At 37.8% G+C, this 125,567-nt stretch overlaps 2 protein-coding genes across 2 annotated transcripts; one reads left to right on the forward strand and one right to left on the reverse strand.

Annotated features, from left to right (window-relative positions):
- Positions 1-60,976: 60,976 nt before the first annotated feature.
- On the forward strand, positions 60,977-63,605 carry LOC104225310 (fatty acyl-CoA reductase 2, chloroplastic-like). The gene is made up of 3 exons (XM_070152506.1): positions 60,977-61,137; positions 61,214-61,229; positions 63,288-63,605. The coding sequence occupies exons 1-3, from the start codon at positions 60,977-60,979 to the stop codon at positions 63,603-63,605; spliced, it is 495 nt and encodes a 164-aa protein (XP_070008607.1).
- A 28,188-nt stretch (positions 63,606-91,793) lies between these two features.
- LOC104225923 (pathogenesis-related protein PRB1-3) lies at positions 91,794-97,899 on the reverse strand. The gene is made up of 2 exons (XM_009777799.2): positions 97,592-97,899; positions 91,794-92,268 (listed from the first exon to the last, which is right to left on the reverse strand). Exons 1-2 carry the CDS (start codon positions 97,828-97,830, stop codon positions 91,926-91,928), a joined length of 582 nt encoding a protein of 193 aa, XP_009776101.1. The 5' UTR covers positions 97,831-97,899; the 3' UTR covers positions 91,794-91,925.
- Between the last annotated feature and the right edge of the window lie 27,668 nt (positions 97,900-125,567).

Raw genomic sequence — 125,567 nt, forward strand, 5'->3', positions numbered from 1 at the left:
GCGATTTTTCCATTCTTCGCAAAAATTAAAATTTCATTATTTAAACTAGTTTCCTATAGTTAAATTTATAGTACGAAGTTTTTTTGACTAGATTCGAGCCGTTCGGAGTTGGAAAAAATCGAGGGAAAGGCCTTTTAATTGATTGATTTGGCATGATTTGAGGTAAGTGATTTATGTAACCTTGTGTGGGAATTGTTGTGATAATTTGTGATATGTGAAGGCCGTGTACGCAAGGTGACGAGTGTGTACACAGGCTAAATGTTGAAATTCTATTTTAGCTATGTAGTTTCCTTTTCATGCCATAATTGAGTTACTTTAGCATGTTATAGTCATCATGTCTGGCCACAATTCACGTGTTTACTTGTCGTATCTCCTATTTGCAACTTGTACTACATGTTTAGTTGAATTACTTGTTTTTCTTAATTAGGTATTCATTACTTAACTATGGTATTCTTTTCTTGAAATTTGTTATGCTTAAAATATCTCGCTGATGAGGTTGGTGTTGAGTTGCAAGGCCGTAGTTTCTATTGAGGCAAGGTGTAAGTTGTGAAATATCATTCATTTAGTTGTTATGTTTGGCTTTCATGTTATTGTTGAGGTGATTGTTTGGTTGGTTGCACGAGGTTTCTGTTGTGCTGTTGTTATTGTTTGCACGAGGTTTCTGTAGTGCGGTTGTTATTGTTTGCACGAGCTTTCTGTCATGTTGTTGTGATTGTTGCTACGCATGCGGCGGTATAAGGTCTGGATGTTGAAATGCATGTGGTGAGATAAGACAGGATCGATACGCATGGCTAGTAGGGAAACTACTAGAAGCCATGCAGTGTGATAAGGTGGACTACACACGGGGTGCTATTTTGGAAAAATAATTTTCAAAACAAATATAAAGGCTCCCGCAGTAATATAAAGAAATACTGTGAGTTATTTTATGATTTGAGACTACGAGGCGGTACCTCGAGAGTGCCCCTGTTTATCTTCTCTATTTGCTGTATTGTTTGTTTGTTGTTTCCTTAACATGTAAGATTCTTGTTTTCCTTTCATGTTGTAATTGCTTTTGTTTGATTCCGTGTTGTTACTTTCTGTAAACTCTTTATTGTTTCACTTCCCTATCATTCTTATTATATCATTATATCATCTGCCTTGTTTCTTATTATCACCAGTAGGATCTTTGTTACGACCCAAAATCCACTAGTCATGATGGAATCTAACCCAACCTGTTAGATAAGCCAACTAATAACCACCAAATTCCAATAATCTTTAATAAGACAATTAAACAAAAGAAATTATCTGAATCTTATACATTCCCCAAGGGCTGGTAGTACAAATCATGAGCTTCTAAGATGTCACGTCCAAAACCTGGGGAGGCGTGGCAAGCACCTGGTGCTGTATTGGCCCGAGCATAATATATTGAGCATGTAAGGCGGAACTGAAACATAACAATAAGTCAACATTAATTAAAGACATATAAGAATCAACCTTAATCTCTGAAGTGCCACCATATATACATACTTATTATACTTACATATATATTGCTTCTCTTTGAGATTATTTCTATTATCCATGTTGTATGTTGCATGACTGCCCAACTTATCAGTGGTAACTGCCCGACCAGCCGTAGCACAGTGGTAAATGCATGACTGCCCGACCGGCCGTAGCTTAGTGGTAAATGAATATGCATAACTACCCAACCAGTGGTAAATAATGATACATAACTGCCCAACTGGTGGTAACTTCCCGACCAGCCGTACCTCGGTGCTAAATGAATATGCATAACTGCCCAACCTGTGATAAATAATGATACATAACTACCCGACTGATGGTAACTGCCCGATTGGCCGTAGCACGGTGGTAAATGCATGAAGATACGTGTATCACTATATTATAAACATTAACATCTCTATCATATACCTCAATAGGGACTTAGGGACATACTTAGACATGCTTGAATATCATTTCACAGGAATAAATAACATAGACATCCTTAACTACTAAGAGTAGAAACACTTATGAAATAGCATTACGCTTACGTATCGTTACTTGGATCATGCCAAACGAAGGAAGGATTAGCCTTAACATACCTGAGTAGATTCTCTTGACAATCCCTCTAACACACGTCAGCTGCGACAAAATACGTGACGGCAAGATCAGAGTAGGAAAAAATATGTATGATGTTATTTAGAAAAATTGCACTGTATTCCTTTAGAATCGCAAAATCCTGTTGCAAATTATCTAATAAGTCTCGTATGAGCTGAAGTAACTTACATTACTATCATGTATGATCTTGTAGGAAATTTTGTTGTTGAAGCTTTACATTAATTTGAAGAGTCTCAAAATGAATTTAAAAAAATGATTTTTAAGTCTTTAGGTGTGGGCCCCACACTTTTGATGACTTAGCCAAATTTAGTCTTCTAAATGCCACCTTATCAAATGTCTTAAGAGTCATCAATTGGAGAAAGATTTGCTTCCACGTTAAGCATCCTTAAACTTATCCAAATTATGCTTAATTTATTAATTAATCTCCCACTAAAAATCAATAATTACCCAATTATCCACACAATTAAGAATTATCTCAAATTACTTAAAATACTACTCACTTTCAACACACTTTATATACCTTACTGTCACACCTCCTTTTTACACACCCGAGAGGGTATACAAGGGAGAATTTCCAATTAAAGTGACATTATTCGAAATGGGATTATTTATTCATTTTTATTCAGAGTCGCCACTTAGGATGGTTTGTTTTCTGGTGTCCCAAGTCACCGGTTTATTTAAAATCCCAAATCGAGGAATTTCGACTTTCCTTTTGAAGTCTGCGAACCAGAAATTCTAAGTAAGGAATTCTGTTAACACGAGGGAAGGTGTTAGGCACCCCCGGATTCCGTGGTTCTAGCACTGTTGCTAAAACTATTACAATTGGCCTATTATTTGATTTTAATACATGTTTAAGCCTATGGTATACTTTTAACTTGTTAGCCGCTTTTAAATTATTTTTAGGAAGATTCAACGTTATTTAAAATACGTCTTTGAACCACGCCACATGAAATGCACCCGCAGTCCGCGACATATTTTATTTGACGATGTTGAGATTTGGATTTGGGTCACATGAAATGCACACCCGAGTTTAGGAAAGTAATTTTTTTAAAATAGCGCGCATAAAGCAACTACGTACTTTCAACTTGGCGAGGGCCATGGAAAATTCAACTAAATGGCGCACCTCGATTTCTAAGGATTAAAATATTAATTAAGTGAGGGCCATGCATTTTGAGATTTTATTTGGCAAAGCACACCTCGATCCAATTTTAAAGGAATTCAAACAAAAGCTTTTGAGGGCCATAACTATATCTTACTTAATATGGCACGCCTCAAATCTACTTTAAGAATCTAATCAATTTATTAAAAGATTAGTGGAACTTCTGATTCCCTTTTAAACCAAGCTAATCTAAATTTTAATTGCCACGGAACTAGTAGTAACAAAACCCACTTTTGATTATTGAATGAGTCTAAGCTGGCTATGGGCCTAACGACAGGCATGAGAATGCAACATGGAGTTAGAACTTGAAATCAGCAAATCAAGCTTCAGATTCTTGAACTAACTCCCATATTCAAAACCCCAAATGCTCGATTTTCTACTAATCCTTTAAAATTCTGACTTATCACAATGGAGTCAGCACTTGAAATCAAGAAGAAATTCAAACTATTTTCAGCATTTTCTTAAAACAAAGCACTCAGTCGTTTCAGTTTTTCAGAATTTTTTAATCTCTAAAATCCCCTCTTGAGAGTGAAGAAACAATGTCTTTTATAGGGAGCTTTAGGGCAGCAGACATGAGTCAAGTTATTTGCCCTTTACCCCTTTTCAAATTTTCATTTTTGCTATTGAATCCTTAGTTTAAAATCAGTTTTTCAAAACAGGTCCCAATTCCCCACATTCTAGGCAGCTTCCTAAATCAGTTACTAAAGATTCTCTTACCTAAATTCCCCAAACTAACCCTTAAACCCCAGTCAATTACCCCAGCCTACCTCACGGGTCAAGTTGACCCAATAGCTTAAACCCAATTGAGCGGGTTTCCTTTGAAAATGGGTCAGAAATGACACTAAAGCCCAAAGCCAATCAGAAAATCCATTTGGTAATTCATGAAAAGCAGAAGAAGAAACCAATTAAATGATTTCAAAACCAAAATCTAAACTAAACGACTGATTTAAACCAAATAATGAGCTAGAATTAACTATATTACCAAGTCAACAACATCTAATTAAACTAATCATACGACTAAAAATCAGAAGCTTAAAGTCATGAGTGATAATTAAGCATGACGAGTGAATAAAGCAACGTTTAAAAGTTGAAAGGAAAACTGAAAAACAGTCGGAACAAATACAGACATGGATCGATCTAGAAAAAAAAGAGCCTAGGTTCAGAACCTTGGTCAATTTTCAGTCTACTCACAAAAAAATGAGAAGAAAGGAAGAGGAGTAAGTGGTGAAATAACAAAATGGACAGAAAAGATAAGAGAAAGGAGGACTTACCAACTCAAATAAACACTTCTGGATGCCCTGATTTAAACAAAATTGATGCTAATAGCTTGTTCTTTGTCAAGAACAAGCGGACAGCATTAATTTTGCCTTGAATCAGATTTCAAAACTCGGAAAACTGGAAGCCTATGTCATGTATGCCACAGATTCAAGAGATTCTGATTTTGGACTTTTAAAGCTTCAACTTCGATTCAAGATTCGACGAAAGTTAGGGTGATTCAAGGTAAAAGAGTGACAGATTTGGGACGAGGAAGGCTTGGGGGTTCTTTTGTGTTAGTTTGGGGTCGATTGATGGTGGCGCCGCCACCGGAGAAACTATGGTGGCGCTAGGGTTCCGAGTTTTAATCTGATATTCGAGGAGCTGAGTCCGGATTTGAGGGAAAGTGAATTGGGATTTGGAAAGAGGGGGAGAGGAGAGTATTTAGTGTTAACTTCATGGCGATTGGACACCGGCCACCGCCGTGGGCGATTTCCGGCAGGCAGCAGGCGGTGGCGTTACATGAGAGACTGAAGGGGTTGTGAGAGATGAGGGAGGGAGTAGGGGGGACGTTTTCGGACAATTTTATATGGGATAAGGCTCAGTTCCGGACCGTCCGATCAATTAAGATCGACGGTCCTGATCAAAGGGTAATGGAAACGACGTCATTTGGTTATTTAGTGGTGCAGACCGCGTATGGGGTGGTCTGGGCTAGTTTTAACCGGGTGTGGACGGGTTAATCAATTTGGGCTAGGGGAATTTAAAATTTTGGCCCAAAATTCAATTCTTTTCACTTCTTTTTCCTTTTATTTATTTCAAAACTCTTTTTCTCCCCCTTTTTATTCAAAATTAAAAATAAAACCTAAATTAATTCCTAATACAAATTATCCTACTAAATTAAATTAGTTAACTCTAAATAACAATTACCACAAATAATTAAATACCAAACTAAAAGGAAAACTACCAAAATTCGAAACTCAAAATTAAAAAATGCAAATAGTTATTTTTCGTGATTTTTTCATTTTTGTAAAACACTAATTTACCAATTAATCTAAAAATGTAAAATTAAATCCTAAATGCAATGCGTGATATTTGGTACTTTTCATGATTTAAATAAAACTTAAACGTGCACAAAATTGCAAACAATTAAATAAAATTCTACAAAATTCCTAAAATGGTAAAAATTTAACAAAATCTATTTTCTTAGGATTTTTATAGGAGTATTTCATATAGGGAAAAATTCACGTGCTCACAGCTACCCCTCTTTGCTCGGAAACACGAAGGGTTTTTGGGCAAAGATAAAATGAGCAATCACGAGGGATTTTTGCCCGTTTGACACTCCATGAGAAGCATTTTTGAAAAGAGTCTGACCGAACCTTGCTTCAAAGGTTGCCTACATATCCTTGGCTATAAAGTAATTAGGTCAGTGTAATTCTGGAAGTTTTAGTAGCTAGGACTACCGGGAGCTGTGAATTTACTGTTGCTGCTGCTACTGCTTGTTGACCCCCTTATTACACCAAAAGGAAAATCAAAAGCTAAGCTAGCTAAACCTATCAACTACGAGTTACAAGATTCCTATCTATAAATCTCTTGTAGCTTGATCTTGAGTCTTGGCTAGGTCTTGCTTCAGACTCCGATCTGAATCTTGATGCTCGTCAGCTGTAACCGCTGGTTTATGCTTCAGCTTTAGATCAAGGCGGGACATGCGAAGCTTGTGACTTCAATCATATTTTGAGCAGTCCGCATCCTTCTCCGTTTCAAACTTTGAGTTCACTTCTTTATTTTTTGTTCTTTTTCTTATTTTCTTTGTTCTGGATTGAGACTCATTCTTTTGGTCATCTCGAACCCTGCGCCTCGAGGTCAACCCTGCTCGGATACCAAAACAGACAAACGAACGAAATTGTTTGCCCCAGTTTTCACTAAGAAAATCTTGTGAGTTATTTGTAACCAAAACATACATTATTTCTCTATTGAAAACAATAAAGTAAGGATCGTGTGTCCTTAGGAGGAAAGATTAGGGAATGGAGCTCTATATCTAAAAATCTCAACTTAGGGATTAGAGCACCAATGTTGGCAAAAGCGACTAGGGAATAGAGGTCCTATGTTTAAAAAGCTCAACTCAGGGATTGGAGCCCTAATGTTGGTAAAAGGCGACTATGGAATGGAGGCCCTATGTCTAAAAATATCAACTCAGGGATTGGAGCCCTAATGTTAGCAAAAGGCGACTAGGGAATGGAGGTCCTATGTCTAAAAATCTCAACTCAGGGATTGGAGCCCTAATGTTGGCAAAAGGCGACTAGGGAATGGAGGCCCTGTGTCTAAAAAGCATCAACTCAGGGATTGGAGCCCTAATGTTGGCAAAAGACGACTAGGAAATGGAGGCCCTATGTCTAAAAGGCTCAACTCAGGGATTGGAGCCCTAATGTTGGCAAAAAAGGCGACTAGGGAATGGGGGCCCTATGTCTAAAAAGCATCAACTCAGGGATTGGAGCCCTAATGTTGGAAAAAGGCGACTAGGGAATGGAGGCCCTATGTCTAAAAAGCATCAACTCAGGGATTGGAGCCCTAATGTTGGTAAAAGGCAACTAGGGAATGGAGGCCCTATGTCTAAAAAAACTCAACGCAGGGATTGGGGCCCTAATGTTGGTAAAAGGCGACTAGGGAATGGAGGCCCTATGTCTAAAAGGCTCAACTCAGGGATTGGAGCCCTAATGTTGGTAAAATATGACTAGGGAATGGAGGCTCTATGTCAAAAATCCCAACTAGGGATTGGAGCTATATGTTTGTTGGCAAAAGGCGACTAGGGAATAGAGGCCCTATGTCTAAAATCCCAACTAGGAATTGGAGCTATATGTTGGCAAAAGGCGAATAGGGAATGGAGGCCCTATGTCTAAAATCTCAACTCAGGGATTGGAGCCCTGATGTTGGTAAAAACGTAAAAGATTGAGGTTGGGAATCTAAACTATCATCATTTTTTTATTTTTTTTATTTTCTTATTATTATTTTTTTACTTTGTTTTTTTTCATTTCATTTTATTCCAATAAAATGCAGGAAAGAATTTTGAAGGGAAACTTCCCTTTTGGGTTAATTGCTACTGCGAAGCTGTTTCTAGCTTTTGTACAGCTTCTCTTTTGGCTGCACCTGCTTTCGCACGGTTGCCTTGGGTCGCGCTTGTTTCAATTTTAAACAAAGAACAATTGTTAGTTTGAAACAGTGGTTGGTTTTGTGGCCTTGATTGTCTCGATCACTCGATCTCGGCCCGAACCTTTGTTGAGAACCTCTGCTGCTTGGTGGTTTTCTAAAGATTGATCTATCTTTCAAACCGAGGGACTCAACTTTTAAGATTTCATGACGGCTCGCCCGCGTGGGGCTTCATCCCTTTCACTTCATTCTTCCTTTAGGGCTTTTGCCTTTGGCTTTTTTTTTCCTTTTTCAATAACTTTGATTTCAGAGCATCAGCCATCACGGCCAATCGGGATCGACTTGATGCACCCGCTGAGGCTGGGTACTTTTCTTTAGCTTTAGGCAGAATCCTCTAAAGTCAATCTTGCCACATTTTCTTTGTATTAGTTTCGGAAACATAGTTAGACCGAAAGGGATTCAAGGAAAGTAAACAAAGGACAAGAAAATGAGTTTAAGGAGAAGTGTCCCTTTCGGGGAGGAAAGAAGGACTTATTTGGAGTGCATGCAGGCTTCAATAGACATGACATGCTTCTTGGGCTGGATGCCCGATCTGCACAACTATACAACTTCTCATAAACCCATTATGACCCGTGTTTTAAAACTGAGAAACCTTGCTAGGACTCTTTCAGTGCCAATGGTGGTAAGGGATTTCTTCTTTTCAATCGATGGCGCCCTTTGCGAGTTTTCGCCAATCGACCTCTCTCATTTCTCTTCTTATCGTCGCCTGATAGTGCTCTTTACGAGTTTTCACTAACTAAGCTCTCTCATTTCCAATTTCTCTCCTCACAGTCGCCTTATGGTGCCCGTAGGTTTTCACCGATAAGACTCTCTCATTTTATTTCTCTCATTTTGATTGTATCAAATCCAAGTAACAGTGTTTTCTAGTTCCAACGCCTTTGCCAATTAATTAGAAGGACTTGGACAAGGTTCGGGTAAAAGAGAATTGGATCGCATTACAACTTTGGAACCGTTCGGGCGGGATCATCGCCACATCATTACATCATCTGCCCCTATTTCACTTTTTGGGGAAAATTGAATTTTTGTTTTGGTGTGACTGAACCCCAGAGAGAGGCTACCTACGTATCCTTTCGGAATCAAGTCGAACGTAGTTCAGGAAAACATTTTGCTTTTGTTGTTGTTGTTGTTGTTGTTATTTTTTTCAAGTTCCAAAAAGGGTAATGAAAGAAAAGTAACCAGCTCAAAGGGTTAGCAAAAGGATTGGAGTGTTTGGGGTAGCGAGGATGAAAGCCTTCGCCATCCCAATAAGATAGTGCTATTGCTGCAGAAGGACTAGACATAGTACCTTTTTACCGCGTCTGCGTTCACAGCTGCCTCAGGATCATTTCCTTCAATATCTCCCAAGTACAATGCTCCTATGGGCAATATCTTTCTGATGATGTATGGGCCTTTCCAATTGGGACCAAATTTCCCTTTTGCTTCCTAATGATGGGGAAGAATACGCTTTAGAACGAATTGCCCCACTTCAAAATTTCTAGGCCGCACTTTCTTGTTGTAAGCACAGGACATTCTTTGTTGGTACAACTGCACGTGGCAGATTGCGGCCATTCACTTCTCATCAATCAGGGTTAACTACTCCAGGAGGGATTTGACCCACTCACTATCTTCAATTTCGGCTTCCACAATGATCTGGAGAGAAGGGATTTCAGCTTCTGCGGGTATTACAACTTCAGTGCCATAAACCAAAAGGTATGGGGTTGCTCCGACCGATGTGCGCACAGTAGTGTGATACCCCAACAATGCAAAAGACAACTTTTCATGCCACTGCCTGGAACTTTGAATCATATTCCCCAAAATCTTTTTGATGTTCTTATTTGCTGCTTCAATGACACCGTTGGCTTTGGGACGATAAGGAGTAGAGTTCCGATGTGTTATCTTGAACTGTTCGCATATCTCTCTCATCAAATGACTATTCAAATTTGCTGCATTATCCGTAATGATAGTTGCAGGAATACCAAAACGGCAGATGAGCTTAGAGTGCACGAAGTCTACCACAGCTTTCTTGGTGACAGATTTGAGAGTGATTGCTTCAACCCATTTAGTAAAATAGTCGATGGTGACCAATATGAATCTATGCCCATTTGAGGCTTTTGGCTCAATTGGCCCAATGACGTCCATGCCCCAGGCGACGAATGGCCAAGGTGCTGATATGGGATGCAGTTCTGTGGGTGGTGCATGAATCAAATCCCCGTTCACATGACACTAATGACACTTTCGAACAAAACTAAAACAAACTTTTTCCATGGTCATCCAATAATAGCCCGCTCGGAGGATTTTCTTTACCAAAACGTACCCGTTCATTGGGATCCGCATACTCCTACGTGTACTTCATACATGATTCTTCCAGCCTCTTCGGCGTCAACAAATCTTAACAAGTTGAGGTCCGGGGTCCTTTTGTACAAGACATAACCACTCAAAAAGAAACCACTTGCATGTCGTCTAATGGTTCTCTTTTGGTCCCCACTGGCTTGCTCGGGGTATTCTTTGGTTTTCAAAAATCTTTTGATGTCATGATACCATGGCTGAACATTTGGCTCTGCCTCAACTGTATTACAGTAGCCATGCCTTTCCCTGATTTGGATTTCCAAGGGATCAATATGGGCATTGCCTGGGTATAGCAGCATCGAGGCCAAAGTAGCAAGCGCATCGGCCAGTTCATTATGGCAACGAGGGATGTACCTGAACTCTATTGACTTGAATCGCTTGCCAAGATCTTCCACATGTTGTCTATAAGGAATAATCTTGACATCTCAGGTTTCTCATTCTCCTTGAGCTTGTCGGATAATCAGATCTGAGTCTCCCATGATTAACAACTCTTCGACATCTTGGTCGATTGCCATGTTCATACCCATAATGCAGGCTTCATACTCGGCGGTGTTGTTTGTACAAAAAAACTAAAGCCGGGCTATGGCTGGATAATGTTGGCCGGTGGGTGAGATCAAGATCGCCCCAATTCCAACACCTTTTGCGTTTACCGCCACATCAAAGAACATTTTCCAAGCATGGGTGTCTTCAGATATTGCCTCAACTGAATTTACCTCTTCATCTGGGAAGTAAGTGCTCAAAGGTTGGTATTCATCATCAACCAGGTTCTCAGCCAAATAATCTGCTAACGCCTGGGCTTTCATTGCCGTGCGAGTGATGTAGACTATGTCAAACTCCGTGAGCAAGATCTGCCACTTTGCTAATCTCCCAGTGGCATTGGTTTCTAAAATATGTATTTTAAAGGATCCAAATGGTTATGAGGTAAGTGGTGTAAGCTTGCAAATAATGCCTCAGCTTCTGAGCGACCCATGTTAAAGCGCAGCAAGTTCTTTCCAATAAAGTGTACTTGGCTTCATAACTGGTAAATTTCTTGCTCAAATAGTAAATGGCCTGCTCTTTCTTTTCGGTCACATCATGTTGCCCGAGGACACAGCCAAAAAAATTTTCCAAGACTGTCAAATACAAGAACAGAGGCCTCCCTGGCTCAGGTGGGACCAATACCGGCGGATTCGACAGATATTCTTTGATTTTATCAAAAGCCTCTTTGCACTTGTTTGTCCATTTTATTACCGCATCTTTCTTCATAAATTTGAATATGGGTTCACATATGGATGTCAACTGAGCAATAAATCGGCTGATGTAGTTTAATCTTCCCAACAAACTCATAACATCTTTCTTGGTTCTTGGAGGAGGCAACTCTCGAATAGACTTTATCTTTGTTAGGTCCAACTCGATTCCCCTCCGACTGACTATGAATCCCAAAGGTTTGTCGGATGGTACCCCAAATGCACATTTGGCTGGGTTCAGCTTCAAATCATATTTGCACAACCGCTCAAAGAATTTTCTCAAGTCCCGGACGTGGTCGTCCTGAGTTTTGGATTTGATGATTACATCGTCCACATACACGTCTATCTCTTGGTGTATCATATCATGAAAAATGGCAGTCATGGCTCTCATGTAGGTTGCCCCGCTGTTCTTTAGACCAAATGGCATGACTCTGTAACAGTATGTACCCCAAGGAATGGTAAAAGCTGTCTTTTCGGCATCTTCTTCATCTATCAACACCTGGTGATATCCTGCGTAACAATCCACGAAAGACTGTATCTCATGTTTGGCGCAGTTATCAACAAGGATGTGGATGTTTGGCAAAGGGAAGTTATCTTTGGGACTTGCTTTGTTTAAATATCTATAATCCACACACACTCGAATTTTCCTGTCCTTCTTTGTCACTGGAACTACATTGGCTAACCATGAGGTGTATCGAACCACTCGGATCACCCCCGCTTTCAACTGTTTTGTGACCTCTTCTTTAATCTTGTCACTGATATCGATTTTAAACTTTCTTTGCTTTTGCTAGATAGGGGGACAATGGGGGTAAGTTGGCAACTTATGAACCACCAAATCAACACTTAGTCCTGCCATGTATGACCAAGCAAACACATCTTTGAACTCAAACAAAAGTTGGATTAATGCGTCCCGGGTTTTCTCATTTGTGTGAATGCTTATCTTGGTTTCCCTGATTTCTTTAGAAGTACCCAAATTAATCGGCTCAGTATCATTTAAGTTTGGCTTAGGTTTATTCTCAAATTGTTTCAATTCTCGATTTATTTCCCTAAAAGCCTCTTCTTCATCATATTCCGGTTCTTGGTTCATTACTTCACAGTTAGACAGCATGTTTGGATCTGGGCATAAAGTCCGCAAGCATGTCATGTTACTTAAAGCCGCATTATTAGAACTGAAAGAAGAAATAAAAGAGAAAAATAACCAAATCAGAAAGAATAAAGAGAAATGGACGATGAAATATTGATTTCATTTCATTGAATTTGAAAATAACAAGGGATTGGAAATTAAAAGACAGGAAACTAAAGGAAACATCCGAGTTACACCTTAGAATAACTCGTGATGCAGAAAAAGTGGTAGGACAAGTCTACCGGGACTCCCACCTGATTGGGAATGGCGTAGCCTTCCAATTTTGCAGTTTGGCATTAGGTCCCATATACAGCACCTCAGTGGTGCTTGTGCCTTCCCCTAGTTGAACCATGTGGGCTTCATATAGTATCTTCCTCATGGCTCCAGAGATTTCTTCGATTTATTCGGCCGTAAAGGCCTTCTGTTCCTCTTCTTCATTGTATTTTGGCTTGACAAACGTTCTGTACAGATGCGGCACTGGTTGAGCCAAGACCCAACCATCATTCTTTCTATCATCTTCCCATCTTACATTAGCTGGAGTAGGTCGGAAGCCTACCCCAAAGAACTTTTCACTAGCGGTCAGGGTGATAGGTTCAGCTATTCCTTGTAATGATTTCCCAAGCCTTTCCAAGGTTTGTCGTCGTGCCTGATCAATTCTTTGGCCACCATGATTGATGCATTCGAAAGGAGGGGTTGAGGGCAAGGTTTTCCTTCTTCGCACTGATCAGCGACCACGATTTCTAAGGCCTGATAGACTATGTGTTCACTCCCCTCTCTTGCTTCAAGACACGGGACTGATGGGTCCCGATAAATTGATTGCTCATCTTCCCCGTGGACCAAAATATCTTGATCCTCGTGCTTGAACTTCACCATCTGGTGAAGAGTAGAGGGTACAGCCCTCGCTGCATGGATCCACGGCCTCCCCAAAAGAAAGTTGTAGGATGTGTCCATGTCCAGAACCTGGAAGGTTACTTCAAAGTCTACTGGGCTGATGGTCAGAATTAGATCAATCTCTCCAATTGTGTCCCTTTTGATACCATCGAAGGCACGTACACAAACGTTGTTGGGTCGGATTCTCTCGGTACCAAACTCTATACGCTGCAAAGTTGAGAGTGAGCAAATGTCTACCCCAGAGCCTCCGTCCAACATAACCCTTTTCATATAGTACCCTTCGTATTTGACTGTCAGGTGCAGGGCTTTGTTATGTGCGGCCCCTTCTGGGGGCAAGTCATTTTTGCTGAAGGAGATCTGGTTAATTGCGAAAAATCTTTCGGCCATTCTCTCCAACTGCTCTACAGAAGTCTCAACAGGCACATATGCTTTGTTAAGGGTCTTGATCAATACCTTTTGATGTTCGGTGGAATTCATCAACAGAGATAACAAGGAGACTTGTGCGGGAAATTTTCGAAGCTGGTCGATCACCTCATAATCCGCTCACCTCTTCCAGATTGAAATACTTTTGTGTCGGGTTATTTTCTTGAACATCTCCCGAGACTTTGCTATTGAATCCTTAGTTTGAAATCAGTTTTTCAAAACAGGTCCCAATTCCCCACCTTCTAGGCAGCTTCCTAAATCAGTTACTAAAGATTCTCTTACCTAAATTCCCCAAACTAACCCTTAAACCCCTGTCAATTACCCCAGCCTACCTCACGGGTCAAGTTGACCCAATAGCTTAAACCCAATTGAGCGGGTTTCTCTTGAAAATGGGTCAGAAATGACCCCAAAGCCCAAAGCCAATCAGAAAATCCATTTGGTAATTCATGAAAAGCAGAAGAAGAAACCAATTAAATAATTTCAAAACCAAAATCTAAACTAAACGACTGATTTAAACCAAATAATGAGCTAGAATTAACTATATTACCAAGTTAACAACATCTAATTAAACTAATCATACGACTAAAAATCAGAAGCTTAAAGTCATGAGTGACAATTAAGCATGACGAGTGAATAAAGCAACGTTTAAAAGTTGAAAGGAAAACTGAAAAACAGCCGGAAAAAATACAGACATGGATCGATCTAGAAAAAAAAGAGCCTAGGTTCAGAACCTTGGTCAATTTTCAGTCTACTCACGAAAAAATGAGAAGAAAGAAAGAGGAGTAAGTGGTGAAATAACAAAATGGACAGAAAGGATAAGAGAAAGGAGGACTTACCAGCTCAAATAAACACTTTTGGATGCCTTGATTTAAACAAAATTGATGCTAATTGCTTGTTCTTTGTCAAGAACAAGCGGACAACATTAATTTTGCCTTGAATCAGATTTCAAAACTCGGAAAACTGGAAGCCTATGTTATGCATGCCACAGATTCAAGAGATTCTAATTTTGGGCTTTAAAAGCTTCAACTTCGATTCAAGATTCGACGAAAGTTAGGGTGATTCGAGGGAAAAGAGTGATAGATTTGGGACGAGGAAGGCTTGGGGGTTCTTTGGTGTTAGTTTGGGGTCGATTGATGGTGGCGCCGCCACCGGAGAAACTATGGCGGCGCTAGGGTTCCGAGTTTTAATCTGATATTCGAGGAGCTGAGGCCGGATTTGAGGGAAAGTGAATTGGGATTTGGAAAGAGGGGGAGAGGAGAGTATTTAGTGTTAACTTCATGGCGATTGGACGCCGGCCACCGCCGTGGGCGATTTCCGGCAGGCAGCAGGCGGTGGCGTTACATGAGAGACTGAAGGGGTTGTGAGAGAGGAGGGAGGGGGTAGGGGACATTTTCGGACAATTTTATATGGTATAAGGCTCAGTTCCGAACCGTTCGATCTATTAAGATCGACGGTCCTGATCAAACGGTAATGGAAACGACGTCATTTGGTCATTTAGTGGTGCGGACCGGGTATGGGGTGGTCTGGGCTGGTTTTAACCGGGTGTGGACGGGTTAATCAATTTGGGCTTGGGGAATTTAAAATTTTGGCCCAAAATTCAATTCTTTTCACTTCTTTTTCCTTTTATTTATTTCAAAACTCTTTTTCTCCTTTTTTTTCAAAATTAAAAATAAAATCTAAATTAATTCCTAATACAAATTATCCTACTAAATTAAATTAGTTAACTTTAAATAAAAATTACCACAAATAATTAAATACCAAACTAAAAGGAAAACTACCAAAATTCGAAACTCAAAATTAAAAAATGCAAAAATTAGTTATTTTCGTGATTTTTTCATTTTTGTAAAACAATAATTTACCAATTAATCTAAAAATGTAAAATTAAATCCTAAATGCAATGCGTGATATTTTGGTATTTTTCATGATTTAAATAAAACTTAAACGTGCACAAAATTGCAAACAATTAAATAAAATTCTACAAAATTCCTAAAATGATAAATAATTAACAAAATCTATTTTCTTGGGATTTTTATAGGAGTATTTCATATAGGGCAAAAATCACGTGCTCACACTTACTATCATGGTCATGTGGTACCATATGAAATTAATACATACACTATTATTTCATTAAAATACCCATGTAAAAATACATATATTTTCTCAACTTCTAATTTTCCTAATCTCATATAAAGAGTACAATTTTTCGTATGCTTAATTCTTAAAATGGTAAAAAGATAACCTTCTTTTCATGTGAAAAATAATTTCTATCTTTACAATAAAGAAAATCTCATAAAATGTCTTATATTATGCGTATAATTTAAAGCATATTTGGAAGTAGTAATATTATTAACTATAAAAAATTATTTTTTTCAAATTTTTTTCTACAACAAAATGTTCCACTTGAAATAAATACTATATCAAAATGTATCCAACCATATCAATGTTGTTAAACTTATGGAGTCTTACGATAAAATAGTCGCAAATCCTCTATAACCTCATGAATTGTCTTAGTACCTTTAAGCTCATATGGATTACTATGACTCATCCTAATTTTAAAGTACGAGATGTAACATAAGAATAGAGGTTACAAAGCTGGAATGAAGTAAATACATCATCTATTTGAAAAGTACATAAATAGAATTTTATAAATCTAAGGCTACCCTGAACAAGAGGCAGCTACAACCGGAACACAGGTACATCTTCAATCCCAGCTCCCGCCGATCACAGTAACATCATCAGTCAACATTTGCACGCAAGGTGCATAAGTGTAGTATGAGTACAACTGACCCCATGTACTCAATAAGTAACAAACCCAACCTTAGGTTGAAAGTAGTGACGAGCTGGAACAAAGGTCGGGTCCAACACAAATAGCCAACAATAGTTCATAACAACATAAAGCAAGTAATGAAAGAAGCAACTCGGAGATAAAATACTCAACTTTATCATATTTTTTCCGAAAGATAGTTCCGTTTTTCAAGTATATCAGTGAAAAACCCAAATTCTTTACCGAAATCGTCAAAAATACAAGTAAGTTTGAAAGCTGCAATTTTTCCCAAAAATACTTTCAACAATGAATAAGATATTTCATTTTTATTTCCAGATAGTAAGTGCAAAATATCTCTCTATGCTCATATATCAATATGTTTGAGAAGTCATGAATGACGTGATAACGTACAGCATGAGGAAAAATGCATCTTTATGCTTGTATGTCATGTGTGCATGTCAATGCCATGTATCTCAGAGATGAATCATGTACTCACACTCTTAGAGTACTCAATCTCACTGTCTCACACTTTCTGCTCATCATGCCCAATCACTCAGTACCGTATATGGCCAATTCGGCTCAGGGAAGATCCATCCAACTGACCAACTCAGTACTGAGTAGGGTCAATCCAGCCCGTGGAAAAGTTCCATCTCCAGGTATATAATGCTTCGGATAAAGATCCATGTCCAGAGAAGATTCATCCCTCAATATAACCAACCGCGCTCACTAGGGATATGTACAGACTCCGGAGGGGCTCCTACAGCCTAAGCGCTATCATAAAATTAGTATAATCGCTGCTGCATTCAGCCCGATCCCATAATTGTTACTCATAATCAGGCTCTCGGCCTCACTCAGTCATCAATATCCCCGGTCTCACTCACGGGCTCACAATGTCATGGAACTAGCCCGACAACATTGATATGATGTATCAATAAATACAACTGATACTGAGATATGATATGAATACATGAATATGACTGAGTACGAAATATCAATAAAATCAGTAAGGTGACAGCAAGAAATGACCACTATGGATCCCAACAGAATAAGCATGTAGCCTAGACATAATTTCTAACATGTATCACAGCTCAATAGCTCAAGTACGTAGAGATTTCATGGTTACAGATAAGATCAGGTAACTACACGGTACCATAGAAATAACGTAGTCACTGTTCACACGATGCACGCCCACACACCCGTTACCTAGTATGTGTGTCACCTCATCATCAATCACATAGCACGTAATTCATGATTTCATACCCTCAGCACTAAGTTTAGAAGAGTTACCTCAAACAAGCCAATTCCAATACTGAACAAGCCAAGCGATGCTCCAAGAATTCCATTACACACGTAGCAACCTCTGAACGGCTCAAAACTAGCCAAAAGCAAATCAAATACATCAAATAAAGCCCAAAAAAATAATTCTAAATGATAAATATAGAATCCTTAATCAAAAACCAAAACCGGCCAAAAATCATGTTCTGTCCTGCACCTCGGAACCCGATAAAACTCACAAAATCTAACAACCCAGTCAATTACAAGTCCAACTGTACTAATTTCACTCAAATCTGACTCCAAATTAGTTTTTAAAACTCAATGATTCATATTATGTAACTTTAGGCCAAAACCCTCAATTTTTCTCTTTAACTAGTTTCCTATAGTTAAATTTATAGTATGAAGTTGTTTTGACTAGATTCGAGCCATTCGTAGTTGGAAAATCGAGGGAAAGGCCTTCTAATTGATTGATTTGGCATGATTTGAGGTAAGTGATCTGTCTAACCTTGTATGGGGACTGTTGTGATAATTTATGATATGTGAAGGCCATGTATGAAAGGTGATGAGTGCGTACACGAGGTAAATGTTGAAATTCCATTTTAGCTATGTAGTTTCCATTTCATGCCTTAATTGAGTTACTTTAACATGTTATAGTCATCATGTCTGGCCAAAATTCACGTGTTTACTTGTCGTATCTCCTATTTTCAACTTGTACTACATGTTTAGTTGAATTACTTGTTTTTCTTGATTCGGTATTCATTACATAACTGTGGAATTCTTTGCTTGAAATTTGTTATCCTTAAAATATCTTGCTGATGAGGTTGGTGTTGAGTTGCAAGGCCGTAGTTTCTATTGAGGCAAGGTGTAAGTTGTGAAATATCATTCATTTAGTTGTTATGTTTGCCTTTCATGTTATTGTTAAGGTGATTGTTTGGTTGGTTGCACGAGGTTTCTGTCGTGCTGTTGTTATTGTTTGCACGCGGTTTCTACAGTGCGGTTGTTATTGTTTGCACGAGCTTTCTGTCGTGCTGTTGTGATTGTTGCTACGCATGCGGAGGTATAAGGTCTGGATGTTGGATGTTGAAATGCATGTGGTGAGATAAGTTGGGATCGATACGCGTGGCTAGTAGGAAAATTACAAGAAGCCATGCAGTGTGATAAGGTGGGCTAAACACGGGGTGCTATTTTGGAAAAATAATTTTCAAAACAGATATAAAGTCTCCCGCAGTAATAAAGAAAGACTGTGAGTTATTTTATGATTTGAGACTACGAGGCGGTACCTCGGGAGTGCCCCTGTTTATCTTCTCTATTTGCTATATTGTTTGTTTGTTGTTTCCTTAACATGTAAGATTCTTGTTTTCCTTTCATGTTGTAATTGCTTTTCTTTGATTTTGTGTTGTTACTTTCGGTAAACTCTTTATTGTTTCACTTCCATGCCATTCTTATTATATCATTATATCCTCTGCCTTGTTTCTTATTATCTCCAGTAGGATCTTTGTTACGACCCAAAATCCACTAGTTATGATGGCACCTAACTCAACCCGCTAAGTAAGCCAACTAATAACTATCAAATTCCAATAATCTTTAATAAGACAATTAAACAAAAGAAATTATCTGAATCTTATACATTCCCCAAGGACTGGTAGTACAAATCATGAGCTTCTAAGATATCACGCCCTAAACCTGGGGAGGCATGGCTGGCACCCGGTGCCGTATTGGCCCTAGCGAATCACTTTGTTACTCATTTTTTTCTTCTGCAACTATTATGGGCCAACATGGCCACAACTCGTAATGTATATCTATAAGTGAAAAAATGTTTCATCAATGAACCATCATTCTTAAAACATGAATACATATGGGCCGTCAAGGCCTCTGACATATTGTACATAATGAACATGTGTCTACAAATCATCTAAAAATATTCGACATCAAATGGGATAGGGTACCGGCCTACCCAATAAGTCTGTAGTAAAACTCTGATACGATGACTCATAGACTCAGTTGCACTCCAAATGAGGTGGAGTCTTACCAACCCTTCGCTGAATTCCAATCTCGTCTACTATGAGGTCTCATCAAACTGATTATTTATACCTGCAGGCATGAATGCAGCATCCCCAACCAAAGGACGTCAGTACGAATAATGTACTGAGTATGTAAGGCGGAACTGAAACATAACAATAAGTCAACATTAATTAAAGACATATAAGAATCAACATGAATCTCTGAAGTGCCACCATATATACATACTTATTATACTTACATATATATTGCTTCTCTTTGAGACTTTCTATTATCCATGTTGTATGACGCATGACTGCCCAACTGATCAATGGTAACTGCCCGACCAGCCGTAGTGTACTGATAAATGCATGACTGCCTAACCGGCCGTAGCTCGATGGTAAATATATAACTGCCAAACCGGCCGTAGCTCGGTGGTAAATACATGATTGCCCGACCGGCTGTAGCTCGGTGGTAAATGAATATACATAACTGTCCAACCAGTGGTAAATAATGATACATAACTGCCCAACCGGTGGTAACTTCCCTACCGGCCGTACCTCGGTGGTAAATAAATATGCATAACTGCCCAACCTGTGATAAATAATGATAAATAACTACCCAACCGGTGGTAACTGCCCGATCGGCCGTAGCACAGTGGTAAATGCATGAAGATGCATGTATCACTATATTATAAACATTAAAATCTCTATCATATACCTCAATAGGGACTTAGGGACAATACTTAAACATGCTTGAATATCATTTTACAGGAATAAATAACATAGACATCCTTAACTACTAAGAGTAGAAACACTTATGAAATAACATTACGCTTACGCGTCGTTACTTGGATCATGCCAAACGAAGGAAGGATTAGCCTTAACATACCTGAGTCGATTCTCTTTACAATCCCTCTAACACACGTCAACTGCGACAAAACACGTGACGGCAAAATCGGAGTAGGAAAAAATATGTATGATGTTCTTGAGAAATATTGCACCGTATTCCTTTAGAATTGCAAGATCCCATTGCAAATTATCTAATAAGTCTCGTATGAACTGAAGTAACTTACGTTAATATCATGTATGATCTTGTAGGAAACTTTGTTGTTGAAGCTTTACATTAATTTGAAAAGTCTCAAAATGAATTTAAAAAAATAATTTTTAAGTCTTTAGGTGTGGGCCCCACACTTTTGATGACTTAGCCAAACTTAGTCTTCTTAATGCCACCTTATCAAATGTCTTAAGAGTCATCAATTGGAAAAAGATTTGTTGCCACGTTAAGCATCCTTAAACTTATCCAAATTATGCTTAATTTATTAATTAATCTCCCACTAAAAATCAATAATTATCCAATTATCCACATAATTAAGAATTATCTCAAATTACTTAAAATACTACTCACTTTCAACACACTTTATATACCTTACTATCATGGTCATGTGGTACCATATAAAATTAATATATACAGTATTATCTCATTCAAACATCCATGTAAAAATACATATATTTTCTCAACTTCTAATTTTCCTAATCTCATATAAAGTACACAATTTTTCGTATGCTTAATTTTTTAAAAAGGTAAAAAGATAACCTTCTTTTCTTGTGAAAAATAATTTCTATCTTTACAATAAATAAAATCTCATAAATTTTCTTATATTATGTGTATAATTTAAAGCTTCTTTAGAAGTAGTAATATTAATAACTATATAAAATTATTTTTTTCAAATTTTTTTCTACAATAAATGTTCCACTCGAAATAAATACCATATCAAAATGTATCTAACCATATCAATGTTATTAAACTTATGGAGTTTTACGATAACATAGTCGCAAATCTTAACCTCATGAATTGTCTTAGTCCCTTCAAGCTCATATGGATTGCTATGACTCATCGTAATATTAAAGTACGGGATGTAACATAAGAATAGAGGTTACAAAGCTGGAATAAAGTAAATACATCATCTATTTGAAAAGTACATAAATAGAGTTTTATAAAACCAAGGCTACCCTGAACAAGAGGCAGCTACAACCGGAATGCAAGTACGTCTTCAATCCCAGCTCTGGCCGATCACAGCAAAATCATCAGTCAACATCCGCACGCAAGGTGCAGAAGTGTAGTATGAGTACAACTGACCTCATGTACTTAATAAGTAACAAACTCAACCTTAGGTTGAAAGTAGTGACGAGCTGGAACAAAGGTCGGGTCCAACACAAATAGCCAACAACAGTTCATAACAACGTAAAACAAGTAATGAAAGAAGCAACTCAGAGATAAAATGCTCAACTTTATCATATTTTTCCGAAAGATAGTTCCGCTTTTCGAGTATATCAGTGAAAACCCAAATCCTTTACCGAAATCGTCCAAAATACAAGTAAGTTTGAAAGCTGCAATTTTTCCCAAAAATTCTTTCAACAATGAATAAGATATTTCATTTTTCTTTCCAGATAGTAAATGTAAAATATCTCTCTATGCTCATATATCAATATGTGTGAGAAGTCATGAATGACGTGATAACGTACAACATGAGAAAAAATGCATCTTTATGCATGTATGTCATGTGTGCATGTCAATGCCATGTATCTCAGAGAAGAATCATGTACTCACTCTCAGAGTATTCAATCTCACTAACTCACACTTTCTGCTCATCATGCCCAATCACTCAGTACTGCATATGGCCAATCCAGCTTAGGTAAGATCCATCCAACTGACCAGCAGTCACTCAGTACTGAGTAGGGTCAATCCAGCCCGTGGAAAAGATCCATCTCCATGTATATAATGCTTCGGATAAAGATCCATGTCCAGGGAAGATCCATCCCCCAATATAATCAACTGCGCTCACTAGGGGTGTGTACAGACTCCGGAGGGGCTCCTACAGCCCAAGCGCTATCATAAAATTAGTATAACCGCTGCTGCGTGCAGCCCGATCCCATAATTGTCACTCATAATCAGGCTCTCGGCCTCACTCAGTCATCAATCTCTCAAGTCTCACTGACGGGCTCACAATGTCATGGAACTAGCCCGACAACACTGATATGATGTATCAATAAATAACAATTGATACTGAGATATGATATGAATACATGAATATGACTGAGTATGAAATATCAATAAAATCAATGAAGTGACAGCAAGATATGACCACTATGGATTCCAACAGAATAAGCATGTAGCCTAGACATGATTTCTAATATGTATCACAACTCAATAGCTCAAGTACGTAGAGATTTCATAGTTACAGATAAGATCATGTAACCACATTGTACCACAGAAATAATAGAGTTACTATTCACACGGTGCACGCCCACACACCCGTCACCTAGTATGTGCGTCACCTCATCATCAATCACATAGCACGTAATTCGAGGTTTTATACCCTCAGCACTAAGTTTAGAAGAGTTACCTCGAACAAGCTAATTCCAATACCGAACAAGCCAAGCGATGCTCTAAGAATTGCATCACGCGCGTCGCGACCTCTTAACGGCTCAAAACTAGCCAAAAGCAACTCAAATACATCAAATAAAGCCCAAGAAAATAATTCTAAATGATAAATATCGAATCCTTAATCAAAACCCAAAACCGGCCAAAAATCACGTCCAGGCCTGCACCTCGGAACCTGATAAAACTCACAAAATCTGACAACCCAGTCAATTACAAGTCCAACCATACTAATTTCACTCAAATCCGACTCTAAATCAGTTTTCAAAACTCAAAATTTCATATTATGTAACTTTAGGCCAAAACCCTCAATTTTTCTCTTTAAATCATCAACCAATTGCTAAAAATGAAGATGGATGAAATGTAATCAAAATCGAATGTAGAATATTTACCCCAATACTTGTAATGAAAATTGCTCCAAAAATTGCTCCATTCCAAAGTCCATAGCTCAAATATGATAAAGGAACCAAAACCTCGATTTTATAGCTTTTGCCCATAGCTCAAATATTTACTGCGACCTTCGCTTTTGCGGGAAAAAGGCTTGCATTTGTGAGACGGGCCGCTTCTGCTATGGCCATGGTCGCATCTGCGATTGCGCTTCTGCACCTGAAGATCCGCTTCTGCGATGCCTCTCCAAAACCAGCCACAGGTGCGATCACACCAGGACCTGCAGCCACCAGCCTTAGCCAAAATTTTCAAAATGCTCTGAACCTCGTCCGAAACTCACTCGAGCCACTCTGGACCCTGTCCAAATGTATCAACAAGTCCAATAACATAACACGGACCTACTCGAGGCCTCAAAACACACATAACATCATCAAGACAGCGAATCACACCTCAATTCGAAATCAATGAATATTGAAACTTCAAACTTCCACAACCGATGTCGAAACCTATCAAACCACGTCCGATTGACCTCAAATTTTGCACACAAGTTACATTTGACATTACGGACCTGATCCAACTTCCGATATCAGAATCTGACCCCGATATCAAAAAATGCACTCCCGGTCAAACTTTCTAAAATTTCAACTTTCGCCATTTCAAGCCAAATTCTACTATGGATCTCCAAATCACAATCCGGACGCGCTTTTAAGTCCAAAATAACCCAACGGAGCTAACGGAACCATCAAAAATCCAATCCGAGATCAACTACTAAAAAGTCAAATATGGCCAACTCTTTCAAATTTAGAGCTTCCTAATTAAGAATCACTCTTCCAAATCAATTCCGAATAACTTGAAAACCAAAACCGACGATTCACATAAGTCATAATACACCATACGGAGCTACTCATGCCCGTAAACTACCAAGCGAAGTGAAAACGCTCAAAATGACTGGTTGGGTCGTTACAGTCTTGACATGACCTTGTCACTACTCTACCGAGGTTAGGCTTGGCACTTACTGGGTACCGTTATGGTGTACTCATACTACAATTCTGCACATATTTTTGTGCCGATCTAGATACATCCTACCATCCTCAGTATTAGAGCGTTGTTGCTTGCTTTGCAGACTTCAAGGTACACTTGCCCGCGTTCGCAAGTCTCGGAGTCCCCTTCTTGTCTGTTCTTTTCTTATTTCTTTATATCTTTTTAGACAGTGATGTATAAGAGCGTTCCGTAATGTATCTAGAGCTTGTGACTTATATTTCACCGGGTTTTGGGAGTTGTACATGTTGAGTTACAATTACATGTTGAGATACATCCTACCAGCCTCAGTATTAGAACGTTGAGTTATCTTGCATGTTGTTAGGCTTACCAAGTCTTAAAGACTAGGTGCCGTCACGACATCCTACAGAGGAAAATTTGGGTCGTGGCATACTGGCCGCTAATCTCACATTTCGTTCTAGGAGTAAGGACATTAAACTTGCTATATAGCTAGAAAAGAACCCCTTTTTTATTTTTTTTCCCGTCGAACAAAAAAAAAGTTTATCTAGCCAAATATTTCAACTTTTTGCATGACAACATTGTGGTGACTCACCCAAGCTTTGCTTCCCAAACACTATAACAAGCATTTCACACTTCCAAAATACACATAATTTGGGTAAAGTAGAACCCAAAACATGTAATAAAAAAAATGAATCAAATTCTGTGTGGCGTAACAATATGATTGCGTACGAGTTTAGATCAATAGATGTGTTCATGTTTTCAAGTTGGAACACGTCTAGCTTGTTTGAATAAATCAACATTTAGACTATGCTTTCACACGTGATTTTATGAAGTATTTGTATCTCTATACTCTATGTTTGACTATCAAACTAACTGCCTAACTAATGACCACTTTGTATCAAAAACGTAGACCACATCGGTTACTTTAGCTATATTGCAGCTCAATAAGTTTGGTGACCTAAAGACAAACTTTAATGAAAAGCCTTTTTTTTTTAATTCTATATATTAATATTTAAAGTAGATTCTCCAAGCTTTTTGAGAATAAAATTTTTAATAATTTTTCACATAAACCATTTAATATCTCCTGTGACACTATTGATCTCAGGTAATAGAACCTGATTCAAGAAATTGATAACTTTATATTAAAGTAATGTTTGGTATTTCAATATATGTTGCTCTCAAACGTACACGCAAGTATACGTGGTCGTACAAGTAATAAAGTGATAAATCGAATGTCGAACCCACAGAAACTTGTGCTAACTACCCACTAGTTTCACCAAGATTATTCAGCCGAGTCAATCAGAGTTCAAAAGTGTGATTATACTAAGCAATAATTCTAACAAGTAACTAATTGATCAAGCAGCAAAATAGTTGTTGTGTATACAATTCACTCATGGTTGCTAATTAATCAAGCAATTGCTCTCGTAGTATTCTCCCGAATTACTACTCGCCTATTCAAAATAGATTAATGCCTGTATTTCTATGGAATCAATCTATTAAGAATGCATTAAGATTACAATATTTAATTAAGCATAGTGAATAGATATATTCCTATACTAACCACAAATCCTCCCCCCACTCAGAGTTAAGACCATGCCCTCTTCAATTCTTCTCTAATCTAGACGTAGCTTTCCCGAGCATGGCATAGATTATAGAACCTAATTGTTGGCTAGACAATTTAGCATGATTAAAGAAACAACCATATATTAGTAAATGTAATCAAGATTAAGTCAACTTTAAACAATAATATTCATGGCTAAATCACAATTCCAGAACTATGGGTTTTAGCCAATCATAATAATATCAAAACAAATTCACAAATGTTGAATAATTGAGAATACTAAGAAAAGATGAAGAAAACTAAGATATCCTCGCTCCCGAATGTTCCTCGGTTGTATTTTTCCCTCAAAGTGGCATCTCCTCCCTCCAAATAGGCTTAGTCTTGCTTTTATATGCGTTAGGGGAGTCTTGGGCCGAAATAACCTCGTCCCGAACGAACTAGGAGATTTTTCCATCACCAACGCCCGGGGTAGCATGGGGCGCTAGCCCTGCCGCTGGACTTTTTTAGCACACTAACTTTTGCACCACAGGTAGCGCCCTGCGTTGCCTGTGGTGCTACTTTGTAGGCCATTTTTCCATTTTGCTCCTTTTTGCCTCCAATTTTGCACTTCGTCCCATATTGCCTCCGGATGATTCCTAAACATAAAAATATCACGAATTAGAACAAATAATTATATTTCACATCCGAAATTTACGAAACATGAGTAAAATGCGAGGTAATATACATATAAATATACATACTTTAAGCTAAATATCAACACCTCACACTTAAACTCTTGCTTGCCCTCGAGCAATGGGACTATCAATTATGCCCCAACAACGTACATATCTCAACTAGAGAGTAGCACTTCAATTTTTTAACCATATACTCTATCCTTGACTATGATCGATACCGACAATCAAGCATAAACTTACAAATTTCACATTCTTCCCTTTTTAAATATGCCCAAATATAAAGATTTCAATTCAATCAATTTAAACAACCTATTCGTAACCACCCTACCTCAAGAGCCGACTCGTTACCACTAAGCACCATCAACTGCCGCACTCACCTAACAATAGAAATTCACAACATCACCAATCTGGCATAAGATAATATGCCCTCACCAACAACTAAAAGAGTGAATATAGAATAGTCCACACATTCAAGTATGACTTTGAAAATTAATTAAGGACATCACACAATTCGAACAAAAATCGCTCACTCTCACAAAGAATTCATGTGCATCCCATGGTCGTACCATAAACTTGCCCTTAGTGTACATCTCTACTAATATAAGCTAGCCAAGTCTAGGATCAATTAGGAATTTAAGGTTGTAATATAGAATAAGGGATGGGTAGGATACAAATAGGAATAGTGACTAACCCTCCTAAGTAGTTTAATACACTACACTAAAAATCGAGCACATCTTCTTCTCAACCAATTCACTCACCACAAACCATATATAACATAGCTCTTTTTTTTAGCTAAGCACTTCTATAATCCCACTCCCTTCCTGAGCTGAGGGTCTATTGGAAACAGCCTCTCTACCTGCAATAGGTAAGGGTAAGGTCGGCGTCCAGACTACTCTCCACAAACCCCACCTGTTGGGATCAAACTGGGTTTGTTGTTGTTGTTGTTGTTGTTGTTGTTGTTGTTGTTGTTGTTGTTGTTGTACTTCTATAATCTCACTAGCACGAATGAGTAAGATTAAGGGTGTGTGTTTTTCTACATTAATTGAACTTTTTCTTGCAATTTCTTTCTTTTTCTCTTTTTTTTCTCTTTTTTTTCTCCTACACACCCCCATACATTAAGTTTCATCGGCTAGCGATCTTTTTTCATAATTTTAGTGCACCTTAAGGGCCCTTCCATGGTTCCACTCAAAAACTACTTCCCAATCTCTCACATTACTTCTTTTAGCGACTAAGTGTCTTAGGAGGTAAAGGTTCAACAATCTCAAATTAAGAACAAAATAGAGATACAGCTTGTAATGTGGCTGCCAAAGAAAATGTTTTTAGGCTCAAAGGGGATAGCAACAGGAAAAATTTATTTGTAAGTGACAAACACCTCTATGATCAAGAAACGAACCGCCTACGTCATCTCCTACACTAGCACAACTTAATGATTTCGCTTCGATTAACACATATGGCAAGTTCTAGACTGCACAGGATAGCACAGATTATCAAGAATCCTCACACACATTGCAAATGACTCAATCAAGATGGTTCTGTTCAACTCTAACGTCAAGAAAGCACATATAATTGAGAAATTTTAAGCAATATTGCACTAGGTGGCATACAAGTCAAGCAACTAAGAAAAGGTGTCACAGATTAGGCTATTTATTTTACTCAGGCATCACAAGTCAAATGAAATATACTGGAAGACAGAGCGCATGCCATAGCCTAATGTGACAGCACCAAAACACGTCAAAATGTACCTCAGAGCAACTCAATTCTCTTCTTATCCTACTTCTAAAAAATAAAGTACCCGGTTCGAGCTACACCCATGGAAAAGAACCAGCTCCCAAAGGAAAACCAAGGGATAATACCTAACTATCCTAAAAGAATCCTTTTTTGGTTTTTTTAATCGGACTTTAATCCCTCAAGAAAATTATCCAAACGATCTATCGTCGGGAAAAGTCCGAGTTTTTTCAAAAAAAAATCTATTTTCATATTTTGTATTTTTTTTCTTTTTTCCATTTTTTCTAAAATAGAATATGTCTACTACGGTTTCCTAAAGAAAAACTAATAAAAAGAAATAGATTTATACAATTTACATCACAAAAAGTAGTTTTCCCACCCCACACTTAGCATATGCATAGTCCACGATGTATGTAAAATCTAAAGCAAAGTAAGGTGGAAAGAAGAACTCCCTGCTAGTCGGATTCCTCCTCCTCGGAATGCCCATCAGCTGCAGCTCTGGGCTTATCATCATCAGCCGCTCCCAGGGGCACCAAAGCCATGGGCCCCGTGATTTCATTACCAATCTTATCCTCAGTGTCGGAGCCTTTATGGATGTTCTCATCCACTGACAGGTGAACAGGACTGTCAGGTGAAATTCCCAACATCTCTTTGGAAGAACTGGACAGATCATTGAGTAGATGCATACGCTCCTCGTTCGACACACCCAGCCTTCTCATGATCACATTTAGGGAGCTAAAGAGATACATGTTGAAGTTCTCGTCCCTCTCATTATATGACGCCTGGCTAAGCTTAGACGTAGACTCCAACAAAGATGTGATATCCATCAAACCTCGTCATAATCGGGGTATTCACGTACCTCCCGGGACAGCATGTACTATATGAGCAAGTTGCCAAAGAAGAATTTCTTAATTTTCCGCCAAAATCGTGTGCGGGCCATCTCCCTTGGTAGGATATCACCCACATTGATGGTTCACCCAGTCATCAGAAAAAATATCACATACACTCGAGCTCGAGTGCATTCATTGTTGTGCTTAACCGGCATCAGTCTAGCCTGCACGAAATTTTGCCACACTTTGGCGGTCTTGTTAAAGTCGAAACGGATCATCTCAAGATAGGCGTCACTCTTAGTTCTTGTCCACTTTGCATTCGAATCGACGCCACAAAGAGTGATGTATCGCCTAGTAGCTTTGCCATTTGAAAAACTTCTGCAGCCTTCGCAGGTTAGGGTTGTTAACTCCCAAAAATTCGCATAAGGAATGCCTATCCATTGGCATCTCCTTTCCGCGGACCCATGACTTGAACAAGTCCCCATTCCAATTTGTAATTCTCGCACCATGCTCAAGTTTGCATGGCCGGGGCACTCTAGGAACTTATCCATATTCATTTCTCTCAACCGGGCAAGTACATCCGGGAAGTTCTTTTCCAGAATTTTCACATTAATTTCCATTTCGGAGACGTACCACCCATATGGCACAAAGTTATTATTCCATTGGATGGAATCCTCATGAACTAGATCCAAATGAGGCCTTGGTCCCGATGGTGCCTTATTTTATCTGTGGAGAACCTATTTCCCTTCAGCCTGCCGAGATGATCCTTCCCCTTGCTTGCGCTTTTTAGGAGTGGAAGCAGTAGTTGAGGACTTCCCCACTCCTTTGCCTTTGTTCGCACTATCACGAGCCATATCAACCTACAACACAAATAATCATGAATGTGAGAATAAATCAAGAAATCCGTCTAAGGTTATCGTGAGAGTTAAAGATGACCCCACTTAAAACTGAATGGTCTATGTAATATATTCACAATATTGGTTTAAAACGCACAAGTGTTGCACCACAAGGCAATGGGTACTCAAGACTTACCCATGTCGCACAATTATAATTCACAAACTATGCCAAACACACCAAATAGTCGAACAAGGCGAAGTGACTTAGTGGGCGTTTGGACATAAGAATTGTAAAATTCCAAAAAAAAAAAGTGCAAGCTTTTTTCAAGTGAAAATGGAATTTGAAAATTAGAGTTGTTTTTGGACTTGAATATAATTTTGGGTTATTTTTGAAGTTTTGTGAGTGATCTGAGTGAAAATTTTGAAAAATAACTTTTTGAAATTTTTAAAATTTTCGAAAAATTCCAAAATTCATCTTCAAGTGAAAATTAGAAATTTTATGGCTAAACACTTATTTCGAAAAAAAGTAAAAAAATTGAGAAAAATTTAAAAAATTCTTATGTCCAAACGGGCTCTTAGCCTTAATGCATCCAAATAGCACATGGTCCTCAATCTCTACCAGTAATACACTTCACTAGCTAATTCTAACAAAATGCTACAACATACATAATACAAGATACATGATGTGGGTGACATGTGAGCATTAAAGCCAAACATTGAATTATGTAAAATCACTCCCAAACGCCTCACACTTAGCTAGATATAAAATATAACTACACGCAGCAACTCAGACTTCACCGGTGCACAAAGTACTCGTTCAAGCAATTTATTAAATACATGGTGGGCATTAAGTATGTGCAACTCAATTCAACAAAGGTGGAACATGGTTTCCCTCTCAAATTTTATTGAAGTAGAGGAAATTTTAGTTTATACTCCGTATACAACACAACAACCAAGTGTAACAACTAATTTTGGTCCACAACCGGGCCACCCACCATAGAAACAAGTTCTAAGAAGCAACTTATGGGGAATTGGGGATGGCGTGTTTGGGAGGGGTATGGGTATTACAATCTACAAAATAAAAGTAAAAGGAAGAGGGGATACATAACTAGGAGATTTGTAGATGAATGCAAACTAAAAACCTTGAGAGAGGGAGGGAGATAGAGATATGAGCAGAGAGTAGCAGGGGGAGGGAGAGAGAGAAAGACTAAGGGGAGCTGGAGTTATTTTAATTATGAAGGGTTTTGATATGGGTACGATATGAGTTAAGGTATGAGTAGCAACATGTAAGTGGGTCGGGTTTTATGAGTATGTGTTAATAAAAATAATAAAACACAAAAATGGGAAAAAAATTACCTGCCCCCAGCCCAGCGCATCCCGCTAGGTCTGGCGCTAGGGGAATTGATGATTATATTTTGTCCTATCGGGCATTTTATCCATCCAATTTACATACCCCACACCATTCTATCTATGATTTCTATGTCTACAAATAAAACAAAAAATTTAGTCTACTCTAACTACAAAAAATTAAAAAGCTAAGCTATGAAAGTAATAAAAATTGGGTTGCCTCCCAACAAGCGCCTGATTTAACGTTACTGCATGACGCAGGGCCTCGTGTACTCATCAATGAGTATTACTTTGGACTTCTTGTGATCAATGACACCTTCCCAATAGTGCTTGACTCTTTGTTTCACTAAAAAATTTCTCACCATTAAAGCACGCAACTCAATTGCACCATAAGGAGTGACTCTCACTACCTCAAATGGACCTGACCACCTTGATTTTAACTTCCCAAGAAACAGCTTATGCCTAGAGTTCAACAATAGTACCTATTGGCCCGGTTCAAAGTGGCGTGGCTTGATACGCTTGTCATGCCTTCTTTTTGTTTTCTCCTTGTAAAGTTTAGGATTTTTATAAGAGTGCAGCCTAAACTCATAACCAATTCAACTGCAAGAGCCTCTACTCGTCCGTACCTTCAAAGTCCATATTCAACTTTTTAAATGCCCAATATGCCTTGTGTTCAAGTTCAACTGGCAAGTGACATGCCTTCACAAAAACAAGCTTATACGAAGACGCCCCAATTGGTATTTTGTATGCAGTTCTATATGCCCACAAGGCATTATCTAAATTTGCAACCCAATCCTTCCTATCCACACTCAATGTCTTCTCTAATATTTGCTTTATTTCTCTGTTGGACACCTCACCTTGTCCCCTTGTTTGTGGATGATATGCCGTGAAAACTCTATGGAGGAACCCATATTTGGCTAGAAGGTTATTCAATAATCGATTGCAAAAATGTATCCCTTCATCACTAATCAATGCACATGGAGTCCCAAACCTTGAGAATATGTTTTTCTTCACAAAACTAGCTACCACCTTGGCATCATTGATTGGAAATGTGATTGCCTCTATCCATTTTGACACGTAGTCAACAGCTAGCAAGATATATTTGTTTCCTCTAGACAATAGGAATGGTCCCATAAAGTCTATCCATCACACATAAAAAATCTCTACCTCCAGGATGTTATTCAAAGGTATATCATGCTTCTTTATAATTGTTCTTGTTCTCTGATATTGGTCACACTTCTTAACAAAAGTATGGGCATCCTTGAACAATGTTGGCCAAAAGAACCCAGACTGTAAAACTTTTGCAGTTTTCCTATCGCCTCCATGATGGCCTCCATACGGCGAGGCATGACAATCATACAACACTAATTCTGCCTCCTTTTTAGGAATGCACCTCCTTATCAACTGATCAGCATACTGTCTGTACAAGAATGGCTCATCCCAGTAATAGAAGTTCACATCATGTAGAAACTTCTTTCTAGCTTCAGATTCAATTTCAGGAGGAAGTACCCCGCTCACAATATAATTCACATAATTCGCATATGATAGGGGGAGGGTCTTGGGTAATAGCAAAAAGTTTCTCATCAGGAAATGCCTCCTTAATTTGTCCACCTTCCTCCAAGTGCTCATGATTTTCTAGCCTTAATAAATGGTCGGCTTCTTGGTTTCCTGTGCCCTTCTAATTTCGTATATCTACATAAAATTTCTTTAACAACAAAACCCAACACATCAATCTAGTCCTAGATTCCTTTTTTGTAAATAGATACATGATTGTTGCATGATCGATATGGACTACAACTGTCACAACCCAAAATTTAACCATCGTGATGGAGCCATTCGTGGAACTAGGCAAGCCACAACTCAACATCTCAACACAGTAAAATCTTTGAACATAAAGATGGAAGCAATTTAATATTTAAGAAAAGCCTTTTTGAAAACAAAAATAATCCAAAACACGATACAATCCATCCCAAAACTAGGGTGTCACAGAGTACATGAGCGTTTAAACTAGAATACAGTCCACTATAGTGTCTAGGGAATAAAACTGAAATACAAATAAAGATAAAGAAAGAGAGTCAAGGCATGTGAACGTCATGCAGCTACCTCGATAGTCTTTGGGATCTAGCACCTCAATCAATAGCCGCCCTGACCAGAAATGCCTGGATCTGCACACGAGGTGCAGGGAGTAACATGAGTACAACCAATTCAGTAAGTAACAAGTCCAACCTTTGGACTGAAAGGTAGTGACGAACTCAGCCGGTACAGTTAAAATAGAAATAACTGTACAGAAACGTAGGCATGCTTTCAAGTTAAGATAGTTCAAAACAGTAAAATAGATCAAAACTGAACAATGTGCAGAATATAACTCTTCTACTTCTACATGTTAATGCACATGTTGTACGTGATGCACCATGTTGACAGCCTCATGTGCTCACGCTCTCAAATGCTCAACCACTCGGTATTGTATATGGCTATATGGTCCAGGGAAGATCTATCCCGAAATATATACATCACTGACCATCAGTCACCCAGTACCATGGAAGGCCAATCCGACCTGTGGAGAAGATCCATCTCTAGGTATCAAATACTTCGGACAAGATCCATGTACAGGGAAGATCCATCCCTTAATAATATCAATCGCGCTCACTGGGGTGTGTACAGACTCCGGAGGGGATCCTACAGCCTAAGCGCTATCATAATATCAGTATAAATGTTGCGGCGTGTAGCCCAATCAATATCTCCAGTCTTACTCAAGGGCTCATAATGTCATGAAAACTAGCCCGAAACAATTATGTGATGTATCAATAAATAACAACTGAGACTGAGATATGATATGAAATGAATGAATATGACTGAGTACGAAATATTAATAAAATCAGTAAGGTGATAGCAAAAACGACCAGTATGGGTCCCAACAGTACCGGCATAAAGCCTAATCATGATATCTAGCATGATTGACAGCTTAATTACTTTATCACGCAATGAAAACACGGATATCAACAAGATAGAGTCACTATATAGTGCCATGGAAACAACATGTCACAATTCTTACGTGCACGCCCGCACGCCCATCACTTGGCATGTGCGTCACCTCAATACCAATCACATAACACATAATTCGGGGTTTCGAACCCTCAGAACCGAGTTTGAAAGTGTTACTTACCTCAATCAGAGCAAAACTCTACTCCAATATGTCTTTGCCTCTCAAATTTGTCTCCAAGCGTCCCTAGTCTAGCCACAAGTAGTACAATACAATCAATGTAGGCTAAAGGGATCAATTCCACAAGAGAAGTACTAAATTATGGTCAAAACTCCGAAATCGGCTCAAACCCGGCAACCGGGCTCACGTCTCAAAATCTGACAAAAGTCACAAAATCCGAAAGCTCATTCACTCATGAGTCTAACCATACCAAATTTACTCAAATCTAATAATAAAATTCCATTCAAAATATCAAAAATCTAACTCAAGAACTCTTCCTCTTTTTCCCCAATTTTCCACCCCAAATTACAAATCAAATGATGGAATTAAAGTGATAATCATGGAATTTAGCCAAAACCAAGTAAGAATCAATTACCCAAATCAACTCCTTGAAAATCCCTTCAAGAATCGCTCAAATCCGCGGTCTCTAGCTCAAAATATGAAAGATGGGTTCAAACCCTCGTTTTTGAAATTTAACATTGTTGCCCAGCTATTCCTTCTTCGTGAACGCGACCATCCTCCCACGTTCGTGTAGACCAATTTGTCTGCCTCTCAATTTAACTCTTCGCGAATGCGAAGCTTTACCAACTCTAATCTTCGCGAACGCGACCCCTGCCCTACGAACGTGTAGACCAAAAGGCTGGGGTCCTCAGCTGCCTCAACATCTCTTCGCAAACGCGAGGCACCTCTCACGAACGCATAAGAGGAAACCAGAAGAATCACAACAGTAGTTATCAGCCAACAATCTAAGTCTACAAATGATCTGTTAACCACCCGAAACTCACCCGAGGCCCCTGGGACCTCAACAAACATACCAATAAGTCCCAAAACATCATACGAACTTAGTCGGATCCTCAATTCACCTCTTACAATATCAAAAACAAGAACTACACACAGATTCAAGCCTAATGAATTTTAAAATTTCCAAATTCTACAAACGACGCTGAAACCTATCAAATCACGTCCGAATGATCTCAAATTTTGTGCACAAGTCATAAATGAGACCACGAACCTACTCCAACTTCTGAAAATCCAATCCGACCCTGATATCAAAAAGTCCACTCCCAGTCAAACTTTTCAAAATTTCAACTTTCGCCAATTCAAACCTAATTCTACTACGGATCTCCAAAGCATAATCTGGACACGCTCCTAAGTCCAAAATCACCTAACGGAGCTAACGGAATCACAAAATTCAAATCCGATGTCGTTTACACATAAGTAAACATCCGGTCAACTTTTCTAACTTAAGCTTTCAATTAAGAGACTAAGTGTCTCAGTTCACTCTGAAATCTCTCCTGACCCGAACCAACCAACCTGATAAGTCATATAACAGCTGTAGAATACAAAAGGACCAAAAAATGGGGGAACGGGGCTATAACTCTCGAAGCGATCGGTCGGGTTGTTACAATAACTTTTGTCCCCGCCAAGTATGTCCTAAATTTCTCAAAGGCCCACACAACAGCCAACAACTCCTTTTCAGTGGTGGTGTAACTCAGTTGTGCATCATCAAGAGTCTTATTTGCATAGTATATGGAGTAAATCATTGTGTCCTTTCTCTGGCCTAGCACTACCCTATAGTATGGTCACTTGCATCACATATAAGTTCAAATGGTAAGAACCAATTTGGTGCTACAATAATGGGGCAGCCACCAACTTCTTTTTCAGCACCTCAAATGCCTTTAGGCAGGCTTCATCAAAATTGAAGGTCGCATCCTTATTAAGCAACCTGCACAAAGGAGTGGCAATTTTTGAAAAAACTTTAATAAAGCGTCTGTAGAACCCCATGTGTCCTAAGAAACTCCAGACACCCTTCAAAATGGGTAGAGGTAATTTTTCAACCGCCTCCACCTTTGCCTTATCAACTTCAATGCCACTCTGTGACACTCTATGGCCCAACACAATGCCTTCTTGTACTATAAAATGGCATTTTTTCCAATTTAGCACTAAATTTGTTTCTTTACAGCGGGCCAGCACCTTGGCCAAATTCTTCAAATAGTCATCATAAGAAGACCAAAAGACTGAAAAATCATCCATGAAGACTTTCACAAATTTTTCCACCATATCAGTGAAAATGGCCATCATGCACCTCTAGAAAGTGGTCAGTGTATTATAAAGACCAAATGGCATTCACTTGAAAGCAAAAGTACCATAAGGACATGTGAAAGTGGTCTTCTCCTGATCCTCTTTGCAAATGACAATCCGATTGTACCCCGAATAACCATCAAGCAAGCAATAATATTCATGCCCCGCCAATCTGTCCAACATCTTGTCAATGAATGAAAGTGGGAAGTGGTCCCTGTGGGTTGCTTTGTTGAGCCTTTTGTAGTCAATGCAAACTCTCCACCCCATCACGGTGCGAGTAGGAATTAGCTTATTTTTCTCATTCTCTACTACAGTCATCCCCCTTTTTTAGGCACACATTAAACTGGGCTTACCCAGTTACTATAATAAATAGGGAAGATGATACTCGTGTAGCCACTTAATTACTTCCTTCTTCACGACCTCTTTCATAGTGGGATTTAATCTCCTTTGTTGCTCAACAGTGATGCGGTGTCCATCTTTCGGAAATATTTTATGCATGCAAAATGATATACTGATTCCTTTGATATCAACAATTCTCCACCTAATAGCTTTTTTTATGCTCACGAAGCACTCTGAGCAATTTTTCTTCTTACACATCGATCAAGTTGGGTGAGATAATCATTGGCAATATTTCAGAGTTCCCCAAGTAAACATAGTGCAGATGCATTGGAAGGGGATTGGACTCTAGCTTTGGAGCTTCTTCAATAGATGGTTTAGGAGGGGTCAGAGTAACAGGTCTACCAACCTCCTCGAATCTCCCAAGCCCATGGACAGATTTGCAAGACATGTTAAGGACTTGCTCAATTTCTTCCATTACCTCATCTTCACTGCCTTATTCATCCCCCATCAAGGATCTTTCAAGAGGATCTATGGGGCTCATATAAGGCACCAATGAAGTCATCTCACTTTCCACCACAGAAATTATGGATAGCTCTTCATAGTGGGCTGGCAATACAAGTGCTTTATACACATTAACACCTCCACTCGATCACCCACTCTCATTGTCATCTTTCCTTCAGATACATCAATAATAGCTCGGCACGTGGCTAAGAATGGACGCCCCAAAATAAACGGGACTTCCTGATCTGGCTTATAGTCCAAGATAATTAAATCAGCAGTGAATATGAAAGAACCAACTTGAACTAACACATTTTTAATCACTCCTTCAGGATGAGCAAGGGAGCAATCAGGCAATTGTAAAATCACAGTGGTTGGGCACAGCTCACCCAACCCCAACTATCTGAACACAGATAGCGGCATCAAATTGATGCTCGCCCTAAGATCACAGAAAGCTCGCCCAAATGCATGCTTACCAATCGAGATTTGGATAGTGAAACTACCTGGATCATTCAACTTCTGAGGTAGCTTGCTTTGAATTCTTGAGCTACATTCTTCAGTGAGTGCCACAGTCTCAAACTCTGTCAACCTCCTCTTATTTGCCACTATGTCCTTGATGTATTTGGCATATTTGGGCTCTTCTTGCAAGATGTCTACCAGTGGAATATTAATTTGCACTTGCTTCAAAAAATTAAGAAACTTTTTATAAGCCGCATTATCCTTCACTTTCTGCAATCTATAAAGGAACGGAGGTGGTGGCCTCACAACTAATGGCGGGGGTTGTTTAGCTACAGCCTCTTCAGCTGGCTTCTCTAACTCCTTTGTATTTTTTGCATCTGCTTCTATGGTAGCTGGTTTCTCATTAAAGGTCACTTACTTTCTCTTTTTTGATGGTATTTCTTCTAACTGTCTCCTATTCCTCAATGCCATAGCATTAATAGATGCCTTAGGATTAGTCTTAGTGTCACTAGGAAGAGCTCCAACTGGTCGAGTATTTTGGGCATTGGCAAGTTGCCCTATTTGTCGCTCCAAATCTCTCATCGTTGTTGTTTGGGACTGTTGCACTGGTTGAGCTTGTTGAGCTCCCGTTGTAGCGTCCAGTGCAACAGGTTCAGGCATAAGTCGCTCATTGCCCTAATACAGACTCTGGATTAGCTAGGACATTTTCTCCAACACTTGACCTCCCGTTGTAGCGTCCACCACAATTTTTGTCTCTGGATGTAGCCCTTCTGTGAAGGTGTGAGCTAAAATTTCATTTGTTTGGTTGTGATGAGGACAGTCTTTGAGAAGCCCCTTGAATCTTTCCGAAGCCCCTCTGATCTTTGCCATTTTTCCTGAAGGAAAAAATCATGCCAAAACTTTTCTCACCAGATTATTTCATGATATAATAGAGTTAGCTGGTTCCACCCTCAACCACCGCTTTGCTTCGCCCAATAGAGAAAATGGGAACAATGTGAGACTCACATAGTCCGGAGTGACTCTTGTTAGTGATATAAGTATCACTAATCTCCAAGAAGTTCAAGATGTTTTGTTGTGTATCCTCATGTGGAAGACCCATAAACTGCCAATTCGCATGTAGTAGCTGGATCATGCTCTATTTCAACTCAAAGTACCCAGTGATTCTGGGCTTCACGATGCTGGAGGTGACATTAGCAATGTTGGACATCGCCACCTTCTGAACAGCCATATGTTGCTCCTCTACCATGTCTATAAGCAATTGAACAAGTGCTTGAAGATTATATGTGTCCCTTGCTTCCCTCAACCTCCTGTGAAATATTCTCTTAGGTTCGGTGTCAAAGCCTTGAAGTCTATCCTGGCTTCTGACCCTTCGCATTCAATCAAAGTTCTTGAGAGCAGAGCAACCAATAAGAAACATTAGACTTGACGAAATAAACAACTTAATTAAAAACTAGAAAGTAGTCAATATTCAAGTACCTGACAACGGCGCCAAAAACTTATTGCTCCCAAATGCTCACGTAGGTATACGTTGTCGTACAAGTAATAAAGTGATAAATCGAGTGTCGAACCCACAGATATTTGTTCTAACAACCCTCTAGTTTTACCAAGATTATTCAACCGAGCCAATCAGAGTTCAAATTCTAACAAGTAACTAATTAATCAAGCAACAAGTTAGTTGTTATATATTCAGTAGAGACAAATATTCCAGGGTTGTGATCGATTCACCAATCCTATTGTATTCTAGTCAACTCTCCCTTTCATACAATTCACTCATGGCTGTTATTTAATCGAACAATTACTCTCGTAGTATTCTCCCGAATTACTACTCGCCTATTCAAAATAGATTAACGCCTATATTTCTACGGAATCAATCTATTAAGAACACATTAAGATTACAATATTTAATTAAACATGGTGACTAGGTATATTCCTATCCTAACATAATCCCCCCCCCAGAGTTAAGACCATGCCCTCTTCAATTCTTCTCTAATCTAGACGTAGCTTTCCCAAGCATAGCATAGACAGTAAATATAACCTAATTGTTGGGTAGACAACTAAGCTATGATTGAAGAAACAACCATATATTAGTAAATTGTAATGTCAACTTTAAACAACAATATCCATGTCTAAATCACAACCCCAGAACTATGGGTTTTAGCCACTCATGATAATATCAAAACAAATTCACAAGTGTTGGATAATTGAGAATACTAAGAAAAGATGAAGAAAATAGAGATATCCTTGCTCCCAGATGTTCCTCGTGTGTATTTTTCTCTAAAGTGGTGTCTCCTCCCTACAAATAGGCTTAGTCTTGCTTTTATACGCGTTGGGGGAAGGGGATCTTGGGCCGAAATAACCTTGTCCCTGACGAACTAGGAGAATTTTGGTCACCAACGCCCTGGGTAGCGTGGGGCGCTAGCCCTGGCGCTGGACGTTTTTAGCATACTGACTTCTGCACCACAAGTAGTGCCCCACGATGCCTGTGGCGCTACTTTGTGGCCATTTTCCCATTTTTCTCATTTTTGCCTCCAATCTCGCACCTTCGCCCCATATTGCCTCCGGATGATTCCTACACATAAAACACCACAAATTAGCACAAATCATTACATTTTACATTCATAATCTATGAAACATGAGTAAAATGCGAGGGCGATATACATATAAATATACATACTTTAAGCTAAATATCAATATACTTGTTGCAATGATGAAAATTTGAGAAAAAGCAAAAAAGAAATAAAAATGATGTTTAAAAGTGTATTACTCATTTTCTAATGATAAATGTAAGCTTTTTTATTATATACTAGTCTTTAGGTACGGGCTTTGCACGTGTATCTTGATCAGTGAGTATAGATTTTTTAAAAACTATATAAAAATTATAAAAGAACGTATTTGAGTTAGAAAAAATAAGAAAAAAATTTAAGTCCTGAAAATAATGATTTTTGATGTTATTAAACTACTCAGCAAAATTGTATATTTCAAAAGGAAAAAGTCAATGTTGTGAGTATAGTGAAAGGGATAGTGCAGGAGATTCATATACGAGCTCAAAATTGTAAAAAACTGGATGCCTACCTAAGTAATATGAACTGGTACCCAATATAATCTAGAAAGGAATACGGTTGGTTAGAGGGTAATGTAGTATCCTTACGTTGGGGCTTCATGTCCAACAAAGGATAGTAGAGAAGTTTAGTCTCTGGGTATATATTGTAAATATTTACTTGATAATAAAAGTGTTTAATTACCTAAAAAGAAAAAAGAAAAAATACTCAGCAAAGATAGAAATTATGCCTTATAAAAGTGCTCACAGTGTAATCCAAATATTAATAACGCGTTTGCACAAGAGATACAAGTACCAATAGAATACTATAGTGTCACATTTTCCTTTATAACAATGATCGGATATTTCTAAGTGTAAGATTTACATAAGTAAACTCTTAATATTTTTAATATTTTTGAATTTTTTACATAGTTAAATAAGAAAAAAATATAAACTCCTAAACATAGGTTTATATAAAGTAAATTCTTAATGTTTTCAAAGTTTTAAATAGTAGGACTTTCTGCATATTTCAAGCAAGAAAAATTTTAATACATAAAATTTTAATTAATTTTAAATTTCTAAATATTAAAAAAAAATTAAACAACTATCTAATGAATTATTTCTTATAGTAATTTACCCATATTTAAAGGTACTACAAATTTTTTATTTATTTATAAAGATCAAATTTGGATGAGATAAAAAGCTGCGAGTTTTAAGTTCTATTTTTTCATTCTATGTAAATATTAATTCATTGATAGTAGTATCTTATGGGTAATATAGAATTAAAACTATAGTACATGGTGCATCTCTTGTTAACGAAAGGATAGGGGAGAAAAAAATGTGGTAAAAGTATATTGGTTTTTTTTCTTTCTTTTTAATGATTTATATAAGGTAAAAGTATAATTGAACTTGAAGTCCTAAATATTAGGATTTCATACCTAGTTCAAATAAGGAAGAATTAAATACACAACATATAATTAATTTTTAAGTCCTAAATATTAGGAAAATAATTTAAATGACTATTTTGTCTAGTATAAAATTAACTTTTAAAGGGTAAAAGGATGTGAACGATGTTTCGCTAAGGGCTTTCGTTATATATATATATATATATATATATATATATATATTAAAGCAAGAAAGTTACCATATATAATTGCATCGTGGTTAAGCCAAGTTGTAAGCTAATAAATGCAAATAGTATATGGTAACTTTATTGATAGTTTCTAATTGGTAGTTTCTATAGCAATTTTCAAGTGTAACAAAAAGTATATTTAAAAAACATTGGTATGACATGAAATATTTTTTTTAAAATGTAAATAAATTATTTCAAAATGGAATTTTTTTTAATATAATGTAATTTTAAAAATAAATGGATAAGAAATTTTTTAATTTTGTAGAGTTTTTAAATTATTATAATAGAAGTCATATCATGGATAAAATCAAGAAACCGAAATCTTATGGAATATTTATATAAATATCTGGCCAGATTTATTGTTTACGTTTTATAGATAATATCCATAGATGATATACCGGCAACACATGATTATATATAAATTACACAATCTTCAAATTTTTAATTTAAGTGGTAAGGCGAGCACATATTTAGATTGATTATATAAAGCCAAAAGAAAAATATGGAAGAATTTCAACGAAAGACTAAAAATATAAATAAAGTTCTTATGTAGACAATTTCTATTTAAACTCATCCTTTTATAGAGAAATAAATTAATTTTTTGTAAAAAAAAAAAGACATAAAAATAAGATAAAAGAAAATAAATATAGAAAAAATATATGAAAAATCTAAAAACCATAAATAAGAGATGACAACGAATTTCTTCTTCTACTTCATCTATGTTAAGTATAAAAAAATTGGAAGTTGATATCATCGATTTTGAATATTTTTTTCAACTCAAATACATAGATTATATGTCACGACCCCAACCCCGGCCGTGATGGTGCCCAACACAATGCTAGGCAAGCCCGATCAATTAACATCTCACAATCTCTTTCTTTATAATTCAGTACCAATTTTCGGGATTTAATACAAATTTAATATAAATAGAAATATGAATTTAACAGATAAAATGTGCGGAAACCATAATCACGAAAGATCTCTGTAAAACAACTCACTGATCCGGTGTCACAAGTCTGAGCCTCTAATACAAGGTTTCAACAATCTAATACAGAAATATGTCTAAAATGATGAATAATAAGTGGAGATAGAAGGAGAAATCAGGTCTGCGAACGTCATGCAGCTACCTCGATAACTCCGATGAAAACAGAACAGCAGGAAAGCTCGCTCTATGCCTCAAGAATACCTGTTTCTGCACACATTGTGCAGGGAGTAATGTGAGTAATCCGACCCAGTGAGTAATAACAATAAATAATGGTTGACAGTATGAAATCACGTAAAGGCACTAAACAGTTCTATACCAAAACAGTAAAATCGTTTAAGCAGCAGTGAATGAGGAAATCATGTGAAATTCTTTAAACCAGGTAAAACAGATATAATAAGTATAAATCAGCTCCTCAAGCATTTCAGTTCATTTATTCGTTCTTATCCTCAGTTCTCAATTCATATACTTCTCACGATAACCGAATCAATAAATATATATACCGTTGCGGCGTGCAGCCCGATCCGTATATCGCTGTGGCGTACAGCCCGATCCATAATAATAATAGTCGACTGTACTCACTGGGGTTGTGCAGACTCCGTAGGGGCTCCTTCAGCCCAAGCGCTATATAATTGTTGCGGCGTGCAGCCCGATCCATATAAGTAATTGTTGCGGCGTGTAGCCCGATCCATAATATGTAATTGCTGCGGCGTGCAGCTCAATCCATAATATGTAATAGCTGCAGTGTGCAGCGCGATCCATAATATGTAAAATATCCTCACTATTGGGTCCTCGACCCCTCTCAGTCATTTAAAAATCACCGCCTCTCGGGCATAATGTACGGTCGGGATCTCAGCCCTCATATCTCTTCCTATTTATGATTAACATTTCAAAAATCTGGTTCATATCATTCTTAAACAATTGAAAACGTGACTGAGGATATAAATTCTTTAACAAAATAAGTGAGGAAAGCCATTCAAAAATCCCCTAAGGGTTCTACAGGTCGGCACAAGGCCCCAAGCATGGCAACAAGCCCAATTCAAAATAATAAAGTATATGTATCAATCAAAAATATAGTAAAATATCATTCGGGATGGATCAAGTCACAATCCCCATAGCATTGAACCTCACGCTCATCACACAGTGTGTATCTCAACTTAGTATAGCACTACGTTGTGCAAATCCGGGGTTTCAAACCCTCAGGACATCATTTAAAATCATTACTCACCTCAAACTGACCAAAACTCTAGCTCGCTATGCCCTTGCCTCTCAAACTGGCCTCCACGCGCGTCGAATCTATCCAAAATCAGAACGAATACGTCACAATATGCTAAGGGAACAAAGCCCAAGCGAAAACATTCGAAAAATATCAAAAATTCCGAAATTAGCAAAACCTGAGCCCCGGGCCCACGTCTCGGAATCGGGTAAAATTTACATTTTCAGAATCCTCATACCCTCACGAGTCTAACCAAAGCAAATCCAATTTCGATACCATTTGGTCCTTCAAATCATCATTTTATATTTTTTAAAGGTTTCACAATTTTCTTCCCACATTCCATCCCAAATCACAAATTAAATGATGAATTCAGTGATAGATTCATGTATTCTAGCCAAATCTGAGTTAAAATCACTTACCCCGATGAACTTCTTGAAAAACCTTCGAAAAATCGCCAAAATCCGAGCTCTCTAGGTCAAAATATTAAATAAAACCCAAAACCTCGTATTTATAGGGACCCCCTCAGATTTCAGCTACCACGGGCCGCACCAAATCGACCGCGGTCCTCACAAGCCAGTGCGATCCACGCAAAAACGACCGCGGGCGCACAGGCCTCCCTCTACAGTGACAGGCTTTAGTATTTTGGCCATAACCTTTTCTACATTTGTTCAAATTGCAAAATCTTTATCTTTCTGGAAACTACACACGAAGGGCTATAACTTTCGTTTTTGAATCATCTCCAAATTCCTTATGGATCAAAAGATATGAGCTTCCGAAGTTGGACCGATGATCTGCAGATCTTCATGACCGCGGACCGCGACCATTTTCCGCGCCCAGCACTAAAACTTTTGCTCCCATCCCTTTTCTAAGTTCAGGAATGTCCGTACTCGCTCAAAACTCACCCGAAACACACCCGGAGCCATCAGACCTCAACCCAAACATACCAACACCTCCCATAACATCATTAACACCTAGTCGAGCTTTCGAATCACTCAAAACAACATCAAAACACCAAATCAACTTCGGATTCAAGCTTAAGATCTTATAAATTTCAAATTCCACAAACAACGCCGAAACATATCAAATCAGGTCTGATTGACCCCAAATTTTGCACACAGGTCATAAATGACATAACGAAGCTACTGCAACTCTCGGAATTTCATTCCGACCTTTATATCAAAATCTCACCTATCAACCAGAAATCGCCGAAATCTCAATTTTGCCAATCCAAGCCTAAACCTTCCACGGACTTCCAAAATGCATTTCGATCACGCTCCTAAGTCCCAAATCACCTAACGGAGCTAACCAAATCATAAAAATTTCCATCCGAGATCAAATACACATAAGTCAAATTTTGGTCAAACCTTTCAAATTTAAGGCTTCAAACTGAGAACTGTTCTTCCAAATTCATTCTGATTACCTGGAAACCCAAAATCAACGATTTACATAAGGCATAATGTATACACGGGGCAACTCATGCCCGAAGACTGGCGATCAAAGTGCAAAAGTTCAAAACGACCAGTCGGGTCGTTACATTATAAGACAAGGATATCTTTGAATATTTTTTTAATTTACATTGTGTGTTATTTTTAAAAATCACTATTACTAACAAACTGATATGATATCTGAATTTGAATATAAATGCAATTTGAGTAATTTGCATTGAGGTTAAGCCAAGTATGGTGTCGAGAAAAAACTACTTGGCAATTTCAAGACAATATATGAAATATTATATAACAACAGTCAACTAATTAAACATTTAATGATTCAAAGAACAAAAACTTTTGTACATATATATAGGCGGAGGCATATGTAAAGTGCTGAGAATAGTTTTAATTGAACCCATAACTTTTCATGTTGAGCAAAAATTTAAATGTAAAAAATTCTTAAAATTATAAAAATAGTAGATATAAACCTATAACTCTAAAAATATAATGAATTCAATGCTAAAACCTTAAAAATTGAATCCATAAAGTATAAATCCTAGATCTACCTCTGTATATAGGGTATTCCAAATTCAAAATATGTGGCTAGAGATATCGATAAACTCAAAATGATATCATATTGAAATAAAATTTCACCGGCTAAAGAATCATTTAAATTCTTAGATAGCCGACTAAAGTAATTTTAAATTAAGAATAATATCTTCACTTGCATAATTTTAAAGATAATAATTATTGAAATATATATATATATATATATATATATATAAAGTTTTAGAAATTAAAACGTCAAAATAGAAATATTTTTTAAAAGATAACAACATACTAAATAAGAGTTCAAGTCGTAGTAAAAGAGTCATATCGTAACCAAAGAATCGTTCATATTGTGTCAACCTTTGTGCTTTGACATAAATACGAGTTATTATTTCACTTTTTGGCTATGTTTAAGTTCCAATGACACCAATGAGAATGGTGCAAAAATAAAATTATCACTACGAGATTTGAGAAAATGTTAGTCTTTTTTCATGTATTGTTTCGTAATTGATATCTAACGATTATCTAGAAGGTTTAAATTTTAAGGTTATTTACATATCATTCAAATAACTCGGATATTGTGATGACACTTGTTTTAAAAGTAAATTCTGCATTTTGATGCCTTAAAAACCTTTATCTATCTTACCTCGATTTGCGTGCGCAGTCCGGATGCATAGCCAAAAAGTGAATATGCGAAAATCTGTGAAAAATGATAAATTTTGAATATAAAATGAATTAAGTTGACATCGATCAACATTTTGGGTAAACGGACCCAGACCTGTGATTTGACGATCCTAGAGGGTCCGTAGAAAAATATGAGACTTGGGCATATGCCCGAATTCGAATTCCGAGGTCCCAAGCCCGAGAAATGAATTTTCAAAGAAAATTATTTTCTGAAATCATTTATGAGATTTGGAAATGAATTGTGATTAAAACTTGATGGTATCGAGCCCATATTTTGGTTCTGGTGCCCAGTACAAGTCTTATATGTGATTTAAGGTAAGTTTGTGAAATTTGGTAAGAAACAGACTTGAAACAACGTGAATCGGATCATTTTTTAGAAAATTAGAAATTTGAAGTTCTTAAGAAAATTTCATGATTTTGATGCTAAATTCATAGTTGTTGATGTTATTTTAGTGATTTGAATATACGAGTGAGTCTGTATGATGTTTTTAGGTTGGTATGTATGTTTGGTTTGGAACCCCGAAGGCTCAGGTGAGTTTTGGATAGGCCACGGGGTGGATTTTGGACTTGGTGAATTGCAGGTTTTTAGCTAGTGTGATCAGGCCTGCAGGCTTCGCATTTGCAAATCTTGGCTCGCAAATGCGAAGGTTGAGTCGCAAATGTGAAACAGCCCAGGCCAGCTCTTCCTCGCAAATGCAAGATTTCCTTCGTAAATGCGATACGCCCCTTTTGGGCCTGTTATCGCAAATGCTATCCTTTGTTTGCATTTTCCAACTCGCAAATGTGAGAACCCCTTCGTAAATGTGAATATAGCAGAGGTCGGGGTTCGCAATTGCAAACGCTGGTTGCAATTCCCATATCTGCAACCTGCAATTTTATAACTTAACCGAAAATCTCCCATTTTTCACACTCTTTCAAAACCAAAACACTCTTGGGCGATTTTTCCAAGATAACGCTTCTTCCAAATCGATTGTAAGTCAATTTTAAATCGTTTCCTTCAATCATTAACATCTTTTCACATGATTTCAACTCAAAATCAATGATTTTCATGAGGGAAATTGGGTGTTTTGGGTAGAACCTAGGTTTTTCAAAAATTGGGGATTTGGACCTCGATTTGAGGTCCGATTTCAAAACAAATTATATATTTGGATTTGCGGGGGAATGGATAATCAGGTTTTGGTTTGAACCTCGGATTTTGACCATGTGGGTCCAGGGGTGATTTTTGACTTTTTGGGTAAAACTTTGGAAAACTCATTTTCATGCATTAGAATTGATTCATTTAGCGTTTATTGATGTAATTAAGTAACTTGTGGCTAGATACGAGCGAATTGGTGGTGGAATCACGAGGTAAAGCGATAGTAGAGGCTTGAATTGTGTTTGTGGTATCGAGGTAAGTGTTTGGTCTAACCCTAGCTTGAGGGATTAGGAGTTGTGTCCTATGTGCTACATGCTATTTGTTGAGTACGACGTATGTGACGAGTATCTATACGTTGGTGTCAAGCATGACCGTGAGGCTTAAATTGAAATTATTGTATTCTTGATAAATCCTACAAATGCCTAAGTTGTTGATTCTCTGTGTTGAGCAATGATTATGATTATTCTCGTGGGAAGTACTTATGATTGAGTATTGATGCTAATTGAGGTAGTTAGATATTGGAACAAGTTTGGTTATAGCTGATTTCCTTTGTCGGGACGTAGTTACTTATACTGTCTATTCCCTTGCTAGGATAGTGTTGTTCTTTATTGATCCCTTGCCGGGACTCTTGTTATGATTAGTATTGAACTGTATATTTGGATCGGGTTGCACGCCGCAACAATATTATATTTGGATCGGGTTGCATGCCGCAACAATATTATATTTGGATCGGGTTGCACGCCGCAACAGTATTATATTTGGATCGGGTTGTACACCGCAACAATAATATAATTAGATCGGGTTGCACGCCGCAACAGTGATAAATGACATGGATTGGGTTGCACGCCACAACAGAGTTAGTATGTTTTGGGAACAGGTTGCGCGCCGCAACAATTGATAATACAAAGTGTTTATAGATTGGATACGAGTCCTTATTGTTTTGCTGTAAACTATAAACTATTCTTATGCTTTCTTCTTAATTTACTGTTGGTACTGATATTTCCCCACAGCATGTACCCCCTCCCATCTTTACTTGTTTATTCCTATTTTATTTTTCGCTGCATATTATATAACTGTACAGGTTTATTTGGCAGTCTAGTCCTAGCTTCGTCACTACTTCGCCGGGGTTAGGTCAGGCACTTACCAGCACATGGGGTCGGTTATGCTGATACTACACTCTGCACTATGTGCAGATCCCGGAGCCGCAGCTTTTGGATCGTAGCATTAGGTGGCTGCCTTCAGTCCAGCTAGAGATCCCGAGGTAGTCCTACAGGCGTCTGCTGGCCCAGCGTTCTCTTCTATCTTTATATGTATTCTGTTTTCATTTGCTTCCGAGACAAATTGTACTTTCCTTTCAGACATTTGTATGAAGTAATCCGTAGACAGTCCGTGATATTGTGACACCGGATTTCGGGTAGAGATGTATGTAGGCATTGTCGTATTGTTTATGCTTAATTCATTAGATTAAGTCTTCCGCTTGTATCTATTTATCGTTAATATTTCATTGTTATTTCGTTGTTAACTTAAATTGTTAAAAGGGCTAAATAAAAGTGTTAGTGATTCTATATTACGCGGCTTGTCTAGCTTTCATGAGTAGGCGCCACCACGACTCCCGAGGGTGGAAAATCTGGGTCGTGATAAGTTGGTATCAGAGCTCTAAGTTACATAGGTCTCACAATTCACGGACAAGCTTAGTAGAGTCTGAGGGATCGGTACGAAGACGTCTGTATTTATCCCCCAGAGGCTACAGAGTTAGGAAAAACTTCACATTTATTCTTTCATGTTGTGCGGTTTGGTTTCTCAATGCTAATAAACTTCACATTTATTCTTTCGTAGATGGCAAGAACATGCGCTTCCTCATCCACTGACCAGCAGCCCGAGCCCCCAGCAGCAGCTCCCACGAGGGCCAGAGGGCGAGGCCGTGTTAGAGGCCGAGGTAGGGGCAGAGCTCAACCCAGAGCAGCAGCACAAGCAACGGAGCCTCAGGTTGACCTTGATGATGAGGTTCCGGCCTAGACAGTTCTGGTGGGCCCAGATCAGGTCCCAGAGGGGTTTATTGTTACCCCAGTACTCTAGGACCCTCTGGTCTGTCTAGTGGGCCTTATGGAGAGTGTCACTCGGGCAGGCTTGCTTCCTGTAGCACCAGCTGTCTCTCAGGATGGAGGAGGAGCCCAGACTCCTGCCAATCGCACTCCGGAGCAGGTAGCTCCCCAGTTCCAGACTCTAGTAACTCAGTCGGGTGTGGTAGCTCAGACCGGTGGGGGAGCAGCTATGTATGTCGATGCTTTGTGGAGATTGGACTGGTTCATCAAACTCTTCCCTACTACCTTCAGCGGTGCATCTTCTAAGGATCCCCAGGATTTTCTAGATAGCTGTCATGAGGTTCTCAGGAACATGGGGATAGTGGAGACCAATGGGGTCGATTTTGCTACTTTTCGCTTGTCTAGATCCGCCAAGACTTGGTGGAGAGATTATTTCTTGCCTAGACCAGTAGGATCACCAGCTTTGACTTGGGAGCAGTTTACTCAGCTATTTCTGGAGAAGTTTCTCCCTATTACTCAAAGAGAGATCTATCGGAGGCAGTTTGAGCGTCTCCAGCAAGGTTCTATGACTATTACTCAGTATGAGAACAGATTCATCGACTTGGCTCGTTATGCTCTTATCATACTTCCCACTGAGAGAGAGAGAGGGGGTGAGGAGGTTCATTGAGGGACTTATCTAGCCTATTCTACTTCAGATGGCCAAGGAGATGGGGAGTGAGATTTCCTTCTAGGAGGCGGCCATCATGGATAGGAGAGTCGAGATGGTTCTATCGCAGGGAGGTGGTCAAGGGTCTGACAAGAGGCCTCGTCATTCATGCCGATTCAGTTGTACCTCGTCTGGAGGCAGAGATTCATATGGTAGAGGCCATCCTCCTAGGCCTTTTCAGTCAACCCTTCATGTTTCTCATGGTGCTTCAGGTGGCCATGGTTCTCACATGCAGTATTCTGATAAGCAGCCCTACAATGCACCATTAACTCCTATCAGTACACCGCCTCTCCAGAGTTTTCGGGGTGGTCATTCAGGTTGCCAAGGTCAGTCTCAGTTTTCTCAGCCACAGCATTCAGGTAGATGTTTTGAGTGAGGTGAGTATGGTCACATCCGGAGGCTTGTCCGAGATTGGTAGGTACTCAGTCGTAGAAGCAGGGTTCCCATGCTATGGTTCAGGCACTAGGTGTTCCACCACCCGCTCCGTCAGCTAGGGGTGGGGGTAGAGGTGCTAGAGGTGGAGGCAGAGGTGTTAGAGGTGGAGCTCAGACTGCTAGAGGTGGAGGCCAGCCAGCTGCAGGTCGTCCCAGAGATGTAGTCCAGGGTAGTGGGGCCCAGCCCCGATGTTATGCTTTCCAGCCAGACTTGAGGCTGAGGCTTCCGATACAGTTATCATAGGTATTGTTCTGATTTGTGGCAGAGATGCTTCGGTTTTATTTGATCCATAGTCTATGGGCTCCTATGTGTCATTCTATCTTGCACCATATCTGGTCATGCCTAGTGATTCCTTGAGTGTCCATGTATAGTGTCTATGCCGGTGGGTGATTCATTGTAGTAGATCGAGTCCATCATTCTTGTATAGTTGTGATTGGGGGTCTTGAAACCCATGTAGATTTGTTACTTCTGGACATGGTTGATTTTGATGTCATATTGGGGATGGACTGGTTATCACTTTACCATGCTATCTTGGACTGTCATGCCAAGACTGTGACCTTAGCCTTTGCCGGGTTTACCTTGTTTAGAGTGGAGAAGGACTCCTGGTCATTCTACCCGTAGTGTTATCTCTTATGTGAAGGCTCGGTGTATGGTCGAGAAGGAGTTTTTAGCCTATTTGGCATATGTTCGTAATTCTAGTGTCGAGGTTCCTTCTATTGATTCTGTGCCCGTTGTTTGTGAGTTTCCTAAGGTATTCCCTTCAGACCTGCCGGGTATGCCACCCGACAGGGATATTGACTTTTGCATTCATTTGGCCTCGGGCACTTAGTCCATTTCTATTTCGCTATATCGTATGGCCCCGCCTGAGTTGAAAGAGTTGAAGGAGCAGTTGCAAAACTTGCATGAAAAGGGTTTCATTAGACCTAGTGTTTTGCCTTGGGGTGCGCCGGTGTTGTTTGTGAAGAAGAAGGACGGATCGATGAGAATGTGTGTTGATTACCGGTAGTTGAACAAGGTTACAATCAAGAATAAGTATCTGTTGCCGAAGATTGATGATTTGTTTGATCATCTTCAGGGTACCAAGGTATTCTCGAAGATTGACCTGAGATCTGGCTATCATCAGTTGAGGATTAGGGCATTCGATGTCCCTAAGACAGCTTTCCGCACTCGGTACGCGCATTATGAGTTCTTGGTGATGTCATTCGGGTTGATAATTTCCCCAGCAGCTTTTATGGAATTGATGAACCGAGTGTTCAGGACTTATTCGTTCGTGATAGTGTTCATTGATGATATTGTGATCTATTCCCGCAGTCGGGAAGAGCACGAGCAGCATCTTAGAGTGGTTCTTCAAACTTTGAGGAATAGTCAGTTGTATGCTAAGTTTTTGAAGTGTGAGTTCTGGTTGAGTTCAGTTGCATTCCTGGGTCATGTTGTATCAGCAGAAGGTATTCAGGTTGATCCGAAGAAGATTGGGGCAGTCAAGAACTAGCCTAGACCAGCATCAGCTACAGAAATCCGGAGTTTCTTGGGATTGGCAGGCTATTATCGCCGGTTTGTGGAGGGATTTTTGTCCATTGCAGCCTCGATGACTAGGTTGACCCAGAAGGGTGCCCAATTTAGGTGGTCAGACGAGTGTGAGGTGAGCTTTTAGAAGCTCAAGACAGCTTTGACTACAGCACCGGTGTTGGTTTTGCCCATAGGTTCAGGGCCTTATATAGTTTATTGTGATGCATCTCGTATTGGACTTGGTGCGGTGTTGATGCAGGATGGCAAAGTCATTGCCTATGCTTCACGACAGTTGAAGATTCATGAGAAAAACTATACGATTTATGATTTGGAGTTGGCAGCCATTGTTCACGCGTTAAAGATTTGGAGGCATTATCTATATAGCGTGGCATGTGAGGTGTTCACTGATCACAAGAGTCTGCAGTATTTGTTCAAGAAGAAGGAGCCAAATTTGAGGCAGATAAGGTGGTTGGAGCTATTAAAGGACTATGATGTCACCATCTTATATCATCTGGGAAAGGCAAATATGGTGGCCGATGCTTTGAGTTGGAAGTCAGCCAGTATGGGCAGTCTTGCTTATATTCCGATCGATGAGAGACCGCTTGCTTTGGATGTTTAATCTTTGGCCAATCAGTTAGTGAGGTTGGATGTTTCTGAGCCCAGCCGTGTGTTAGCTTGCACAGTCGCTCGTTCTTCTTTATTGGAGCGTATCCGAGATCGGCAGTATGATGATCCTCATTTGTGTGTCCTCAGAGACACGGTGTAGCACGGAGGTGCCAAGCAGGTTACCATAGGAGATGATGGAGTTTTGAGGTTGCAGGGTCGAGTTTGTGTGTCTAATGTGGATGGGCTTCAAGAGTTGATTTTAGATGAGGCTCATAGTTCCCGGTACTCTATTCATCCGGGCACCGCTAAGATATATCAGGATTTGCGGAAGTATTATTGGTGGAGAAGAATGAAGAAGGATATCATTGTGTATGTGGCTCGGTGTTTGAATTGTCAGCAGGTTAAGTATGAGCATCAGAGGCCCGGTGGTTCATGTTAGAAGATTGAGATTCCTGAGTGAAAGTGGGAGCGTATGATTATGGACTTTATTATTGGACTCCCACGGACTCAGAGGAAGTTCGATGCAGTGTGGGTTATTATTGATAGGCTGACCAAGTCAGCACATTTCATTCCTATGGCGGTCTCGTATTCTTCCGAGAAGTTAGCTGAGATCTATATCCGGGAGATAGTTCGTCTTCATGGTGTGCCTGTGTCTATCATTTCGAACTGAGGTACGTAGTTTACCTCAAATTTCTGGAGAGTAGTTTAGCGAGAGTTGGGCACACGGGTTGAGTTAAGCACAGCGTTTCATCCTCAGACGGAGGGCAGTCCGAGCAGACCATTAAGATTTTAGAGGAAATGCTCCAAGCTTGTGTCATTGACTTTGGAGGCTCGTGGAATCAGTTTTTGCCTTTAACGGAGTTTGCCTATAACAACAGCTACCAGTCGAGTATCTAGATGGCCCCTTATGAGGCTTTGTATGGTAGGCGGTGCCGGTCGCCGGTTGGATGGTTTGAGCCTGGAGAGGCTCGGTTGTTGGGTATGGATCTAGTACAGAATGCCTTGCACAAGGTCAGGATTATCCAGGATAGGCTTCATACGGCTCAATCCAGGTAAAAGAGTTATGCCGATAGCAAGGTTCATGATTTGGCATTCATGGTCGGTGAGCGAGTATTGCTTCGAGTGTCACCTATGAAGGGCGTGATGAGATTTGGGAAGAAGGAGAAGCTTAGCCCTAGATTCATTGGCCCGTTTGAGATTCTTGATCGGGTGGGAGAGGTGGCTTATAGACTTACGTTGCCGCCGAGCTTGTCAGTCGTGCATCCAGTGTTTCATATGTCCATGCTTCGAAAATATCACAGTGATCCATCCTACGTGTTAAATTTCAACACTATCTAGTTGGACAAGGACTTGTCTTATGAGGAGGAGCCGGTAGCTATCTACACCGACAGGTTCGTCAGTTGAGATCGAAGAGTTTTCCTTTTGTTCGTGTTCAGTGGAGAGGTCAGTCTGCTAAGGCATCGACCTAGGAGTCCGAGTCCGATATGCGGAGCCATTATCCCCATCTTTTCTCCGACTCAGGTACTTCTTTCTTTTGTCTGTTCGATAACGAACGGTTGTTTTAGAGCTGGAGAATGTGATGACCCAAAAGTTCATCACTTGTTTTAAAAGAAAATTTTGCGTTTGGAGGCCTTAAAACCCTCTTTTTGTCTTACCTCAATTTGTGTGCACAGTCCGGGCATATAGCTGAAAAGCCAATATTTGAAAATCTGTGAAAAATGATAAATTTTGACTGTAAAATGAATTAAGTTTACTTTGATCAATATTTTAGGTAAACGGACCCGGAAACGTGATTTGACGGTCCCGGAGAGTCCGTAGGAAAATATGAGATTTGGGTGTATGCCCGAAATCGAATTCCAAGGTCCCAAGCCCGAGAAATGAATTTTTAAAGAAAATTATTTTCTGAAATTATTTATGAGATTTGGAAATGAATTGTGATTAAAACTTGATGGTATCGGGCCCGTATTTTGGTTCCAGTGCCCGGTACAGGTCTTATATGTGATTTAAGGTAAGTCTGTGAAATTTGGTAAGAAACGGACTTGAAACGACGTGAATCGGATCGTTTTTGAGAAAATTGGAAATTTGAAGTTCTTAAGAAAATTTCATGATTTTGATGCTAAATTCATAGTTGTTGATGTTATTTTAGTGATTTGAATACACGAGCGAGTCCGTATGATATTTTTAGGTTAGTGTGCATGTTTGTTTTGGAGCCCCGAGGGCTCGGTGAGTTTTGGATAGGCCACGGGGTGGATTTTAGACTTGGTGAATTGCAGGTTTTTAGCTGGTGTGATCAGGCCAGCTGCGAAGCCTGACTTGCAAATGCGAGTTCGCAAATTTGAAGGCTGAGTCGCAAATGCGAAATAGCCCAGGCCAGCTCTTCCTCGCAAATACGAGATTTCCTTCGCAAATGCGATATGCCCCTTTTGGGCCTGTTATCGCAAATGCGATCCTTTGTTCGCATTTCCCAACTCGCAAATGCAAGAACCCCTTCGCAGATGCGAACATAGCAGAGGTCAGGATTCATAATTGTGAACCCTGGTCGCAATTCCCATATCTGCAACCTCCAATTTTATAACTTAACCGAAAATCTCCCATTTTTTCACTCTTTCAAAACCAAAACATCTTGGGCGATTTTTTAAAGACAACTCTTCTTCCAAATTGATTGTAAGTCAATTTTAACTCGTTTCCTTCAATCATTAAAATATTTTCACATGATTTCAACTCAAAATCAATGATTTTCATGGGGAAAATTGGGTGTTTTGGGTAGAACCTAGGTTTTCCAAAAATTGGGGATTTGGACCTTGATTTGAGGTCCGTTTTCAAAACAAATTATATATTTGGGTTCGTAGGGGAATTGGTAATAGGGTTTTTGTTCGAACCTCGGATTTTGACCATGTGGGACCGGGGGCGATTTTTAACTTTTTGGGTAAAACTTTGGAAAACTCATTTTCATGCATTAGAATTGATTCATTTAGCATTTATTGATATAATTAAGTAACTTGTAGCTAGATGCGAGCAAATTGGTGGTGAAATCATGAGGTAAAGCAATAGTAGAGGCTTGAATTGTGTTCGTGGCATCGAGGTAAGTGTTTGGTCTAACCCTGGCTTGAGGGATTAGGAGTTGTGTCCTATGTGCTACATGTTATTTGTTGAGTACGACGTATAGGCATGGTGACGAGTATCTATACGTTGGTGTCAAGCATGACCGTGAGTTTTAAATTGAAATTATCATATTCTTGATAAATCCTACAAATGCCTAAGTTGTTGATTCTCTATGTTGATCAAGGATTATAATTATTCTCATGGGAGTACTTATAATTGAGTGTTGGTGCTAATTGAGGTAGTTAGATGTTGGAACAAGTTTGGTTATAGCTGATTTCCCTTGCAGGGACGTAGTTACTTATACTGTCCTTTCTCTTGCCGAGATAGTATTGTTCTTTATTGATCCCTTGCCGGGACTCTTGTTGTGATTAGTATTAAACTGTATATTTGGATCGGGTTGCACGCCGCAATAATATTATACTTGGATCGGGTTGCACGCCGCAACAATATTATATTTGGATCGGGTTGCACGCTGCAACAGTATTATATTTGGATCGGGTTGCACGCCACAACAGTGATAAATGACATGGATCGGGTTGCACGCCGCAACAGAGTTAGTATATTTTGGGAACGGGTTGTGCGCCGCAACAATTGATAATACAAAGTGGAACGGGTTGTGCACCGCAACAATTGATAATACAAAGTGTTTATAGATTGGATACGAGTCCTTATTGTTTTGATGTAAATTCTAAATTGTTCTTATGCTTTCTTCGTAATTTACTGTTGGTACTGATATTTTCCCACAGCATGTACCCCCTCCCATCTTTACTTGTTTATTCCTATTTTATTTTTCGCTGCATATTATATAACTGTACAGGTTTATTTGGTAGTCTGGTCCTAGCCTCGTCACTACTTCGTCGGGGTTAGGCCAGGCACTTACCAGCACATGGGGTTGGTCGTGCTGATACTACACTCTGCACTATGTGCAGATCTCGGAGCGGTAACTTTTGGATCGTAGCATTGGGTGGTTGCCTTCAGTCCAGTTAGAGATCCCGAGGTAGTCCTGCAGGCGTCCGCAGACAGTCCGTGATATTGTGACACCGGATTTCGGGTAGAGATGTATGTCGACATTGTCGTACTGTTTATGGTTAATTCATCAGATTAAGTCTTCCGCTTGTATCTATTTATTATTAATATTTCACTGTTATTTCATTGTTAACTTAAATTGTTAAAAGGGCTAAATAAAAGGGTTAGTGATTCTATATTACGCGGCTTGCCTAGCTTTCATGAGTAGGCGTCATCACGACTCCCAAGGGTGGAAAATCCAGGTCGTGATAGATATTTAATATGGTTAATGTCAAATATCAAAATGTAGCCATACTGGGAAAAAAATGCTGGCTAAACAATTTTTTAAATTTTTAGACAGCCGACTAAAATGAATTTTGAATTAAGGATAACATTTTCACTTACAATATTATAAATAAATTATTATTTAAAAATAATATTTTAGAATCTAAAATTTTAAAATAGAAATAATTTTTGAAAGATATCAACACACAAAATAAGAGTTCATGCATGTAGTAGTAAAAAAGTCAAGTCGTATCCAAAGAGTCCTTCATAGTCTCAAGTATTGATTGTTTTGTCATAAATATGAGTTATTATTTTGCTTCCCGGCTAATTTTAGGATCCAATGACACCCGTGAGAATGGTATCAAAAAAGAAAAATAGAATTATATCTAGGAAATTTGAGAAATGGTTAATCTTTTTCATGTAATGTTTCTTAATTAATATCCAACGACTATCTATATTTAATAGAGAAAGTTTAATTTTTAAAATTATTTGCATACAATCTAAATAACTCAAATATATTACATGGTTAGTGTCCGCGCATTCGTGCAGGTGATAATACTAGTATAGTATAGATAGATAAAACATTTAACTTTTCTACTTTGAAATACTTATATTTTCTTAAAAAGATTTGGTTCGCCAGAAAGGTTGTGGTGGAAGGATAGGATCTCTCTCCTTTAACCGGAGGTATTCGGTTGGAGTATTTGGAGTAAATTTTTTTCTTTTAAGGAGTAGTTCCCACTTTATTGGACTTTACATGATACAAATTAAATACCAAATATCAAGTAGAAATTGGAAAAAAAAAAAAAAAAAATTGGGGCCTAAATTTGGGGGCTGAAGCTTTAGTGGCTTCACCCTCTGGCCGCCTCGATCCCTTCACGTGACAGCCTATTAAGCAAAATTCTCTCTATAAATACAGAAGATTTTAGCTTCTGGAGTATAATATATTCCATGCAAAGCTATTTATTTTTTATGCACGCAAAATACCAATGCTTCACGTTCAAAATCTTTTCCCCCTTAATATAAGGGTACCAAATAAGTTGTTTCTTAAAAAACGTCATCTCGCTGGCTTAAAGAAAAATAATCACTCAACGTTTGAAAAGATAGGAATTCATGGCCCTTCGTTTTCTTCACTTCAAAGCTCTTCTATTAAAGCATGCAGTGATGGAGATATTTTAGCTCCGAAAGATAGTAATGGAATAGGGATTGAGTTTTTTGCAGCGAAAAACCTTCTTGTCACTGGTGCTACAGGGTTTCTTGTAAAAGGTAATTTCTTTAATAAGCTATTGCAAAATCTTTACACTGGCTGGCAGTGTATAACTTAAATCCTTTCATTTAATTTCGTGATATCTTTTTTTGGCTGAAGAATTTAAGCTACTATTAATTAAGAGAAATGTATCGCGATAAAATATCATAGATTGCCCTCAAGGGTTGGGTGAGTGATTTCCCACATGGGAGATCTCGGATTAATTCTCTCACTAGTAGTCTCCTCAGTCAGTGCTCGTCGCACCGGACGTGCTTAGTTGCACAGTAAACAGGTTACCCAGTGCGCCGGCACCCAAGCATAGCAGCTGCGGGTTATCCTTTGGGTATTTTCCAACCTAATATATATATATATATATATGGCTTTCATCTGCCATCCTAGCCGTGGAACATGTGTGTTTTGTCGCAATAGGTATCCACGTTGTGTTGTTTCTTCTCTTTTATTTTTAAAAAAGATATTAGTAAATCAAAACACGGGCATTAATTATATATCCATCATTGTTTCGATTCCTTTCCTCGATCAGTTTGAATGATTGTGACATTTTCAACTAAACAATTCTTTGCAGCTCTGATTGAAAAGATGTTAAGAACAACACCAAATATAAACAAGATCTACCTCCTTATCAGGGCAAAGGATAATGAAGCTGCATTTGACAGATTAACAAGTGAAGTATGTTTTACGAATGCATGCTTTCTTTTTTTCTTCCATACTTTTTGTTATAATATTTAAGTTCCTTGGGTCATTTATATATATATATATTCATTTCCTCATCAGATAATAGAGTCAAAATTATTCAAATGCGTAGAAGAAATGCATGACGAATCTTACAAGTCGTTCATACGAAGTAAATTGGTTCCTGTGGTAGGAAATATCCATGAGCCACACCTTGGTATGGATATTACTACTGCTCACCAAATTGCTGAAGAAATTGATTTGATCGTCGACTCTGCAGCAAACACCAATTTTGACGAGAGGTTCTCTCTCTCTCTCTCTCTAAACGAGTTCTTCTTCTAGGATACATAAATTAAAGAAATAGATTGCATGATACTTTTTCTTATGTTTGCAATAAATATTTCAATCAGGGAGTTTTAATTTATTTTTATTTTTAAAGACAACGAGCTTTGTGTTATTAACTACTCCCATGTGATATGTCTAGGTATGACTTAGAAGAGGCAGATCCAGGATTTTAAGTTTATGGGTTCTTGTCGCAATTTCAAATTAATAAACAATAATAATTGGGTTCACAAATAGACATTTATAGATATTTAATAATTTTTTTAACAAAAATACAGAGTTTACGCAAAAGTTACTGATTCCCGAGAACCCGTATATTACACCTTAGATCCGCCCCTGACTTAGCTCTTGAAGCTAATGTGAATGGTCCATATCAACTCATGATGTTTGCCTTGAAATGCAAGAAACTGAAACGTATCATGCATTTTTCGTCTTGTATGCATTTGAAAGAACCACGTTTGTGTCTCCTTTGATATATGCTTTCTTTTTTCTTTTGTCTGATTTATCGTCATTGAAAGTATGTTTTATTTCATTTGAAAGAACCACGTTTAACGTTTGTGCCTCCTTTGATATATGCTTCCTTTTTTCTTTTGTCTGATTTATCGTCATTGAAAGTATGTTTTATTTCCGATCCTAACAATATAATCATTTTACAAAAGAGGACTTTATTTATTCAATTTCTTTTTTTGTTAAAGCGTATGCCAATGGCGAAAGAGAAGGCATAATTTTTTAGAAGCCTTTCACCATGGGAGAAAGCATAACAAAGGAAAGGGTCACATCACATTCTCCATCCACTAAGTTTCCATCCCTACATGCTGCCAACGAGTTGGATTTTGTTTCAAAGTTGAAGAATGCTATTAAAGATAATGGCCTCGAGAAAATAATGAAAGACTTAGGATCTGAGAGGTGCGTTTCCTCTAGTTTTAGAACCAAAAAATTAGTTTTCTCTTAATCCTGACTTTCTCTTATTTCAATTAATCAGTTGTGAAGAAATTAAGGTTAGAGTAGTTAGTGTTTGATGGGAGTATTTGAGAAGATGTTGTTTCGTCCATCATTGGAAAAAGAAAGAAAGGAAGAGGTGTTTAAAAGCACTTCTTTGTCTTTTATAGTTTAAATACTTTTAAGGGTGTTTTGGAGGGAAATTGAAATTTGACTATATTATTAATAGTCAAAATTGGGCAATTGGGCTTTGGGCTAGCCCGGAATTAATATTTTAGTCACCTTTTATTTAATTAATTAAAACGTTTTTGCCTTTTAATTTCAGAAAATATTTTTAACAACTTTCTTTTTAAATTCAAAAAAAAGGTGACTACTAGCTTTAAAAGGTGCATGTTATGAAGAAGATGAGTATGTTGGAATTAACAGACTCCTAGAGATATTATAAATAGCTATATCATCTCCAAAACGAAAGACATGTGAAACTTTCATCTCTTTCTCTTCTACTTATTTTCTACAACTCACAAATATATATTATGTTCTTGTGAGAAATTCGAATCAATTATTGAAACTCGGATTTCAGAGGCTTTATAGAATCCTGGAGGAATTCTGCCATAATCCCTGCAGCAACGAAATTGGGATGGTTAAATTCCTTAAGGACAGTGAGTCAGTGACTACACTATCAAAGCCTAATTATTTCGTCCCTTATTCTGCTATTTTATTGCTAACATGTGATAGTAACATATATAACTAAAGTAATACAATATACACTACACGGATACAACATATTTGCTTTAAGACTCTTAATAATTTATATTCGAAATCTTATTTTGAAATTACAATAGGCTGTACTTTAAAGATCTTTAACTTGACAAGAAAAATTGCACTTTTGAAATGAATGCGAACATTTTCAGGATCCAATTCAAGTTTATTACCATAAATTATGGTTGTTAAAATAATAGGGCGATGTTTTATGGATGGCACGATACATATTCATTCACAAAGGCCATTGGTGAGATGATAATCGATAGCATGAGGGAGGAAATACCCGTAGTCATTATTCGTCCCTCCACAATAACGAGTAGTTATGAAGAACCTTTTCCAGGATGGGTACAAGGATTCAGGTGCAATATTGTATTCAATTTTATCTATTCTTTGTTTATAGTTTTTAGGTTCATGTCGCAGTCCAAGCTCATGTTAGGTAGTGTTTGCTTTTGGCTCAACAGACCTTACAGATTTGTTCATTGGACTATGCCATCATCGAGTCCAAAAACAACGATATATATATAAGAAGAAAGAATTATTGTAAAGCAATTAACATAGAAAATACAACAATCATTTAAATGTCGAAAGTCAATTTTATTACATTAATATAATACTTAAACTCAAATTAATTGGACATTATCTGAACCTGCATGATGATCAATTTAGCTAAGTTAAATAATATTATTATGTACTTATATATCACAAATATTATGTAGATGTAGTTTAGAAAAATGCAATGTGATCATATTTTATCTAAGACTTCTTTAGAAACGATGTTTTTTTTTTTTTTGTATATCTTCACTTTTGAGTCTTTGGCTGCTCTTTCATGATTAGAAGCCTGGTTCTCGATATTTATATCTCTTCTAAAAGTGCGATGTACTTATGCTTTATAAAACTATTTATTTTCCTCTTCCATTCCGATGAGTTCGCATAAGGTGTCATATGTAACCCCTTTTTCAGAAGTCTGCCAGTTAAGTTTTTTGTTCGTTTCTTGTTGGTCCGCCCTCTATCATGGGCCATACATAAAGTTTCTGATTTCTTATGTTCTTCTCCCCCCCCCCCCACAGCCAGGGTAATCGACCCTGCAATTGTTTTCTAGCTAAAGGGGTACTTCCGGGCACTCTTGGTGATCCAAATTGTCTTATTGATATGGTACGTATATTTTCCAATAGGTTTTAGTTTTAACATTGTATCCATTATATATAATCCTACAGTTATTTTTTGCATAATAAGGGTCATAATCTGATAAATAATTAGTGATTGCAATCACTTCCAGTGTTAATCTCTCTTTACTTTTGATCTTACCGGCACAGAAAATTTCATTATCTAACAACTTGTTCACTTGATTTAGCTAGGTTCCAGTTGATATGGTTGTAAATGCTACAATGGCTGCTATTGCCAAACATGGATACGTGCAAAGCCCACAGCTAAATGTCTATCATGTGGCATCAGCATCTGTGAATCCTGTATCAGTGTCTCAGCTTTTCGACTATTGCTATGAATATTTCGATTCTTTTCCTTTTGTTAACTCAAAAGGAGATCGAGTGAAGGTTAGGAAAATGAGATATTTTGATAAAATATCACAATTTTCAAATTATATTTTGGAGAAACTACTGAGGCAACTTGAAGTACAAGATTTAACTGAAGTTGAGCATTCAAAGAAAGGCGTTTGAAAAAGAAGGTGGAATATTTGAAGATATTTAGCAAAGTTTATGAACCATAAGCATTCTACAAAGGGCGGTATGGCATTTTCTCCTCACTACTGTCAATGTATTTAACCTATGATATACTACAATTAGCATTTTGCAAGTTGCATAGAAAGTCTATTTTTCTTTTGTATAACCTTCAAAAACGTTGTCATCACACTAAAAGAATTATAATAAGTATTGTTTTCAAAACTAGAAAGGTGCCATTACTGAAATTGACTAAAAAGAAAATAATTTCGCATCTATCTTCTATCTATATAGAATAACAAAAGTAAAACTATGCTAGGCTGCCAAATGGAATACTCACAATTCAACACATTTCAATAATTAGGACAACTCTCCAAAATAGTTGGAGTTTCAAATTGATTCAAACTACAATTTAGGAAATTCAAATTTAAGTTTTTGCACGATTGAGTTTTTGCAGTAAAAAATTCCTCCCCTTGTTTTGGTTGGTTGTTATAAAAAAGATAAAACCCTCCCACTTTCTTAGTTGGCCGTTTTTTAATCAACAACTATCCATTTAAATTTGCAATTATGTTTTTACAAATAAAAGTGAAAAAAGGAAGAAAACAGTAACTTTTTTTGTTGGCCGTTTTTAATTAACAACTACCCACTCAAATTTGCAATTATCATTTTATAAATAAAAGTGAAAAAAAGGAGGAAAACGGTCGGTTTTATCCACGACTGATCGTGCTCCAAATGTGAGCTTCATAGCTATTTTATATACACCTCCATAACTGATCGATTTATACTCTTTATATTTTCAAATCCTTTTTAACTTCCTATTTTACCGACTCAGTATACCAGTCTGATTAAAATTACTTTGCAAATATGGCTACACAATTTCATGATATCAAATAAATTTCAGACAACTCAATACAATGGAATCTTAAAGTTAGAGTCGTTCGAATGTCGGTAATCCCGGATCAATTTAAGCCGGAAATTCTGTCTTCAATTAAATTGGTTTTACAGGATTCAAAGGTAATATATTCAACTTTCTCATAGTTTTAAACTTCCGCTACTCTGAAGTATATTTTTTTCCTGTATTCGTAAAGTACTTGCATTCTATATGAAAAATCTTTGTTCCGGATTACTCGACAATCTAAGAAGTTGCTGCAGTAATTTCACTTCCATGTAAAGAGTTCTTTAAGTGATATAGAACCAATTATAGCAACTGTTATCATTCAATTAAAGATGAAATTATAACAGAATTTATATAGGCACTTAAATGGCAATGATTGGTATATTATCACAGAATTTAGAATCCAATATGTTTGACCTGTATAGTTCAAATAAGTTAGCTTTTACTTGAACCAAGTTAAAAAGAACATTAGTTGAAAGAACTTTAGTTAAATATATACTAATGTTCGAACATTTATATGATGGTTAAATTTTTACAGATTTTGATTTTTGACTTCAAATGTTGAGGAAAACTTTAGGCAATGATTCTCCTAATAGATACATTTAAAATTTACCTATATTAACATCTATAGCATTTGAAGTCTATTTTGTTCAAAATATATATTTATGGCAGATATGTGTACTACAAGTATTCCTCTTTCTGTCTCTTAATGTGGGCTTCATAATTGTACAATAATAACGAATCTGATTTTGTAGGGTGATCGTATACATGCTTCAATCGGGAAGTATGTTGTTAAGTTTTTTAGGAACAAGATACAGGAACTTCGCTTATATCGTGTCAACTACTTTGTTGTTGGACCAAATAATTTGAAGTTAAGGACTACGACACACAATCTAAGGCTGACATTTACACAAAAGACAATTGTTGAGGAAACAACTAATATCCTTCATTTCGTATGAACATCTTTAACTTGCGTCCTTTTGATCAACTCACAAATCAACATGATGTCGATGAGACATAATTATTCGGTAATTCTTCTTTTCCTTTTTATTCTAATACTAGGATTTGTAAAACTATGTCACTAACTTTTATATTTATAGATATTGTTGGTCAAGTTGTAACCTAAGAAGCTGTTAAGACCTACAAGCAAGGAGACAACGAAGGTGTCTTTATTAATGTTCAACTCGAAGATGATCAGTGAGTCATTAACAAATAGAAACAATACTTTACAATAAAACTACGTATATTGTTGTTGATTAACATATATTTACCATGAAACGTATAGGAGGAACAGGATTTTGGCAATCATATGGAGTGAACTTGTGGATCAAATTCAACATCACTTGAACGGATCTGCAGATGAACCTTTGATTGTTGTTTTTCAGCATATGAAAGCTTACAATTTTCGAGGTTTACCACTAATTACATGTATTTTGAATTTTAGTTTATAAATATTTTATAATTTCAAATTTATAATTATAGCAAATTAGATACTGTCACATCTCCTTTTTACCTACACCCCATAAAGGGTATAATTATAAGGGAGTTTTTCCAATTAAAGGACAATCGAAACGGGATTTATTAAAAAAATCAAAGTCGCCACTTGAAAGATTTATGGTGTCCCAAGTCACCGGTTGAATCCCGAATCGAGGAAAATATGACTCTGTAATGCAATCCACGAACCAAAAAATCGAGTAAGGAATTCTGTTAACCCGGGAGAAGGTGTTAGGCATTCCCGAGTTTCGTGGTTCTAGCACGGTCGCTTTGATCATACTTGGCTTATTAAAATTATTTAATTACTGATTTTAGATCCTATGTGCATTTGTCTATTAATCGCTTTTAAATCACTTGATTATTTGTAAAGGCCTGAGTTACGCGTACGTATACTTTTTTCCTTTGGCGCGTCAAAAATCATGTCACACGAATGTGTCCATAATTAATAATGCCTTATTTATTTATTTAAGAAAAATTGGTTGAGGTTGCGCGGACGCATCCCTCGTGTTGTTTTTAAGATTGTAATCATGTCACGCGAACGTGTCCACAAACACGATAATCTATTAAACGTGCCTAAAGCAAACTACGATAATTGGTTAGTTGTTGTATCTAAATCATAAGAAATTAGAAGAGGTCCATGGAAAATTCGCTAAATGGCACGCCTCAAACTTAATTGCCTAAAATTCTTATTTTTAAAATTATGGGGGCCATAGACTATTAGTGTCATTAACATCGTTCACCTCAATTGTTTTAAAGGTTGAATTATTTAACACTCGATGAAGTTAAAGTTCCCCATGGTCGTTTAGTTAACAATCAAAGGCCGCAAATGGGCTTCCTATGTGAATTCCAGAGCCAGGAAGGCTAGCGAAAGGCCTGGGCGTGACTGGGCCGCAATTACGACCCAAATCGTACTCGAAGAAGTTGTTAAGCTTGGGCCCAGGACTGAGCCCAATTTTGAAACCCCAACAGGTCTGAGTGGAGAACTCAGCATCGAGTCTCTGCAGACCAAAACCCAGCGATATTCAACAACATGTTTGATCTAGTTTTTCTTAGCAAGTAATAACAACGGAATTCTCATCAACGGGCAGCATATTCGATTTAGTTTTAAACTTGTAACAATATGAGTAATGCATTTTGACCTTATCCTACTATAGAAAACTTTTACATATCTAAACAAATCAAAAATTCATTCTCAACCCAATGCATGCACCTAATTACCTTGAGTACCCAGAGATTTATGCCAATCAGACCAGTATTCATAAAGTCTTATTCCCACAAAGCAGGCAGTCACCCCCTTTAATCGAATGCACTCTGATTTCAGTCAAAACTAGATGATAAACTAAAACTCAAAAGAGTCTAACCACATGTTGGAACATATGCATAACAAACAATGAATAGCTTAAATCGCAGTCCCTATATACAAGATCCAAATGTCCTGAACTGCTTACATACAATCAAACCATCAGACCATGTGCTTCATCACAAACGATAGGCAACATGAGTTTCTAAGGAATAACATACTACTGTTATATGAAAATGGACAGATCAGACTAAATGCCATTACAATATACCACTAAACTCCAGAAATTGCAAGTAAACAGCTAATATTGATGATTAAAAGGAAAACAATATTCATTCATGAGGATCTTCATGTAATTATAGCTCTCATACTTGCATTTCATCTCCTATAGAATCAGGGAATACTTGGAATTAAACGAAATAAGAAAAAGGGAGAATCAGCTATAGACAACAAGGATCAGCAGCAGGTTCCAGTAACAGAAACAAACTAACAAAGCATGTTCGAAACCCAGAAATAAAGTACTGCAGCCCAGAAACCAGTCTCAAACACCCAATTAAATCAGCTGACCTCAGAACAAACCCTAATGACTAAGTTTCAAACCATTTCTAAGCTCAAACAATCAGGGAAATCAATTCAGGAAGAAGAGGATTTCAGATTATAAAGCTCAAACCCATTGAAACAGTATTTTCTGCAGAAGTTTCAACTGTTTTTGTTTTCCAGAATTATTTATTCTCTTTCAAGTCTCGTGGGTCTGTATTTTAGCTCCTGAATCCTTGCGTTAAAAGGCAAGATAGAGATGCCTTTATAGGCAAGGCATTAGGGCAAGCCTCAAGAGTTTATTTTTTGCCCTTTGGTCCCTTTTTAATTTTTATTTTTGCTCAGGAAACCTTAGTTCATAAATCAGATTTACCATCTAGCCCCCACCCCAGCTTCCTAGAAGCTTCCCCAGTCAGTTACAAAGAGATTCTCAAGCCTAGACTACCCAAATTACCCCTTAACCCTTTGAAAATTATTTCAGATATCCAAACGGGTCAAATTGACCCAAGGATATAGACCAAATTAAACGGGCTACATTTGTGAGGTGGCTCAACAACAGACTAAAGCCCAATTCATACATTAACAACCCTAAACTCTATGAGCTTCTGAGAGACATAACCATCCAAGTATTGGAAAGATTTTCAAAACTAAGACCCTAAACCAAATTACTACTAACTGACACAAATAGAGGGAAAAAAAGATCCTGAACTAATCATGCATGAATAACAAAACTTCAGAACAACTAAACAAAAACCCAGAAGAGGAGATGAAGTAGAAACACATAAGAAAAGATAAACAAATAAACAAAACGGACAAAGAAGATACCTAACACCAGCCAGAAACTGATTCGGCAAACTTTGCAGGGCTTTTCAAATTCCTGACCGGAATAACCCTTAATCGTGTATTTTCATGTGAAAATACGCAACTAAAGTCTGTTACAGTCTGAAACCTTCAGCACACCCGTTGATTTGAACTTTGGAATTTTAGGGTTCTTCTCTTCAGATCAAGATTCGAGAAGTTTCGGGTAGATTCGAAGGAAATTGGTCCAGGATTTAGAAAGAGGGGAGTGGGGGGTCATGGGGTGTTATTTTGGTGGCGTTTGGAGGTGGCGCCGCCACCGGACGATGGTGGACTTAGGGGCGGCTCAGCTAGGGTTAAGCCTAGCTGAGCCAGGGTGTTTGGGATGATGAAATGAGGGGGATAGGGCGTTAGGACATATTTATATCAGGTGAGTGCTGAGTTACGAACCGTTTGATCAACTGAGATCAACGGTCCAGATCAACGAGAAGAAACGGCGTCGTTTGAATTAATTGGGGGATTTGGATCGGGTGAGGCGGGTTTGGGATAGGTTTCTGCATGATTGGGGTGGGTAGGCTGATGATGTAGGTTTGGGCTGGGGATTTGGATTGATTTTGGCCCAAATTTTCCTTTCATTATTTCCTTTTTTCCAATTCATTTTTTCCTTTTTTAACAAAAAACTTTTTCTTTTCCAAAATTGAAATTAAAACTTAAATTGAATCCTAAACCAAATTATCCTACCACATTAAATTAATTAACCCTAATAATTGTTACTACCAATAATTAAAAATCAAATTAAAGGAAAAACTACCAAAATTCGACATTAAAATTAAAAGTGCAAAATAAACTATTTTGTAATTTTTCCCATTTTTGAAAAAATAATTAATTTGTCTATTAATCCTAAAATGTAAAATTAAATCCTGAATACAAATGCAACGTATTTTTTGTATTTTCTCATCAATTAAAATGCACAAACAAAATGCAAACAATTAATAGAAAATGCCACAAAATCCGACAAAATTGCAAACACTGACAGAAATTATTTTGTTTTGAATTTGTTGGAGTAATACATATAGGGAAAAAATCATGTGCTCACAGCTGCCCCTCTTTGCCCAGAAACACGAAGAGTTTTCGTGCAAAGATAAGTGAGCGGATACGAGCAATTTTTGCCCGCTTGAATACTCTGTGGGAAGCATTTTTGGAAAGATTAGACCGCACCCTGCTTCCGAGGTTGCTTACATATCATTGGCTAAAAAGGAATCAGGTCAGTTTAGTTCGGGAAATTTTGGTAGCTGGGACTACCACGAAGCTATGATTTCACTGTTGTTCATGCTGCTGCTACTGCTTGTTGAACCTCTTTATTACACCATGTCAAAATAAAACAAGAAGCTAGACTAGACTATGATCTATGGATTACAAAAAGTCCTATCTATATCTTCAAACTTGATCTTGTGCTTCTTGTTGCCTTGTTGTTCTCCATTCTTTCGGAGACGTCCGTTTGTTGCCACCTTGAATTGTAAACTGAGATGTTTTCCCCTTCTTCAGGTGGGCGCCTGACTGCTGCACTTGATATGTATTCCCTGCTCTCCAGGCGGGCTCCTGACTTCAAAACGTGAATGTATTCCCATGCTATCCAGGCGGGCTCCTGACTGCTGACTTGAAATGTATTCCCTGCTCTTCAGGCTGGCTCCTGACTGCTGACTTGAAATGTATTCCCTGCTCTTCAGGCGGGCTCCTCACTTCAAAATAAACAAAGCAAAGAGTTTGAAAGCTAAAACTTAAATTGTACTCCCTTGTTCTCCAGGCGGGCTCCTGACTGTTACGCTTGAAAGTATTCCCTGCTCTCCAGGCGGGCTCCTGACTTCAACAAAAATAGACAAAAACAAAGAAAATTTTCTGCCCAAGTTTGGTGGTTGGGGACAGATGTGATTATAAAACTAAATCATATTACCAAGTATTACTAAGGATTTGAAAACTAGGTCCCATTATTCAGGGGGGTCCTGACAACTCTTAACTAAACGACAACCTAAAATCTAAGTTATATCTTCTACAGGCGTGACTTCTGCTAAATCTTGCTATCTAAGAGGATCTTTAAACTACTTCCCATTATCCAGGAGGGTCCTGAAACTCAAAGGTCAAATTTTTCTCTTAAAGGTGACAGCTTTCATGTCTGAATTATACTACCTTCCAGCAAAGTTTACGCTAAATGTTGGTATCTAATCGAAATCTTAAGCTAAGTCCCATTATTCAGGAGGGTCCTGAAAACTCCTAATTGAATCCTATCTTGAACATGCAAACTTCTAGGCCAACTTATATTCCTTTGGGATGCATTTATGCTAGATTATGTTATTTCTGATCTTTAAACTAGGTCCTATTTTCCAGGAGGGTCCTGAAAATCAAAACAAACCTGTTTGGTGACTGCCTTTCTCCACGAAGAGTTTCTCCGAATCCAACGAATTTTCTGCCCCTGTTTCAATCAAAGAAAATTTTTTCAATTTAAAGTGGTGGCTAGCTGATGGCATTCTTGCTGAAGATCTTTCTGCTGCAATGTTTGTTCTGACTGGCTTTTCCGAACTGGCCCTGAACTGATTTGACTTTCTGACTGACTTTCAAACCCCATGACTTTTGACGAGCCGATTGTTCTATACCCCCGATGTTGTCTTACCTCTGACCCCTTTATCTGAACTTTTGCGTCTCCCATGACATTACCAAACCATTCCACCGATGAAGCTTCCTGTGATTCCTTGTATTCCCTTATTTCGTCGTGTTATCCTTAGTATGCTTTGAACACTCCGTGCTTTGCAATTTTGGAAGTTGTAGTGAGCTTTGAAATCCTTTTAACTCGATTTGAACAAGACTGACATTGAAACATCTTTAGATAAATACCCAAAAGAAAATGAAATGTAATGACTTTGCGGGTTAAGGATAAGAAGAATCCAAAACCAGATGACTGCTACCAAAGGAGAAAGAAAATAAACTTATCTGGGTGGAACAGCTTGTACCAATGATCATGACATGCATTTCGGATTAGTCGACCCAATATGTCCAACCAATCAACTTTCAGTTGCTGTACTTTGTTACCCCAGAATTTCCATGACTTGATTACTTTACCCAAACCTCGGCCTTGTTCATCCTGCGGTGCCTTGAAAGGTTTTTCCTAGTAGACCTCTTTCATTCGTTCATCTCTCGACTCATTTTCGCCTTACGGTGCCCGTGAGGGTTTTCACCGATAAGACTCTCTCATTTTTACTTTTCTCAATTCCCGTCGCCTTACGGTGCCTGCGAGGGTTTTCACCAATAAGACTCTCTCATTTTGATTTCTCTCAACTTTCGTCGCCTTACGGTGCCCACGAGAGTTTTCACCAATAAGACTCTCTCATTTTGATTTCTCTCAACTTCCTTCGCCTTACGGTGCATGTGAAGGTTTTCACCAATAAGATTCTCTCATTTTTATTTTTTTTGCTTGAATCGGAGTTTTGCCCCTGACATGAATTACCTTTGCCTGCTCAACTTGGCATTTCTCAAAGACTGATCAGAAGGTCTTTCTTTGGACCGTAATGTGGGCTTTTGGACAGGGTTAAGAAGAAAGGGTATAAAAGGCTCAAAACAATTCAAATGGGTTAGACTTACAACTTTCGGAATCAGGTTTCTCACAACATCCACAACTTCTGCACCAGTTCCTTGCTTGGGGACTTTTGGCCTTTTGTTTTGATGAGACCGAACCATGAGGCTGCCTACGTATCCTTAAAAGGAACCAGGTCGAACGTAGTTCATGGCATAGAAATTACTTTGTTGTTGCGATTTTTCTTTTCTCTCTTTCTTTTTTTTCTCTCTTTTTATTCTGTTATTCTTCTTTTCTCTTTTTTCTCTTTTTTTTCTCTTTTTCTCTTTTTTTTCTCTTTTTGCTTTTCTCTTTTCTTTTCTTTTCTTTCTCTTTCTTCTCTCTTTTCATTTTTCTTCTCCTTTTCCTTTCTTGTTCATTCTTTATTTTTCTTTTCACTTACTTATCCTTCGCACTTGCGTTTCTGATTTGTGTCATTGATCCCGAAAGAGGGGTATGAAAGAAAATAAATAAGGCTCAAAAAGGGGTGACAAAGTATAAAGTGTTTAGATAGCAGAACAAAACGCCTTCGTCATTTCAATCTTCAAAATATGCCAAATACAAACAAGTACAATCAAAGAAAGAAATCATACATAGTATCTCTTAACTGCATCGGAGTTGATAGCTATTTCTACACATTTCCCTTCTACATCTGTCAAATATAATGCGCCATTGGATAACACTCTAGTTACAACAAATGGCCCCTGCCAGTTTGGGGCGAACTTTCCTTTTGCTTTAGCCTGATGAGGCAAGATACGTCTCAACACTAGTTGACCCACTTCGAACTTTCGTGGATGTACCTTCTTGTTATATGCTCTTGCCATTCTCTGTTGGTACAATTGGCCATGACATACTGCCGTCAATCTTTTTTCATCAATCAGACTTAACTGCTCCAAGCGGGTTTTGACCCATTCCACGTCATCAATTTCTACCTCAGCAACAATCCGAAGGGATGGGATTTCAATTTCTGCTGGTATTACTGCCTCCGTGCCATACACCAACAAATAAGGAGTAGCCCCTACTGAAGTGCGAACAGTAGTGCGATATCCCAGCAATGCAAACGGCAGCTTTTCATGCCACTGTCTAGAACCTTCCACCATTTTTCGAAGTATCTTCTTTATATTCTTGTTGGCTGCCTCGACTGCTCCATTCGCCTTAGGGCGATATGGGGTGGAATTACGATGTATAATCTTAAACTGCTGACATGTCTCTGTCATGAGATGACTGTTGAGGTTAGCGCCATTGTCCGTGATGATTACTTTTGGAATCCCAAACCGACAGATGATATTTGAATGCACAAAGTCAACCACTGCTTTCTTGGTCACAGATTTGAACGTTTTCGCTTCAACCCACTTAGTGAAATAATCAATGGCTACCAGGATAAACCTGTGTTCGTTCGATGCTGCCGGCTCGATTGGCCCAATGACATCCATGCCCCAAGCAACAAAAGTCCATGGTGCAGACATTGTATATAATTCATATGGTGGAGAATGAATCAAATCTCCATGCACTTGGCACTGATGGCATTTACACACAAAACTGATGCAATCCCGCTCCATAGTGAGCCAGTAGTAACCTGCTCGGAGAATCTTCTTTGCTAGAACGTACCCACTCATATGTGGTCCACAAACTCCGGAGTGTACCTCAGTCATGATGACTGTGGCTTGTCTGGCATCTATGCATCTTAGCAATCCAAGATCTGGAGTTCTTTTGTATAATACCCCTCCACTAAAGAAAAATCCACTTGCCAATCGTCGAATTGTTCTTTTCTAATCACCAGTGGCCTGTACCGGATATACCCTCATCCTAATGTATTCTTTGATATCATGGAACCATGGCTCCCTATCAAGTTCCTCTTCCACCACATTATAGTAAGCGTGCTGATCACGGACCTGTATCTGCAAAGGGTCCACATAAGTCTTATCTGGATGATGTAACATTGACGCCAGAGTAGCCAAAGCGTCAGCAACTTCATTATGGATCCTTGAGATATGCTTGAATTTTATCGACTGAAACCGTTGGCAAAGATCATGCAAACATTGTTTGTACGGTATGAGTTTCAAATCCCGTGTTTCCCATTCTCCCTGAATTTGGTGCACCAGGAGGTCCGAGTCACCCAAGACCAAGACTTCCTGGACACCCATATCCACAGCTAACCTCAAACCCAGAATACATGCCTCGTAATCAGCCATGTTGTTGGTACAGTAAAAATGAAGCTGATCCGTAACAGGATAGTGCTGCCCTGTTTCAGAAATAAGTACTGCTCTTATCCCCACGCCTTTCATGTTTGCGGCTCCATAAAAGAAAAGTTTCCATCCAGGCTTCTCGGCTTGTTCCAACTCATCAATGTGCGTCACCTCTTCATCAGGGAAATAAGTTTTCAAAGGTTCGTAATCTTCATCAACCGGGTTCTCGGCCAAGTGGTCTGCCAAGGCCTATGCTTTCATTGTAGTTCGAGTCACGTAGATAATGTCAAACTCTGTGAGCAGGATCTACCACTTTGCAAGCCTCCCTGTGGGCATAGGCTTCTGAAAGATATACTTCAATGGATCCAAGCGAGATATGAGGTAAGTAGTATAAGATGACAAATAGTGTTTCAGCTTCTGTGCCACCCAAGTTAGGGCGTAACATGTCCTCTCAAGATGAGTGTACTTAACCTCGTAGGATGTGAACTTCTTACTGAGGTAATAGATGGCTTGCTCCTTCCTGCCAGTGATATCATGTTGGCCTAATACACAGCCGAATGAATTGTCCAATACCGTCAAATCTAGAATCAAAGGTTGCCCTGGTTCTGGCGGGACCAACACGGGTGGATTTGATAAATACCCCTTTATCTTATCAAACGCCTCCTAACATTCATCTGTCCACTTGACCGCAGTGTCTTTCTTTAACAGCTTGAAGATAGGCCCACAAGTTGTCATGAGCTGAGCGATGAACCTGCTGATATAATTCAATCTCCCCAACAAACTCATCACCTCGGTCTTGTTCTTCGGAGGTGGCAATTCCTGGATGGCCTTGATTTTTGATGGGTCCAATTCAATACCCCAGCGACTGACTACGAACCCCAATAACTTTCCAGACGGTACCCCAAAAGCACACTTTGCAGGATTAAGCTTGAGATTGTACCTGTGAAGCCTTCAAAAGAACTTCTTCAGATCCCTGACATGGTCAGACTACTTTCTAGACTTCACGATCACATCATCCATGTATACCTCGATTTCCTGGTGTATCATATCATGGAATATTGTTGTCATTGCCCTCATGTAGGTTGCCCCAGCATTTTTTAAACTAAATGGCATGACCCGATAGCAGTACGTTCCCCACGGCGTGATGAATGCCGTCTTTTCTACATCATCCTCGTCCATCAAGATTTGGTGATAACCCACGTAACAATCCACAAAAGAACCAATCTCATGTTTGGCCCAATTGTCAATCAATATATGGATATTCGGCAGGGGAAAATTATCCTTCGGACTTGCTTTGTTGAGGTCCCGATAATTAACGCACACCCTGGTCTTGCCATCCTTCTTTGGCACATGCACAACATTGGCTAGCCAGGTGGGATACCGAGTGACCCGAATGACTTTGGCATCGAACTGCTTAGTGACCTCTTCCTTGATTTTTACACTCATATCCGTCTTGAATTTTCTCAGCTTCTGCTTGACAGGAGGGAATGTCGGGTCCGTGGGCAACTTGTGAACCACTAAATCAGTGCTTAGACCCGGCATGTCATCATAGGACCATGCAAAAACGTCTTTATATTCGAACAGTGCTTTAATGATCTCCTCTTTGAGTTGGGGTTCCAGATGGACACTTATTTTGGTTTCACGGACATTTTCTTGGTCCCCTAGATTAACTGTTTCTGTGTCATTCAAATTTGGTTTGGGATTTTCCTCAAAATGACTTAGTTCCTTACTAATTTCTTCATAGGCCTCATCATCCTCAAATTCCAACCCGTCATCACACTCGATTTTTTGTATTATTATTTCAGAGTTAGATTGGCTTTTAAAACTGGGCCGAAGATTCCTCATACATGTCATGTCATTGATATCAGCATAAAAAGAACTGTACAAAAGAAGAAAACAAAAATAAAATTAGAAGAAATGAAGGAAAAGGAACAATTGCATTTCTTTGAATATAAAGATAACAGGGTTTTAACACATCCAACTAGACGGAACATAATATCTGAATTACAGACCTTGGAATAATCCAGACAACTAAAAGAAAATCAAAACCCACTACCAAGACTCCCTCCGAGTAGGAAGAGGAGTAGCTTCCTAGTTGTTGACTTTTGCACGTGGTCCCACGAATTGCACATCTGCCTTGCTTGACCCTTCCCCAGCCTGAACCATGTTGACCTCAGCGAATAACCTTTCGAAGCCCTTCTCCAAGTCTTCGTCGGCACCAATAAATGGTCCAGGGACCTTTGACAACAGTTGCTTTCTGGTACCCGGCCTAACGAATGACCTAGACAGACGCGGGATTGGCTTTGGCAGTGCTCATGCTTTCTTTTTCATTTTTCTAGCTCTTCTCACGTCTGCAACGGTAGGCTTGAACCCAAGACCAAAAGTATCCAGATTCTTTGGAAGAGAAACTGGCTGCACAATACCTTGCAGAGATGCACCTAAACCCTTGCCCGGTACGAAACCATTTTTCAACATTTCAACGGCTACCATGACTGATGCCGCAGCCATCTTTGGAGTCGGAACACACTTTTCTTCATAACTTTCTCCACTGATACTGTGTCCAAAACCTGATAAACCCACGGCCCCGTGTCATCGTCAACCTCTATGAACGAAAAAATGGCATCATTGGGCACACACAAATTATCTTCACCATGTACAACAATTTCCTATCAATCCCATTCAAACTTGACAACTTGGTATAGCGTAGATGGGATTGCCTTGGCAACATGAATCCAGGGTCGTCCCAGCAACAGATTGTAAGAAACAGCCACATCGAGCACCTGGAATTCCATAGTAAATTCAACTGGCCCTATGGTGAGCTCAAGCACTATGTCTACGACCGAATCCTTCCCTCCACCGTCGAATCCCCGAACGCAAATACTATTTTTGTGAATTCTTTCATCATCCACCTTCAACTTGTTCAGGGCGGAGAGAGGGCAAATGTTTGCACTAGACCCATTATCAACCAGTAACCACGGAATCTTCGCATTTCACCATCAGGTAGAGGGCTCTATTTTGCTTAGTACCCTCCACGGGCAACTCATCATCAGAAAAAGTGACTCTGTTTACCTCAAATATCTTGCTAGCTATCTTTTCCAAGTGGTTTACTGAGATTTTGCCAGGAACGTGAGCCTCGTTTAAGATCTTCATCAAAGCCCGGTGGTGCTCGTCGGAATGGATCAACAATGATAATAATGAAATATGAGTCGGTGTTTTCCTCAACTGCTCCACAATGGAATAGTCTTGCACTTTCATCTTTTTCAAAAATTCCTCTACTTCTTCCTCGGACACAGCTTTCTTTACCAACACTGGGTTGTCTTTGGAAGTTTTAGCTTTTCTCAACTCTTCGGGGGCGAAGCATCTCCTCGATCGAGTCAAACCATGGGTCTCACACACTTTTTCTTTAACCTCTTTTCCCTGGTAAGTTACTGTCACTCGTTCATAATTCCACGAGACCGTTTTGTTGTTGATCACTGGGAGCTGAGTTACTGGTTTTATAATAACAGGCTCTGTGCGAACACCCTTCACGACCACAACAGGTTTATATTACAACCCCTGATACCACCACTTTAGCTTTATCTGGTTTCACTGTGACAGCGCTTGACGACCCTTTCCCAGTTACCACAGCTGGCTTATTGTCTACCCTTTTCAACTGGACCACTGATTCCCCACTGGTTACCTTTTCCTTTGAACTGGTTTCACTAGAGCGGATCATCATCACCGTCTGCGAGGGTTTCTTAGCCTCCCCTCCCTTGTGTATCAACTTAATCATATGGGTCTCATGGTGAGCTGGTAGCAGATTCTGGTTGATATTTGGTGTTTCTGGGGCCTGAACCTCGATCCGATGAGTATCAATGAGCTCTTGTACAACTGTTTTTTATTTCCAGCATTTCTCCATGTCGTGGCCCAGGGCTCCTGAACAATACTCACAACTCACCGAGCGATCAAGATTTCTGGGAAGGGGATTCGACATTTTGGCCTCGATCGGATTCAACATACCCGACTGTCTCAGTCTGTGGAATAGGCGGGTATATGATTCTCCCAATGGAGTGAAAGTCTTCTGCTTCTGCAACCTTTCATTCTTAAAGGCTTGATTGGGTCTAAAACCTGTTCTAGGAGGGTTTTTGTAGGCTTTTGGGGGTGTATGGGTATTTTGTGGAGCTTGGTAGGGACTCTGTGGAGCTGGCGTACGCCATTGTGCGTGAGCGGGAGGTTGGGTATAGGTTTGTGCGTGATAGACAGAAAAATGGGGATCTGGTGGTGGGTAGTAGTGTTGTGGTGAGCTATATGGAATGTAGGGGTATGTTTGGGGATAGGGTCGAGGCTGGTTGTAGAATGGTGTAAGGTTCCTAGATCCACCCCAAGTTGCCGACTCGATCGTTGCAACATCCTCTTTCTTCTTCTTTTCGAGTACACCCCCAGTACCGTTTTGAATGGCCTGGGTGGTTGCTTTGATTGCTGAGTAACTCATGATCTTATTGGACTTGAGTCCCTCCTCAACCATGCCTCCCATTTTCACAACTTCATTAAAGGACTTGCCCACTGCTGACACCAAGTGACCAAAATAAGTGGGCTCCAAATCCTGCAAGAAATAATCAACCATCTCGCTTTCTTTCATCGGAGGGTCAACCCTCGCCGCTTGCTCTCTCCAACGGAACCTATATTCTCAAAAACTTTCACCGGGCTTCTTCTTAATTTTTGTCAATGATAGGCGGTCTGGGATGATTTCAAGATTATACTGAAAATGACAGGCGAAGGCTTGGGCCAAATCGTCCCATGTGTACCACCTACTATGATCTTGTCTGGTGTACCATTCTAGCACCGACCCACTCAAACTTTGGCTGAAATATGCCATCAGCAATTTGTCTCTTCCACCTGCTCCTCTCATCTTGCTACAGAATCCTCTTAAGTGTGCTACCGGGTCGCCATGCCCATCGTACAGATCAAACTTGGTCATTTTGAACCCTGCTGGCAACTGAACATCTGGGAACAGACATAAATCCTTATAGGCCACACTTACTTGGCCTCCCAGCCCCTTCATATCTCGGAACGATTGCTCTAAGCTTTTGACCTTTCTGATTATCTCTTCATGCTCGGGATTTTTGGGCAGTTTCTCGGTCTCTGTCGGGATATAAAGATGATGAGTGTAAGGATATGGTTCTGAAACTTTGAAGGTAGGTTCAGGGGGATAGTACTGGTTGTCGTGAGTTTGAAACAGGGGTTCACTGGAAGATCTGTATAATGTAGCAGGCGGAGGTGCCACAAAAATAGGTGTAATTGGTAGGGGAGGGTACGGGACTTGTTTGGGTGGTGGAGCTTGAGAAGTATGGGAAGTGGTTCCATGGCATTGTTGGTAGAGGGAAAAGGCTGGAGATGAGTTCACAGTATGAGGCTCCAGAGGTTGGGCTGATGGTGGGATATAAGCAGGATTGGCGGGATAAACCGGTGGTGGATGCCCCTTCGCCCAAGCTTGGTGCATTTCAGCCATCTGTTGTTTCAGCTTATACATTTCTTCCCTCATTTCATTAACGTCCATTTCTTCCACCTCTTTTGATAGGTCGACAATACTTGTTTCCGGCTCCTGGTCGACCATATTCAGTCTGTCTTTCGATCGGGTGTTGTAGGAATGAGTTGCCAGAATGCCAGTCAACTAACCACTTGCCTGAACTGGTACATCAACCAACAACCTTGTTAGCAATTAGGTTTTAACAGATTGGTAACCGCACATTGGGCATGAATGCACCTAAACAGTTAACCATCTATATTATGTATTTGATCGGTTGCATGCGTCATTCCGGCCTTTCTTACCTTCGCTTGCAAACTTCCCCTTTTCTTTCTTTTACTTTTCCATCCTTTCATTCTCTCTTTGTTTTTATTCTCCCTTGATTTTTATTTTCTCTCTTTCCTTTCTTGTTTTTCCGCTCTTTCTTTCTCTCTTTTATTTGGTTACGGTCGAATCCTATGGAGATTGCCTACGTATCATGACCCCGTATGAATCAGACCAAGCGTAGTTCTTGGGGATAAGTGCGAAATAAAGTAAAAGCATTTTGGGATTTTCAATTTTCATAAAAAATGCTATTACAAAGATTGAAACTAACAGACTCGCAAGAAACTAACAGACTCGAAATACAGACTTAAAAACAAACAGCCCACATACTCTGATAACAGAAATACAGACTCCAAAACAACTCGCAGACTTTAGTGGAAAGAAAGCACAGACTCAAGAAATCATGAATACATCAATGCCTCAATTGTCCCTGGGACTCGTGGGGCGTCATTCGGCCTTACTGCGGGCCGACTTGCTAAATCCCCCTGAAGGTGGTAGAGATCTTCCATTACCCGGCGAACGAAAATCATCACAGTAACAAAGAACATAGATCTCGTCATATCCTCACAGGTACTGCACTTCATTGAGATATAGTTGGCGACCCTTTTGACTCGCTCTCTTATGACGCCCTTCTCTTACAACAAACGCCCAATTTGTTCAGTTCTGGCTTCCAGAGTTCATTCGGCTACCTGGTTCTGTTCCTGGAGTTGTTGCAAGTCCCTTTCTAGCTGCGCCATTAAGGCGTAACAATGTTCTCTTTCAGCTTTAAAATTTTTGGCTTGTTTAGCCATTTCACCCTCAAGGTTGCCAATTGCTTTTTCCCAACCTGTGACCCCTCTTTCATATCTTTCTTTCATCTGTTGAATGAAAGTTGCACGCCCTTCGGTGTTTTTATCCAACCTTGTCCGTGCTTTTGCTAGTTCAGACTCAGCTTTCTGTAGGTCATCTTCGTAGTCACGTACCTTTTGAGTGAGGTTGTAAATGAGCCTCTCATCTTTCCTGATTCGTCCTGGGTTCTTGGCTTCAATTTTCAACTGTCGAACCTGAGCTCTGAGGGTCTCATTTTCTCGCACCAATCTTCTCCTTTCACCTTCAGCCTCTTGTGCCTGCAAATCATTGTTGAAGGTGACATTTCTCAATTCTTCTCGCAGACCATGGATGATGGCCTTATATTCCTTTTCCTTCTCCCCCCTAAGCTAACCTCTCCTGAATTTTATCATCAAAGGCTTGAACATGAGGCCTTTTGGCGGGCCTCTCGGGCTTTGGCTCGTTGTTTACATAAGACATTTTCTCAAACCAAGCAGCATAATTTGGATCTACTTCCCCTTAGCGATATCTGGTACCTGGGTACCATTTTTTAGATACCTACAGCTATTCCAATCCTGCTGAACTACAGCCTCAGGCAATGCAGCTTCTGGATGCAACTCTATGACCTAGGTGCTTAGATCTTCATCTTCAGGCACGACCTGATACCTTCCCAATTGCCTTAAAACCTTTTGCGATGCATATGGCTGAATACTCCTTACGCCCATTATCCCCAGGTATCCTTTGGTAGCAGTCATATAGAAGGTTTCTGTCCTCGGGAGCCATCCTATAGTCCACTCAACCTGACATACGTCAAGAACTTTCAAGTGAGAAACCCATGCTTCAAATCCTTCTGGTGCGTTGTAATCTTTTGTCCTCTCTTCATAACTAATGATGAAGTTGTTTGGGCTCGAACCGTAACTCATGAATCTGGGGTGATGGTGAAGATGCTCGATCAACCACATTTGCATAATGATAATGTAACCCTCAAAAAACTGAGCCCTTGTTTTGCATATAGTCGACGCGCAATAGATATCTGCTAGCACCAACGGGGCAAGTGTATGATCTTTCTTGGTAGTGAGGATTTGTGCGATTCTAGCCATACGAATATCCATCGTTCCTTTCTTATTTGGAAAAACCATGATCCCCAAGAATGCCACAATAAATGCGAACCGACGATGAATTTGCCAAAGGCCCTTGTTTTTGTTGTTGCTTAGACCTTTTTCATGCGTTTTAAAACTAGCAGAATGTCCGAACCTGAAGTATAGGAAATGGAAAGCACAACACCCATTGCTCACACGTTCTCTAATCATCTGTTTACTAATATCCAGGAGGTCAAAGAACTTGTGCACCGACGGAGCCCTTAGAAATATAAGTTGTTGCTTCCTCAAATCTCGTTCGAATTCAATGTACCCGGCTATCTCCTCCAAAGTAGGGATGATCTTAAAATCTGAGAAATGAAAGACATTGTGGACAGGATCCCAGAGCGTTACCAAAGCTTTGACCAGATCTTCCCGTGGTTTGATTTCAAAGATGTCTATAAGAGCACCCAAGTGCTTTTTCACCCATTTCTGACCATCTTCGTCTAGATCATTCCACCACATACGCAAGTGTAGCTGAGCCTGTTCCCTGACCACTTCTGGCGGTTCCTGGATGGTATTCATTTGTTCCTGTGGAAGATTAGGGTTAGGGTTGACTCGAGTGGACAGTTTTTGAAGAAGAAAAGAAGAATAAAGGGAAAAGAAAATAAGAAAAGAACCATAATTTCTTCCTCTATACGTCAACTTTAGCCAAGTGACTGTTTTTGCAAATGCGACCCCTTCCCAATTTCATGCGAATTTTTAGGCCGGGGGGAATTATTTTATGACCCTTCACAAACTTGTCCATTCTTTTACGAAAATAGCCTTTCGACAACTAAAGAATACTCTGAGGCTATCTCGGCAAGAATGGTTTAAGACATTGCCGAAGCTGGATCGACTTATTTCGACCAAACATCAAGATTGCATTCACTCAACCACCGACTCTCTTTTCTTGTTTTCCTTTCTCTCTTTTCAAAAAAAATAAGGTCGAACCTTATGTAGGTTGCCTACGTATCCCACATCCGGTGAGAATCAGCCCTGCGTAATTCGGTCAAATAAAACAAATTATTTTGAAAACAAGAGTCTCTCCTCTCTTTTTTTTATTTTCATTGGCAAATAAAATATTTTTTGAAAACAAAAACTTTTCCTCTTCTTTTTTTATTTTTCATCTTATTGGTAAATGAAACATACTATTTGAGAACAAAAACCCTTTTTTCCCCTTTTTTTATTTTTTTGAAAATTTGGCAGAGTTTCAACACTATTTGGACATTGGGTTTTTCAGAACAGGCGATTAACTCTCTTTTACCCTCATACTGCTATTCCTCTTTCCTCAACTTTTCCCAATATTCATAAGCCGGTCAGCATGCAAGTCCGAAGCAAATAAATGCACAAGTAGCAAGTAAGATGTATCAGGATGGTCTTTTTGTTTCGGGTGCAACTATCCTAGACAGACTCAACCCCTGTGTTGAGTCTCCAAAGTCAAAATGCACATGATGCAAACAAACGTCCTACTAGGGATCCGGCATGAGGCTGTGTTTTTCTAGGTTTAAATCCTGGGGTTTTAGTCTAGACTTGGGGTATCCGAGCGGACAACTGGGGCCGAGGAGGGGGCGACGTACCGGGAGCCCTGAAGTCTACCCGGCCTTGTCGTTTGCCCATCCTCGTTCTATTTGGTATAATTTCTACAGAAAAAGCGGGCTACGCGAACGTATGCACCATTTCCAGAAGAATCATATGAGTGGCGTAAGAAGACAGTTATATACAACTCAAACAATATCAAAGCGGTAAACAGACAGCATTTAGCACAAAAGGTTCACATAATACAGTAATATCAACAATAAATAAGCCAAGTAAAAATCATGTTAACAAGCTCGAATTCTTGAACCATGAACCAGAGATTCTGGGTTCGATCCCCAGCAGAGTCGCCAGAGCTGTCACACCTCCTTTTTACCTACACCCCGTAAAGGGTATAATTATAAGGGAGTTTTTCCAATTAAAGGACAATCGAAACGGGATTTATTAAAAAAAATCAGAGTCGCCACTCGGAAGATTTATGGTGTCCCAAGTCACCGGTTGAATCCCGAATCGAGGAAAATATGACTCTGTAATGCAATCCGCGAACCAGAAATCCGAGTAAGGAATTCTGTTAACCCGGGAGAAGGTGTTAGGCATTCCCGAGTTCCGTGGTTCTAGCACGATCACTTTGATCATACTTGGCTTGTTAAAATTATTTAATTACTGATTTTAGATCCTATGTGCATTTGTCTATTAACCGCTTTTAAATCACTTGATTATTTGTAAAGGCCTGAGTTACGCGTACGTATACTCTTTTCCTTTGGCGCGTCAAAAATCATGTCACGCGAACGTGTCCATAATTAATAACACCTTGTTTATTTATTTAAGAAAAATTGGTTGAGGTTCCGCGGACGTATCCCTCGTGTTGTTTTTAAGATCGTAATCATGTCACGCGAACGTGTCTACAACCACGATAATCTATTAAATGTGCTTAAAGCAAACTACGATAATTGGTTATTTGTTGTATCTAAATCATAAGAAATTAGAAGAGGTCCATGGAAAATTCGCTAAATGGAACGCCTCAAACTTAATTGCCTAAAATTCTTATTTTTAAAATTATGAGGGCCATAGACTATTGGTGTCATTAACATCATTCACCTCAATTATTTTAAAGGCTGAATTATTTAACACTCGATGAAGTTAAAGTTCCCCATGGTCGTTTAGTTAACCATCAAAGGCCGCAAATGGGCTTCCTATGTGAAGTCCAGAGCCAGGAAGGCTAGCAAAAGGCCTGGGCGTGACTGGGCCGCAATTACGACCCAAATCGTACTCGAAGAAGTTGTTAAGCGTGGGCCCAGGACTGAGCCCAATTTCGAAACCCCAACAGGTCTGAGTGGAGAACTCAGCATCGAGTCCCTGTAGGTCAAAACCCAGCGATATTCAACAACATGTTTGATCTAGTTTTTCTTAGCAAGCAATGATAACGGAATTCTCATCAACGGACAGCATATTCGATTTAGTTTTAAACTTGTACCAATATGAGTAATGCATTTTGACCTTATCCTACTATAGAAAACTTTTACATATCTAAACAAATCAAAAATTCATTCTCAACCCAATGCATGCAACTAATTATCTTGAGTACCCAGAGACTTATGCCAATCAGACCAGTATTCATAAAGTCTTATTCCCACAAAGCAGGCAGTCACCCCCTTTAATCGAATGCACTCTGATTTCAGACAAAACAAGATAATAAACTAAAACTCAAAAGAGTCTAACCACATGCTGGAACATATGCATAACAAACAGTGAATAGCTTAAATCACAGTCCCTATATACAAGATCCAAATGTCCTGAACTGCTTACATACAATCAAACTATCAGACCATGTGCTTCATCACAAACGAAAGGCAACATGAGTTTCTAAGGAATAACATACTACTGTTATATGAAAATGGACAGATCAGACTAAATGCCATTACAATATACCACTAAACTCCAGAAATTGCAAGTAAACAACTAATATTGATGATTAAAAGGAAAACAGTATTCATTCATGAGGATCTTCATGTAATTATAACTCTCATACTTGCATTTAATCTCCTATAGAATCAGGGAATACCTGGAATTAAACGAAATAAGAAAAAGGGAGAATCAGCAGTAGACAACAGGGATCAGTAGCAGGTTCCAGTAATAGAAACAAACCAACAAAGCATGTTCGAAACCCAGAAATGAAGTACTGCAGCCTAGAAACCCGTCTCAAACACCCAATTAAATCAGCTGACCTCAGAACCAACCCTAATGACTAAGTTTCAAACCATTTCTAAGCTCAAACAATCAGGGAAATCGATTCAGGAAGAAGAGGATTTCAGATTATAAAGCTCAAACCCAATGAAACAGTATTTTCTACAGAAGTTTCAGTTGTTTTTGTTTTCCAGAATTATTTATTCTCTTTCAAGTCTCTTGGGTCTGTATTTTAGCTCCCGAATCCTTGCCTTGAAAGGCAAGATAGGGATGCATTTATAGGCAAGGCATTAGGGCAAGCCTCAAGAGTTTATTTTTTGCCTTTTGGTCCCTTTTTAATTTTCATTTTTGCTCAGGAAACCTTAATTCAAAAATCAGATTTACCAACTATCCCCCACCCCAGCTTCCTAGAAGCTTCCCCAGTCAGTTACAAAGAGATTTCCAAGCCTAGACTACCCAAATTACCCCTTAACCCTTTGAAAATTACTTCAGAAATCCAAACGGGTCAAATTGACCCAAGGATATAGACCAAATTAAACGGGCTACATTTGCGAGATGGTCAACAACATACTAAAGCCCAATTCGTACATTAACAACCCTAAACTCTATGAGCTTCTGAGAGAATACACCATCCAAGTATTGGAACAATTTTCAAAACTAAGACCCTAAACCAAATTACTACTAACTGACACAAATAGAGGAAAAAAAAGATCCTGATCTAATCATGCATGAATAACAAAACTTCGGAACAACTAAACAAAAACCCATAAGAGGAGATGAAGCAGAAACACACAGGAATAGATAAACAAATAAACAAAACGGATAAAGAAGATACCTAACACCAGCTAGAAACCGATTCGGCAAACTTTGTAGGGCTTTTCAAATTCCTGACCGGAATAGCCCTTAATCGTGTATTTTCATGTGAAAATACACGACTAAAGTCTGTTACAGTCTGAAACCTTCAGCACACCCGTTGATTTGGACTTTGGGATTTTAGGGTTCTTCTCTTCAGATCAAGATTCGAGAAGTTCCGGGTAGATTCGAAGGAAATTGGTCCGGGATTTAGAAAGAGGGGAGTGGGGGGTCATGGGGTGTTATTTTGGTGGCGTTTGGAGGTGGCGCCGCCACCGGACGATGGTAAACTTAGGGGCGGCTCAGCTAGGGTTAAGCCTGGCTTTCTGACAGACAGGGTGTTTGGGACGATGAAATGAGGGGGTAGGACGTTAGGACATATTTATATCAGGTGAGGGCTGAGTTGCGAACTGTTTGATCAATTGAGATCAACGGTCCAGATCAACGAGAAGAAACGGCGTCGTTTGAATTAATTGGGGGATTTGGACCGGGTGAGGCGGGTTTGGGCCAGGTTTCTGCGTGATTGGGGTGGGTAGGCTGATGATGTAGGTTTGGGCCGGGGATTTGGATTGATTTTGGCCCAAATTTTCCTTTCATTATTTCCTTTTTTCCAATTCATTTTTTCCTTTTTTAACAAAAATCTTTTTCTTTTCCAAAATTGAAATTAAAACTTAAATTGAATCCTAAACCAAATTATCCTACCACATTAAATTAATTAACCCTAATAATTGTTACTACCAATAATTAAAAATCAAATTAAAGGAAAAAACTACCAAAATTCGACATTAAAATTAAAAGTGCAAAATAAACTATTTTTGTGATTTTTCCCATTTTTTATAAAATAATTAATTTGTCTATTAATCCTAAAATATAAAATTAAATCCTAAATGCAAATGCAACGTATTTTTTGTATTTTCTCATCAATTAAAATGCACAAACAAAATGCAAACAATTAACAGAAAATGCCACAAAATCCGACAAAATTGCAAACACTGACAGAAATTATTTTGTTTTGAATTTGTTGGAGTAATACATATAGGGCAAAAATCACGTGCTCACAGATACATAGGTCCTTACTCAGTGCGTAGCTGTTAGTATGAGACAAAGATACGGATAAATCCTACGCTGCCTCAATCTATTGAGTTTAAATCCAGGTTTGTCAGGTGTATAATCCTTTTTTTATATGTACAAAAAAACTAAAAATAGTATTGACAAATTACAATTTTCGACTTATGCAGATTACTTGCAGCACGTCAATCAAACTTTAAACGGATTACTCAGACAATTTCTCAGCGAAGTTACTCTGTTAGAGATGAGTTAGACAAAGGAATTGTACTGTTTAAAACTAGGAAAAATGCATAAGTATCTCCCTGACCTATACCCGGATTCCCAACTACACACTCTACTTTTGCGAGGTTTTTATTATCCCCTAAACTATTTTAAAGTAGAATTTACCTTATGTTTTCTATTTTGCATCTACAATGACAAAAGAATTGTACTGTTTAAAAATATTAGGGATTTCGTTCAGTGCACTCAGCTGAAAGGAGACTAAAGGTACAACTTTGTAATGGTTGAGTGCTTTTACTCAGTTTAAGAATTTGTATTCACACTTTTCATAAGGTTCTAAAGATCCGGATGTGCTTATTTTGTTCCCCTATTTTTACTTTTCGCTTCTACCATTTTTGGGTTGAATGTTATGCGTATTATTACTTAGCTTATGGTTGCTGCATTTACCTATGGCATGCACAAGAAAGCTTCTAGGTCATTTTCTCACTACCTGTTTTATAAGGGATAAGTCTATTTCCATATGAATTGAATGTATTAATATGTTTCTTTTCAGTCTACCGTATTTTCCAAATAATATTTTCTTTTCAAATGTTATATTTTATATTCTTCGTGCAACGCACGGATATGAATACTAGTAAAATAAAATAGAAAGAGAAATTATTACTCTTGTTGTTTCAATTTATATGACACGGTTTGACCCTGCACGAAGCTTAAAAAAATAAAGACTTTTAAAATTTGTGATCTAGCATTTCAGCAATCTTCGGGAACCATACACATTCTACAGAGAGAAGCGGCAGTCACCCCCACCCCCCACCCCCCTCCAATGTAAGACTAGACATTATGCTTAATTAATATTGAGAATTTAGTGAGAAGATGAAATAGAGTAAATTTCGTTAGCGCTCAATTATACATTTTCTCTTTTATCTTTGGATTGTTGTTTTGCAAGGTTTCACAATGGCAACATGCGAAAACTAATGGAAGATATGTATGAAGAAGAGAGAGAGAGAAAGCTTTGACATTGATGTGTCAAATATAAATTGGAGAGATTACTTCCTAGGAATTCACATTCCTGGAGTGAAAGAACATGTATTGAAAGGCAGAAACGTATCTTCCTAACGGGTCGTTTAGCAGGAGGTATTAGAAAAAATAATGCAAGCATTAGCTCTATGCATTATTAATACCTTATTTGGTACCTTTTTTCAATTTGTGTACATCATACTTGGCATTATCATATGCATAAGTAATGCATAGAAAACTATGGCATTAGTAATACCAAGGCTTTAATGCATGAATTAGCATGATTAAAGACAAAATTATCCTTAAAGTCCCTTAAAGTTAAAGAATATAAAGGGCAATTTTGTAAGCAACTATTTTTTTTTAAAATTATACAATACATTATAATTTTAAAACATCACACCAAACAATAGATAAGAAATAATATTTGCATAACTAATGCTTGAATTACTAATACATACATTACTAATACATACATTATTAATACACATTATTCCACACTATTCTTATACACCCTACCAAACGACCCCTAAGTGTATATGGGGAAAGCAGTAATTGGTTGTCCTTGTGTCACAAACTTTGCTTCCTCTATTCCGTCAGAGAAAAAAATATTGGGATTCATTTCATGGAGTTGTAAACTAATTTCACTACAAGAAAATAAATAAGACTAGAAACTTGAGCAACAAATTATGTAATGTTTAATTTTAAATATTTTGAATAATACAATCTCTATAATTCCTCTATTTTTTTCTTAAAGAAATAATCTCAAGGGCCTTTATACTTGATTTTAAATTCATATTTGTTTCCATACAGAATGATCTTGAATTTAACTAGTACAAATAGATGCTTCTAAGTTGTACTTGTTGAATCTTGATTTGTTCTTCATTCTTGAGTTTGAACTTGTGTGTTTGATCTTGAGCTTGAATGTTAAGTGCTTGGATGCTTGAAACTGGTAGAAAAATTTGTGTTTTGATCCACGAGTTCTCTCTTACTTCTTGTTAGGGGTGTACAAAGAAAACCGACAAACCGCAGAGGCGGATCTAGGATTTGAGACTTATGGGTTCCTACCGTAATTTTAGATTAATATGCAATTATAACTGGGTTCACGGTTAGATATTTACAAATATTTAGTGAATTTCTTAATATAAATACAGGGTGTACGCAAAAGTTACTGGGTTTCCGGGAATCCGTATTCTACACTCTAGGTATGCCCCTGACAAACCGCACCAACCCGAAAATCCGAGTCTAACCGAGAAAAAAACCCGACTATGGTTTGGTCTGATTTGGTTTGGTGTTGAAAAAAAAACTCGACCATAATTGGTTTGGTTTGATTTTAACTAAAGAAATTCAAACCGAAACCAAACCAACCCGACATTACATATATAGAAATTTTAGATATATTTAATATATAAATATACTTATTGTGATGTAATTTATAAATATTTCTTAAAAAATTTCATAATTTTATCTTTTAAGGTATTATTTCAAGGTTGGACTTAGAACTTTTGAATGTTCCAATAAGTTTTATAGCCATTAACATTAGTAAATTAAATCATGCTAACAAAAATCCAAACCAAAATTAAATCAATACTAATGCTAACAAAAGACATTCAATTCAATACTACGAACGGGAATGTATTGAATATCTATTTTTTGTTTTGCAATAATTTAGATAAAAATGCATAACCTGTTTTTATTTATTTCTTTAGTGTTTAGTCATGTAATTAATGCTCCCTTATTAGTCTATTTATTTTAGCATGACTTAGTACTTTTAGATTATGTTTATTTGTATTATGGCTTTTTAATTAGCAATATTTATATTACATAATTTTATTGTCTTTATTATTGAATATTTTAGGATAATGTCATGACACATCTCATATGTTGTATTATTTTCTTGGAAAATACTTTATATAGTTGTATCTTACTAGGATTAACGAAATATTTTGAGCACAATTTATATGTTTTGTTCTACGAAGATTTTACAGGAAAAAATCTCGAAAAAAACCCGAAAAATCTGAAAATCCGAGAAAAATCGAGAGTGAAAAATTCGAGTTTTATTGGTTTGGTTTGGTCTTTAGATTTAATAACCCGACACAATTGGTTTGGTTTGGTAATTGAAAAATCCGAACCAACACGACCTATGTACACCCCTACTTCTTGTTATGGATATATGGTGCATTTTTGAGCTATGAAGACCCTTATATATAGCTATGGGAGCAAAAAATTTTGACAAGGACAACCTCCATTCCTTTGATTTGATTGGTTGACTTGAATCATCGGCCAATTATAGATTGAAGCAATAACAATGCCACATTTGATTAGTTAGAACATGTCACATTAGATTTGACTTAGCATGTCATGTTATTTTGGCATGTCCTTAATCTTATTGACTCTTTTGTTTGACTTGGTATGTCACGTCATTTGAAATGTGACACCAAATTGGGCCTTTAGGACTAAATGATATCTTGGGTTTTAACAAAGTTGGTTTATCAATTTGTATTCCAACTAAATGGGCTTACCCCAATTGATTTATTAAATCCATATATATATATTGGACTTATACAATCAATCCAAGGGAATTTGGCCTAAATACATGTTCATCCCAATCACTTAAGCTAAAAATAGTTCGCGGATATAATATATAATTTACCTTATATATAATATTGTATAATTTATGTATACCGATTAGAAAAAAAATCCGGCCGTGTAAAGATCTCGTTTGGCATGTATAATATCCAATCCGCCTACTTAATGACTATAAATAACCCAATTTCCATTTATTGATCCTTACAATGTGATTACAAAATCAAAATTAGTATTGATCCAACGTATACCAAAATTAATTACATCAAAAACTGAAGGGTTAACACCTAACGGGTGTTAACTACTTCAAGGGGTTGGTGGAGTTAGTTGTTAGATCACTAGGATTCAAAGGGTTGACACCTTTAACATTGCCAATAGGATCATATGAGCAGACAATATAAACACCCTTTTGATCACTGCAATAAACGAAGCCACTGCATCCAACTTTCTTTGTAGTTTTCCATACAACATTCAAGTAATGCCCACATTCACATCCTTGCTTTTCAGGTTGGCATTTGCAAACATTATTTACCTCATCAAAAAACTTCTTTTCTGAGAACCACTTTTGCACTACACCAGTTGGAGGTGTCTCTTTGTATAGTTGCCAGAAGATGTTCTCTCCATATGGCCCGGTTGAATGTTGCCTGTAAATGTAAATTTATGAAGACGAATTTAGGATTTGAACTTTATGTGTTTAGATTCAAGAGTTACACCACATTGTATCTAATTTAATAAGTTTAAAATCTATCATTTGTACATATTTAGTGAGTTTTTTGATAGATATACAGGGTTTTATACGAAACTATAGATTTAGATGAACTCATAGCTTCTACGGGAAATGGTCAAATATATCACTCTACTTTCATAAATTGTTTAATTATATCTTCCGTTATACTATCCAACTCTTAAAGCCCCTAACGTTATACTTTGGACCAGATATGTCCTTATTTTGGACGGAATGACACGTGTCTTTTCAGATTAAGTTGACCCGTCCTTTTTTTTAACCAGATACACTTTTAAAAAAATCCACTACCCGACCCAAAAGTCCACCCCACTGCTCTTTTCTCTCCTCTTTTCCTCCTTTCTTCTCCCTCACCTCACTGTTGTAACCATGGTCGGAATATCCACCGGCGAACTTGTCGTAAACCATGGAGAACCTTCAAAGTTGTCACCTCGCACCTTCTCTTTTCCTTTCTCTATACCTACAAACACATTTACATACAGATCTGGAGAAATACATACAAGAGGTCGGAGATCTGAAAATTTTGATTCCAGATTTTGGTGAATCTAAACAAAAATAAATTTTTCCGACGAGCAATGTACTCGAAACTTTCAGATCTCTAACTTTCAGAACTTGGGTGAAGTTATCAATTGAAATCCTTTTAAACAAGCTGATTCAAAAGTCATCATCCTGTTCTTGTGATTCAACCAAACTATTGGGAAATGGACCACCAGTAAAATTCAAGAAACATGAAGATGTTTCAAATTTATTATGCTTTCACACGATCCTTTATATGATATATCTCAAGAAACAATTTCAGAGGCAAGAATATGTATGACTTCCTTATGATATTCTATCTGCTTTAGAAGACGCAAGTTCCTAGTACATAAAATCTAAGATATGCTGGAAAATCTTATTCTAGTTTCGACAGTCACTATGGAGATTCCGGCGAAGGATTTAAAGAGGAGAGAGAAGAGCTGTGGGGTGGACTTTTGGGTAGGGTTGTGGACTTTTTAGTTGCTCAACCTTATTATCAAAAAATATGCATAGTTTCGTATTTATTCTAAATATTCATTCAGATATTCTTATTTAGGCGCGCTATAATTATGGAAGTAAATATTCTTCCAGATATTTCATTAAATAAGGAATCATTGTAGCATTAAAATTTCTTATTTAGATACTTCTAATTATTTTTTTTCTCTTTGAAAGATCAAATGACGTGAATAATCAGAGAGACAGAGTATGAAACCGGCTTTTGAAATTTGTTCCTATTTTCACCTAATCTTTCTGCTTATAGTCTCACTTAAACTTGTAGCTGAAAATATCGTTATATTTTTTTCCATGAAAAATAATAAGTTGACAAATCTAATAGTTGATGTCCTAGGTGGTATTTTTCAAACTCGACAAAGTAGTTGATGTAGCTTTCTAACATATTTCCCTCAATCTATAATTGAGAATACTATAATGAATCTTTAAGATTATGTCTAGTCGAAAATTCCAATTAAACTACAATCGAAAGGGAATTGAGATATTAAATTCAATATACCTAGTTTGTAGATATTTTATAGATGAATTGTAGATTATTTGTATTATGATTGTAGATACTTTGTTTTTTGTTTTCACAAATCAAAAACGACTAAAACTTCTACAAATCTTTTGCAAAAAACGCAATTATGTCGAAAATTCTAATTAATCTACAATCGAATGGGAATTGGGATATCAAAATTCAGTGTACCCATTTTGTAGATAAATTGTAGATTATTTGTATTCTGATTGTAGATGCTTTGTTTTCTGTTTTCACAAATAAAAAACGACTAAAACTTCTACAAACCTTCTGCAAAAAATGCAATTATGTCGAAAATCCCAATTATGCTACAATTGAAATGGGAATTGGGATATTAAAATTCAATGTACCCAGTTTGTAGATATTTTGTTGATAAATTGTAGATTATATGTATTCTGATTGTAGATGCATTGTTTTCTGTTTTCACAAATCCAAAACGACTAAAACTTCTATGAAATCTTCTTCAAAAAACGCAATTATGTCGGAAATACCAATTAAGCTACAATTGAATGAGAATTGGAATATTAAAATTCAATGTACCCAATTTGTAGATATTTTGTAGATAAATTGTAGATTATTTGTATTATGATTGTAGATGCTTTGTTTTCTATTTCACAAATCAAAAACGACTAAAATTTCTACAAATCTTCTGCAAAAAATGCAATTATGTCGAAAATCCGTTTTAACTTTAAAAATCAACATCCACACCCCTAAAGAGATAAAAACAAAAACAATTGCCAGGGAAATTCTTTCTAGTTAAACAAATGGCAAATAACCAAAAAGGAGTCGGTGGTTATAGATTAAATTAAAAAAAAAAAAAAGTTGAAAACAAGGTGCTCTTCAGATCTTGACTAGCCAATTAAGTCAATTGGTTTGCATGAAACAGAAGTACATACTAAAAGTTACTCTGCAGTAAAAGACATTGTCATTTATGAAGTTTTTGTAACCTGAGGCTGCCAACAGAGACCCCTTTCCAGTGTAGGGCGTGGGGTTTTGGCGTAATAGACATAGCATTTTTTTCACTGAATGTAGACGAAAAAAATTTAAAATTGAACTTTAATGGTGGGTTAACGATGTTTCTGTGGTTTTAGAAGAGGCAAAAGGGGTAAAAAAGAACGTGTGTTTGAGTAAAATGTGGGTGAGGGTGAGGGTTTGGGAGAGAGAAACGTGGGAGGGTGGGATATACGGTACCTTGAATTAAGGAGGGATATACGATGCATTAATTGTACCCTTAAAATACATTACGGTATAGAATTGGTAATTTGGTATACTAAATGTAATTATATCAAACCTTAAACATTGAGGGTAATAAGGTTTCCTATATGGTATAGGAATGTAAAGATTCCTTCTTTTAAAGTGTATCAGGTTAAAAAAAGTACGGATCAATTTAATCTGGTAGTGACATGTGTCATTCCGTCCAAAATAAAGACATATCTGGCCTAAAGTATAATGGTAGGGGCTTTAAGAGGTAGATAGTACAACGGAGGATATAATTAAATAATTTATGAAAGTAGATAAATATATTTAGTCGTTCTCCTTAGCTTCTATTCTAGATGCGCCCCTGGTCAAATGGACGGATAAGGCTAAATCTAGGTACAATAGCGAATCAGGAATTTTAAAATTATGGGTGCTTGACAATATAAATTCCGATAGAAAGGAAAAAAAACTTAATCGTGGGTGCTCACTCAATATTTATTTAAATATTTTTATAATTACCTACATAAATTTACTAAATCTTGACCACAAGAGACCATGTAGATCAGTCACTGTCCAGGTACCTGACTAAAAATTGGGATGAATTAAGAAGTGTGTTGAGTGCCTAGAATTTGCCTGTGTCAAGATGAGCTGATCAATTAGGCTAAACAATATAATGTGTCATGATCCAATTTGTCCGACTCAATATTATTTTTTCAATTGTTTATTTATTATTTTACAATTTATTTAACTACCAAATTTAGCTAACAAAAGTACTTTTTCCTTTTATTTATCATTACTATATTTAACCAACTGAAACAACTTTTTTTTTTTAATGTTTTGATAAATTTTCTTTTGTGTCGATTTGTACTACTAGACTGTCCAAATTGACCCAAGTTATTAGATGAGCTAACTTAGATGATTATGCCTTAATTGATCCCACCAATGAATACATGTTCTCTCCCGTCCGTCTAAACTTGAAAATGTTGGACGAGTTATATTTCAATAGGCTAAGGACCGTAACTTAATGATCGACTAAATTTCATGGGTGGTCATTCAACTTTGTATTCATTATCCAAAAATTATTTTTCTTTCTTTTGTTACGTAAAAATTATTTAATTTTATGTTTATTACCCAAAAGTCATTTTTCTTTCTTTTGTTACACAAATATTATTTTACTATGCTCTAGTTATCACAATATCATTTTGATCAGATTTTACAAATCTTTCATCTGAAAAGTCTATTATTCCCTTAACATAATAAATCATCTCATTTAGGTAATACCTTTTATATTATATGTTATATAATATATTTTTACCCATGTATTTTACTTATAATTAAAAAAACTTGATATTATTTTTGTAATATATCCGTATATTTAATTTTTTCTTAATGTTAATTTTTGAAATATATAAGTAGCATTATTAAATTTATCAGTAATATTACCGTGAACAAATCTCAAGTCCACGTTCTTAATCATGCTTAACGAAATATTTTTAATGAAAAATATAAAATTAAAGCTCACTGATTTATCAGCCAAGCCATACTCATTAATCCAATAAATAAAATACCCACATTTAGCACAATGACACATTAAATTAATAGTTTCAAATAAATAATGTTAATAGATAAGCTTTAAAAAATTTAGTATTAAACATAACTATCTTTGAAACCTTTTAAAAATTTTATTGACTATAAAAAAAAATCATTTGTTAAACAAATTTGTTTGTTATTACTTCAAATAAATAGTAACTATTTTTTTTATCGTTTTTATATTTAAAATATGCTCATGTTTAAATATGATTAAACAAATTGAGTGCCATGAAAAAAAAATGAAATGTATAGATATACTACAAAAATAATAAATAAATAATTTAAGTTACCCAAATTATACGTAAATTATCTAGGTAAAACTATATTATATAGTATATAATATAGAATGTATTACATAAATGAGATGATTTATAATGTCAATGGCATAATAGACTTTTCAAATAAAAGTATTATAAAATCTGGCTAACAAAAGAAAGAAAAGTGACTTTTAGGTATTAAATAGAAAGTTGAATGATTTTTTACGTAACAAAGAAGAAAAGTGACTTTTGCATAGCGAATACAAAATTGAATGACCACCCATAAAATTTACTCCTTAATGATCCCTAACCATATTGATATTCCTGAGTTCTAGTTTTTCTGGTAGCCAATGATCTAAGGGAGCTAGCCGTGCAAAGATACCCTAAAGTGGTGCGCTCACATTAAAAAAAAATGGTTGGACGGTGTCTTTCTTTGTTTTTTTTCTTTTCCTCGGCAAGCTTGGGAAAAGTACTACGAAAGTCTTAAAATTTCTCTGAAAATTCGAAGAGATAATGCGAAATACTATGAGGCCCCTGACTTTCTTGATCGCCCTCGTTGGAAAGGGATTTAGGATACAAGCAGGTCATTCATGAACTGATTTTAAATATTATTTGCTCACGAGCTATATTTTTCTTACCTGTAATTACAATCCTGCTTACGCTGAGTAGCCCAATCAAGTGCAAAAGAGGCTAAATTAGCATCCCATTGCAAAGGAGGAACACCAACACTGCTTCTTAAATCATTGTGAGCCTTGAGAAATTCTTGTTGAACCCAATCAAAGGATATTGATGCTGCTTCCGTTGAGGAAATGAAGATTAATAAGTTGAAAAACACCAAAAAAATTGGTGGTGCTAAAAAGATTTGAGCCTTTGACATTTGCTTTTTACAATGACTATTGACAATGACAACGGCAGCAGCAATATTGGAAGTGGTTCTCTTCCTCTAGAAATCTTGTTTTTGTTTGATTTAAATGTAAGGAGAGTAGCGTGAAGAAAGGAGCAAAGATGGTAGAGATGAGAATTCGGTTAATATAGCTTCTAAAGTAATGGCCTCTATAATATTCATGAATATTATGAAAATTATCATAAGGCATCACCATTTAATTTTCGTCATTGATGGTTAATATTAAACAATCAGCTAACTTATAAATAATTTACAGAATTTAAAAAAAATATCTTTTTGTAAGTAATAGTTAATGGATAAGACAACGAAAAAACTTACCCGCACCGAATGTATACACCCGGCCATTAAACAATCTAACACATGTCACTTTGTTTAACTAGAATTATTAGTAGTATTTCACTATAGTTAACTAGTTTTGAGATATATTAAATATAATAATATTTTACTAACAACCCTAAATGTCATGTAGCCTCCTGATTATAAATGGGGCGCGCTACACATCCATAATCAAGACTCTAATAGACACGACTCATAGACAACCCTAGGACAAACTTGCCCTAATACCAAGTTTGTCACGATCCAAACTGGAGGGCCATGACTGGACCCAGGCCATACCTGCCGAGCACCAATATATATTTTATCTAACCTTTCTTATTGTCAATAAGGACCGACGAGATCAACATAAATGATAGACATGAATCATGAACAATCAACAATGACAGATAATGGCATGAACATACATAATATGGGCCGACAAGGCTGTCGTGAATCTATATATAAGGTACATCTGTCAAGCTACCGTGAGAGACTATACAACAAAAATCACCTGACAAGGCTATCCAAACTATACATGAGTCGATACCTCTTTATGAGCCTCTAAAGGAACATAAGTGCTGCAACATTGCCGGAACAAGACCTCGACATACCCATAATGTCTACAACATAACTGCATACCAAGACCTCGCTCAGCTGGGCAACCTACTGTGGTGGGGAAGCTTCGTCTACCTGTCTATCAGGACCTGCAGCACGACATACATCATCCACAAATAAAAGGGACGTTAGTACGAATAAAGTACTGAGTATGTAAGGCAGGAAAGCATAAATATGAACAATAATGTAAACATGGATATAGAATATACAACTTGTAACATCTGAGTGTCTCTGAGGGTGACAGGCATGAAATGCACGATATACAACAACAACAACAACAACAACAACGACCCAGTATAATCACACAAGTGGGATCTGGGGAGGGTAGTGTGTATGCAGACCTTACCTCTACCCCGATGGGGTAGAGAGACTGTTTCCGGTAGACCCTCGGCTCAAGAAGACGAAAAGATGAAAAGAGACAATATATCAGTACCATCAACAAAAACTATGGAAATAATAACAACATCACAAGAACCAGTGAATAGATGAAAAGCAGAAATAATAACTAGTAAATAAGGCCCGACACTATGAAAACGGAAGAGTAGTGTAACACAACACTGAAAACTAGCAGTCTAAGACTAAATCCTATTAGCCTAGCCTCACACTGGTAGACTAAATATGTTCAACTACCTCCTAACCTACAACCTTAATGCTCGACCTCCACAACTTGCTATCGAGTCCCATGTCCTTAGAGATTTGAAGCCTCTCCATATCCCGCCTGATCACCTCTCCCCAATACTTCTTAGGTTGCCATTTATCTCTCCTCGTACCCACCAATACCAATCGCTCGCACCTCCTTACCGGGACATCCAAGCTCCTCCTCTGTACGTGCCTAAACCATCTGAGCTTCGCTTCCTGCATCTTGTCATTAATAAGGGCTACACCCACTTCTCCCGAATATTTTCATTTTTAATCTTATCCATCCTAGTGTGCTCGCACATACACCTCAACATCCTCATTTCTGCTACTTTCATCTTCTGAGTATGTTAGTTCTTAACTGACCAACACTTAGCCCCATACAACACGGCTGGCCTGACCACCGCTCTATAAAACTTAAGTTTGAGTAGTGGAGGCACTTTCTTGTCACACAGGACTCCGGATGCTAACCTCCATTTCATCCACCCCCTATATGGTGTGTAAAATTCTCATCGATCTCCCCGTACCCCTGGATAACCGACCCAAGGTACTTGAAATTGCCTCTCTGGGAAATGACCTGTGATCCAAGCCTCACGTCCATGCCCGCTTCCCTCAGCTCGGCACTGAACTTGCACTTAAGATATTCCGTCTTCATCCTGCTCAACTTGAATCCCTTAGACTCAAGGGTATGTCTTCAAACCTCCAGCCTCTCGTTAATGCCATTCTGTATCTCGCCAATCAGAATAATGTCATAAGCGAATAACATACACCATGACACCTCTCCTTGAACATGGTGTGTTAGTGCATCCATCACTAGAGCAAACAAGAATGGCTGAGCGCAGATCATTGGTGTAACCCCATAACAACCGAAAAATGCTTAGAGTTGCATCCCGTTGTCCTAACTCGAGCCTTAGCTCCATCATACATGTCTTTAATCGCCCCAATTAAGTAACCGGAACACCTTTAGCCTCTAGGCATCTCTAGAGAACCTCTCTAGGAACATTATCATACGCTTTATCCAAATCAATAAACACTATGTGCAGATCCTTCTTCCTATCCCCGTATTGTTCCACCAACCTCCTAATAAGATGGATATATTCCGTAGTAGAACGATCCGGTATGAACCCGAATTGGTTGTCTGATATAGACACCATCCTCCTCACCCTCGCTTCTACTACCTCTCCCAAACTTTCATAGTATGACTCAATAATTTGATACCCCTATAGTTATTGCAACTCTGGATGTCACATTTGTTCTTGTACAACGGAACCACCGTACTCCACCTCTACTCATCCAACATCCTCTTCGTCCTAAAAATAACATTGATCAACCCAGTCACCCACTCCAAACCTGCTCTACCTATACACCTCCAAATTTTACCGGAATCTCATCAGGCCTGGTAGCTCTGCCCCTGCTCATCTTACGCATAGCCCCCACGACCTCCCCAACCTTGATGCACCTACAATACCCAAAATCGCGGTGGCTCTCGGAATGCCCCAACTCGCCTAGCACAATATCCTAATCCCCCTCTTTATTTAGAAGTTTATGAAAGTAAGTCTGCCATCTCTGCTTAATCTGGGCCTCTCCCATCAATACTCTATCATCCTCGTCTTTGATGCACTTCACTTGGTCCAGATCCCGAGCCTTCCTCTCTCTCGCTTTGTCCAGCAGGAATAATTTCTTCTTTCCGCCTTTGGCCCCTAATTCCTCGTGCAAACGACTAAAAGCCACAGTCTTAGCCTCCGTGACCGCCAGTTTCGCCTCCTTCCTAGCTACTTTATACCTCTCCACTCCTCTCTACCTTGCATGTGCTCCCTACTAACTTCAGGTACGCTACTTTCTTCGCTTTTACTTTACTTTGGACCACTTTATTCCACTACCAATCGCCTTTGTGCCCGCCAGCGTAACCCTTCGAGACTCCCAACACCTCTCTCGCTGCCTCCCGTATATAGTCCGCAGTCGTCGACCACATATTGCTCGCATCCCCACTACTCCTCCAGGCTCCCACAACCGATAACCTCCTTCTAACTCCTAAGCTTTATCCTTAGTCAAGGCCCCTACCTGATCCTCGGACGACCTCGTACAGTCCTCTTCTTCCTCTTCATCATAATACCGACGTCCATCACCAAGAGCATATGCTGCGTCGTGAGGGTCTCACCCGGGATAACCTTGCAATCCTTACACAGCCCTCTGTCACACCTCCTAAGGAGAAGATAATCAATTTGAGTCTTCGCCACCGTACTTTGAAAAGTAACCAAATGCTCCTCCCTCTTTGGAAAACTAGGGTTAGCAATCACCAACTCAAATGCCTTTGCGAAATCCAACATCGATGCATGATATATATATATATACACACACACATACACACATACACACACTCTTAAAGATATTCACCTTTGTGGGCATCATCGCCATATCGTACCCGACCATAATAGGCTCGGTAAAAATATACTCAGCCATCATAAGGCTCAATAGAATCGTACACGACCGTGTGGAGCTCAGTAAAACCCAACTGATCAGTGGTTGCATAATAGGTGACGTACCTGACCGACTATAACACGACTTGGTAGAGTAAAATAGATGTATATATATATATATATATAATGCATACTGGACTCATTGGAATCACATTCTGAACCTTTCAGAATGACGTAAGGTCGGTAACCTCCGTACTCGTTATTAGGACTAACTCTTTATCACGAATCTTATAAGAATTAGGAAGTACCCATAACATTGATAACATAAGAATAAGAGAAGCAACATCAACATCAATCGTTCCATAAGAAGGGAAACAATGTAAGTACTGTGAGCACGTGATTTTTGCCTTATACGAATTATTTCCAAAAATTTCAAAACAAAATAAGTTTTCCATTATTTGCGATTTTTGTGGATTTTAGTGGCATTTTCTGTTATTGTGTGAATATTGTTTGTGCCTGTTTATTTTTAGTAATGAAAAATACAATAAAATATTGTAATTGCATTTAGTATTTAATTTGACATTTTTGAATTAATTAATAATTAGGTGTTTTATAAAAATAAAAATAAAATCACAAAAATAGTTTATTCTTGTTTTTTTATTTTTTAGTCTTGAATTTTAGTAGTTTTTCCTTTGATTTGGTACTTAATTATTTGGGTTAATTATTATCTAGAGATAATTAAGTTAATTTGGTGGAATAATTTGGTTTTGAGATCAATTTAGGATTTAAATTAATTTTGAGAAGAAAATAGTTTGGAAATAAATAGAAAGGGAAAGGAATTCTTGGGCCAATTCAATTTAATCCCCAAGCCCAAATCAAATACACCTAATACCCAACCAAAACCAGCCCAAAACCCATGCCATACTCGGTCTGTTCAATTCAGACCTCATAAACGACTCAAACGACGTCGTTTCAGTGTCAACCAATCTCAACCGTCCATTCCCCACATCCAACGGCCAGGACTTAACCCATTACCCGTTTAACCCGACCCTGAACCGTTTTCCCCTAAACCCGATCCAGCCTCTAATCCTAATAAACGACTGTCACCCCTCCTTTTTCCGCCCCCGTTAGGGCATAGGGAGTTTTTTCCAATTAAAGGACAATCGAAACGGGATTTATTTATTTATTTCAGAGTCGCCACTTGGGAGATTTAGGGTCTCCCAAGTCACCAATTTTAATCCCGAATCGAGGAAAAGAATGACTCTGTATTACAGTCCGCGAACCAAAAATCCGGATAAGGAATTCTGTTAACCAGGGAGAAGGTGTTAGACATTCCCGAGTTCCGTGGTTCTAGCACGGTCGCTCAACTGTTATATTTGGCTTGATTATCTGATTTTTATACAAATATGAAATCATGTGCAAGTTTTATCTTTTTACCGCTTTCATAATTGTTATTATTATTTTTTACAAGAATGTGAACATTGTTTAAAACATGTCTTTGGATTACGTCACAGGAAATGCACCCGCAATCCGGAACACATTTTATTCAATGTTTTGGGATTTGGATTTGGGTCGCAAAAATGCGCACCCGTGTTTAAGAATGTATATTATTAAAATTGTGCCTAAAGCGATTAGCGTATTATTATTTATGGGTAAGACCGTGGAATTTTGCTAAATGGCTCATCCCAAAGTCTAATTAATTTTAATTAAACATTTTATGAGGGCCCCGCAATCTATACATTTTATTAAGTGAGGCTCGTCTCATTTTATTTTTAAAAGGACAGTCCTAAAATACCTACATTTTTCTATTGAAATTTGTCTCTACAAAATAAAAGAAAAAATATCTTAATTTATTTACATGCTTGAGTTGTTATAGATGAATTTTGAATATGATTCATAAAATCTGAAAATGATGCAAACATGACAGTCCGTTGTCACTGCAGGCCCAGACCCAAAGTGTATGACATAAAACTAAACCTGAGCCGTCTTATTCACATGTTATTACCTAGTTACATTATACTAGGCATGTTATCAGTTTGTCAAATTAAAAAAAAAAACTTAACAATCTAATTTTAATCTTAGACCATTTACATGCTGAAATTAACCAATATTATTTAACTAAAAAATATTTCTACCAAGTTCCTACTAGATGGCCTATTCGTTTGATTTTTACTTGACGGTTACTACGCCATTTATTTATTTATTGGCAATATATAGATAGTTCAATCGTTAAGCTATCGTCGGATGTTCCACTATATGTATTAAATAGCTACACGATTCTGATTTTTTGCAAACTAAATAAATTATACATACAAATAAAATTCAGAATATAATTAAAGCTAATTCAGAATTTCAACTCTTCATTTTTCGTATTCATGCTTCATATTCGGATTACAATAACCAGCGTGTCAGATGTGTACCTGATATTGGAAGCAAAAGAAAATGAAGATGAGAATCAGCAGCAGTAATAACAGTACAACACAGCAACAACAGCCCAGCAACAGTAACAACCCAGTAACAGACCGGTGGAGTAGTAATCCCAAAACAAATGCTTCCAACTTTTATGAAACAACAACAATTAATGCTGATTTCAAACAATGAAAGAAAGCAGAAGATTTTTTTTAGTTTTTTTTTATTTGAAAGTTTGAATATTTTTCGAAATTTTTCTCTCTCTTAAATATTCAGCTATTTTTTCTCTCCCTTTGTGTTTTTCTGTTCTGTCTCTTTTTATTCTCTTATTCCAGATTCCTTTTTTCTCTTATTCTCCTCTCCCTGTGTGTTAAAGACTTCCTATATATAATCCCAACCCCTTTAATCAATTAAAAGCAATCACTTTCCCCTATCAAACCCATTATCTTCTCACTCATCCCCATTACATTAAATAAATATATCACCCCACCCTATTATATTTGTCCCCCATGCCTAACATAAACAAATACAAGATTCTCTCACACTAAAATTTGTCTTGTCCCCCCTTTATATTAAACAACCATATCACAACCCACCCCATTATATTTTGTCCCCCATGCTTCACATAAAAAATTACAAAAATGTACAATTCCTAAACTACCCCTCCGACCTTACTGAAATTACTTAAACTACCCCTGAACGTACTACAAATTACCAAATTACCCCCATCAGCTATAACAAATCAATTAATCAAACTCAACCAAAATATAGCCAATATGACCAATTTCTACATAAATTCAAACAACAAATCACATGAACATGATTTCTTCAACATTTCAACAACAAATCACATGAACACAAATTGAACAACAAAGAACAACTAAAATTTGATTGAACAATATCAACAACAAACCTATTTTCAGATTCAACAACAACAACAATCAAACAAGTATATTTAGATTTCTAAATTCAATAATATTGAACTTAAAATTAACTCTAACAACATTACAACCAACAATTCCTATATTAAACTTAAACAAGATTATGAGACAAATTCAAGAAATAATCATAAATGATAAACAAGAAATCAAACTATACAAATTTCGGATTCAAGCGATTTAAACTACCATTCTTTTATATTAACATTAAATCCTTTTTAAATTAATAAAACAAACTGAAAAATATTTAATTGAATCTCAACTTAAATCTTAACAACATTATAAATAAACTAATCAATTTTTATCTAGAAATAAACAAGAAAAATGAAACAAAACAAACTGAAAAATAATAAAAAAATAAAACGATGAACATGAAATTAATATCAAACATATTTGATTTCAAATCCGAAAAATATCAAACAAATTAACGGACAGAAACGAAACTTACAACTAACCGGAAATGAGCAACGATGAACTCGAACGGACACGGACAACTCGAACAAAGCTTGAATAAACGGGGTCTGTTTGGTGATAATAGAAGCTGGACGAAGCAGCAAATAGCAATGTCCATGGCGGGCAGCAGCAGCGATCGCGAGCAACAGGTGAAGAAGCAGCGGCGTGTTTGGTTACGTGAAGAAGTTGGCGCGGGCAGCAGCCATGAAAGCAGACGCAGCTTGACGTTTTCGTTGGTGCCGAAGAAAGACGACGAAGCAGCAGAAGCAGCGATGAAGCAACAGTGATGACTCCAAACAGCAGCAGCGCGACGAAGAGGAAAGGACGCAACAGCAGTAAAACGATGCGACATGACGAGGAAGATGAAGCAGAAACAGTCATGAACTTATTTGAACGTGCGGGGCTGCTGGAGGTCGACGAACCATTCGTCGTCGATGAATGGATGTAGCAGCTGGTCGTTTGGACTTGAGGTTGAAGGCAACCATGGACGTCGAGCTCGAGCTTGAGCTCGACGAGCTTCATCAATGACGGATAGGGCTGGGGTCGTTTAGTCGAGCCGGGGTCGTGAGGGTGATGTGCGTGTGTGTGTGTCAAGGGGATAGGCAGGGCGGCCATGGATGATGCTTGGAGAAGCTGGAAGGGGCAGCCATGGGAGGTGGGGTTTGGAAGGTTTGGAGAAGAAGAAACCAAAGTGGGGGGGATGGCTTAGCTCTTAGGGTTTTCTTCTCCTTTTTTTTTTTTTTTTGTAAAATGTAAGATAATAGGATGTTGGGTTATGGACTGGGCCGACCCAGTTCGAAATGGACTGGGTCGTTTGGGAAGATTGGGCCATTTTTTGGGCCTGTGGCTTGAAATCGAAGAAAAGGCCCAATTCCGACTTTCTTTATATTTTCGTTCTCTTTTCTTCTTTTATTTCTCTAAAACTAAATTATAAAAATACTTAAATTATTATTAAGAACTGAATTAAGTTATAAAGCGCAAATTAACTCCAAATAACAATTAACGCACAATTAAGTAATAATTAAGCATAAAATTGTATATTTGGACATTAAATGCTAAAAATGCAAACGATGCCTATTTTTGTAAATTTTTATTTTTTGTAACAAACTTAATTACTAACAAATTGTAGAATTAAATCCTACATGCAAAATGCGACATATTTTTGTATTTTTTTATTAATTTAGCAAATAAACATGCACAGACCAATACAAATAATTATTCAAAATATCACAAAATATCACAAAATTGCACACCAAAGAAAAATCATTTTATTTTTGAATTTTTTGGGAGTAATTCTCATATTGGGCAAAAATCACGTGCTTACAGCTGCCCCTCTTTGCCCGAAGACACGAAGGGTTTTCGTGCAAAGATAAAGCGAGCGATTTTTTGCCCATCCGAGTACTCCGTGTGAAGCATTTTTTGAAAAAGATTTGACCGAACCTTTGCTTCAAAGGTTTCCTACATATCCTGGGCTAAACAGGAATCAGGTCAATGTAGTTCGGGAAGTTTTGGTAGCTGGGACTACCGTGGGACTGCAATGTTACTGTTGTTGCATGCTATTACCACTGCTTACCGATCTCCTTGTTACACCATGCTTAAAAGAAAACAAGAAGCTAGGCTAGAGTACAATTTGTTTTTGTTGCCTTGCTTCCTTGTCTGCTTGCATTTCTTCCGGTGCTTTTCTTCTTTTGACACATGTACTTGAGTTTGTACTGTGACCTCTTGTTGCAACCTTCTGTTTCCCGGTGCCGGGGAATTTTATTGTTTCCTGCTGGGGATTCCTATTGTAACCCTCTGTTTTATTGTCCTCTGACTTGATCCTGAAATGTATACCTCTGTTGTATGGGTGGGCTCCCAACTTCAATACTTGAAAATTAAAGACTGAAATGTATGCCTCTGTTATCTGGGCTGGCTCCCAACTTCAATGCTTGAAATGTAAAGACTGAAATGTATGCCTCTGTTATCTGGGCGGGCTCCCAACTTCAACGCTTGAAATACAAAGACTGAAATATATGCCTCTGTTATCTGGGCGGGCTCCCAACTTCAATGCTTGAAATGTAAAGACTGAAATGTATGCCTATGTTATCTGGGCGGGCTCCCAACTTCAACGCTTAAAATATAAAGGCTGAAATGTATGCCTCTGTTATCTGGGCGGGCTCCCAACTTCAACGCTTGAAATGTAAAGACTGAAATGTATGCCTCTGTTCTATGGGCGGGCTCCCAACTTCAACAACTGAAATGAAAAGACTGAAATGTATGCCTCTGTTCTATGGGCGGGCTCCCAACTTCAAATAAACAACTTTTGGAATAAACGTCATTCCTCTCTTCAGGAGGGCTCCTGACTACATCAACAACTTTTAAAATAAAACGTCTTTCCTCTCTTCAGGCGGGCTCCTGACTTCAATAAACAACTTTGAAAATAAACGTCATTCTGTTCTTCAGGGGGGCTCCTGACTTCAACCAATAAATCGCCATTCTATTCTTCAGGGGGCTCCTGACTTCAACCAATAAATCGCCATTCTGTTCTTCAGGGGGCTCCTGACTTCAACAACAACTTTAAAAATGCCATTCCTTTCTTTAGGTTGGCGAGATTTCAACAACTTTTAAAAATAAAACGCCTTTCCTTTCTTCAGGCGGGCTCCTGACTTCAACCAATAAATCGCCATTCTATTCTTCAGGGGGGCTCCTGACTTCAACCAATAAATCGCCATTCTATTCTTCAGGGGGGCTCCTGACTTCAACCAATAAATCGCCATTCTATTCTTCAGGGGGGCTCCTGACTTCAACCAATAAATATAAAACGACTTTCCTTTCTTCAGGCGGGCTCCTGACTTCAACCAATAAATCACCATTCTGTTCTTCAGGGGGCTCCTGACTTCAACCAATAAATCGCCATTCTGTTCTTCAGGGGGCTCCTGACTTCAACCAATAAATCGCCATTCTATTCTCCAGGGGGGCTCCTGACTTCAACCAATAAATCGCCATTCTATTCTTCAGGGGGGCTCCTGACTTCAACCAATACATCACCATTCTATTCTTCAAGGGGGCTCCTGACTTCAACCAACAAATCGCCATTCTGTTCTCCAGGGGGCTCCTGACTTCAACCAATAAATCGCCATTCTGTTCTTCAGGGGCTCCTGACTTCAACAACAACTTCAAAAATGCCATTCCTTTCTTTAGGTTGGCGTGATTTCAACAACTTTTAAAAATAAAACGCCTTTCCTCTCTTCAGGCGGGCTCCTGACTCCAACCAACAAATCTCCATTCTGTTCTTCAGGGGGGATCCTGACTCCAACCAACAAATCGCCATTCTGTTCTCCAGGGGGGCTCCTGACTCCAACCAATAAATCGCCATTTTGTTCTTCAGGGGGGCTCCTGACTTCAACAACAACTTCAAAAATGTCATTCCTTTCTTTAGGTTGGCGTGATTTCAACAACTTTTTTTTTCAAATTCAAACTTCTTTTTTTTTTTTCAAATTATCCTAGGAGAAAATTCATCAGACTAGATTTTGATCCTAGGAGAAGATTCATCCGACTAAGATTTTATTATATTATCTTGGGAGAAAAATTCCATCGGACCAAGATTTTGACTCTAGGAGATAAATCGTCAAACTAGGTCCATTTTGTTGTGATCTTAGGAGAAAGATTCATCGGACTAAGATTTGATATCTTAGGAGAAAATTTCATCGGACTAAGATTTTATTATATATCTTGGGAGAAAGATTCTATCGGACCAATATTTTGACTCTAGGAGATAAATCTTCAAACTAGGTCCATTTTGTTGCGATCTTAGGAGAAAGATTCATCGGACTAAGATTTGATATCTTACGAGAAAATTTCATCGGACTAAGATTTCTATCTTAGGAGAAAGATTCATCGGACTAAGATTTGGTATCTTAGGAGAAAATTTTATCGGACTAAGATTTGATACCTTATCTTGGGAGAAAAAATTCCATCGGACCAAGATTGTGACTCTAGGAGATAAATCGTCAAACTAGGTCCATTTTGTTGTGATCTTAGGAGAAAGATTCATCGGACTAATATTTGATATCTTAGGAGAAAATTTCATCGGACTAAGATTTCTATCTTAGGAGAAAGATTCATCGGACTAAGATTTGATATCTTAGGAGAAAAATTCATCGGACTAAGATTTTATATATTATCTTGGGAGAAAAAATTTCATCGGACCAAGATTGTATAGGGAAAGAAATTCATCAGATTAGGACTTTTATCCTAGGAGGAAAATGTAAAGATCAATTATTTGAGAAACTTACCTTCGTAATTTCTTCTTTTCTTTTCTTTTTCCTTTGCGCTGCTTTGTTCTTGCTTGCTGGGGATAATACCACTGTGGGAGTCTCTTTTCTTCCCCTCCTTCAAATTCAATTTTTTTTTTGGTTTTTTTTATTTTTTTTTTATTTTTATTTATCACTGCTGAGATAAAAGTGTTATCTTCTTGGGATAACGTTGTTGAGGATAACGCTGCTGGGGAATTTTATCCCTTCAAATCGATGCTTCATTATTCTGGAAGCTGCTGGGGATGATAATGGCTCTTTGTTTTTCTGAGCACAAGCGTCATCCCTTTATTCTGTCTGCTGGGGATAACTTCCTCCATTGAAAACTTATTATGTTGGGGGCAACCCTGGTTCAAAGACCACTTCCTTGGTGCTATCTTTATTCTTCCCCAAATGGGTACCTGATTTCCAGAAAATTTTCTAACTGAAAAGAAAATTTTCTGCCCCAGTTTGACAATCTTTCTTGTGGCATGCATTTCCGTTATAAATGCCATTTCTTTTACCTGTTTCAAATCAAATAAAATTTGTTAGTTTAAAACGCGGTGGTTGGTTGTGATACTCCTACTGGGATGGTTTTTCCCTTTCTCCTTCCCTGATCTGCATTCCAAAACTTGTTGGGGATGATATTATTTGCTGGGGATAATCCTTTTCTGCTGGGGATATCCCTTTTCTTTCGTGGCACAGCTCGGAAACTGGCATTTCCTTGACCTTTTAGTCTCATATGAATTTCCCAAATCATGCTCATTGCTCTCCTTGATTTGTCCACGGGCCTTGGCCTTGAGGTTTAATAACCTCTGATTTCGGCAAGGATATCCCTCTTGACACTCGTCAATCCTTTTGTCAATTCCCTCTTGCTGGGGATATCTTTCTTGACACTGGCCTCGCGCTTGTTCCTTGCTGACTATACCATTTGGATGTACTAGTCAGATCTCGTCTTGCATAATTGGAAAGCTGATGGCCTATTTTGAAGTCATTTCCCACTTATTCTGACCAGACAGACTCTACTGGGGAATTTTCTATGAAAGGAAAAGATAAAAGGGAACAGAATAAAAGACAAAGGAAAAAGATGACTCTTTAACAAAAGAAACTATAAATAAAAACTTATCAAACGCAGACACCGACTCTAATGGTCATGACATGGATATGCGGCCTATCCTCCGTCGTCAATCGTCTTTTAAGATCTTCCCTTGACTATCCCCCATCTGATTCCCAATCTTATTCGACTTGTAGTGCCCGAAGGGTTTTCACTATCAAGCCTCTCTCGTTTTGGTTTTTCTCTCAGCTTTCATCGCCTTATGGTGTCCGTGAAGATTTTCACCAATAAGACTCTCTCATTTATATCACTTTCCAGCTGGGGATTTGGAGTGTTGCCGGTATGACTCTTTCTGCTGGGGAATAGAGTCCTTTCTGCTGTAGAACAGAATGTTATGTTCGCTGGTAAGACTCTCATTTGTCTGACTTGGCATCTTTTGCAGACCGGTCAGAAGGTCTTTCTTTGGACCGTAATGTGGGTTTTTGGACAAGCTAGAAAGAAAGGGTATTAAAGGCTCAAAAACAAATCAATTTGAGGTTCAAAATTACAACCTTCGGAACCAATTTTGCTTACCACAAGCGCAACCCTTGCCCCAGTTTCTTGCTTGGGGATTATTTATTTAAATTTTTTTTTTAATTTTTATCACACCATGTACACTGTGACCATTGTGGCCATTATATACCCTATGACTGAGCCGTAAAGCGCCTACGTATCCTCTTTGAGGAATCAGGTCAAACGTAGTTCCCCATTCCTTTTTTTCCTTCTGACTTTCTTTTGTTTTTTTTGTTATCATTTTTCTCTTCTTTTTTTCGTTTTTTTTGTTGAATTTTTTTTTCTTTACCTTCCAGGCTCGTATTTCCTAGTCGTTGCTATTGATTCCGAACGAAGGGTATGAAAGAAGATAAATAAGGCTCAAAAGGGGTAACGAAGGATAAAGTGTTTAGGTAGCAGAACAAAATGCCTTTGTCATTTCAGTCTTCAAAACATGCCAAGTGCAAACAACACAATTGATCATAGATTTATAGTCTCTTCCGATTGTGCTAGACTTGACAATTGTGTTAAACACTTGCTTTTTCATTTGTCATTTCTAAAGCACTGTTGGGTGACACTCTCATTCTCATGAACGACCCTTATGCCAATTTGGTGAATCTTGCATTTAACGGTTTTCTTTATGTTTTACTTGCCCCAGTTCCACATGACTCGGGCTTCAAATAATCTCAAACCGTTCTTATTTCCTTTAAATGCTTTGATCACCTTCCGAGGGTTTTATGATTAACTTTTAAGATTAGGCCCAAACTGTGTGCGCATGTCATGTCACGAGAATCGGCGCTGAACAAAAATGATAAAAGGACTAAACAAAAAGATGACTGGAAACAATAAAAGACCGGCTTTTGTATTAGACTACCGGCGAAATGGTTTGAATAATAAAACAAACAAAACAACCAGAATAAAATCCTAACACAGCCTTGACAAAACTTAAACAAACTGATATGACAAACTGGAAAGATAAGAAGGTTTGACACAAGACAATATTCGGATTACAACCCTAAGAATAATCCGGACAACAGAAATGACAACAAAATAAGCCACCACAAGCTTCTCTTTTGCTAACCAAGGAACGGAGCGTCCTCCCACTTTATCAAAATTGGCATCTTTAGCCACTGAGCTTTGCATCAGTATTGTCCAGACCATTTCCAACTTCGATATCATCAACCTTAGTCAACAAGTCCCAATAGGATTCGAGTGCTTCTGTTATCATGCCTGATCCCCGCAAAGTGTGCTTCTGGGTCTTGTATTTCCGGCTTACCACAAACCAACCACCTTCTTTCTTTGCGATTCAAAACAAAAGAGGTTAGAATGGACTCAGTTGGTCCCCATTATTAACAACATCTCTTTTTCTTTTCTTTTCTTTTCTTTTTTCTTTTTTTTCGATTTTTTTTCATTTTTTTTTTCATCATTTTTTTTTCATTCTCATTTTTTTTCATTTTTTTTGTTGTGGTCGAATCTTATGGAGATTGCCTACGTATCATGACCCCGCATGAATCAGACCTTGCGTAGTTCGGACCAAATGAGAGGTAACAACAATGAGATATTTTTTTATCAATTTTCATAATAAAACAAACTGGGTTTCAAAGGTTGAAAGATGACCCACATATTATAGTCAAAGATTTATAACCTCAAAACAAAAGGCCAGCTTCCTTTCCTCGTTTGACAAATGCAACCAAACGGCTATTTTTGCAAATGTGGCCCCTTCCAAAACTCACATGAATTTTGAGGCAGGGAAGGATTATTTTATGACACTTTACACACTTGTCCGTTCTTTTACGAAAACAGCCTTTCGACAGCTGAAAGATACTCTAAGGCTATTTCAGCAAGAACGGTTTAAGACGCGGCCGAAGCTGGCTCGGCTTATTTTTGACAAAAAATCCAAACGGTATTCACCTGACCGCTGACTCTTTGTTTTTTTTTTCAAATTATAATGAAAACCTGGTGTTGCAAACACGGCCCTTCAGCGCCTCGGGGGCGAAGATTTTTAAGGTTGTGTGGGTCAACTGGACCAAAATCCTAAACATGACCCAAAAGGTGGCTGTTTATGCAAAGTCAGCCTTCCGGCGTCCCTTTTGGGAATATTCGGCTATTTTTGACAAAGTAGCATCACCCGACTTATTTATGACTCTTTTTATCGTTTTTTCAAAATAGAAAACTCAATATTGCAAACACGGCCTTTCAACGCCTCGGGGACGAAGATTTTTAAGGCCGTGGGGGTCAACTGGACCAAATCTTAAACATGACCCAAAAAGTGGTTGTTTATGCAAAGTCAGCCTTCCGGCGTCCCTTTCGGGAACATTCGGCTATTTTTGACAAACAGCGTCACCCGACTTCTTTATGACAAAATTAAAATTTTGACATTTTATTTTTTTATTTATTTATTTGTTTTTGGCTATTTTAGCAAAAGGTGGGGTTGGACATCACCCGACTTATTTATGACATGTTTTTTTTATTTATTTATTATTTTTGGCCTTTTTAGCAAAAAGGGGGGGTTGGACCCGATGAGGGTTGCCTACGTATCTCACATCCGGTGAGAATCAAACCCGCGTAGTTCGGGCTAATAAACTGAACTATTTTAAAACTTTTTTTTTTCATTTTCCATGGCACACACAAACTATTTTCCTTTTCTATTTTTGAAAACGAGACACAACAACGACTTTTTTTATTTTATTTTTCCTTTGCTTTTAGTAAAACAAACTAATAAAACATTTTTTTTTCATTTTCTCAAAATTTCGGCAGGGTTTCGACAGTATTTGGGCATTGGGTTTTTCAAAAATTAACAAATAACTCCCTAACCGCTATTTCTTTTTTCCAATTTTACAATATTCCTGATATTCAAAAACCAGTCAGCATGCGGGCGTGAGACAAATAAATGCACGGAAAAAAGATAGGATGCATCAGGATGATCTTTTCATTTCAGGTTGCTAGTCCTAGACGGACCCAACCCCTGTGTTGAGTCTCCTAAGTCAAATGCACATGATGCAAACAAACGTTCCTACTAGGGATCCGGCATGAAGCTGAGTTATTCTAAGTGAAAAAGCTTTGGTATACTGTTCTAGCCCTGGCTTACCCAAGTGGACAGCTTGAGCCGAAGTGGGGGCAACGTACCGGGAGTACGAAAGTCTACCCGGCCTAGTTACTTGTCCCAACTTCGTCTTATTTGGTATGACTTCTAACAGAAAGGTGGGCCACACGCACGTGTACACCATAAATTCAGAAGACTCAGAATGAAGAAGGGTTTCGTAGCAGTTTTATATGCACAATTCAGATAATATTAAAGCGGTAAAAAGCAACATTTAGCACATTAAGGATGAATACGTAAAAAAATCCGATAACAAACAAAGCCAACCATAACAATTATTTTAAGCTCGAATTCTTGAACCATGAACCAGAGATTTTGGGTCCATAGTCCCCAGCAGAGTCGTCAGAGCTGTCACACCTCCTTTTTCTGCCCCCGCTAGGGCGTAGGGAGTTTTTTCCAATTAAAGGACAATCGAAACGGGATTTATTTATTTATTTCAGAGTCGCCACTTGGGAGATTTAAGGTGTCCCAAGTCACCAATTTTAATCCCGAATCGAGGAAAAAAATGACTTTGTATTACAGTCCGCAAACCAAAAATCCGGATAAGAAATTCTGTTAACCCGGGAGAAGGTGTTAGGCATTCCCGAGTTCCGTGGTTCTAGCACGGTCGCTCAACTATTATATTTGGCTTGATTATCTGATTTTTATACAAATATGAACTCATGTGCAAGTTTTATCTTTTTACCGCTTTCATAATTGTTATTATTATGTTTTACAAGAATGTGAACATTGTTTAAAACATGTCTTTGGATTACGTCACAGGAAATGCACCCGCAATCCGGAACACATTTTATTCAATGTTTTGGGATTTGGATTTGGGTCGCAAAAATGTGCACCCGTGTTTAAGAATGTATTATTATTAAAATTGTGCCTAAAGCGATTAGCGTATTATTATTTATGGGTAAGACCGTGGAATTTTGCTAAACGGCTCATCCCAAAGTCTAATTAATTTTAATTAAATATTTTATGAGGGTCCCGCAATCTATACATTTTATTAAGCGAGACTCGTCTCATTTTATTTTTAAAAGGACAGTCCTAAAATACCTACATTTTTCTATTGAAATTTGTCTCTACAAAATAAAAGAAAAAATATCTTAATTTATTTACATGCTTGAGTTGTTATAGATGAATTTTGAATATGATTCATAAAATCTGAAAATGATGCAAACATGACAGTCCGTTGTCACTGCAGGCCCAGGCCCAACGTGTATGACATAAAACTAAACCTGGGTCGTCTTATTCACATGTTATTACCTAGTTACATTATACTAGGCATGCTATCAGTTTGTCAAATTAAAAAAAAAACTTAGCAATCTAATTTTAATCTTAGACCATTTACATGCTGAAATTAACCAATATTATTTAACTAAACAATATTTCTACCAAGTTCCTACTAGATGGCCTATTCGTTTGATTTTTACTTGACGGAGTTACTACACCATTTATTTATTTTTTGGCAATATATAGATAGTTCAATCGTTAAGCTATCGTCGGATGTTCCACTATATGTATTAAATAGCTACACGATTCTGATTTTTTGCAAACTAAATAAATTATACATACAAATAAAATTCAGAATATAATTAAAGCTAATTCAGAATTTCAACTCTTCATTTTTCGTATTCATGTTTCATATTCGGATTACAATAACCAGCGTGTCAGATGTGTACCTGATATTGGAAGCAAAAGAAAATGAAGATGAGAATCAGCATCAGTAATAACAGTACAACACAGCAACAACAGCCCAGCAACAGTAACAACCCAGTAACAGACCGGTGGAGTAGTAATCTCAAAACAAATGCTTCCAACTTTTATGAAACAACAACAATTAAGACTGATTTCAAACAATGAAAGAAAGCAGAAGATTTTTTTTAGTTTTTTTTTTATTTGAAAGTTTGAATATTTTTCGGAATTTTTCTCTCTCTTAAATATTCAGCTATTTTTTCTCTCCCTTTGTGTTTTTCTGTTCTGTCTCTTTTTATTCTCTTATTCCAGATTCCTTTTTTCTCTTATTCTCTTCTCCCTGTGTGTTCAAGACTTCCTATATATAATCCCAACCCCTTTAATCAATTAAAAGCAATCACTTTCCCCTATCAAACTCATTATCTTTTCACTCATCCCCATTATATTAAATAAATATATCACCCCACCCCATTATATTTTGTCCCTCATGCCTAACATAAACAAATACAAGATTCCCCCACACTAAAATTTGTCTTGTCCCCCCTTTATATTAAACAACCATATCACAACCCACCCCATTACATTTTGTCCCCCATGCTTCACATAAAAAATTACAAAATATACAATTCCTAAACTACCCCTCCGACCTTACTGAAATTACTTAAACTACCCCTGAACGTACTGCAAATTACCAAATTACCCCCATCAGCTATAACAAATCAATTAATCAAACTCAACCAAAATATAGCCAATATGACCAATTTCTACATAAATTCAAACAACAAATCACATGAACATGATTTCTTCAACATTTCAACAACAAATCACATGAACACAAATTGAACAACAAAGAACAACTAAAATTTGATTGAACAATATCAACAACAAACCTATTTTCAGATTCAACAACAACAACAATCAAACAAGTATATTTAGATTTCTAAATTCAATAATATTGAACTTAAAATTAACTCTAACAACATTACAACCAACAATTCCTATATTAAACTTAAACAAGATTATGAGACAAATTCAAGAAATAATCATAAATGATAAACAAGAAATCAAACTATACAAATTTCGGATTCAAGCGATTTAAACTACCATTCTTTTATATTAACATTAAATCCTTTTTAAATTAATAAAACAAACTGAAAAATATTTAATTGAATCTCAACTTAAATCTTAACAACATTATAAATAAACTAATCAATTTTTATCTAGAAATAAACAAGAAAAATGAAACAAAACAAACTGAAAAATAATAAAAAAATAAAACGATGAACATGAAATTAATATCAAACATATTTGATTTCAAATCCGAAAAATATCAAACAAATTAACGGACAGAAACGAAACTTACAACTAACCGGAAATGAGCAACGATGAACTCGAACGGACACGGACAACTCGAACAAAGCTTGAATAAACGGGGTCTGTTTGGTGATAATAGAAGCTGGACGAAGCAGCAAATAGCAACGTCCATGGCGGGCAGCAGCAGCGATTGCGAGCAGCAGGTGAAGGAGCAGCGACGTGTTTGGTTACGTGAAGAAGCTGGCGCGGGCAGCAGCCATGAAAGCAGACGCAGCTTGACGTTTTCGTTGGTGCCGAAGAAAGACGACGAAGCAGCAGAAGCAGCGATGAAGCAACAGTGACGACTCCAAACAGCAGTAGCGCGACAAAGAGGAAAGGACGCAGCAGCAGTAAAACGATGCGACATGACGAGGAAGATGAAGCAGAAACAGTCATGAACTTATTTGAACGTGCAGGGCTGCTGGAGGTCGACGAACCATTCGTCGTCGATGAATGGATGTAGCAGCTGGTCGTTTGAACTTGAGGTTGAAGGCAACCATGGACGTCGAGCTCGAGCTTGAGCTCGACGAGCTTCATAAATGGCGGATAGGGCTGGGGTCGTTTAGTCGAGCCGGGGTCGTGAGGGTGACGTGTGTGTGTGTGTGTCGAGGGGATAGGCAGGGAGGCCATGGATGATGCTTGGAGAAGCTGCAAAGGGCAGCCATGGGAGGTGGGGTTTGGAAGGTTTGGAGAAGAAGAAACCAAAGTGGGGGGGGGGGATGGCTTAGCTCTTAGGGTTTTTTTTTTTTTTTTTTTTTTTTGTAAAATGTAAGATAATAGGATGTTGGGTTATGGACTGGGTCGACCCAGTTCGAAATGGACTGGGTTGTTTGGGAAGATTGGGCCATTTTTTGGGCCTGTGGCTTGAAATCGAAGAAAAGGCCCAATTCCGACTTTCTTTATATTTTCGCTCTCTTTTCTTCTTTTATTTCTCTAAAACTAAATTATAAAAATACTTAAATTATTATTAAGAACTGAATTAAGTTATAAAAGCGCAAATTAACTCCAAATAACAATTAACGCACAATTAAGTAATAATTAAGCATAAAATTGTATATTTGGACATTAAATGCTAAAAATGCAAACGATGCCTATTTTTGTAAATTTTTATTTTTTGTAAACAAACTTAATTACTAACAAATTGTAGAATTAAATCCTACATGCAAAATGCGACATATTTTTGTATTTTTTTATTAATTTAGCAAATAAACATGCACAGACCAATACAAATAATTATTCAAAATATCACAAAATTGCACACCAAGGAAAATTATTTTATTTTTTGAATTTTTTGGGAGTAATTCTCATATAGGGCAAAAATCACGTGCTTACAACGACACCGTTCAAATTAATCAAATAATCCAAGCCGTTGATCTCATTTGATAGAACGGCCTGGATCCAATTCCACCCCTAGTATATAATTACCCAAACGGACCCCGCCCCCCTCAGAATCCCCCATCTCATCTCTCTTCTCCCTCACCCAAACCCTAGAGACCCGCCGCCCTAATTTCCACCGTTTGTCGCCGGCAGCGCCGGCTCCGTTCACCGCCAAATTTACACCCCGAAACCCCCGAACCCCCCTCATTCCAAATACCCGCTTAGTTTCCTTCGAATCTGCCTAGAACTCTTCGAATATCAAATCTAATTCGAAGCTCTAGAACCATAACTTCTAACCAGTGCACGAAAGGTCAAATTGCCGGATTTTTTTGGTTTAATCAAGCTTATTTCAACACAAAATAATGACTTTGGTTTGTTCTCCACCAAAGAACAAAAGTTTGGCGTTATTTTGGGTTGAATCAGAATATTAATTTTAAGTTCGAGCCTGGCCGGTAAGTTTTCCAAGTTTATTAGTTATTCTCGATTAGTAATATTCTGTTGTTCATCTTTCCTCATCTCTTTTTTTTTCTGGTCGATTTCAATTGAAACTCGACCAATCCGTAGGTTTAAAACAGCTTCCATCCATGGGTTTTGTTGACTGTGAATATATTATTTGTTTCCTTAATTGTATTATCAATCATATCTTGTTAATCACTTAGTCGATTTAACTAACATTAATTTGATAATTTGGTTAATTTCTTGTTTAATTATGTTGATAAGAATTGATTAGTATAAGTTTAAAGTGGTCACCTAATTAGGAAGCTTCTCAATAGTGGTAGGGTAGAAATTGCATTACTGAATTAATTAAAAGCACTAAACTAGTGGATAATTAAGAAATAAAAAGTTGAATTGATAGTGGTAAATGCACTAAGTTGAATACTTATTTATAGACTCTAAGATACAGACGGGGAATACTGAAAAACATGGGAGAGATAGAGAGAGATAGAAATTACAGAGATAGAGAACAGGGGAAGAGCCGAAAATACAGAAAATACAAACGGCTGATTTTACTGTTTCATTGAACTCTTTTTCGTGATTTCTTCAGTTTCTAATTTCTGAAATAGTTTCTGATCTATCTGGGCTGAAACGTTTTAGTTTGATGGTTTAAAAGGACTTGGTTTGAAGTTCTGGTTGCTTATTTTGTTTGCTGCACAAAAATTCTTAGTTTAAAGTTAGTTCTGGGAGGTTTATTTCTACTGTTGCTTACTGTTGTTGTTACTACTGACCTTACATACCCTTTCCTTTCATTTCAGGTATTTGTCAATTCCATGGACACCACTTAAATATAGTCTGAAGCTTGAATCTGAAATATGAACAAATTGGATGATGGTTGCTATTGAATTCTCACTTCTGTCTCTTTCAATTTCATGCATAATGCATATTACTTAGTTCAGAAATAGCTTGGTCGAGTATATCTATGGTTGAATATAGTATGATTATGTTTGTAATCATCTTATTGTTGGGTATACCTGCTAAGTTCTTTGTTCTAGAATTAGTTTTGGTTTGAAACATGGAACAAATTATGGCTTAGCTACTTGGATTTCATGGGTTTGAATTGGTGTATATGTATAAAGGGACTTTCAAGGACATTCATAATAGGTATTTGCATATGCAGTATTCTGTATTACTTTTCTGAATTTCAGTTGTTTGTTTGAAGTTTCCTTTTAGGAGTCTGGGTTAGTAATTTGTTTGCTGGTAAAGACTATTGGTGGTATTAGATGCTGAATGACCAAAAATAATTTGATATTGTAACCTCTGTACAAAAGTAATGTGATTAGCCGTGTTGTTATAACGTTGAAACTGTTAAATTTCGCTACTTGCTATTAGTTATTATAATTGGAACTCACAATTGCTTTCAAGATCAAATCATTATTGGATGTCATGTAATTGGCTATTGATAAGTTAAAGACGATTCCAAAGTTTGCTTGCATATGTATTAGTCTCGTTGTTGTCCCTCTGAATTTATATGCAACTTCAAGCTTGCTCATACATTGCAAGGATTCGATGTTGAGCCTGGTGCTCAGCATCTGCAGGGCTCCGAACTTGGGCTCAATTATGAGGCCCAATTCTGAAAGTTCTTCGAACGAGATTCGGGCCATTTCTTTCGTTAGACCATCAGTCCTCTTGTATTGGCTCAAGCCTTTTTGTGTAATGGATTGGTTTTCCCTCACATAAACCATCTTAGTTAATTTAAATTGAACCTTTAACTATATTTAGTGTTAATCAATTAGGCTATTAACTAGTTGGGGCGAGCCATATTCAATAACATAAATGATTTATGGCCCTCCAAATGTTGTTTGAATTCCCTTTTAAAAATTGGAATTGAGGTGCGCCGCGCCAAATAAAATCTCAAATGCGTGGCCCTCATTTAATTATTTCTTTTAAAATCCTTAGAATTCAAGGCGTGCCATTTAACAAATTTCCATGGCCCTCGCAAAGTTAAAAACGCGTAGTTGTTTTAGGCGCGTTATTTTAATAATATTACTTTCCTAAACTCGGGTGTGCATTTCATGTGACCCAAATCCAAATCCTAACAACGTTAAAAAAATATGTTGCGGATCACGGGTGCATTTCATGTGGCGTGATCCAAAGACGTATTTTGTGTAACGTTGAAATCTTCCTAAAATGAATTAAAAACGGTTTAAAGTAAAAATGCACATAGGTTCAAAATTGTTTTAAAATCATATAATAGACCAATTGTAATAGTTTAAGCGACCTTGCTAGAACCACAGAATCCGGGGGTGCCTAACACCTTCCCTCGGGTTAACAGAATTCCTTATTCAGAATTTCTGGTTCGCAGACTTCAAAAGAAAAGTCGAATTTCTTCGATCTGGGATTTTAAATAAACTGGTGACTTGGGACACCAGAAAACAAACCATCACAAATGGCGACTCTGAATTTTAAATAATTAATCTTGTTTCGATTGTCACTTAAATTGAAAAAATTCCCTTGTACCCTTCCGTGGTGTAGTAAAAAGGAGGTGTGACAAGTACTGCTAGCCTCTAAGAGTGGAGTATCTTTGGAAGATCGTTCGTTACACTATGTACTATTAGAGTCGTGCAAAAGAAGGAAAGTGATAGCCCCGTTCCCTGTATATACTTCCCAACCTCAAGCTATGCAAATGTTGTTGATACCCAATTTTTTCATATATATTTTTAATATGCAAAATATTTTCAAAATAGCATATATATGTATGTATAAGTATGTTCAAATGTTTTATCATTTTTCCTTAATTTTTTTAAAGATTTTTAAACCAATTTATTCCCCTTTTATTCATAAAAAAACAAATAATAATTCCTAAAGTTATCATTTTGGTGATTCGTTTATTGGATTCTCATATTTATACTAAAATATAGCTAAGATACTTTTGCATATTTTTATAAATTGATTTAGTATTTTAAAGCTAAATTGTATATAATTACAATATTAGCCTCTTTTAGATTTAATTGCGTTTATATTTATAAAATAATTAAGTCCAATATTTTTAAATTGATAATTATGTATTACAAATTATTTTAGTACCTTCAATTTATTTCCAAGAATTTACTATTTTTTATAAAATTAAAAGGGAAAAGTGGCTATTGCAATTATAGCCCAAATTGAGTTTCAGTTATAACCCAAAACAGACCCCCAATTTTCCAACCCAATTTCAATCTCAACCCGACCCCATACCCAATCTAAATAACCCAACTCAGATCCCCTACCTAACCCTTTCAATCATGGCCGTTGATCATTTAGATCAACGACCAATATCAGCTCTTTCCATTTTTAACCTCAAACGACCCCTTACCCTACCTCATTTCACACCAAACGCCGCCCTTGAATCCCTTTCCCTCTCAACTCTCTTTTCAATCCCTCATGAACCACCTAACCCAACCCTAATACCTCCCAAATCTATGGCTTCCAAGGTCATCGGAGACCTGTATCAACTCCCTTCTACATGTTCGATTCGTATGGTCTCAAGGCTAGATCTTGAAAGAGCTTGGTCCAGACCCTGTTCGATTTCAGTTCATGACTGTTCTCCGGTCAGCCATGGCTATTCGAGTCAGACTCTTGACTCTCGTGCTTAGATCGATGGTTTTCAAAGCCTTTCTCATCACTTGGGGTTCTTCTGAAACCCTAACCTCTAATGTTCTTTCGAATTCTTTTAGATCTATTTCAGATCTATGTTTGCTCTGAACTGCTAAGCGTTTTTCTCGAAGTTTCTTTTAAAACTCTGCCTTCAAAACCCCTTATCTTTTCCGATTAGGGTTCTTGTTAGTTTATTTTAAAACTTTTCTCTGATTTTTGACATGTTCTGTTGTGTTTCCCTATATCTTTCTTCTACTTGAGTTTGCATGTTAAAAGCCCTAATTTCTTATGACTTTTTATTAGATGAATGTTTGTTTGCCTGAGTTTCTGTCCGATTTGTTTGTTTATCCTCTTTTAAAAACTCTTCTATTGTTGAAAATCCTATGGTTTTGGGTCTGAGGCTGTTTGTTTAAGCGCATAACTCGATTTTGAAGTTCTTTATCTCAAAATCTCTTATTTATCTGTGTGATTCTTCTGACTCTGGTTTTCTATCATCTCTAAAAATCGATTATGCTCGAAACCCTAATTTTCAAGAGGGGTTTTCTTCACCTGCTACTGTGAGATCTTCACATGCTTTGATATTCTATGTTTTCTTCACTACTTGACCTACTGGGCTATCATGTTTCGAATGTTGCTATCCACTGAATTTTGTGCTACTATTGTATGCTATTTCCTTCTGCCAACAGGCTTGGCCTCACATGTATAGTATTTATGCACCTTATTTATATGCTAAGTTTCCTTCTTTGTTTGACCTTCAACTTGTGACTGATTTCGAACTTTTCCTTTGTGAAATTCTGATTTCACTCGCCTGTTAGGGTTAATTGATTTTCTTTTCCTATTTTGCCTTGCTGAATTCTTTCCAAAATTAGTGTACCTTTGTACCTAGACTCGATGGCCCACTTAATGTTTTACTATTTCTTTTATAGCAACTGTCGGCCTGCTTATAAATTGATTTCTTTCCTTATTTGTGAACCTGTCACTACCCGTTAAGCAAAGTGATCCCTTAATTAAAGGCAATCACTTGTATAATTGATTCTGAATCATGATTGTTTCTATGTTTGTAGCTTATTACCCTCTCTTACTCGTTTTCAAAAAGCTATAAATACCATGTACTTCTTTTCTTTCAGGAAACACGAACACAAGGCATAAACACTTGAGTTCAAACACACACTCCACAAAATCTGTCTTTTCTCTATTACTACTATATTGCTGCCTTACCTAGTTGGCTGAAAGCCAATGCTAGGCTGTGGGGAAACTTTCTTATTTTCTGCATTTGCATTTCTTACTAGTATGTTCTAATTAAGTTTTCTGCACCAACAACAATATGCTTATTTATTGTTTCTTGCATTCTTGTCTGCCTACTGTTTGTATTTAGCCCAGTACCATTGTTTAGCATGCTGTAATTTCCTTTCTCCTGTTCTGAATCAATGTATCATGATCTGTAAATTCTAAATCCCTACCCCAATGTGTTTAATACTTTTGGTTGGTTTGGGGCATGACAACATTGGAAATTGCTGTGCATGATCCAAACTTGATCCTCTTAGGATCATAACCTCCATGTTTCTCTTATATGTTGTGTGTTTGGTTGATTTACAGGCATGTCAGCACTTCCTATTACTGTACATGCCCAAAGTTAACCCATGACTAAGTGTATAAGCTCATTGCAATGGATTCCCAATCCCCTGCCCCCTTTGTGTGAAGTTATTGACTCCCTGAAATGTTAATGGTTGTCTCCCATCACCATTTCCCTCTCCTTTATTCCCTCAGCTCTTAGAACTCTGTTTCTACACTTTCACTCTCTTCTTAGACTTAAGTTCCGCCCCCTCATGTGAACATTGCCTTGGGACCCATGAGCTCACTCTGAACTTGGACACATGAGGGCTGACATTTTCACACTGCACTCATCTCTATTCTGGTTATGTAACTTGGGTGTGAGCACTGCTTGGGGTCCTATTGAGGCCCTTAGGGAGCTCTGACACACTCAAGTCCGAGAAAGGCTTTAGATCAATGACATTTTGAGGTGGTTTACTCCAAAACTCAGAGAGGAAGTCAAGAATCAGACTTCCTCTGGTTGAAACATTTTTTTTGTACTTTTCTGATGTGATTCAGTTTTCCTGGATTGTAATAATTTGTAATGAACATTTGGGTCTGGCTAGTGAAAAGGGTTGGGTAATTATGCATGCTTAAGGGTAGAAGACATGCCTATAAGACTGCTTATTCTACATGTTCAATTCGCATTTATAAAACATGCCTATAGGACTATTTTTAATTCTGCATATTCACATCACATTTAGAAACCATGTCTATAGGACCTACTTGTTCAACTTCACATCTAGATAAACTGCCTATAGGAATTATCTAAAATTCTGCATGTTTGTCACCGTTTAGATATCATATTTTTTAGGTCCCAATTGGCTATAACCCAATCGCCTGTTAAAATCAGCATAATGAATAGAAATCATGCTTATAGGAATTCCCAAGTGAAAC

The sequence above is a fragment of the Nicotiana sylvestris genome, chromosome 7, assembly GCF_000393655.2.
Source record: "Nicotiana sylvestris chromosome 7, ASM39365v2, whole genome shotgun sequence".
In the NCBI taxonomy this organism is placed as follows: domain Eukaryota; kingdom Viridiplantae; phylum Streptophyta; class Magnoliopsida; order Solanales; family Solanaceae; genus Nicotiana; species Nicotiana sylvestris.

Excerpts from the sequence above, each read along its gene's own strand:
- LOC104225310 (XM_070152506.1), top strand. The coding sequence starts at position 60,977 with ATGGGAGAAAGCATAACAAAGGAAAGGGTCACATCACATTCTCCATCC.
- LOC104225923 (XM_009777799.2), bottom strand. The coding sequence starts at position 97,830 with ATGTCAAAGGCTCAAATCTTTTTAGCACCACCAATTTTTTTGGTGTTT. Across the intron at positions 92,269-97,591 it reads AAGCAGGATTGTAATTACAG|GCAACATTCAACCGGGCCAT; the intron begins GTAAGAAAAATA and ends TTACATTTACAG.